The sequence below is a fragment of the Magallana gigas genome, chromosome 1, assembly GCF_963853765.1.
Source record: "Magallana gigas chromosome 1, xbMagGiga1.1, whole genome shotgun sequence".
Classification (NCBI taxonomy): domain Eukaryota; kingdom Metazoa; phylum Mollusca; class Bivalvia; order Ostreida; family Ostreidae; genus Magallana; species Magallana gigas.
Window position 1 is genome coordinate 59,377,719 of NC_088853.1, and position 144,179 is coordinate 59,521,897.

Sequence of the window (144,179 nt, forward strand, 5' to 3'; positions counted from 1 at the left end):
CAGTAAAAGACAAGAACCAACAAAAAAGAACAAGGAAGACGAGGAAATTGAAAGAATTACAGCTCACTTTTGTTTGACAGAGACAATGCCAATTCTACGAAGACCGAAACGGACCACTGGAAGCTTTCGTGTGACAGCTGTCACTGGTCCGTTCTTATCACGGTCACCAATTTTTTGTTGTCGAAGCTGTTGTATTGTTCATAAATAGATATGCTGATCAATTTGGATTGCCTTTACCTGCTGCCCCAAACGTCCATGACGACACAGCTCCTGTACTGTTGCCATGCAGTGAGAGTAACACGTCAATTGATGCTAAATACAAGGGCACCGCAAAGCGGAGCATCCCCTCGTGAAATGAAAATATTTTTGCGTGGAAATTATTCAGAAATAAACATGTAATTCAAAAGACCAAACATTGAAATGTCTTATTTTTTAAAGCAATGTGAGCTGCATTTTTCAGGGTTTCTGTGTTTTTTTTGTTGTTGCTAAAATGTATTTTCTACTAAAATGACAAAAATGTTATGGTTTTTAAATTTCTGTTATCCATATTGTTGTGGAAAAGGCCGATAAATGCCTTATTTGGAGAAAAATTGAATTATTGTCGTCCTATACAAAAATCGATTTGCTATTTATTTCTAAGAAGAGAAATATTTCTTTTGACAAAAAATAATGTTTTTATCAAATCTTATTTAAGGTGAAAGTGTAAGTTATATGCAGACTTATCATATTAGCAGGTTTTTGCAGCAAAATCAAATTCTGAATAATACAGCTCCTATTACGAATTTAAATAAAAATGTGTTGTGTTTAGGTATTATATTTAGGTATATAAGGGATAATGCCACAGCTACAGATACGTTAGGATGATCCTACGTAACAGATGTACAGAGTTTTTGAAGAACAGACCTCCAAGCTTCGTAAAACATCACATGTCAAAAATGGAATTAGCAGACACCATCAGTGCAAATCTCTGGGCAACAGAACATACAGGTTAACTCCAGTAAACGGCCCCTATAATGAGTTATGGGATCGGCCCCTAAAACCTTCTTTCTCATATATCTCCAGAACGGTAAAGAATTTCTAAACACTTGCTGAACAAAATTTGGTTTGAATTAAATAACCTTTCATTTAATATCAAGAAAAAGGGACTGGCCCCTAAAATTAGGGGACCGAAGGGCTCTAAAGTATTTTATCTGTAACCCTTTATTGAGAGATATTTTGTGAAATGTTATATATAGAAGCAAATGTGTTTATCCTGCAGTTATGTATCAAAGCAATGTATTGGTTTTGTCATGTGTTTTGTAATTAGGGGTTTTTAGGGGCCAAAAGTCCCAAATTTTGATCACCTATATCCCAGAAAGGTAAAATATTTTGAAATGCAGATCTTCACGATTAACCTAATAATGGCAGAATTTGAGAAAGAACTTGTAAAAATCAAGATGTACATGAAATTTCTTGTCATCAACAAATGCCCAGTTGTTGTTATAGCTGCATCATTTATATAATGTATTAAAATGACCAGTTAAATTTTCTTCACAAATATTATAAGCTGAAATGATCAATTATTTGTATAATATTGTTAACATTGTTTTTAATACCGAACAATTCAGCTGATCGCCGCGAACATTTCAGCCCGAATACAAATAACACGGAAAACAGTGGACTCAATGAAAATACAACTCTTGCTCTTAATAAATATCAAATCTATCATAAAAACATTTATTTCTGTATAAAGAATGATGCATTCAAAATAAATTGTATTGCACACACGTTAAAAAATATTAACATTTTCCGCGTGCGAATTGTTGACATTGTTTTCATTACCGCACACCAAAGCAATCTTTCACCAGAGGGCGCATTCCGCAAGCTTCACTGACACCTCTGTTATCGTCAAAAACATAGTCCGGCTTATCACGTGATAATCACATTGTTTTGCTTTAACAAAACGGCGGCCTCGACGCCAACTAAGAGTGTGGCTATTGACTGTTTTTGTGTTTTACAAAAAATTCGACTTGTTTGAAACTTTCTGGAAGAAAAGCCATAAAAGAAAACTTTCAGGAAAAGTTTAACAACATCATTGGAGCGAAATATCAGCATGAACTAATGCACTGAGATGCAATGGTTTGTAGGAATTGTTATTCTCGTGTTATCAGTGTTAATGATTTCATTGAGAAATGTAGACATGCAGCCCAATCTTTAAAACGTATCCGTGTGCAAACGAGGTGCTCTCTCCTTTGACACCTCGTTCTGCGTCAAACACTCAACTTCCTGTATTGCCTAAATCGCGGAAACTGTTAAAGCTTGATTCTATTACTGTTGATTGTGTCAATGCTGTGGATCCCAGATTTTCCCCAGTCATTGAACATGATTATGTGTCCAAGCTTCTAACCCAGACTGTAACGGAGACGGAGAATATATGCAATTCTTGAAGTCATCTCTGACGTTTTCAAGGAAACAAAAGAGAAAAGTGAACTGACACTTTATTTGTCTAATCAAGAGGTTTATACATCTATAAAAACCATTTATTCATTTGAAGGAAATTTCAGTTTTGTTTCTTTGGTTCAGTTAAGGATTATTTAGTTGATAAAAATTCACATCAGTATTTATAGTATTACATATTTATGGTAAAGATCTCTATTATATATACTTGATTAAAGCTGTAAATAACAGTATTATCATTATTATTGTAGAGCTCCATTGTTCCTGGAGGTACTCTGTTGTGTCGCCAATATGCAAAAAAGCCAAATTTTCAAAAATTCTTATTCATGTGAGGAAAAAACTAAATGCATAGTTAAGATGTCCATGGAGTTTTCTACCTAAATTGTGAAATTCATGACTGACACCTGGGACAGGGGTTTAGTCTTAAGGGTGGTACCAATGTAGTCATATGGTGAAAATGTATTACATCTAAGAAGGCTTTCTACTTTACTCACACACATGTGGGACTAAATTGATTGCATGGTTATGATGTCCACGACCTGCTCTACCTAAATTGTGAATTCATGGCCCCTGTGACAGGGGTTCCGGCTGTAGGGGGGGGGATATAACCATATAGTGATAATGCATATAATGTTTAAAATCTTTTTCTCTACTCTCACACGTCTGTAAGAAAAACTGACTTCATAATTATGTTAACTACTTACTAGGGGTACTGGGAAGTCCTCTACTAAAATTGTAAATTCCATGTCCCCTGGAGTTTGGTTTTGACTTAGGGCGGGGCCAGAATGGATGTATAATGTTAATGCATATAATGTTTAAAAATGATCTTCTCTACTCTCACACACCTGTAAGGAAAACGGAATTCATTATTTTTTAGACCAGTAAGCCCTGTTCCAAAATTATAAATTTCATGTCCCATGAGGTAGTTTTTCTGAGTCTAGGGTTGGGCTAAAATGTTTATATAATGTTAATGCATTACTGTTTTAAAAAGTTCTCATCTTTATTTCTGCTGATACTGAATAAAAACTGACTGCATGAAAGAAAGAAAAGAAAGCCATTTATCAAAATTTTAAATTTCATGTCCCGCAATGTAGGGATTTAAATTTAGGGTGGGGCCAAAACACTCATATATTGTATAGGGTAGGGATTCTTATTGCAGGGTGTGGCCGAAATGGTCATTTTGTGTCAATATATATACTAGAATGTTTAAAAAAAATGTCTACTAACACAGAATAAAAACTGACTGCATATTTAGAAAAAAAATTAAGCTGTCATTTATAATAATGTTACCTACATGTAAGGCAAGGTTTATGGCTGGGAGTGGGGGGGGGGGGAGTTAATATTTTTTTCTTATTAATATCTTCTGCTCTGGAATTTCAATAAAAGAAATGAATTAATTCCCATATTTAGAAAAGAGAAAGAATGAGCTGTCTATCAAAGTTTAGATATTGTGAAAGTTAATTGAGTAATCTTCCCTTGCTTCTTCATAATGGAGTTAATCATGTATTTAAAAGGTTGTATGATCAGAAGAGTTATGCAAGTATTTTTATCATATTTAACAATAACAGTTTTTGAATAACAAAACGACCTATAGTAAAGTAAAAATTGGCTAACCCAAATCACTGATAAACAGTACATGTTAAATGATTTTGGTATAAAAACCAGATAGTGTTAAAAGGTTAATTGCATGCACCGCGGCCAACAAATGCTCAGTCTGCAGCAAAGACATGGGGAACGTCAACTCTGAGCTCGATACCATAAAATGCTAATCCAGCAGCATGAGGCAAAGAACCATTGACATCACAAAAATATGCATATGTATGGTAGTCGCTCAAGTTGACAACAACAACACCAAGTTATTCATACCAGATTTGGTGTTGAGAGGCCGTCCAGACCTTGTCCTTGATCCAAATCAGTTATAAACACAACTCCTAAATTCCTTATCTCTAACTGTGAAACTCAACATTGGCTGCACACATGTGTTCGACATTAGACACATCCAAAATTATTGATCAATGAAACTGTATACTTATTTTTAAGAACAAATCTGCAATTTATATCAGTGACCTAAAACAAATTGGTACTATGCAGTTGTAGCTGCTCAATTTTTTTTAGTATAAATATACAAGTACAAATAAGCAATTTATATCAGTGACTTAAAAAAAACATTGGTACTAAGCAGTTGTAGCTGCTTGTTTGTTTGTTTTTTTAATACAAATATACAAGTACAAATAGGCGATTAAAACAAATTTGGTGCTATTTAGTTGTAGCTGCTTGTTTGTTTTTCAGTACAAATATACAAGTACAAATAAATAATTTGTATCGGTGAATGAATAAAATTTAGTACTATGCAGTTGTAGCTGCTCGTTTCTTTTTTTAGTACTAATATGCAAGTACAAATAAGCAATTTGTAAGAAATTTTGTTACTTTTGAACCATACAGCAGCATAAACTATGAATCAAAATTCCACAGTTCTTATAAATCAACAAAAAATAGTATTTCAGTTTCATGATTTGTTAATAATGTTTTTAAATAGAAATATCTTGAACATATGCATGCAACATGAATTTAACATACAACTTTAAATATCTTCCTCATAAAATGTGTTTAGCAATAATGTTCATGGATAATTGTGTAAACTCCTCATTGACCTCTGTGATTATTATTCAATGTAAGGTATCTGTTATAATTTTGCTTTTACATTAAACAGCAACAGGTAACTGCTGTACTCACTGCGCCTGCATTTTAAATTATGTTGTACAAAATGTATGCAGACTGTCCCAGTATTAAAAACAAGAAAACCATTACTTTAAACTATATAATTACAATCGGATTGATAGTGTGTAAGCATTTCAGTAAATGTGATTGTTCTTAAAGTATTAATGTAATTATCAAAAAAAAAATATATATATATATATAATATATAAAAAATATCCCATCATTTCCCGACCGACCTCAGAAAAAAAAAGTATGTGAAATTCACATCGACATCAAGAGTCGCAAATTTTACATGTAAACAAACCGCTTGACTTTACAGGGGTGGTGACGGTGTTGAAATACAATCGCACCCAAGTCAAGAGACAATATCATTAGTATAATCTGCATGAACAATTTAGTAATACTATTTTCCCCACAAAATTTACGTAAAGGAAAGTTGATCAGACCAGAACTTCCCATTTTTATGCGCAATAAATACACAATTTTTTTAATGGCTGACACGATAGCTTAATATGGGCGTTTTAGACCTTTTAAACATGATAAGCAGAGCAAGTGCTCGTACACATGTAACCGATTGCCAAGTTGCATGTATGTACTCCATGCGTTATAACTGCACTTTTAGAATTCCTTGGTTCAACAAATTTACTCAATTTTTCAACACTGTCTTAAATCAATATCAACTTTTTCTTAAAATCCATGTTCGCAAAACACAATGCTCACAAATGCTACCGTTTAAGACCATACAAAATCTACAACCTATTGTACTCAGGTGACCTACAAGGTCTGTGGGCCTCTTGTTCTTCGTTACATCCATTTAACTAACCGTTCTTTATATTAATTTTTAAGTTTACTGTTTTCCCTTTGTGCTGTTCTATAAATATATTATAAATAATTATTTTCATGATTTATAGGAAAGGGCGTGTTTGCAACACGAAATTATCGTAAAGGAGAGTTCATTCTTGAGTACGACGGAAAGCTCATTACCAGGAACGAGGGAATGAAGAGGGAAAAGAATTACCCGTCCAGCTTAGGCAGCTATATTTTTTTTTCTTGTCTTCATCCCTGGGGAGATATGATTTCATTAAAATATCCAGTGTAGAAATGATATGACTCGGCCTCGTTAAATTTTAATGTTTCCCATAACAGAATTTGTATGGTCACGATATACGTTAATGCATTTGCAACTTAATGCATTTTTAAAGATTAACCAAAATATTAGTGTCAGTCGTAGATTTATAAGCAAGATACATAATTGAAAATTCTATATTATGTAAACAAGTCTTGTGTCGTATTTTTTATTACAATGTCCAAAACACCAGTAAAGGTTTCTTATTAAGCTGATTTGTTTTATCTGCTACATTGTATCCGAACATTTATAAACAGTTGTGAACTAATGACTAATTTTTGAATACATGTATATCTTTAAATATGATTTACCTATCACAAAACATTTTATTGTCCTTTAAAGCACAAATTCTTCAAATAAATTTGTGTAATTATAAATCACTAAAATTTGGTTTTCTCACTCACTTTATGGTTAATGTATTAATTTTTTTTGGTCAGTTTAAATCAATTAAAATCTTAGTGCAAAGTCTTTATATTATGTAAAATTCAAACCCTTTGCATTATTGGAAGAATAGAAAAAATATCAAAATCGTCACAAATTTATTGAACACACATTTTAGACAATGTTTCATTTGAAACAGGATAAGTTGAAAATTCAACCTTGATTATACCATCAAAAGTGAAATATATGAGGACATTTCGTCTGATGTGGAGTCATTTCAGGAATATTTATCTCTGAAAGAAAACAATGATAAAGAATTTCTTTCCGAGTATATGGAAACATCCGAAATTCTAACATCAGAGATTTCAACATCCGAAAAGAAAAATTCAATTACGATTCAATTAACCAAAAAAACAGTTTCTTATGGGGGCGGAAAAACTGAAGTTATCAAAGAAATTAACTTTTCATACACCAAAGAAATGAAGGAAGTTTCTCCATCCTAAATATTTTTGAACTTTCTTAACGATATTATGAATGAATCCTAAAACGAGTGGAAGTTTGTTTCAAGACAATCTGAGCCAATTGTGATTTCTGACCCTAAGACTATTTTCGTAACAGTTATTTATTCGCTCACTCTGATGACTTACCATGGAGTGACATCTAGAAATAACTGTAAAGGTAATGTGAAAAAAGTTATGAACTGTAAGTATTTGTTCTTATAATGATTTCGTAGCATTGTTAGAATTTTTTTATTCTTGCTTTTTTTATAAATGTATTATTTTTGCTTTTGATCTTTACAATTTTTTGTTAATTGATTTTATGTTTGAAAGGCATACTTTATTCAAGCATAGCATTTATTTATTTGTATTTCCGTAAATGAATGGTGTGCAAAATCTAAGCAGGGGAAATGTAGCATAGCATAAATAAATTTCTGTTCATAGTTTTTCTGGTTTTTTTTTAAATTTCATTTTATTCAGTAGATTAGTTTGTTTTCATTATTTTATGTGTATCCCCTAGCTTAGATTAATTGTTTTGTTAACCCTGACTGCGAACAGGTCATGGGGAGCAGTTAATTGCATTAGGAGGAGAGTGTTAGATAATAGATAGTGTGTGGAGCAAGGGGAGTAGTGATTTATAGTCTTTAGATTTATAGCTTAACCTTAGGAAAGTTCATGGGGAGTAAAAAAGGAGTGAGAGGAGTAATTGGGTATATATATATATATATTCTATAATATAGCCGGGGTAATTAAACAGGAAGAGAGATGTTTTGTTAAATTGGATTTTTTACGTAGTGCCTTCCGGTGTTTTTTTTTTTTTTTGATTTATTAGGTGATTTATATTTTTGATTATATTTAAGGTCTTCCGTTACAACGGAAGACCTTCTAGTGATTGTAATGTTTTTTATTATTATTATTATTATTATTATTTTTTTCCAATTTTTTGTCCACAAGATTTCTCAGAGATGGCTCGATAGATTTACTTCAAATTTTTAAGACTGATAGAGAAAGATAATATCTCGAGGCGTTTTTTTCATTTTTTGAAAATCCATTTCCTGTCGTCCGTATCCTGTCCCGCGACAAAAAGCTTGTCACATCGAAATCTCATAAACGATAAAGACTTGAACATCCAAACTTTGAGGGATGATAGACCTATAGTTGTAGATGTGTTTAAACATTTTTGTTTTGTTTGGCGTAACTTCCGGTCGTCACCGGAAGCTCTTCAAAAAATTTTGTTTTTACGTATTTAATTTATTTTCCGTAGAATAAAGATATTAGTATAGATCCTTATATATGTCATCTATACTATGTTAAATAAACAAAAACATTCTGCTTCCGGTGAGATATCTCGATTATCTCAGGAAGCTTTTTTTAAAACAGATTTTGTACCCGCAAGTTCTTAGGTACTGTAAGTGATCAAGACACGAAACTTTCACTAATCATAGACATTTGATTGAAGATGTGTTTAAACAGTTTCATTTTATCAACCGTTACTTCCGGTCCACACCGGAAGAGTTCAAACAAACCAAGCTGTTTATCCATTTTACTGTTTTCATTCGATAGTTTTCGTTACTTCGATAATCAATAATGTAAGATAGGCAAGTATACAAGAAATACGAAATTTAATTTTCATTAAGCACTTCCGTTTGTCGGTTTCCTGTCCCGAGATAAAAAACCTTATTTCGACAAAATCTCAAAAACGGTAACGACTTGAACAACCAAACTTTTTTGGGTGATAGACCTATGTATGTACATTGTTCAACACTATTTTGTTTTATTCGGCGTAAGTTCCGGTCGTCACAGGAAGTACACCCAATGTTGTTTTTTTCATAATATTTTGGTTATTTAGCATGGAAGTAACATTTTAGCTATAAAAATACAAAAGGTCATCTACAGATGGTAAAAAAACAAAAAAAGTTCTACTTCTGGTGAGACATCTCAAATATCTCAGGCAGCCTTCTTTTTTCTTGTACCCAAAAGATCTCAGAAACTGTGAGACATCAGGAGACACAAAACTTGTTTTTTTTTAAAACATTTTACTCAATTTGATGAACAGTAACGTACCGTAGGTAAATGTACCACAATATGTACCTTAAAATCCTTAAATCAGTTCCGTTTGTTCGTTTCCGGTCCCGAGACAGAAACCTATTCTCAGATATTATATAAAAAAACTTGAACATCCAAACTTTGAGAAAGACAAAACAACGTATGAAGATATGTTTACTATGTTCTGAATGATCCGGCGTAACTTCCGGTCGTCACAGAAAGTGCTCAAAAATTGACATTTTGTCTTTTTGTTTTGTTTATTTCTTGGGAATTCCTTTACAGTATATATTATATCCATTTATTGTTTACAAGAAAAATGAATCTTTTTTACAGATTAATTATACACGAGGAACGGAAGACCTTGGTGTTGCTATAGCAGATTTACTTAAAGTTTTCAGGACTGATAATCAATAATATCTCGAGGCGTTTTTTTTTCATTTTTTCAAAATTCATTTCCTATCGTCCGATTCCTGTCCCACGACAAAAAGTTTGTAACATCGAGATCTCTTGAGCAACCAGACTTTGTTGGATGATAGACCAATGGTAGTAGATGAGTTTAAACTATTTTGTTTTGTTCGTCGTAACTTCCGGCGTGACCGGAAGCACTTCAAAATTATTTTAGTGATGCATTTAATATATTTCTCACAGAATTGAAATATAAGTATAAATTCTTACATGTGTCATCTATGTTAAGTAAATAACAACCTTCTACTTCCGGTGAGATATCTCAAATATCTGAGGTAGTCTTTTTTAAACAAATGTTGTAACAGCGAGATCTCAGAAACTGTAAGTGACCAAGACATGAAACTTAAATCGATGATAGATATTTGATAGAAGATGTGTTTAACTGCTTTCGTTTTGTCAACCGTCATTTCCGGTCCTCACCGAAAGAGTTCAAACAAATCAAGTTGTTTATAAGTTTAACTGTTTTTCTTTGAACATTTTAGTGAAATTGTTAAGCAATAAAGAAATGTTGTCAAATGTTAAAAAAGAGTAACTTTTATTTTCATTGAACACTTCTGTTTGTTCGGTGACAAAAAATCTCGACTTCACGAGATTTTAAAGATGATAACGACTTTGAACAAGTAAATTTTGTAGGATATGCCCTAAATATTTAGACTACTCTGTTTTGATCTGCGTTATTTCCGGTCGTCACGGAAATACTTTTAAAAATTAAATTGAGAATGTGTTTCATTTTGTCGACCGTAACTTCCGGTTTTCACTGCAAGATTTGAAACAATTTAAGATGGTAAAATATATTTAGTTTAAATTGATTTCCTTACTGTTTTAATTAGCCTAATAAACAAGAATGTAAGTTAGGTAGATTTCCAAGAAATACATGTCTTTCATTTTCATTGAGCACTTCCTTTCGTCCATTTCCGGTCCCCAAGAAAAAATCCTTCTCTCAACAAAATCTCAAAATTGGCAAAGATTTAAACAACCAAATATTTTAGAAAGATATACTGTTCTATTTGGAAAGCTGTGTGTGGTGAAGAAACAAAACATTGGTTTGAAGATGTGTCATTTTCACAACCCTCACTTCTGGTTCTTACAGGTACCGTAAAAACAAAACAAGTTTGCTATAAAAATAACCGTTTTTCGTTCACTGTTTTAGTTTGCCTGATAAACTGTATAGTGGATTAGTTAAATGTATTAGAGTAAAAGTCTTTTAATTCAATTAAGCTTTTCCTGTTCCTCACAGTCAGCTGACTGAAATATCAATTTGGTTGCAAGGCATCAAGAAAATAAAACAGTTCTTGGATTAATAAAATTATTTTATTCAGCAATACACAATTTGTTTGACTATATGACAATAGTTGTTAAACAATATATTGGGCAATTCTGTATGAAAAAAAAATCATACATTCGAAACAAAAAGTATAAATGAAACCAATGAAAAATAACAATATCATGATGACATAGTTAATCTAACAATTGAATATGTCGTGAAGTTTTTCAAAGACAATAACCCTGCATATTTTGAAATTGTATACCTTCACTTATGTGTTATATGATTATTTCAAAGAGATTGGTTACATGCATTTATGAGCTGCCCACTGACACGGTCTTTATATCAATGTACATTGTCCACAAACATAAACAAGCAATGGACAAACATGTTTTTTTCATTATGAGTATTCTGATTTTAAAAAGATTCAATGTCCAACACTTTAACAAAATAACCATTTATGTTATTGTAAATTGGTGTTTCAGTGTGACCCAAAATATATTCCTGAAACGTGATAGTTCTACAACAATACACATCAACTAACAAAGTAATTAGTGACGGATTCTGTTTTTGTTCCTGAGAGTGTTTCCAAGTGAAAAATGATAATTTGTCAATGAAGATATCTTAAAGACCCATTTAATGATCGTACGGTTACTGAAAAAGTAGGTGTTATTTACCTGGAGTGACCATGGTCCGTCGGGGCGCTAATTGCTATACACAATGACATACGCAGAACGTAAAAATATTGGAACTATACCAGTTGTGTATAATCCAATTACAAATAAATTCATTTTATCTGAATATTTCTCTTGATTTGACCTAGAATTTATTTGAATAAAAATTACGATTATAATTTTAGTCCCCTGGACTGTCATCACTATGTACCCTAGAACTCTTAAAAAATAAATTTTCTTATTTTCATATCATCTCTTAAGTTTTTTAACAGGCTGATACATAAATTGGTGCAATGTTATTCTGTTTAGATTCTAAACAAATCCTCCAAATGTGATGGAAGCAATTACTTGAGACAGACTAGGGATAATGTTTAAAGATAACATATACAATGCATACTTTTGCATAATTGTGTATGTAATCTATAGTATCCAACATTATTGCGTTAATTCACGTACTTAAATTGTCAATGAAGAATACAATTATATGTACATGTATAATGACAAAGTTATAGATTAATAAATTCAAATACACATGTCACAAAATGCAACGCACTTTTCTTACTCAAGTAAGTACGTTTTTTTCTACTTAATATATTTAAACAATGCAAGAAAGCAAAGGGATAAATACAATTTTCTTAAAATATCATAATGATAATGATTAAAAAGTATGACCTTCTTTCATTTTTCATTAATAAGAGCATATGGACACATATCTAGCTAACACATTATCTTCACATCATCACCTTATATAATAACACCGAATTATTTTGAATGAATAAACTGGTTGAAGACAAAAACAGTATAATTCATCTACACCAATATTATAAATTACAAAAAAACATAAAAACAAAACACACAAAGGAAAACTGAATCTATACTTGAATATGCACATCTACACATTATGTCCTTATTAGGTAATTTCATGAAAGAATGTTAAGGGTCTCTTGCAGGAGTTGCAATAATAAGACAAGAGACCCATGGGCCACATCGCTCACCTAATGAACAACAACTTCAGCTTAAGGTTCTCCGATCCTCAGCCTCAAAGTATTTTTTTCATCATTAGAATGATATTTTTCCTTCAACCTTAATAAATGAAATGATAAAAAATGAATTTTTTAGAGAGTGTCAATGGATTTTACAAAGTTATTGTAAATTTGCCTACGATGGATATAATGGAATAAAGAAACAAGTTGAGTTAAAAAAAACATTCCGGTGCATCGATTGGCTCGAACTCTATACCAAGATGTATATAAGTGGGAGTGCTCCGTGGCTCCACTACGCCAAGCATGCAGTTGTGTAACTAATGGTTATACTAGCAGTAGTATACTAAACTAAAATTGTCTTTATGTATACAAGTCAGATTTATGGTACGAATAAAAGAAATCCGGATACTTTAGAGTTATAACTTTGCTGATGATCAGAGATCGTTAATGGAGTCATGATACAAACTATCTGGACAATGTACAGTGTAGATCCTGTAAAAATGAAATCCAACTTCGAATCTACACTACCTGAAAATGCTTCCTCACAAGTTTCAGTTTTCCTGCCTGATTAATTTCTGAGAATTTTTTAAAAGATTTACTCTATATATAATCTATGTAAAACTTCGCCCGCCCCCCCCCCCCCCCCCAATTGTGGCCCCATCCTACCACTAGGGATCATGATTTTTACAACTTTGAATGTACACTACATGAGGATGCTTCCACACAAGTTTCAGCTTTCCTGGCTGATTAGTTAATGAAGAAGATTTACTCTATACATTCTAATGTAAAAATTTGCCCCTCCTCCCCCTATAGTGGCCCCATCCGACCACGAGGGGTCATAATTTTCACAACTTTCAATCTACACTACCTGAGGATGCTTCTAAACAAGTTTCAGCTTTCCTGGCTGGTTAGTTTATGAGAAGAAGATTTTTAAAGATTTCTCAAAAATTTCTAATTATCTCCCCTTGAAAAAAGGCCTGGCCCTTTGAACCGCCTTTGCCTAAGGGTGATTTGTGTCAAGTTTGGTTGAAATTGGACCAGTAGTTCTTGAGAAGATGTCGAAACTGTAAAAAGTTTACAGACGGACAGACAGACAGACGACACAAAATGTGATCAGAAAAGCTCACTTGAGTTTTTAGCTCAGGTGAGCTAAAAAGGACCAAAGACTGAATGATTGACAGGTAAAAATTATCATACCCTCCACAACTGATTATGCAAGGTATAAATATATGGAAAGGGCTACTTGTGATTTCTGTACATTTACAATCTAATCATATTTTTGTGTCAGAAAATATAACCATGCTTCACAAGCACAGCAATACCTACCTTTACTTTTCATGTAATAAATAAAAAGAGATGTTTCAATGAAAAATTAAATGTCATCATCAATATAGAAGTTTTAAATTAATATGCAGTCCAGTAATGCTTTTTCTTGGCTGTTATGTGAACATTAGGGTTCATAGCTCAGGCCCTAATTTTCATTCAGCAAAAAGGGACCCCTTGAATGAAAGCTCATCATATTGTCTCTCTCTTGTTAAAATTTGGTGATGTGAAATCAGATTCATTGTCTGGCAAATTGCGTCTGTATTGAAAAACTCTGAAAATGAAAGTAAAAGTCCTGGTAAGGGTGTACATCAAACAAATTAAATCCTTTACTTCAATACACTCTGCAAATATATTTTGGTTAATGGCACTATTTTGTTGTCTGACCGATTGTAAGAAGTGAAAAGCTGTCAATGTGACAGCAAACCAGGTTTTCTTTTATGTGAACTGTATGTCCATGTCACCCTGAATTAATAAACACTATACCTACTGTATCCAGAGAAATGGAGTACCCATACGCAATTGTTTGCCAAAAAATGACTAAGTTCAAAAGGTGGTATTTTTTCATAAATTATCAGAAATCTAAATCCCAGCAATATGCACACTTGTGATATATGAACAATTGATCTGCAAAACAACAACTTCCTATTGAAAAAAGTAGGAAAAGTTATCTGTACAATAGGGGTACACTATATGCAATGTTTTGCCAATAAATGACCAACTTCAAAAGCTGGTATTTATTTTCATAAATTATCAGAAATCAAAATCGTTGCAATATGAACACCACTGATATAGGTACACTAATAAATTCCTATCTTAAAAAAGGGTCAAATAAAACCACGTGGTCCAAATTTAGATGACAATAACATTGCAGGGGTGATATATATACATGTAGCAAAATTTTAATATTTTGAGATGGTCTCCACTAAACATCAGACAGTACAATTTTGTATTTTTTATATGTTAGGTAGAAAATGATGTTACTTATGACATATTACTATGTGATGAAAATTGGTATAATAGTATTTTTTAATTTGCATCGAAATTTTGAAATCAGGTTTCAAAAAAAAAAAATCGAGGAGGTCAATTTTCTTAAAACTTTCCGAATAACTTCGAGTTTCTGTTAAATATATATGGCTCAAAAATAAAAAGTTTTGCATTTGTAGTTTTTGTGGGAAAAAAACCCCAAAACAAACAAACAAACAAGACAAAAAACAACAAGAGGCCCATGGGCCATATCGCTCACCTGACCAACAAAGGCCACAATATACATGTAATCATATACCCCAAAGATCATGATTTGAACAATTTTTAATCTACACTACCTAAACATGCCTGCACAAAAAATTAAACCTTTCTGGCCAAATGGTTGTTGAGAAACCATGGTGACTGACTAAAAATATGCAGGTCTATAGGTCAAAAAAGAAATTTTTTGTATACATACAATTATTGGGCACAGATTAACCTGTTTGTGGTTATTTCATTGACTGAACAGAATTATTCTTCCTACAATAATTATCAATTATTGTGATGCCATTCTTCTCTGCGTTGATTGGCTAGAACAAGGTCAACAAACTAACAATCAAATTAATGGAATTTTATTGATATGCCTTTGTTTGTTACAATATTATATATCTTGCCTCAAGCCATAGTTTGATGTGAACCCTTGAAATTTACTAGTTTGACTGAAACCTTTTACATGTAAAATGTTTTGTTCACAATTTGGCATGATTTGCTTATGAATTTAATTTCAATATATTGATAAAACACAAGGAGACATAAAATTCATTTTAAGAAAACAATTTTATTATGAGACAATAACTAATAATAAATAATGTCTAAAATGAACCTTAAGTAATTAAGCATTTTTTATGTGTACATACATTTCAAAAGTTGTTAGAAATATACAATTTTTTTTTTATATGTTGTACATTCATAAATTAAATGATGGCAATTAATTTGAAATTTGATTTTCATGAGCATAAAGTACAGATATATGCAAGTCATATTTATACAGTTAATCAGTAATACATTTCAACTACATGTATTTAAATACACATTTTTATAAAGCTGAAAAAATTTACAAGTTGAACTCCTTTTTATAACCTTTCTTCGAAAAGGCGAAAACAGAAAGGTTATGAACAGTGAGGGTCTTTATAAAGTCAAAATTATGTAGAGATAATTGTAAATATATGTTTTTAAAAAAGTAATATCAATATGTGTCATTTCTTAGCTGTTACAAAAACAGTAAATGGTTTATCATCAGAAAATGATCAAAAATATTTTTAAACAGATTTGGATCCATGTACATTTAATATATTAACATTTGAAACAATTGCAGGAAATAATGCACTTTATACATATACATGTAACAATCATCGAGAGTGCTAAATTGATAAGAAAACATGTAAAGAGTTGTCATGGGAAAAGCTACTAGTATTAACTTGTTTAAAAGAAGAAAAAAATCATTGTTAGCAATGCATGTATTTATTATTTCTCAATTTAATTTTTCTCAAATTCATTTAATGACATATAATTTTCTATAAAGTGTAAACTAAGAGTACACTTTGTCAAATAAGCATTCCAGCAATGTGTATGATTGTTAAGCATATTGCTTTTTCTTTAATGATGCATCATATTTAATTTAAAATATGATTCTCTCTCCATGACATATATAATAGAAAAGGCAGGTTTACCGCACCGTCTACGGGCTGGCCAGTGACCTCCTTTCTTTATACTTACCTGTGTCTTTATGATAAATGGAAGTTATAAATCATGTACAAAAATAATAGTGCGTTTAGTATGTTTAAAATAAATACATGCATTTACAGTAATTAAAATCATTTAGCAAAAATATAATTTTCCTTCTGAACAATTAAACCCAGTATTACCAGGATTACTAGTTATTATTTACAGAGAAATGAATTGGTACATATAATATAAAAATCTGTCAACAGAAAAATATCCCAACAGAAAAAGAAAAGAAATACTACTAGAGGGGTCTCTAATTTTTTTGCTCCAATATTTCTTTTCTTATATCAGTATAAAACACGAGTACATCTGCTATGCACCCACATGATGAAAGGATTGCATGTACCGGTATACAATATACAGTCGATATAAATGAATATAAAACAATTTTGAAAAATAACAATTGAAAACATATTCGTGAATACATCTACTGTATTGTTAAGACACCAACCATTGCTTGATATAGCTGGACTAATAATAAAATATCATCAAGTTAAAAAATATGGTCTAATTATTCACTTTGGATGCAAACATTATTGCTGTGACATCTATATTATGAGTACAAGGTTTATCAAAGCTTTTGCAAAAATTGAAAAATGACAGAAGGAATATATTAGAATATAACATCAGTATACAATTCTTTATACAACAATCAAGTACAGATGATTCTTTTGAATTACTATGTCTTTCTTTCCTGCAATAGTTTGTCAAGCTGCACATGCTGGCTTTAAGAAGGAAAGCTTTGATTTTTTTGGCATCATATATTATACCGTACACAGTTTAGAAAATGTAAATTCATGAACAGTCCAGTTGTCATATTCACGGTTCACTCGCCTGTGATTCAGCTATTGTCAATTTTTTTTATTCTTGTTGATTAATTAATGACTTAAAATAATAAGCATACAATGAAGAGACATAGAATTAGATGACCCAATAATACACAAGAACATGCCAATTGAATTAAGATCATGAAGTAAATAAAATAATCATTACAGATTACCGATGTAAATAATTACTTAATATATTCATATAGCATAGGAATTCAACTGACTTTCATATTGTCATATTTTTCATATAGGAGGGGGCTCAGAATACTCCTCAATCTTCAGAAACAATGTACTAAATATTCCTCCATATTGAGGAAAAGTTGTATAATAACTCCTTTCCCCTCGACCATTCAATACATGATTTTGACACAAGCAAATGGTTGGTGTCTTAAAATACTTAAATTTATAGTCCATTTGTCACCTTTTTAAGGTGACAAATGTGATGAGGGAGGGGGCATTATTTTCGCAGCTCCCTCCGACAAATTTATACTTTCGTGCCCCTTTCTTTTAGAAAACTATTAAATCATTCAAAAGCACAGTAAATCATTTTATGATCAGACCAGTATGCTTCAATTACGTCTGTTACACATGGTGATATGTTTGTAAAAATCAAGTCAAGCTGAGAACCAGTATCATGTGTAGCCTTTGTAACAATTTGTTTACATTGAAAACATTTCTCTAAAAACATTAAAAAGTCAAAATGCCCAGCAAACAAGTCACAATTGAAATCTCCTAAAAGCAGAAAATCCTTCTGGTTGTCAATTAAAGGCTTTAGATGCATGTCTACATATTGCTTAAAATTTCCCAAAGAACAAGATGGGTATTTATAAATTACGATGACCTTTACAAATCTACTTTGACTTAAATGCACATTTGCACTGATGAATTCCACTGAGCCATTGTTAAACTTTGAGATACATGTTACCGTGTAGTCATTTTTCACGTACAGTGCTGTTCCATGATATGGACGTCTATTAAAATGACCTGTAACTTCATTGTTAAATATTGCTGTGTAGCCCTGTAGTTGAAAATTGTGTAATTCATCCACATCACATAGTCTTGTCTCTGAAAAACCAACTACATCTGATGCGAGAATATTTGGCTCACTTTTTACTTGTGGAAAGTGTTTATGAAGTGATCTACTATTGTTGAAAGCAACTTTAAAACAATTAGAATTGACCTGGTATAATGGGATGTAACAAAGTTGCAATGGTGCCTCTTTTTTCAGTCTTTCCATTTCCTCAAGCACTTTTTCATCCATAGCTAATGCCTGCTTGTTGAAGTTTAGGATATGTAGATGATTTACTGACCGTACACGACTTAAAGCCACATAATGAATGTGTGGAATTTTCCTTACTTTAGTTTGAGACAAGTCAATTACAATTTCATCAACAGTACAACCTTGAGCTTTATGAATTGTCTTTCCAGCAGCAGGTCTCAATGGAAATTGAATTCTTTGGAAAGTATTATGATTCAATACAAAAGACCGTTGAACTTCAAAAATAGGTGTCCATTCATTATTTATTCCATCATGAAACAAATGTTTGTATTTTTTGCGAGTTGACTTTCCAACAGCTGAATCAAAAAATTTTACCCAAACTATGCTTGGTCTTGATATGCCTTCCATTCTGCTTTCAATCAACTGAACCTTGCATGATGACCCATTTGTTAACCCATCTGAGACATCTACATTAACTGTAATATCATATATCATCCCAACAGCAAGAATCAAAATTTGCATTAAATTGGCAGTTTTGCTAACATCATCTACTTTCAATAAAGATCTAAGAAGCTTTTGTTTTACTTCCTTTGAGTAGTCTTTGATAACAGTATCTACTGATTTTACTGTGACCTTTTCTCCTTCAAGTGTTTCAATCAACTGATTGTTGTATGCATCTACTTTAGAGTTCTGAGTAAAAAGATGGGGAGCATGGTGGGGATAATTGTCACTTGTTTCTGTTATCATGCATCTTTGTATTACATGTTTGTCTTCTGATGTTAGTTCATTGTAACGAAGGCGATTTAGCAGTTGGGCAAACTCAAGATCATCTTTCTGGCGCATTATTTCATCCAATTCAAACACACAAAAGTGTTCCTTCCAAAGATTGTTCGCAAGAGCTTGGGCATCATGCTTTAAATCCTGAAAGATCCAACTGTCCATCACTGGTTTGAGTTGAAAAAAATCACCAACAGTTATTATACCTACACCCCCAAAAGGTTTTTTGATGCCTGTAAGAAGTTGTAAGCGACTGTCAATAAGAGCTAAAGACCTATTGCCTACCATTGATATTTCATCAATAATTATCAATTTTAGATTTCTGTATTTGGTACGAAAAGTGTTCAATTCATCACAATGCAAGCTTTGTTGGCTTTGATTAATTTTTTGATGAAAAGCAGATGCTATGGTTGATCCTCCAATATTATATGCTGCTTTTCCTGTGTAGGCACATAGAAGTATTCTCACATCATCTGGATTTTCACCTTCTGTGGAACATAGATATCGGTGCAAAGCTTGATAAAGTGCTCTTATCAACACAGATTTGCCAACACCTGCACCTCCAGATAAGAAAGAATACATAGGCTCTTTTTTAGTTTTAACCCATAGCAACACATGGTTGAAAAATTCCCTTTGCTTCACATTCAGGTTTTCTAGAAGTTTCAAATATTCATCATCAGGCAATCTTACAGAACTTTCCTCTGTAATCTGTCTTGACGAAATGCCAACATCTGCTCCAATATCATATATTCTTTGTTCAACAGGTCTTTCAGGATTAAACTGCACAAAGTTTTCAGATTCCAAAGATCCCTCAATTTCATCTTCTGCCTCTGTCTGCTGGGCATTAGGTGCCAATTCATCAAAAGCATTTTCAAATTCCTCATTTGCCATCTGCAAAGCTGCATCAAGCTGTTCAGCATTGAATTCATATTCCTTGATTTTGTGTGTCAGAAAAAACTTTTTAAGATTAAAAGACTTCTCAAAAGTGTCAGTTCCACAAAGCAGGTCAATTGATTCATTTCTCCACGGCAAAAACAACATTAACTTTTCCCTGAAGTAATTTTCGGCATCTGTTTTAAGACTAAACCGAACATATCTAATCACTCTAGGTACCTTGCGACGCCTGATGGCAATGCCATTTTTCAGAGTAACAAGTGTATCACTTTCACTAAAGTCAACATCCGATTCATCATTCTCATCACACTCATTTTCATCATCATTTATCTCTGTTTCATTGAAAGCATTTCCACTTTCCTTTGGGAAAACTACATCAAGCTGTGATACATAATCAGCTAAGCACCAGTTTTCTAGTTGTCTGGGTCGTTTTGCATACCTTTTAATGGCATTACTGCATTCGACATCCGTAGAATTTGGTGTCAACTTTTCCAATTCAGAATCTGTTTTGATGAGAATTACTCTATCATCAGAAGGACTTGTGTTGATAAATACAACATCTCTTGATGCTTTTGTCAGAGGCATTTGCAACACTAAGTATGCAGCTTCTTGTGCTCCAACTTCCACGCTGTTGAGAAAATGGTTTCCAATATGACGCACTTGTCGTTTTATGTCAAGATTTCCTTCTCTGGCTTCTTTTGCAGCTCTGTTTAGTAAATCACTCATTCCTCTTTGAGATTTACTTATGTATGAGACAATATACATTGCACAGGCATATGGGTCCAATATGAATTGCATGTCAATGTTAGCTTTCCAAGCATTTAGAACAACACTGTTGTAGGAGTTGACTCTCATATCACATGGTTTTCTTTTTAGAAAAACCTTTGGACCTCTTAGAGAACTTCTAATGCATTTGATGTAATCTTCCTTGGATATTTTTAACACTGTCTCTAGGAGTTCCTTGTATGATAAATCACAGTCATTTTTCAAATCATTTAATTTTTTTTGAACTTCATCATACATTTTTTTATACTTGTCAACATCTGACTCTAAAGGCTCCAAAATCATAGTTTCCTCAAGCGGAGGTAAAGGAAATCCAAATCTGCAAACAGATTTACCTCCTTTTTTGCATGTCTGTGAATGTTTATGCACTTGTAATCCTGTTAAGTCATCATCTTCATTCTTTTCACATTTCAAGTAATGATCAACAAAATGCACCATCTCTTTTTCACTATTTTCTTGGTATTTTGGTGCATCTTCAATCCAAACAATCATATGAACATGAGGAGACCCTCTCTGTTGAAATTCAATTCTATAAAAAAAGTCTTTCACAATGCCTATTGGATGATGGTCACTCTTCAAAACAGAATTCAAAAATACTCGAAACCTATGATCAAAGTATCTTGTGCAGGTGATAGGGTCCTTTTGTACCAATTTTGATTTTTCATTCCATGTAGTATCATTAATTTCCTCATCTGTATATTCTTTTCCATCATTTAAGATACCAAGTGCTCTAATGAGATCATTCCATTTTGTATCTGCAGCAGAAAAAGACATGAACCATGTTGGTAAGCCTAGCTGTCTGATCATAGCAAATACATCCTTTTTTCTAGTTTCAAGGTATGCAGGTGAATTTCTCAACTGTCTAAACACAAAGAAACCTTCATCGTGTCTTACTATGCTATTCACATGTTCAAGGTTTTTTATTTCATTTGCTGTAATAAGTTTTCCTTTGGTTTTGCATTTTCTAAGAGCCAAGTTACATTTATCAGTAATCTGTTTCATTTGAATTTTTTTGAGCTTGAAGAACAAGTTTGGAACTGACTGGGCAGCACGCCTATCTAAACTTCTCAATTCCCACTTAGCTATATCTGCATATGAGACATGAACTGCTCTTTCATCATCAGTAAGTCTTCCTTTTCCACAAAATATTGTTGGAAACGATAAGTATTCTGCATTTTGATCTTGATATAAACTAAGAGGACGCTGTCCTTCTCCTGGTGCAAATGTATATATCTGATTCATATCTCTCGAGGCATCTTCTAATAAAGTATCACAGTTGCCATCTCTACCAACTCCATCTACTTCACAAAAATCATCATACTCAGTATCTTTCTCAGAATCGTCATCAGTATTCTGATTTTTCGTACCTTGTGTTTCTACAAATTCTTGAAAAATTTCATTAGCTGAAGATGTGATTTCTTGAAACCAACTTTCATCAACATTAATGTTTGCATTCCTGTAGAAGTCACTATTGTTCATTAACCAGTGTAATGCCATGAGTACTTTTGTGGGTCTTACATTTTCCTGATAATCACATTTTTGATAACACAGCCTTTTCTTTAGCTTGACAGGAACTGTGATATGTTCATCCATTTTTCTAGGAAGACTATTCACAGTTGGTTGAACATCAACTGGAACATTCACAATATTTCCTTTCACTGAATACTGTCCACCTCTTGGCAATTCTCTTATTTGCATGAAAGGAATTCTTAGTGACACAAGTCTTTCTTCCAATGGAAACAAATTTAATTCCTTTGGCTTAGATGGCCAACTCATGCCATTTAGAACAGATAGCTTTGGAATCTTATTTTCTCGTATTGATGAATAGCAGGTATTGCAAATCCATTCTGTACTTTCAGCAGATGTTGTGTTTGTAAGATATTTATTTTTACTTAGGCTATCCAGTTTTGTGTTATCTACATTTAAAACACTTTCTCTGAACCAAGTTTGATGACAGCATGAACAAACGAAAATGGGACCATGTTTAATCTGTTTATGAAAATTCTGAATGCAGTTCTGGAGATGCATTCCAAACATTCTTTGTTTATTTTGTTCACTTTCTTTTTTACGGTACTCTTTATTCAACCTTTTTTCTTGTCTTTTTTCTCTATCACATAGCCTTTCATTTTGTCTAAAGACATTGTCACTTCTTTGTGATTGCTTTTTTAACCTTTCTTTTTCAAGAGCTAGTGGTCTTTCTCTGTATCTTCTTTTTGAAATTCTATTTTTTTCACGTTCCTTTTGATTTATTTCATAACTTTGTCTTCTAAGCTTCTTTGCAGACTTATCTTTTTCTCTTTCTTTCTTTCTTACTTCATCATTTTGCCTTTTCAATTTTTTTGCAATTGTTTCCCTTTCATTTTCTTTCTCTTTCACTTTAACACTTTGTCGTTTCAATTTTCTAGCATCTCTATCACATTCTTTGTCTTTCTCTCTAACTTCAACATGTTGCCTTTTCAATTTTCTTGCAATTGTTTCCCTTTCATTTTCTTTCTCTTTCACTTTAACACTTTGTCGTTTTATTTTTTTAGCATCTCTATCACATTCTTTTTCTTTCTCTCTAACTTCAACATGTTGCCTTTTCAATTTTCTTGCAGTTGTTTCCCTTTCATTTTCTTTTTCTTTAACTTTAACATGTTGCCTTTTCAGTTTTCTTGCAGTTGTTTCCCTTTCATTTTCTTTTTCTTTAACTTCAACATGTTGCCTTTTCAATTTTCTTGCAGTTGTTTCCCTTTCATTTTCTTTTTCTTTAGCTTTAACATGTTGCCTTTTCAATTTTCTTGCAATTGTTTCTCTTTCATTTTCTTTTTCTTTAACTTTAACATGTTGCCTTTTCAATTTTCTTGCAATTGTTTCTCTTTCATTTTCTTTTTCTTTAACTTTAACATGTTGCCTTTTCAATTTTCTTGACATCATTTCCTTGTTTCTTTCAAGTTGTTTGAATTGTTCATTTTGTCTCTTTTTCTTCATGTAATCCCTCATATAGCTTTTTCTGTCTTGTTCCTTGTCTACTAAATTTGTCACTGGTTGCTTTTCATCCATTCTATAAAATCTTTTCTGAAAAGGATCTTTTTCTGGGAAGCTATGGCACAATGTTGCAATTGAGATGGGTAAAATTTCAAATTGCATTGCAAAATCAATATGCATACTACCATACATATTGTACAAATAAGAGACCAAATCATCAATATTCCTGTTGAACACTAGTAAAGATTTACCTTCAAAGGATGACATACCATCACTGTCATGACAATGCGAGTCAAAGAAGTAGTACTCATTGTTGGACACTTTATATATCGCAGAACAAATAGACCCAATCATTATCATTAGGTACCTTGAAATTTGGAATGATTCTTCCAAAGCTTGATGCAAACTTTTTACTTGGCTGTTCTGCTCTTCAGAGACTACCAATCCCCAAATGCTATTAAATTTCTGAATAACATGATGATTTTCTCCTAATGTTATGTTAAGAGGTAGTTCATCAAAAGAGAGAAACTTGTTCAAAAATTTTCCTTTTCCTTGCAAACTTTTCACAACTTTAACATAAAGCTGGTCTCCTGATATTAATGTCTTATCTATAAATTCAGATGTAAATGAAAATCCTTCATAACATTTCACTAGCATTGTAAGAGCATTGCAGGTGCACTGACTTCCTCTTGAAAATAAAGAAAATCTATCATCTCCTTGATGAAATGAGCCAAATATCATTTTCATAGCACAAACTTGCTTCTCTTCATTAATGTAACTGAGTGAACATTTCAGACTAGCACATTTCTTAGAACCCAAAGGCAAATCTGCAATGTTACTGGCGCCCGAAGGCAAATTGGCAATTTTACTGGCGCCCGAAGGCAAATCTGCAATGTTACTGGTGCCCGAAGGCAAATTTGCAATGTTACTGGCGCCCGAAGGCAAACTATGTACTCTTTTTAATGAGGCAGTATCCCCCAGGTCAAACTGGCTCCTGTTTTTAACGTGGCCAGGTTCCACGAGTCTTACAGGTTCGTCAAATGTAACGTCATTTGTTGGGTCTAACTGGCTCCTGTTTTTTACGTGGCCAAGTTCCACGAGTCTATTGTCATTACTGCTGGCATGACTCTGGTTTCCCATCTTTACCAACGACCGCCGCCAACTCTTCTTCCGAGGCATTGTGTCTAGAATATAAACAATTTCACCCAATGCATTCTCTAAATATGACTTTAGCGTTTAAATTGGAATCATTAGAATTCGTGGCGACTCAATTTTGTGGTATTTGTGGGTAGCCCTCGCCAAAGAATTTACATCCTCAACGAAAACTAATTATAAAAGATTTAGTTTACCTACTGAAACTGAAAACTGACGCATCCAAGAAATTACATTCCCACGAATAAGCAAAAAACCCATAATCCACGGAAATTGGCCCCCATGAAATTAAATGATTCCACAGTAACTAAAACAGTGCAATGGTGTAAAAAAAAAAAAAAAAAAAGAGATGTTTGTAAAACACTTATTGATATGACCCCCCTCTGGACAACTTGGCATAAAAATTGTCAATAGCTAGTACCATATAAGAGCTTGACCTAAATATTCTTTATAAATCTGTGTACCAAATTTTAATCTAAATGTGAGTAACCTTTCTAGAGATAATTTGTTTGTTTAATGGACTTAAAAGTCAACTTAATCAAATGATGTGGTCTATTCTATTAATTTAACAAGATGTAATTATTATCAGGCGATAATAAAGTCTCCCAAACGAACGAGACCATCATTTGGGGTAGGGATGACCCATATGGGTCAAACTTTACAAACAAAGTGATTTAATACTTAATTAATTCTATTTCTAAAATTTCATCATGTTCCCCATGTGTCACTCACTGTATAACTGGTGAATCAACATGACCTTAAGGAACAAGAATATATATGATTTATGGGTGGGGGATCTCAACTGTTTTCAAGATATTTGGGCACTTCCTCTTTGAGGGGGGTCAGGACTCAGAACCACCCCCAGTGCCTTTGACCTATATTCCATTTGATGCCTCTTAACACAATGAACAAGAATATATATGGCTTAGGGATGGCAATTGTATCAGTTTTCAAGATGTTTGGGCACTCCTTGTTCAGGGGACGAGACTTCCTGTTTGAGGGGGGTCAGGACCACCCTTGGGGCCCAGGACCACCCTTGGGGCCCATAACCTACATGCCCCTTAGCACAAGAAACAAAAATATATATGGTTTAGGGGCAAAGATATCAACTGTTTTTGAGATATTTGGGCACTTCCTGTTCGAGGGGGGTCAGGACCATCCCCCAAGGCCCCATGACCTACATACTATTTGATGCCCCTTAACAAAAGGAACAAGAATATATATGGTTTACCGGTCAGGATTCTAACAGATATATGGTCATTTCCAATTCCTGGGGATGGTGATGTCCCCAAGATCTAATAAACACTACACATTGCCTGTAACAGTCAATATATGATTCTGAAAACCCAACGTTATTGTATCTGTCCATTTTCAAGTTATTATCATGTACAATAGTCTAAATTTTTCCCATAGGGTTCAATATTAGACCCCCCCCACCCTTTTGACCCCCTAAAAAGTGGTTGGCCAACCCCAAATAAAAAAATTCAAACCAGGGTGCAACTAGATATGCAGGCCTATCATATCCTATAGCTTTAGGAATGTATTTCCAATGGTCATGTGAAATTTGAGTCAGTCGTAGAGTTATAAGCAAGATACATGGCTTGCAACTCTAGCTTGTGCCCTGTTTTTGTTTCCATAGATTCAATGTACCAGTAAAAATCTTTCAATGAAATTAATGTTAAAAGGGGCTTGGCCCCTCATGGCCTGTGACAAATAATTAATTGCATCAATATATCTACATAATGTCTGTATGCAAGTGGTGTAAATTCAGTTTAAAATCATTAACTACATAGGGAAATCAAATACAATTAAAAATGATTAATTAATTAAATAATCAAAACATTTAAATTTTCTTAATTGAATAAAAAAAAATTGTTTAAAAACATTTATTCAAAAATAATAATATATACACGTACAACCTTATGTACTTGACCTGATTTGTATAAAAGAAAAGATTTCCTGAGTCACGTTTTTATTATTTGGATCTTCATCATCCGTTGTACATGACGCCGCCATTTCACCTCCTACTAACAAGTTGTATGAATTTTTTTCATTTATTACATTTTTATTATTTTTTTCTCTAAATAATCGATTAGGAAAATCGTAATCGATGAACATCGGGAGACATTTAGTGACCAATTTTTGATTGTCTGTGATAATCGAGCCATCACTATTATTCTGTAGAATTAGTCAACTCTAACCAACTAGTGACTGGCCTAAAATCAAATCAGTAATAATTTGTAGAAATTCTTTAAAACATACCACTAACTGTTTATTTTCATTAAAATAATGATTGTCAATTGGTTTCTTTTTATTAAATTAACAATTCATTATGATGACATATCTCAGTGATTGGGAAGGCCAAAAATGTCAATGGGACTATGGCCCCACAGTTATTGATTTTAATGGGCCATTTTCATAATGAAAGGGCCATCTATTTATTCATTGGGGCCATTTTGTAAAATTGAAATTATCAAGGACCAACCTAGAGCAAACAACTTCTATAAAATTTAAAAACTTAACGAACAGGTTAAATTTCATTTATTTGATGTGTTTATACATTTCACTGATGCAATTTTTGTTATGGTGTTTGCTTAATGATAAATAAAATCAGTCTCTGTACTTCTGTGTTTTTTGGAGGTATTAGTCAAACCCTTTGACCCAATTATTACCGTTATGTAGAGAATCTTTCAAACTTTGAAGATAACTGTAGGGAACGGTTTTTCTTATTATTTAAACATTAATTTTGCGAGTTATTAAATAATTACAAGTTACAACTAATTGTAGTATCGACACTTAAATAAATAAACATCGGTTGTAATTTTCAATGCAGTGTGGTTGCATCACCCGTATTTATAACCCCTACAGTAACGATAAGCATGGTAAGACAGTCGTGAGTTTTAATAATCACAACAGGGATTAATTGAGGCTGTGAAAACGTCTTTTCAATTAGATAATCATCATTTTACTGCATTTGGGGTTAGTTTACATAATTGAGAACTCAGAATACTGGGCGACTTCAAGTTCTCTTTCGGAGGAAATTCTGGAATAATCTACCACGCATAAAAGAGTGGAAACGTTTTTATTGGTTGTTTATTTCTGTTTTACCAAACACGACCAATGAAATTTGATGTTTTAAAACAAATGTATTAAAAGACGATTAGCTAAGTTGTACAGAGTAAATTTCCAGCGGACATCGCTAAAACTTTTATAACCGATGAGAAATTTGAATGCGCACTTCGGCGCGTAGAGTAATTGATCTAATGCGCCATTTTTCTCTTAAATGCGACTATGGCGCGTGGCACAGGTCCTTCCCAATCACTGATATCTCAATATCAAGTCAATTTATATTTTGTTGAAAATTCTACTATAGATTATCCATATCCAAATTAAAATTCTAAAACCCAAAATGCTGACGATATTTAATTTAATACATGTGCCAATTATTATAAAATCTCAAATCGATTGTCATATATCAGTGACCTTTCCTACTGATCATAAATTACAAATTGATTATAAAGTATGTCCCAAGATATTTATGCAGCATATCTGAATGATTTTTAATAAAAATACACATACAGGTACCCGTGACAGAAGTGTAATTAAAATTGATGAAATTCCCAAGATAACTTCATTCACACATTATCATTTTTCCCTCGTAAAAATTCACAGGAACAAAAACATATTTCCTACGGAGATTTATAATTGACACCTTTTCTCCATTCGGAAGTACTGGGGACACTTCGCGCAATTTTTCAACATTAGCATCTGGGCGTCCTCATCTCCTTGGCAATGGAAAAACCCTGTATTATTTTTATTTTTAGCTGTGTATTGATACCCGACAAGCTAGAAGGGGGCGTTTCAAGAGGAAATCTTTGGATTTTTTCATACTATTGAATGAACATTGTCTGAACCAAGAGGTATTTATAAATATCGAACAATTTAAGGAATTATGTGGCATTATAGTGACAATACTTGTCTGTATACACGCTATACATAATATGAGGACAAATTAAAAAATTGATTCCTTCTATGTACTTTTACAAACCTATTAAAATAACCCCTACCAAATAACTGTTGTTTTTTGCTTTTTTAAAGAGATTGTCTATATTCAATCGATATTAAGATTAATTTTTTTAAACATCTGTAAACATTAATTTTGTTAAGCTTAGTTTCCCAGTATGATAAACAATAAAGAATAGTCTGTAACTTTTACCATGACTTATCATTTGCAAGAGAGAAAATTAAAGAAGACAAACATGCATCTACCTATCTACCGTCTATCATGAAAAATGTGGAGTACATCAAACGAATAAATCATTAATGCTGACCAAACAAGTTCGGTAATCAGATATTCAGTTTTTAAATTTTAAATGCACTGTCTTCAGCTAAAAGTCCCCTTTTTTATATTAAAAAATACAACAAAAAGTCACCAAACGTTTTGTAAAATTTTGTATCGGTAAACTTCCGAAGTTTTTTTTTCCCCAAATAGTAGCATTATGTCTCTGCAAGACTGCAACTCTTGTTCAATGGCAGAATAAAAAACATGAATTTAAGTATCGATATCAGAAAACATAAAAACAAACATCGTAGATTAAAGCAGCTTCAAACTCACGATTATGCAAACCCGGCACATGTTTTAAAACATAAGCACAAACAATGCAACAAATAAATTATTCATCGTCTATCGATAAAATATATATGATAGCTTAATGCATAATTCGGTCACTTTGATGCCATTCGATCACTTTACCTGAACAGAACCTGAACAATTATGAAGCTAAATCAAATGTAATCGTCAAACTAGGAGACAAGCACACACTTTCAACTTGGCAATATGGCTGCCGACTGCAAAATCGGTTTCCGGAATACCGAGCCCGATTTCTTCAAGTTCAAATAAACGCGTCTTAAATATCAACACCAAATAATGGCTCCTCTATATCCCCGGCAATAGTGATTTTCACAGTCTTGTATCTACACTAAATAAAGATGCTTTCACATTAGTTTTAACTTCCCTGACCAATTGGTTCTTGAGAAGAAGATTTTTGAAGATTTCCTCTATATGTTACAATGTAAAATTTGACCCTCAATCATGGCCCCACCCTTTCCCTGAGGAATGTCAGACATGTCGGTCCCAGGACACCTCGGCCAAGACGGGTCGGCCCAAAATTTGAGACACCTCAGCTCACATAAAAGACATCTCGGTTCAAGCAAAATTAAAACAAAAATATTTGATTTAAATGTTTTTATTTTATTAACATATCTATTTTATCAAAATATTACATATCAAATACTTGTAAAATAAATTGAATTAAAAAAAAAATGAGACCATTAAGTTTTAATTGTTAAGCAAACAAGAAAGTAAAATTAAGAAAATGACGACAATTTCGACAACGACAATGACGCTAATAGTTAAACAAACAAGAGGATGCAGCACTCTCCTTTCGAGTCACAAACGCGTGTCACGAATGATTACCACCCCATATCAGATTTACAAAATCGTCAGAGAAACAACACATCATGACATTTCATTTCATTATTACGCAAAATATTTTTATTGTGTCCACTTTCTGGTCAATCTTTGTAGATTTAATAAATTCATGAAAATATCTAAATATTGCAATCTTTTAATCCTAGATTTAACACTAATATATATTTCAAGTGTGTCAACACTGAAATTTCCAATCTACAAAATTCACATACTCTATTACATGTATTATTGTAGTGAAAAAAGTTAAGTAATAAGATTTCGACAACCTTAAAGTCATCAAATTTCAATTGGCTGTTGACAAAAAAAAAATGAGACGTGTGACCATCCAATGAAACAAATACACATAGTTTGATTGACAGGTTTAATCATACATGTATGCAAGTGTGACCCGATGTCCGAAGTTATGCGCTTATTGTACATATCGATGTTAATTAAAAAAAATATACATGACCTTTTCACTAAAAGCTGATTTAGGTTTGTTTCTATCTAACCTTCCACATAAAAAATATTTTTTATAGACTTTAAATGAACTTAATTCATTAATGTTGTGTAATAACGATATACTAATCATTGAGTTGATTAAATAAATATGATCCTACTAATTTTAAATATAATAATCATGTGTGCTTCTTGTACAAAAATTTTGATGCTAAATATCATCTGACAATTTTATCACATTTAGCACCAACTCAATATTTCATGTCGTTGGTCCTTATCTTCAAAAGAGAGATAGAAAGAAGAAATCAATGAATAGATAAAGTAATTATCTGCCCCTATTTTTTTTATATTTATGTTTAGTAGAACCGAAAGTTTCATTCGGCCGAGGTGTCTTTTACATGGGCCGAAGTGTCAATAAATTTGTGCCGACCTGTCTGGGCTGAGGTGTCAAATGCCCTTGGCCAAGGTGTCATTGGGTCGAGATGCCTGAGGATGCTTCCACACAAGTTTCAGCTTTCATGGCTGTTTAGTTACTGAGAAGATTTTTAAAGATTTACTTTATATATTCCTATGTAAAACTTTAACACCCTCCCCCCCCCTCATTGTGGCCCCACCCTAGCCCCAGGGATCATAATTTTCACAACTTTGAATCTACACTACCTGAGGATGCTTCCACACAAGTTTCAGCTTTCCTGGCTGATTAGTTTCTGAGAAGAAGATTTTTAAATATTTACTCTATATATTCCTATGTAAAACTTTAACCCCCCCATGGTGGCCTCACCCTACCCCCGGGGGACATGATTTTCACAACTTTGAATCTACACTACTTGAGGATGCTTCCACACAAGTTTCAGCTTTCCTGGCTTAATGGTTCTTGAGAAGAAGATTTTTAAAGATTTACTCTATATATTCCTATGTAAAACTTTAACCCCCCATGGTGGCCTCACCCTACCCCCGGGGGACATGATTTTCACAACTTTGAATCTACACTACCTGAGGATGCTTCCACACAAGTTTCAGCTTTCCTGGCTTAATGGTTCTTTAGAAGAAGATTTTTTAATATTTACTCTATATATTCCTATGTAAAACTTTGACCCCCCATGGTGGCCTCACCCTACCCCCGGGGGTCATGATTTTCACAACTTTGAATCTACACTACCTAAGAATGCTTCCACACAAGTTTCAGCTTTCCTGGCTGATTAGTTTCTGAGAAGAAGATTTTTAAAGATTTACTCTATATATTCCTATGTAAAACTTTAACCCCCCATGGTGGCCTCACCCTACCCCAGGGGGACATGATTTTCACAACTTTGAATCTACACTACCTGAGGATGCTTCCACACAAGTTTCAGCTTTCCTGGCTTAATGGTTCTTGAGAAGAAGATTTTTAAAGATTTACTCTATATATTCCTATGTAAAACTTTAACCCCCCATGGTGGCCTCACCCTACCCCCGGGGGACATGATTTTCACAACTTTGAATCTACACTACCTGAGGATGCTTCCACACAAGTTTCAGCTTTCCTGGCTTAATGGTTCTTTAGAAGAAGATTTTTAAAGATTTACTCTATATATTCCTATGTAAAACTTTAACCCCCCATGGTGGCCTCACCCTACCCCCGGGGGACATGATTTTCACAACTTTGAATCTACACTACCTGAGGATGCTTCCACACAAGTTTCAGCTTTCCTGGCTTAATGGTTCTTTAGAAGAAGATTTTTAAAGATTTACTCTATATATTCCTATGTAAAACTTTAACCCCCCATGGTGGCCTCACCCTACCCCTGGGGGACATGATTTTCACAACTTTTAATCTACACTACCTGAGGATGCTTCCACACAAGTTTCAGCTTTCCTGGCTTAATGGTTCTTGAGAAGAAGATTTTTGAAAATTTCTCAAATTTTTTCATTAATTTCTAATTATCTCCCCTTGAAAAAGGGTGTGGCCATTAATTTTCACAACTTTGAATCCCCTTTGCCTAAAGATGATTTGTGCCAAGTTTGGTTGAAATTGGCCCAGTAGTTCTCGAGAAGATGTTGAAAATGTGAAAAGTTTACGGACGGACGGACGGACGGACGGACAGACGGACAGACAGACGACAGACAAAATGTGATCAGAAAAGCTCACTTGAGCTTTCAGCTCAGGTGAGCTAATAAAAAACCACAAATCGGTCTCATTAAATTAAATTTTTACATACTCCCTAATTTTTAAAAAACCTCAAGTTAGGCCACATAAAATTAATTTAGATTCTCATCCTAATTTGCAAAAAATTATAGGGCGGGTGAGCGGATTTTTAAGATATTTTTTAAAAACCATCTTTTTCACCATTCATGTTCTGGAAAGAACAACAACTCTATTCTTTTTAAATTGCTAATGCTAATATATGTACACAAATCCACTTGTAATCTTTAAATTACATTTTATTTGAACTTAACTGTTAATGCATGAAGACATTTGTATCCTTCTGATAACAAACATGACTGGAATCAAACAGTAATCCACATGTTTAGGCAGCCATTAAAATGTTTTGAATTTCTTCTATACTGAGCCCATTTTTTTTTTCAAATGATTTTTTTTTTCAAAATGAAATAAAATGCAACGGGGCTGGCTAATTTCAGAGGGGTGGGCGTGAATGAGAATCTAAAAATTAATTGTGGCCTTAGGTATAAGCATATGTTAAGTATATGTTGCCTTGAAAATGTGTCAGGCGAACATCATGTGCAAGAATGCCTTCAGATACCATAAATAAAAATCATATCTAATTTCTGAATTTAGTATTAAGAGTAGAATCTCGTGGGTCAAATTCATGACATTATGCCAGACAAAACTTTTCTAAAGAAAACTTTTCCTGTCAAAAATTATTTAATGAAAAAAAAACAAGACTTTTGAGGCGTTTGAACACTAGCAATAACAATCCTGAGTATCACATTTTTAAAATACTAACCACTATGCAAACACAACTCCTAATGATATAAATAAACTTAGCTTTTTCTTGGAAAAATATCAATTTTGTGTCATAAAAGTATTTACCGTAAAAGTGTATCACTTTTTGATTGACCATAAAGTGTATATTTTTATGCTAAATTTGGTTAATATGAAGCTAAAACCCAGTAAGGTGAAAAAATGGTGTTTTTAGAAAATGACCCTTTTTGTCCACATTGGTGGGTAAATGGTATTTCAATAGCAAATCAAATATTTAATTTTTTTTTTTTACTTTTTGCAAATTGATCAAATATTAAATATTAAACCGTTTGATGAAATATGGAAAAAAAAATTGTCATCATTGAAATTCATCTCCATTAAATTGTTGCACTACTACTGGCATTTGACTCACTTCATTTGCCCATATTCTTAAGTTATCTTTCACTGACAACTAAAGTAAGATTTCGTTACTTAAAGTATTAAACTCTGATTTCTTTATTAAAAATATTGAAATATTAAATGAATTTACTAGCAAGATGTATAAACATGTTGTGCAGATATGTATTAAATACAGAGAATACAATGTATATCATGAACTTTTCCTTTTAAATTAATTGCAAATACAGTTTCTGAAAGTCTCAGCAATTTGAAATGTAAATCAATTCATTATTCAAAATTTTTGTGACATTATTACCTTCAAATTGTAGATATTCTTCAGTTCTTCACTTTATGTACATTTCACATACTGTTAGGATTTCTGTAGGCATTGGATGTTGATGCAAATATAACCAGTGTCTCAGAAGAGATCTGTAAAAACAACAATGAAAACAATAACTACTGATATGTAATATAGTAGACACAGTATCAATTTGATTCTCATTATCTCATAAATTCAGCACTGCACTCTTATATATAAAAATCCACTTTACACAGATAATTAAACATCTCATCTGAATAATATATAATGTCATCTTTCACTATAGGTATTAAGTAAAAATTCTTTCAAATTGAAAAGGCAACATATTATTTTTTTTAATATTGAAGATTAGCTAATCTTGTGAAGACTATGGCTTACAAAAATCAAAGGCCTGAAGGGCCACAATGGCGTCGAGTTAAAGTTAATTTGAAGAGTAAAAACCTAAATAATTTTTTAAACAAGTGAAAAGCTGTCAATGAGACAGCTAACTGGGTTTTCTTTTTATATGTGAACTGTATCCATAATCCATGTCAACCCATATCCAGTGAAATAAAGTACCTCATATGCAATATTTTGCTAAAAAAAGACTAAGTTCAAAAGCTGGTATTTTTTCATAAATTATCAGAAATAAAAATCCTAAAAATATTCACACCTCTGATACATGTACAATTAATCTGCAAAAGAACAACTTTTTATCTATAAAACTGTAGGAATAGTTATCCGTACAATGAGGTAACCCTATATGCAATATTTTGCTAAAAATTGACTAACTTCAAAAGCTGGTATTTTTTTCACAAATTATTAGTAATCAAAATCCTAGCAATATGCACACCTCTGATATATGTATATTGATCTGCAAAAGAACAACTTCTTATCTTGAAAACTGTAAGAGGAGTTATCCGTACAATGAGGGTATGCTATATCATATGCAATATTTTGCCAAAAAATGACTTAATTTTTTTTTCATAAATTATCAGTAACCAAAATACAAGCAATTTTTTTTCATAAATTATCAGTAACCAAACTCCTAGCAATAAGCACACCTCTGATATATGTATAACTGATCTGCAAAAGAAAAATTTCCTATCTTGAGAACTGTAGGAGGACTTATCCGTACAATGAGGGTACCCTATATGCAATATTTTGCCAAAAATGACAAAGTTCAAAAGCTGGTATTTTTTTCATAAATTATCGAAAATCAAAATCCTAACAATATGCATACCTCTGATATATGTGTAATTGATCTGCAAAAGAACAACTTCCTGTTTTGAAAACTGTAGGAGGACTTATCCGTACAATGAGGGTACCCTATATGCAATATTTTGCCAAAAAATGACAAAGTTCAAAAGCTGGTAATTTTTTCATAAATTATCGAAAATTAAAATCCTAGCAATATGCATACCTCTGATATATGTATAACTGATCTGCAAAAGAACAATTTCCTATTTTGAAAACTGTAGGAGGACTTATCCGTACAATGAGGGTACCCTATATGCAATATTTTGCCAAAAAATGACCAAGTTCAAAAGCTGGTATTATTTTCATTAATTATCGAAAATCTAAATCCTAGCAATATGCATACCTCTGATATATGTTTAATTGATCTGCAAAAGAACAACTTCCTATTTTGAAAACTGTAGGAGGACTTATCCATACAATGATGGTACCCTATATGCAATATTTTGCCAAAAAATGACCAAGTTCAAAAGCTGGTATTTTGTTTTCCATAAATTATCAAAAAAAAAATTTTTTCAAAAAAAATAGAAAATGTTATTTATCACATAACTAATAAAATTACAATTCATTACAAATTTGCTCACCTAATTCTTAAAAAGTTTTGAATTTCAATTGAAAATTTAAGTTTATAGTAATATCTTAGGAGTTAAAAATTTTTTAGATTTTTTTTCTCTATTTATATGGAAATAAATATTTAAATTATTATTGTGTTTAATTCTATATATTGTATACTGCTGATAACCACTCTGTCTCTTATTATCAATTTCATCTAAAATTCACAAGGATCCAAATGACACGGGCCGAAAAGATCGGGGGTAGATAAAAGAAAGCACCCATTCACGTTGTTTACAAAGTGAAAGTAGTTCACTAGATGTACTTATCGCTCGATTAGGAAGTTTTGTTTCTACAAGATCAAACATTTGTGCATTGTCAATTTTCGATATGGATACAAAATCATCTATTTTGCAGGCTAGTACATTTCATAACCAAATTGAGTATGTAAGCCCAGCTATCGCATGTGTCTTGGTGCTAGTGTATTCATCCGCTGAAACCGAGACATATTGTTTCAATAAAATGTGAACATTTTTAAAGACGGCAACCATTTCGAATCTGCAAACTTGTTTTGTTGACGTACAGTTCTGCTCGAAATTGAAGTATGTCATCTATTTTTCTTGAAACACGTACGAAAACTTTGCACTCATTTGAGTTGTTTGGCTCCTAAAAATGTAACTTCCGGACGTACGATCCCTAGATGGCTTTCGAGCTTCGCTCGACGCCATAAAAACCAATGTATCTACCAGTAATCATATATCAATTAAATTCATTTTTCATCAGGCAAAAAAAAATCCCTAGTATAAAAAATGTGAACTCAAATCGATCTGAACCTTTTTTTATTTAGTTCTCACATGAATTTCAAGAGCTTCGTGATAACTGAAATACAATGACACTTTGTGTACACAGGTTTTTAGACGGTCAGTTACATATACATGATCTAATATTGTTCCACCCTCTGTTGTGTAAAAATGCACCATCTGCATAAATCCCATTGATTCTAAGAAACTCTGTATGGGTCCTTGCATTTTGGTATCCTCATTCATGTCACCTATAATAATCAAGTTGCAATAACGTCTCTTATAAAAATCCACCACTTTTTGTAACCTGTCAAGAAAATTTTTCACAGGCAGTAAACTTGGCCGGTAGAGTGTAATGATCGCAATGTCCTCCGGATGTATTTCTATAGTTATTCCCTCTATATTCTTGTATTCCAAAGCATTGATCAAGATTGTCTCCTTTGTTTTCTTTTTGTACACTCCAACTCCACCACCTTTTGCTTTTTTCAGTTTTGACATAAGATCTTCGCTATCATCATAACACTGCTTTCGATCAACATGGTGAAAGCCAAAGCCTGAAATTTCAATATCTTGAACATCCTCCTCTTCTTTCAACCATGTTTCTGTTAAACAAACAAAATCAGCTTTCATTATTCTGTTGTCACAATTAATCTCCTGAAAGTGTCCTCTCAAACTCTGAACATTGAACAAAAGAATTGTTTTGTAATTTCCACATTTTGTCAGATTGCATATCCAGTCCTCATCTAAAATGTATCTCTCCATACTATTAAGAGCTAATTTTACATCTAAATCAGCATAAATTTTTCTCTGCAAGACACTTTCATCATTGGTCTCAATGAATAGACCATCTTTTGAAGTTACACGACTGATTGCTACATATGCTTGCCCAGGAGAAAAAGTGCGATCTAAATTGACAACAACACTCTTGGTAGTCATGCCTTGAACTTTATGTGCTGTACATGCCCATGAGAGTTTCAGTGGAAACTGATGTCTGACAATACTCTTTATATTTTTTTCATTTATCTCTTCTTCCACTCTTTTAATTGGGACCACATTCCCATTGGGTGTCATCTTCCCCTGGATTTTACCAATACTTGAACTATCAAAGATGACTTCAATTACTTCTACTGCATTTACAGGCTGTTTGCTTTTAAACACAAAATTTGAAATATATCCCATTGCACCATTTACTAGTCCATCCTCAACACTAACATTTCGCGTTAGCATTACTCTTGCATTCACGGCTAAAAGTAATAAAGCAGAGAGGCCATCAGCTCGGGTACTAGTTAACGGTTTATCACGTAAAGTTAATTTTCCTGTTGTCTTGTCTTTCTGATAATCATCCGCTTGCACTTCTATTAGTTCTTCACAATTACTATGCAACATTTTGAGATTGTATTCATTTGCTTCTTGGTTTGTAGAATAAACATGTAGAACATCATCCGGTCCTTCTCTAATGCATTCTTGAAGTGTTGTCAAAGCTTCCTCTGATATAAGTTATTCAGACGTTCTAATGCGCAGTGAATTCAAAACAGTTGCAAATGCTTTATCCTCTCTTTGTCGCATTATTTCATCCAACTCAACAATTTTAAAAAAATCAAGCCAGTAATCAATTGGATATGAACCATTTTCTTTATACAACCTCTCATCTTTTCGTTGTTTGACTGGTGGAAGTTGATAAAAATCTCCTACTGCAATAACAGATACACCACCAAAGGGCTTTTTACATTTTTTGATTTGGACAAGTCGTTCATGAATGTAAAACAGTAGTCTTTTGTACACCATGGAAACCTCATCAATGACTAAAATCTGCAAATGCTCTAATCTTGTTCTTATTCCACATAAACTTTGTTCCTTCAGGGGTTGAAATGGAATTGGTAAAGCTTTTGTTAAAGAAAAAACATGATGAATGGTATTTCCTCCAATATTGAATGCTGCTGTTCCTGTAAAAGCTGTCAGAATCACAGATATTGCATTTGGGGAAGGCAAAGTTTTTTCAAAGAGACGAGATGCTTCATAGTGTATTGTCTTTATGAGATGGCTTTTTCCTGTCCCTGCTCCTCCAGTTATAAAAATGTGCATAGGTTCTACAATCTCTCCAGACATTTTCTTAATACACCACTCATGAACAGCATAAAATATCTGCCTCTGTCTCTCATTCAGACTTCGCAGTAAGGGAAGCATCTCTTTTCTAGTGTTCTGAGTTTCTCTCAAATGATAAATAATGTCTTCAGAACCACTACTTTCAACTTCGTGTGTGACTTCTGATTCTGTATTCACCTGTTCCTTTGAGATTGATTTTTCATTCAAACATTCTCTTCGGTTTAATTCTGATTCTGGACATAAATTTGCCCATGCATCTTCTGGTTCGCCAAGCATTTCAAAAGCATCCTGAGCATTTTCAATATCATCCTCATTTTTTGAGAAGTAATTATGATTGCTATCCACAATGCTTTTCACTTTGTCTAAAATTTTGTTTGAATTTACTTTGACATATCCATTCTCATAAAAAGTCTGGTACAAATCAAATCCAGGTGGTTTCAACTGATTCAGATTGCAGTATGGAAGGAAAAGTTGTAGACGACACTGATAAAATTTTTCAGGTGCATTGTCTCGACTAAATCTTGGGTATCGTATAACAGCTGGCTTCCCTCTGCTTCTCTTTTGAATGTAACCCTTTCCATTTCTCAATTCATATACACCTTCCTTTTTGCCCTTTGGAATCTCAGATTTACTAAGTACTCTGTATTCTGAACAGAATTCAGCAAGACACATTTCATTGAAAAGATTTAATTGAGGTCGGTTTTCATACCTTTCCACAATATTTGTCATCCATAAACTGTTTTCTTCATCATCATCATCGTCCGCAATCACATCATTTTCACCAACTTTGACTTTCTTGTTTTTTGTTATTTGTTGAAGAGGCTTACTCAGTCGAGTTGGATTTTCTCCCACAGGAATGAAATTGACTTTTCTTGAACTCTCCTTCATTTTAAGATTACAGACCCTGTAAACTGCTTCCTGTGCACTCACTTCTCTGTGATTTAGATAAGCTGAACCTACTCTCTTAATGGTGTCATGTGCACTCAAATTTCCTTCGGCTGCCTCTATTTTTGTTTGCTTTAGTAACATTCCCATTTCCCTTTCAGATTTTGAAATATACGATATAATATAGACTATGCAGCTGAAAGGGTCCAATACATATTGTATGTCCATGTTAGCATCCCAGCTTTTGAGGAGGCATGGATTGTATTGATTAGTCCACATTTCTGTTGGATTTCGTTTCAAAATACATGTAGTTTTAGAGGCCAATACTCTGTGTGCGTTTTCATATAAATCCTGTGATAGCTCTACATTGCTGAATATTTCCTCTGTTGTTCTACACGTATTAGCATCATCAGTTACTTCATTCCATACCTTCAACAAAATCTCCTTTGCCTGTGCACAACTTAATTCATTACTTGAATCATCCAAATTTTGTTCCAATTGTCTTGAAATGAATGAACGTTCAGATGGTGGTCTAGGGAAATTGAACCTACACTCTGTTCCTTTTTTTCTACATGATTTTGAGTGACTTTTGCTATGTTGTTGCACATCTAGTACAGTTTGTCTAAGTTCTTGGTCAGTGTCTTCTGATGGTAGAGCACATGTGATATACCTATCAATAAACTGACAAATACTCTCTTCACTGTCTTCATCTAATTTTGGGGCATTCTCAACCCAGTACAAGCAATGCATATGAGGAGAACCTCTCTGCTGAAACTCAACTCTTACAAAATAATCTACAATATCTCCGATTGGTTTTGCTGGGGACATTATTACATTTTTCTGGAAAACATGGAACCTATGTTCAAACATCCTTCCAACTGTAACAGGATTGCTTCTCAAAATTTCACTTTTCTCAGTCCAATCTAAATCGGAGGGATTTCTGTTGTCATTCATTTGTAGCATAATTGAACTCAATATTTCATTCCACCTGAATTCTGCAGCAGAAAAAGAACAGAACCATGTTGGAATTCCAAGTTGTCGAAGCATTGCAAAAAGATCTTTTTGTGCAGTTGACCAATATGCAGGTGTTCCTCTAATTGGTTGCATAAATCGCAGGGCTTCATCACTCCTGAGCAGTTTTGCAAGTACAACAGGATTTTGTAACATTTCTGTAGTGACTGGTATCCCTCCATCAAGTTTTGACACAGATTTGCGAATTGAAATTTGTGTTTTCTCAATGACCTGATTCAATTCAGATAGGTATTGACAAAAAAAAATGTAATTAGTATCCTTTGCAAATCTATTATCTGCATTCATCAACCTGTTGTTAAAATATCGAGAAAGTGTTATCCTTACATCTCGACTTTCATTCCATGAATATTTTCCAGTAGGAAATAAGTGAGGAAATGTCTTTGCTTCATTGCCCTCCTCTTGCAACATTCTTACTGGATTTTGTCCTTCACCTGGAGCTATATTATAAACATCGTCAAAGTAGTGATCTAGGACTTCTTGAGCAATATCAACAGGTTGTAAACAAGTATCTGTAGCAACTTCTTCAATTTCATTGTTCTGTTCTTCAACTATTTCTTCATTGTCAAAAGCTTCCGAATGCCTGAACAATGTACTTTGGTCATTATCGTTCTCCCATGTTGTGTTGATTTCAACATCATGATACCACTGATTGTTTTCTTTCAAATAATTGAGAGCTATTCTAATGTGATTTGGGTTTACGAACTGATATTCATAAATTCCCTTGTAAGACAACTTTCGCTTGAGCTTAACTCGTAACAAAAGATTTTCATTTCCATCCAAAGGCAAACTGCTTGTTTTCTTTATGTTTGATGGCACACATACAACAGGTCCATGTATATTTTGTTGGCCACCTTTTGGAAGCATTGTCACTTTCATGAAAGGTATATGTAGAGCAATAAGATGCTGTTCTAGAGTATTTAAGCTATTTAGCTCTGGTGGAATATCTTCCAAACACATTTTGTTAAAAGCTGCTTCAGCAGGAACATTTCCACTGAGAATTTTTCTATGGCATGTAAAACAAATCCAGGTACGTGATTTGGGACAATTCTCAGAACATGCAGATGTACAACTATGAACATATTTCTTATCAATGCACAAATTTGCAACTTGAACTGCTTTAATACTTTTTTCATACATTTGAAGTGAACATCCTTGTACCTGGTTTTCAAACAAAAGACGATGGCAGCAGCAACATGTGTATTCCGGTCCATGTTTTATGCAATCTTTAAAGGATTTCACCACTTCATCAGTATTCTCAAGCATTTTGTGCAGTGCTTTTCTTTGTTTTTGCACAGAAGCCTTTATCTGTATCTTTGTTTCTGCATTGGAATGATATTTAACTTTACTGGCTGTTATTACATTTTCTTTATGCTGTTTATCTGTTTTATACTTCTGTGTGCTTCTTTGTTTGACTTCCTCTTTGAATGACTGATCTGTTTTATACTTCTCTCTGCTTCTTTGTTTGACTTCCTCTTTGAATGACTGATCTGTTTTATACTTCTCTCTGCTTCTTTGTTTGACTTCCTCTTTGAATGACTGATCTGTTTTATACTTCTGTGTGCTTCTTTGTTTGACTTCCTCTTTGAATGGCTGATCTGTTTTATACCTCTGTGTGCTTCTTTGTTTAACTTCCTCTTTGAATGACTGATCTGTTTTATACTTCTGTCTGCTTCTTTCTTTGACTCCTTCTCTGTGTAGCTCATTTCTTTCATACTTTTGTTTACTTTTTTCTTTCACATTTTCTCTGTGTAGCTGGTTTATTTTATATCTTTCAACACTGATTTGTTTTAAATTATCACGATAGTGTTCATCATCTCTGTATCTTTTCTTTGCATCTACAATGCATTTTCTTTTGAATTCTAAGTCCGTCTTGTACTTCATGTTTTTCTTCTGCAAGTTTTTTTCTTCAGCAGTAACATCTGACTTTTGAACTTTGTATCTTTCATTTTGCAATGAAACAGATTCTCGTTGTTGTCTCTTTCGGTTTCTATCCTGTTTTCTTTCAAACCTGATAGTTTCTGTGATGTTGTCACTGACACATTTTCTTCCAAAGTAACAGATGTAACAACATTATAATGATTCTGATTCTTATGATCCAAATAAATGCCTCCCAATGATGTCATGTTTTTTTCTGATTCTACCATTAATCCAGAAAACGTTACCCATTTATTCAATGAGTATGTAACAATTTCAGTTTTCAGTAAATGCGACAGTGCAAGAATCTCTATTTCAGTTGCCCATTGTCCATCCATCCTCATGCCTGACGAGAAAATGTGGCTCTCTATAGAAGTTTGACCTGGCCTTAAGAATGATGTAAAAAGCAACTCATTTTCCAACAGATGATGACATACTGCTAAACGTATCGTGTGATGATAGTCTTGCTTTCCTGTTAAACAGAATGAGATTGCTCTAAAGAAACAATTTCCATCTGGCTCAACTGGTACACTGGTCATTGGCACTGTTATTTCCTGTCCATACTGATTTTGATTTTCACATTTCTGCATTGAATATGGTATTCTTAAGATTTCACAATGTGTTTTCTTCTGATCATCAGAAAGAGGTAAAAATCTAATCTGATGCTGCTCACTCCCAACAAATTCTACCTCATCAGCATCTTTGAAATCGGTACTACTAATAATGCATTGAAACTCTGCAGATTTGTTCAGTTCATCTTCTTCATCACTTATTTGCATTTGTCTTTCAATACCATCTTTTATACCCAATGAAAGCTGTCTAATTGAGCATTGCACTCCAGTTATTTCACATTCAACTGCTTGAGAATAACCCATTGATTTAGCCAGAGACAAGATATGTTTGCATACATCTTGTACTGATTCATACAATACTCGTGTACTTCTACCGTTAACACTTTGAAATCCTTCAGATGACCTTGAGTGGGAATCAAATGTAAAAAAATTACTGTGGCATTTCCCAATCAAAAATGTATTTCCGCCAAAGCACACAAAACAACCATCATTGTCATCAAAAGCTATTTGAAGTGCATCTAATACCTGATAGGCATTGAAGTCATCATAATTCAGCACTACATCTGCCAAGTTAATCACACTTGGTAAAGACTCATTTGCTTTAAACTCAAACATTCTACCAAAGCATTCAAAAAACTGAGGCAATTCATTTACCAAAAGATATCTGTTTGCAATTGTTGAACTACACTGTAGATAGGAATACATCTCGTCTCCTGTTGCCAATATTTTGTTCATATCTTCAGATTGCCATTCTTCACAATTCTTCAATTTATGATATGCCAATGCTGTTAAAGAATTTGCTACGCACTGGGTTCCAGCATTTTCACCAAACATCGGATCACCCTGATGAAATGAACCTTGTACAGACAAATTGAAATTTTTTGAACATTTATCACCACTTGTTCTACTAGTAACTTGTGCAGTACTAGCTTTCTTTTCCTTGATATTGTCTTTGTTTTCCTTTATATTGCCTTTGTTTTCCTTTATATTGCCTTTGTTTTTCTTTATATTGTCTCTGTTTTCTTTTATATTGCCTTTGTTTTTTATTATATTGCCTTTGTTTTTCTTTATATTGCCTTTGTTTTCCTCTATATTGTCTTTGTTATATTCCTCTATGTGCCTTTCATCTTTTTTTAATGCCCTGCTGACCTCTTCCCCCTTGGAAGGTATCAGCTGCGCCTGACCTGCTGAACCTGACATCATCCAGATGTCTGATTCAGGTACTCTCGGTGGAGTACAAACCCACGCTGGGGAGTCAGGGGATGCTACCTTGTCCTTTTTGACAATCAGACGACTTCCCCGAGGAGGTGACAACCTCGGGGCCGAGTGCATTCTCTCACAAGGAGAGGCCTGCACCCTGGCCATGGGTTTTTCCTTAACAGGAGGTAACCCAATCAAACCTTGCCCAGGAGGACCTAAGTCAGCAGGAGACTCTGATCTAATCTCATCTTGAGGGATGTCATCCTGTCTCTGTTGCCTTTTCATCAACTTGCGTTTCTCTCGCTCTTTTCTTCCAGTCAATGACTTTCTCTTTGGCATCTTTAATATTAAAAAAAAACCAAACAAAATTCAAACATGTAAATAACAGTCAACAAGCATTATGGCATAGCTACTGCAATCATTTGACAAATGGTCAATTAGGAATTAAGACATTACCAATTTTTTTTTTACCTAAATAAGTCATAAGGCCAAATCACAGGCCTGAAAGGCCACAATGGCGTCGAGTTAAAAGTTAATTTGAAGAGTAAAAACCTAAATAATTTTTTAAACAAGTGAAAGCTGTCAATGTGACAGCAAACAGGGTTTTCTTTTTATATGCGAACTGTATCCATAATCCATGTCAACCCATATCCAGTGAAATGGAGTACCCCATATGCAATATTTTGCCAAAAATGACCAAGTTCAAAAGCTGGTATTTTTTTCATAAATTATCAGTATTAAATCAATTTAAAAAAAAAATACATTTAAGTCAACTTAGAAAAAAAAATAGAAATTGTTTTTTATCACATAACTAATAAAATTACAATTCATTACAAATTTGCTCACCTAATTCTTAAAAAGTTTTGAATTTTCAATTGAAAATTTAAGTTTAGAAATATCTTAGGAGTTAAAATTTTTTGATTTTTTTTTCTATTTATATGGAAATAAATATTAAAATTATGATTGAGTTTAATTCTATATATTGTATACTGTTGATAACCACTCTGTCTCTTATTATCAATTTCATCTAAAATTCACAAGGGTTCAAATGACACGGGCCGAAAAGATCAGGGGTAGATAAAAGAAAGCACCCATTCACGTTGTTTACAAATTGAAAGTTGTTCACTAGTTAGTTTAAAATAACTTTTGGTTCTAGATGTACTTATCGCTCGATTAGGAAGTTTTGTTTCTACAAGATCAAACATTTGTGCATTGTCAATTTTCGATATGGATACAAAATAATCTATTTTGCAGGCTGGTACATTTCATAACCAAATTGAGTATGTAAGCCCAGCTATCGCATGTGTCTCAGTGCTAGTGTATTCATCCGCTGAAACCGAGACATATTGTTTTCAATAAAATGTGAACATTTTCAAAGACGGCAACCATTTTGAATCTGCAAACTTGTTTTGTTGATGTATAGTTCTGCTGAAAATTGAAGTATGTCATCTATTTTTCTTCAAACACATAAGAAAACTTTGCACTCATTTGAGTTGTTTGGCTCCTAAAAATGTTGGCAACTTCCGGACGTACGATCCCTAGATGGCTTTCGAGCTTCGCTGGACGCCATAATAGCAAATTATCTGTGGTTCCGGTCACCTGACCGTCCCGATTTTTTACCCTCACCATTAAACTTTTTTTTTGCCAATTTTCAAATTCTCCCTGAATTTTTCCCACTTTTCATCATCGGCACCGATATAAGAATTACTTTCAGCAATGGCAGGCTCTCATTTGCATGGGAACATTTTAATTCCAATCAGTTGATGGAAAATAAAATAAATCCAAAACTGTTTGCACCATACAATAGGATATATCCAAAAATCTTAAGAAATAATTACAATGAATACATGGATAGTAACATTAGTGGGTGAAATGAAATCTGCGGTGAACTAATTCATATGTTACTTTAGACTCAATCAACACCAAAGACACAAGGTTGCATGTAATACCGTATTCATGATGTCAGGCTAGGTTGCTATCTCCCGGTTAACACCAGTTTGCACATATGGCAGGGAAGCAATAAACAAACAATTTAAATTAATCCGGCCGTACAGAACAAATTTGTTTGAAAATTTTAATGCAATTTAGACATTTTCTTACAAGGTGTGAATTTAGGAATGAATTTTATTTTCCTTTAAAACTGTAAAATAAGATATAAGGCTAGCTAATACATGTATCATAACGTTATTGGTTTAGAACCATTTTAACAAGACCTTGGACTTTCAGAAGTATGAAGCTACCTACTTCTTGTGTCAAAACAAGTTAAGAATAAAGCTGTTTCAAGAGAAATATACACCGTTTGCGTAGTCTTAGCTAAATTGCCGGACAAATTGTGTTGATTTCAAAGAGCCATGGCTCAATGGCAAACAATGAAATAGACAGGCCTACGTCACATTGCTGTTTGACACAACTACCCAAAGTCCAAGCTCCTGTTTAAATGGTTATAAACCATTTATTCATTCAAACTTGCAGTAATTTTTTTTTATCAAGTCTTCACAGTCAACCTATTTATACTTTAAAAAAATTTTTTTTGCTAAAAACAGGCTTCTTTACCCTATTAACAGGACTGACTTAATTTAAAAAGGAAAAAACGGTAAATATCACAATTAGTCAATTTAAGTTTTGTATTTTAATAAAGACATTTAGCTTTGCAGGTATACACAGTAACCGTTATTCAGCAGAGTGTTATTACTATTAAAACAATCAAAGCAGTAGTAAGTTATGAACATTCTGTTCAATTATCAATTATGTATCAGAAAATACCAGGTATTTACCACTATTTAGTTTTCATCTTTTCACGAGTACAATTCCTTGTTCATTTTCAAAAACACTATTGTGTCCACCTGAAATGATCTCATTCTATATCTTGGATTTTAAATCATCGTAAACGCTGATCATAAAAAAGGTTTTAATTTTAAAAACAAGAGGACCAGGGGCCACATCGCTCACCTGAGCTACAATTGCCTTAATTCTGATCAAATTAGCATTACAGTTTTTGGAAAATACGAAATTCGAACTATTGTGTCCACCTGAAATGTTCTCATTCTACATCTTGGATTTTAAATCATCGTAAATGCTGATCATAAAAAAGGTTTTAATTTTAAAAACAAGAGGACCAGGGGCCACATTGCTCACCTGAGCAACAATTGCCTTAATTCTGATCAAATTAGCATTACAGTTTTTGGTTAATACGAAATTCGAACTCAATATATTTATAAGATACATCTATATTCCAAATCTGAGTTCAATGTGTGCAACAGTTGTTGAGATTATAATCGGAAAGTACAAGAGGCATAACACTGTCAAAAATCATCAGACCAAACCCAAATTTGAACTCAACCTATATATTCATAAGATACATTCATATTCCAAATCTGAGTTGATTGTGTGCAACGGTTGTTGAATTAATGATTGGAAAGTGAATTTCCCATTTTTTTTCGAACGAAGTTCAAGAGGCATAACTCTGTCAAAAATCATCAGACCAACCAACTTCGAACTCAACATGTATATTCATAACATACATCCATATATATATATATATATATATATATATATATATATATATATATATATATATATATATATATATATATATATATATAATTTCACTTTAAATGTGTGCAATGGATGTTTAGATAATGATCAGAAAGTGAACGATGAAAGAAGGATGGAATAAAGAAACAGGGTAACACTATATACCCCAACCATTTCATGGGAGGGGCATAAAAAGTAAAACAGTACATCTTCTCTAGAGCATAAATATAAACATAGTATACAAAGCATAGCATGGGCTTTGTTCATATGAAACAAGGGATTGTTACGTCTGTATCATGATTATAACTTAATGGCTAATTTTGGATGACCGTGAGAAATACCATTCTTAAGTAATGTACACATTAACAAGAGGCCTATAGGCCACATCGCTCACCTGAAATCAATAGGCATCATAAAATCACCTAAATGGAGTCACAATACACACTATCAGCCAAGTAGTATAAAACATGTAGATCCTGTATAAATAAAAATCTATTTTTCCCCCAGGATATTCTTATGTTTATAATCAGGTCCCTTTTAAAACAGGATGATTTTATAGCCATATCACACGTTGAGCTATGCAGTTCTCAAAAACATCCCAAACAATTGTTTATATATACATGTAGTATAAACCTTCATCAAACTCTAAACCTCTTGCGAGTCCCAAGAATTTAATCCAGGGGTCATAGATGATTCTAAACAATTTTAAAGAATCAGCAATACAGTCAAACTTGTATTAAGCAGTTACTTGCGGGAGGCACCCAAAAGGACCGCTTAACAGAGGTGACCTTTGAATAGAGACTAACGAATCTGCCATCATCAAATACCTTACTAAAACAATTATTGGATAATTTCTTTTATTATATACTTGATATTTAGCATAATGTATCAAAATGATAGATAAAGTAATTGAATTTTTTTTATTGAGTATCTATTATATTCACAAATAAGTACAAATACATAACAATGCATTGTGCATGCAATTGTTTATATTTTTTAAATTATTGAAAAAAGTCTTTACGTGGTAAAACCTTGTCACTGACATTTTCACAGTAATAACACTAACTATTTTCATTAGTACAATATATTTAGAAAAACAAACACTGTTAATACAAATCAACAATTTATTTTTTTACAGACTGTATTTGAAGTCAAAATCATATCATTAAATCGAGCATTTTTCTCTTGCCTGGCCATGGACATTTTTGACACCTATTTCATTCATGTTTATAAATCAAATATTGTTAATACATGTTTAAACAATTTACTTGATTCACATTCGTATCTATTTTATCTACCAATTATGTACAATGTATTATAAGTACATCGATTAATTTGGGTTGTCTCACCTCAGGCGTATAATTATTGTTTACATTTATTACCTGAAATTCGGAAGCCATGTTTTAAATCCTTTGGTATAAATCATGTGACCGACCAAAATAGCTGCCTAATACATGTTAACTGTACAGTTTCAGATCAAAATATGATGACTGCTTTAGACAATTGACCGCTCTTTAGAGGGCAACAATATAGGATTTTTTATCGGGATGAAATAAAATCACCGCATACGAAAGGTGACCACTTCGGAAGTTCTGACGAAGTATATCAAAATGCTTGCATATATTAAAACATTTTCCTTTGTAGAAATTGGATCCTCAATGTGGTTCCACTTTACTCCTAGAGATTTTGATTTGAACAAATTTGAATCTACATTAGGCCAAAAAAAAAATTATTCCTGTTTCCTGTCGCCCAACCGACCCTATCTTTTACCCTCCGACCCTAAAAGTTTTTTTGTGATCATGGTGGTGATCGGTAACTTCACCAGAATTTCCTCAGAAAGAGAAGTGAAAATGACCAAGTCTTCTGAGTTCATAATCGTGTAAATTAACCTCACTGGCGAAAGAATGATAGAAAATTAATCTACATTTTTACTGCATAATTATACCTTGTGGTGAATAACTTGCGACTATCTTACCTTCAGGGGTTATAAATACGGGTGATGTAACAACATACTGTATATTGGAAATTACAAAAACAATGTTTATTACTTTAAATCCTGATTTTACAGTTAGTCAATAACCTGATATTGGTTAATAACTGCAATAAATGTTAAAATTATCATAAAACTGCTTTCTATATTATCTTGAGAATTAAACAGATCCTCTACATAACGTACGGTAGTAAGTGGGTCAAAGGGTTGGACTAATACCCCAAATACATGGAAGTACAGAGAGTGATTTAATTAATCATGTTGATATTGACATTAAGCTAATACAATACAAAAATATTTATCCAGAAAAGGATAAATACATTCAATACACGTAGATTAAATTTTGCAAATAATATTAGTTTTTATTTTTAATTAAAAAATTAATCTATTTTTTTTTCTTTGCCTGTTGTTTTCTATGCATTACATGCATCAACAATACAAAGACCTTTGGAAATTTTAAATCATCTATTTACATACTGAACACTGGGAATATACATCTCTCTCATTATTACACACATGCTCCAAGTTTTTAAAAATAAAATATTTTTTAAAAATAAAATTTTTTTCCTACCTACCTACCCTAATTTTTTTGGTCAAGTGACAGGAAACAGGAATATTTTTTTTTTTGGCCTAATACAATACAAAAATATTTATCCAGAAAAGGATAAATACATTCATACACGTAGATTAAATTTTGCAAATAATATCAGTTTTTATTTTTAATTAAAAAATTAATCTATTTTTTTCTTTGCCTGTTGTTTTCTATACATTACATGCATCAACAATACAAAGACCTTTGGAAATTTTAAATCATCTACGGGTATTTATGAACACTGGGAATATACATCTCTCTCATTATTACACACATGCTCCAAGTTTTTAAAAATAATTTTTTTTTCCTACCTACCTACCCTAATTTTTTTGGTCAAGTGACAGGAAACAGGAATATTTTTTTTTGGCCTTATCAGAGGTTGCTTTCACTAAAGATACTATATTCCTATCTAAATTTTTGTCTCTTCCCAATTTTGAACCCCCCCCCCCCCCCCCCCCCCCCCACCGGGATCATGATTTGAACTAATTTGAATTTACTCTACCTGAGGATGCACCACACAAGGTTCAGCTTTCCTGGCTGGTTAGTTTATGAGAAGAAGATTTTTGGAGATTTATTCTATATATTCATATTTAAAAGTTCAACCCCCCATTGTGGCCCCCAACCTACCCAGGGGGCCATGATTTTCACAACTTTAAATCTACACTACCTGAGGATGCTTCCACATAAGTTTCAGCTTTCCTGTTCAAATATTTTTTGAGAAGAAGATTTTTAACAATTTCTCAAAATTTTTCAATAAATCTTAATTATCTCCCTTTGAAAAGAGAGAGATCCTTAATTTTCTCAACTTTGAATCCCCTTTCCCTAAGAGAGACTTTGGTTGAAATTGGCCCAGTGGTTATGGAGAAGATATTGAAAATGAAGTTTACTGACAGACAGACAACAGACAAAGCTAACATTGAGCTTTCAGCTCAGGTGAGCTAAAAATAATTAAAAACAGAAAACTAAATATTGTCCAAAATTGTGACCATGCCCCTTTTTGTTCCATCTAAACAATAATTTGCTAAAAATCTTTAAAAAATTGATTTGTTAGTGCTCACCTTATAGCTGTTCACACCTTCACAGCAACCTTGATTTTCTACACGTGTTCTCTTTGATATTAATAAGTACTCCTCCTGGGTTACAAGGCAGAAAAATGGCTCTGCTCTAAAATTTACAAATCAAAACAAAATTATGCATCCATCATATTGGTTTAAAGTTTAGGTTTCATATGTTATATCCCGGAGACGCTTTAATACATAATAAAATATCGCTTGTAACTTAAACAACATCTCTACTGGTGTTATAAAATCGGAACAATTTTACTATCGATTATCAAATTGAATCGGCAGCTCACAATCAATTATAAAATCGATTATGTAAACTTTCAAATTCCAGCACAATTTTTTTTTCCATTTTGTCAAAGAGTGAAAGATACCAGCATAAAAGAAAATACCTTTTTTAAATTTATATATAAATATTTTTTTTAATTAACTTATTTTCAAATGAATTTAATATTATACTTAGAGGCCAACATAGGGCAAAATTTTAATTGATATTGGATTAGAAGCAAGATATTAATAAAAACAAGAATAGAATTCCTGGGTCCCCCGCCGGTCAAGCAGTATACTAGTATCGACCAAGGCTGATTTAGGAACTTGACCAAGGTATTAGTGGTATAAACATTTGGTATAAATTTCATGTAAATCCATCAAAATTTGTAGGCATGAGGGGGCTTACAAGGTCAATTTTTGGATAAAATGTAGAGTCATTATTGTGGTCAAAGTCCCATAACTCCAACAAAAAGTATCGACCAATGCTGATTTTCGAACTTGACCAAAGTATTAGTAGTAAAAACATTTGCTATAAATTTAATGAAAATCCGTCAAAATTTGTAGGCATGAGAGCGCTTACAAGGTCAATTTTTGGATAAAACAGAGTCATTATTGTGGTCAAAACCAATAACTCCAACAAAAAATATCGACCAATGCTGATTTTCGAACCTGACCAAGGTAATAGTGGTATAAAGATTGGTATAAATTCAATGAAAATCCGTCAAAATTTGTAGGCATGAGAGCGCTTACAAAAAAGTATGACGGACGGACACACAGACGGACACCCGGCATTTCTATGTCCCCGCTCCGCCTTGCGGCGGGGGACAATAACACTTCTAAAATTTGTAAAACCTTATCCAGTTTGTTAAATTTAATTGATCTGATACATTCACACATTTTATATATTAATGTTTTGCACTTCTTCTTATTACATTTACTCAAGGGCGAAAAAAAATCCACTAATAGGAACGAAAAACTACTTATTCTACATTGTAGTCCCACACTTGTGGTGCTTTTTTTCACTTTCAAATGACTAGGTCAATGACCTACTTTTTCTGCTAATGTCAGACCTCTGAATTTTTTTTGAAAAAATTGTCAAAATTTGTCAAAATTGTCCACCATTTTCAAGGTTTTCTTTATTTTGTAATTATTAAAAATAAATAAAACAATTTGTAGGTTGGGAAATGATAAAATACGAATAACTTTACTAATTTTATATTTAACTGAATTGTTTTAAGCTCATATTTTAAGTTTAATTTCGTCCGAATTTCCTCTATCAATTTCCAAAATTGTACCCATTTTTGATCGAGTTTTACAAAAAACTCACTAATAGGAACTCCAAACCATTGACTGTCTAAAACTGTTTTTGTTGTCTGTATTTTGTTGACATTAACATTATATAAGATTAATGATCAAAATTTCGAGATATTTTATCTTGAATCGATTTCATGTATTTTAAAGATTTTTACAATCGCGTGCCAGCCAGTGATATAAAATTATTGACGAGTAAATACAACCATAAAATATGTAAAATGATATGAAAAAACATATAGAAACTTAACCTTTGCAATTACATCACAACAGAAAGTTTTTAAGAGAAAAAAAGAAAATGAAAAAATTCGTCTGAATTTCCTCTGTTTTAATATTAATCTACCTTTGTCGGAGCATATCTTCCTCAAATAAACAAATCATGGATATCAATATCGATATTTGTTAATAACGTTGTTATTTTGTTTTTTTAAAACAACTTTGGACTTCAGATATTGAACTTTGTAAAAATATTTTTTGAAATCTCAAACCCTGAGTGAACGTAATCCTTAAATGACAAATAAAATCAGTCCATGTACTTTTTTGTGTTTTGGAGGTATATTTAGTGCAACCCTTAACCCAATTACAACCGTTATGTAGCAGATCTGTTTAATTTTGAAGACAACTGTAAACAAACGTTTTATGATTATTTTAGCAATAATTTGGCAGTATTATTAACTAATTACAAGTATCAAACTTAATTGTAATAATGGCATGAAATGTAAAAAACATCGATTGTAATTTTCAATGCACAGTATCACCTATTTTTATAACACATGAAGATAAGACAGTTGCAAGTTACTAATCACAACAGGGTCTAACTGAGCTTATAAAAACGTCTTATGAATTTGATAATTATCATTTTATTGCATTTGGGTTAAATTAACAAGATCGTAAACTCAGAATAAAGTGCGACTTTAACTTCTCTTTCGTTGGAAATTCCGGCGAAGTTACCGAGCAGGTCGCCCCCTAGGTTGGCCACTGTATATAATACCAGAGACATTAATAACAAGTTATTTATATCTCTGATAATACTTTAGTCTTTTTAAGGATATTGCTACGCAGTAAAAGGTCATCCGTTAGAGTGTCACGTGACTGAATTTTCGCGACTATCGATGATAAAAACTTACTATTGATTGTTGCCAACTTGCTGCCTTCAGCGACGATTTTTCGATAGTCGGCAACTATGTAACAACACTAATCTATACAACATTGTTGAAATGATCATGGACAAAGCCATGTTACAGTTTCAACCATGTACAGTACTGTATATTTGTAGAAAACTTGCCGAGATTGTAGCTATATTAAAGAGCATTTTAAGATTAAGACCATTAAAGCATGCTGAATACAAAGCTTTGTTTGTTTGTATATCATCTTTCTCTGACATGTGTTAACAGTAATTTGCCGAATATTATATGCACATTTTTCCTATAAAAATTTTTTGTGAAAAACTATCATTGACTCATATATACGACCCTATTACTATACACCCCAACGGAATTTTGTCACATTTCATACAGGAAGAACATTGGCTATCATAATTCAATACATCGCCATTATACAGAAACGCTTCTTTTGTTTGTTTACTATCAAATGAAAATAACTGTATGAGCATATTAAGCAGAAATTATATTGCTCTTAGTCCGTTGATAGATAAATTGTACTGCAATGGCCGTCTCAAAATATTAGCAACCAGAATTGTGCATTCACTATCTCTGTCTATCCTACCATTATAGATGTTATTAATACATCTGTGTAATAGATCCAGATTGCAGACCTGATTAAGTAAGCCTACCACATGTTTTTCTAATCTAAAAGATATGTTAAGGACCTGAATAATAACTGTTATTTAAATTAGATTTAGATTTTAAAAAATTGCAACTTTCTGTCACCTTTGTGAGACATGACACTCTACAATTTCTTTACTAAAAAAAAAATACCATGTTACACAATTGTCACCATGTAAAAAAATCCGGCACGTCTTTTAACCCCAAGGAACCCCAAGGAACCTCAAGGATACCCCAAGGAACCCCAATGACACCCCAATGATAGAAATGAATAACTATTGATACCCAAGTGGGTCTCATTAGAGTACAAGGGTCACCCCTTACCATTGATACCCCAAGGAACCCCAAAGATAACCTAATAATACAGATTTATAACTCCTGATACACCATAGAACCCCAAGGAACCTCAAGGATACCCTAATAATACAAATTTTAAACTCTTGTTACCCCTGGGGACTCACTGGTATTCCAGATACACCTCTAGGAATCCCAAGGAACCCCAGGGATATCCCAAGGAACTCCAAGAATACCCTAATAATACAGAATCATAACTCTTAATACTCCATAAAACCCCAAGGGTACCGTAATACATTGTAATACAAATGTAAAACTCTTGATAACCCTGGGGACTCATTGGTATTCCAGATACACCTCTAAGAATCCCAGGGAACCCCAGGGATATCCCAAGGAACTCCAAGAATACCCTAATAATACAGAATCATAAATCTTGATACTCCATAGAACCCCAAGGATACCGTAATACGTTGTAATACAAATTTAAAACTCTTGATAACCCTGGGGACTCATTGGTATCTCAGACAAAACCCACGGATACCCCAAGGAACTCTAGGGATACTCTTATACATGTATTGGTTATATAAATTTTATAACTCTTGATATCCTACGGAATTTCAAGGATATCAAGAGAGTTATATATCAAGGATATCTCTTGATAATTTTTGGGTCTCTTTGATATCCTAGACAAATCACAAGGTATCCCAGGGAACCCCATGGGTACCCCAAGAAACCTAAAGGATACCCTAATAGTACTCTAATAGTAATAATACAGATACCCCATTGTTATCCCTGACACACCCTATGAATACCTCAAGGAACTCCAAGGATACCCAGTAATATAACTTTTGATACCCAAATGAACCCCAAGGATACCCTAATAACACAATTTTATATCTCTGGATACACCCTGGGGCTTTTTGATATCCAAGACACCATTAGGTATCCCACGGAACCCCATGGATACCCCAAGGAACTCAAAGGATACCCTTATAATACAGATTCATAAAACTTGATACCCCATAGAACCCAATGGAACCCCAAGGATATAGCCTAATAATTAAAATTAAAATTTCTTGATACCACTGGGGACTCATTGGTATCCCAGACACGCCTCTAAAAACCTCTATAAACCCTAGGGAACCCCACATAAATCCCAAGGAACTCCAAAAGATACCCTAATCATACAGATTTATAACTCTTGATACACCTTACAGATTATCAATTTTCCATACACACATGCTCCATCTAAACCATGGCTCAGATAATGGCCCCCTTGGGACAAATGAATTCAGCCAGTTCCTAAGAATTTATCATTGACAAACAAAAATTCTGCATTGTCAGTTGATAGAATACTTTAATAAAAGATAAATTTAGTTAACGCATAAAGACAAAAAAACCTCCATTTGAATGTATTTATATAAATATATTTTAGGCTGTTTTAATGCTATAAATTAATTAATAAAATCTGTAAGGATTACCTCCCTTACTTTTCAACATCAGTGAACAATATATAGAATAAAGAAAATGAAAACTGTCATAAAATCATTAAATCTTGTCTGATCCTAAAAAAATTACAGGTGCACATCTTCAGATGGTGATCAACATATGTATAAATTTTCAGACTGTTCCATGCAGTAATTAAAAAAGTCTATAGGGGGGACAAAGTTGCATCTACAGACGGACAGACGGACGGACAGGGTGAAACCAATATACCCCCCTAAACTTCATTTGTGGGGGTATAGGGGTATAATGAGACTCCTGGGGTATCACTAGTTACTAATTTCTATTATTGGGGTTACTTGGGGTTCTTATGAGTTTACTTGGGGTTCCTTGGGGTATCCTTGGGTACTACAAGGTGACCCCTGGATTCAAATGAGACCCCTTGGGTATAAATAGTTATTAATTTCTATCACTAGGGTACCTTGGGGTAAGCCTTTGATTTGAATGAGACCCTAGGGTATCACTGGTTAATAACTTTATCGTTTGGGTTCCATGGGGTTCTTACGGGTATCCTTGGGGTTCCTTGGGGTACCCTTGGGGTACTAAGAGGTGACCCTTGAAGTCCAATAAGACCCCTTGAGTATTAAAATTTATTAATTTTTGTCATTGGGGTTCCTTGGGGTATCCTTGAGGTTCCTTGGGGTATCCTTGGGGTTCCTTGGGGTTTCCTTGGGGTTCCTTGGGGTTAAAAGACGCACCCAAAAAATCTAAGTTTGAGTGACATATTGTTCCTATAATAAGTGTTCATTACATGTAGTTTTTAATAAATCTTGACTGCCAGACATTAATGTGTCACCTGTAATTGAATGAATTCTTAACAGTGGAGTAATCCTTTCAATTAATTTAACTAATAAATGAAATAGAATTGATGAATGATTTTAATCAAACACATGCAATAAATTCAACATTTTAAAAATCCATCATATGTTATTTTAAATAGTTCCACTACATGAAATTATATACATGTATACATGTAGTTACGAGTAGCTGTCTATTATTTTTTTAGTCGAGGGAGATAACTCGTGTTTCAGTCCGATCCTTTTTTCACCTGTAATTTATCGTCAAGACCGCAGCGGTGTTGATTTGCTGGACGACCCAACCGCGGGGGTACGCGGTTTTACCTGAGACCCCTGTTTTAAACCGCGTTGCAATTTGGACCGTGGGGGTGCGTGGAAAATACGGGATCTGCGTTGATGGTACTGTGTGTGTGTGCACATATATATATAAAACACATTACACACATATATAAGAAAATCAGTGAAAAATGAAAGATGAATCAGTGGTACTAGGGGCTAAAAACTATTATTCCAGCTCATTGGCAGCCATTATATTTGACAATTTTAACACGATCATTTAATGACTGATGCTCGTCTATGTTTATTGCTCCTAAACTCAAATTAAAAACTTTCCAAGGTTTTAATTAAAAGTAATTTTAATGAAAATAATTGACTATGTGCAAACCACTTAAGTTTTAAATGTGTTTAAATCAAGAAATACGACTTGTTTCACCGATGTCTTAACCAGCTGTTAACAAATTAGTGTGAAATTAGAAACATTAACATCAAGGAACCGATCTTTTAAATACTTAAAAGTAGCAAAAATTTCAATACATGAACATATGAAATTCATAAGCACTGAATGAAAAAAAAAATCGCAATTTGTTCAGCTATTTCCAAAAACAAAACTTGTCACACCGTTTATATAATAGCTTTATCAAGCTATTTTTGAATAGCATAAAATAATTTCAAGCAATGAATCTAAATCAAGAGGATGTATTGGGTATGATAATTGCAACTTTTCTCAATGCACAACTGGCACAACAGAGACATGTCTCTGATGCACAATACCCCGTACTCTTTAAAATACTTACGTATCTTTACAGACAGCTATTCCAACTAATAAATGGTCTTTATCTTCAACTATTAAAAGACTTATGAAGACTTTGCACAAAAATTCCCGTAATATGTCTATGTATATGATAAACGTCTCCCCACTCTCTGAAGTCGGTTTCACTGTTAATCCATACGACAGGAAATGTCGATGACGCGTGACGTCATGTTAAATTAAGTCGTTCGTAAAAATCTCGCCCTGCGTTCTCATCAAATTGTCCAAATTCATTAAAAAATTCGCAAAATTAAACTTTAAAGGTCGCCCAAGCCGAAATTGCACTGATACAGGTGATACATTTTAGAAATGCACTTGGTTCAATCAGGGACGTATATACTAAGTATATACGTCCCTGGTTCAATTGACAATGAATATACTTCCTTTTGCACGCAATATCTTTCACCAAATCATGCAAATATGCTTTTGTGTCAGTCACATTAATTTTGTTTGTCAGTTCACTGTTGAAATTCAATAGCATGCAAGAGTGGGCGTTGGAAAAATAAATAGACACCTTCATGCGCGGATCCAGAAAAATTTCTAGGGAAAATTGTCTTTGACAGTGCGGCTCAGGGTGGGAGTGGGGTCCGACCCCACTCCCCACCCCCAACCCCTAACCCCTCTATATAGATCCGTGCATGATCTTGATAAAACATCTTTGACAAGCAGAAAAATATAAAAGTTAAAAAGCAATTTGCGATTACAGGCACACTTGTTTTGGGGTACATTTTGAAATGTGTGGTGAAAAGATGTAATGCACGGATGTTGTAATGCTTAGGAAAATACAAATGTGTTGTGCATCTCTCTCTCCCCCTCCCCCCCCCTCTCTCTCTCTCTCTCTCTCTCTCTCTCTCTCTTTTCTATAAACCAACAATCTACAAACAAGCACAAAGATAAATTAAAATTATTAGACTGGCAAAGTTGGAAATATACAGCTACGTCAATTTCACCAGTTACGGTCAGTAAGACCGCGGAACATTAAGTGGCAAGATCAAAAATTTACAGCTTACTTCAATTTCACCTGTTACAGTCATTTAAAACGTTTGAAAGGGACGGGAACAGGTTGAAACCATGGACGTCTGATAAAACTTTAAATTAAAACAGTAATAAAGAACAGAATATATGAAAGTATTGTTATATATAATTCCGGTATAATTTTTAAAAACTTCAGATAGCTGTGCAATATTGGTAAAATATATTTAATTAATTTTTGTTGTAAGTTGCTATTTTAAAATAGTTATATTTCACTTATAATTATATACTATAATATATCTATTATAATGAAAGTTTAGTGAACTTATTTTTTTTTTGCTAGACTAAGTGTACGAATAGCAACATGTATATAAACAATGTACTCGCATATCTTATGTATGTACATTGAATTAGAGAAAAAAAGAAGACAATTTTTATCTGGGTATAATTTTAGTTTATTAAACCGGAATCTGTACTGTATTATTCTCTTCTGGGAATAAACCCCGATTCATGCAAGAATCGTGGCCCATTTGATTTCAGACTTGTGACGATCGACCGATTCTCTGAAATCATCGGATAATGCTTTGCCTTGCGTTAAAGTTGCGTATAATCTCTCCCAAATTGGGATCTCATCAGTATTTGCTGATTATATACTTCTTGGTGAAAGAAAACATTTTTCAATCGCTTTGGTGATTAGAAATCATACTATTTCGATCGGTTAACTTATACAGCTAATTTTGAAAACGCTGCATGGTGTGGATTGAAAATACACTTCCTTTAACTACTGTTTCAATCCAATGTTTTCTCAGACGTCCGCGACAATTCCCGCCAAAAGAACAGAAGTATATATAGTCAGTGTCGAGCAAACTCCTGCAAAAGCGAGATGGCGACAAGAGGAGTTGACGCGAAAGTGTATATTGTATCGAACTCTCAGGAAAGGAAAACGGACAAAGGAGAGTATGGGCAAACCGTAGTATACGACAACACAAGTAAAGGGATAAAACAAATGACATTCCCTCTGAAGTTTACAGACAATCTCCTTACAGGGAAATTTTATTTGATCAAAGCTGTGAGCATAGGCGACACCATTCGCCTGTACGAGACATCCAGGGTAAGAATAAAATTATACTACGAAACATATAAAAAATCTTTTTCAATTTTCAAATGCCCCACAACGGAGGCTTGACTAGGGCCCCTTAAGCAGGTCAAGGCAACTTCGTTCTTTCTTGAAGGATTTTATCATCCAAAATTGGAGGATAGATGCTTGCGCCCCCTGGTGGAATTTTTCAAATAAAGGGCAATTAACTGTTTAAAATACAAATACAAAATAATTTTATTGGCACAAACACAATTACAATAATTAGCAAAGGCCCAATGAGTATTGTAAGTTTACAATAACTGCATGTACAGTTTATATTTATGTAACTATGTACATATTGGTTTAACATTACCTTTTAAAACTTAAAAAAAAACTCCGGCTTTTTATTTTAATTACCATTATTGTGAAAAATGACATACGTCTCATGATTTCCGTATTTTTCAAGGTTTTTGAGTGTGGAAAATTTCCCATTGAAATGGACAAAATTAACAAGTACCTCAACCCTCCAGAACTTTCTGTTGAACAAGTGATGGAAACGCCCCAAAAAGCAACAGTCACAGTGAAAGGAATTCTGCGTAATGTAAGTAACACACCACAGTGATTTTTCAATTTTTTTTTTCAATAAAACTTCAGCTAATTGTAATTGCTGTTAACATCATTCATTATATTACATGTACTTCTGATGAGTTGAAAGCTCAAGTGAGTTTTCCTTATCTTTATGATCTATGCCTAAAATGATACTTTAGAGTAAAGATTTGGATTAGGCCACTGAAATTAATTTTTAGATTCTCATCCCTGCCCGCCCCTCTGAAAATGGCCCGCACCAATGCAATTTATTTTGTTTTGAAAAAAAAATTGTGCACAAAAAAATTCTGGAAAAAAAATCTGGCTCAGTATACAAAAAATTCAAAACAAAACGTACCTTCTATGTAAAAATTAGCTCTTATTGTGAAGCAATATATTTTTTCATGTAAATATAAAAGTAATCCGACACCAAATATACATGCCTTGAAAAAGGTCATAACAGAAAGAATCTTAACTGAAAAATATTTGCTGTTGAAAAGATGTAATTATAAGGAATACGAAAGCCACTGGCAGAATATCTGTGAAAAATTGTAGTTATAGAGATAAGTTTAATTTTTCTGTTTTTTTTTTTTTTGATAGATGTGAACTCTCATATCATTTCGTTTGTTTTCAGTATAACATAGTCTATACTTGTATTGTAATCCACCTGCATAATCTCTCTCTCTCTCTCTCTCTCAAAATCAGCTTCACTTCATATGAAATATACAAAACTGTACTATTAAGTAGAAATAGTATAAAGATCTATGTAATATGTTTATAAAAATGTTACAATCATTATTATGTACATATGTTGTGAAATGAAAAACCCAATTAAAAAAAAAAAAAAAAATTCAAAACATTTTAATGGCTGCTTTAAAACATGTGGATTTAGACCACAATTATTTTTCCCTCTTATTCCTTTATACAACAAAAGATCATATAAAAAAATCTGTCTCAATTAAATAAAGCATACCTATACAATGACACTAGTCCAACAACACATCCAAACCACAGGAAAATCAATCAAGAGGGGACAGAGATCATGGCCCTTAAAATAACCCCTACCATAAAAAATCCACTTGCACTTTTCAATGTGTGTAAACATTGGCCTCTTTACACCCTTTCTATTGTGCCTTTAAAGGTATATCCTGTGGGTATTTTTTTCAAACCCTCTTCTTTCCATCCATACCCTAAAAGGAACTAAATTTGCCCAGTTAGCACCCCTGGGAATTTTTTAATAATGCATACATTTTTAGAATGGAACTAAACTTGTGTCGTCAATGAGCATGGGGTAAAAATAGTGATAATTGACCATATGTATTATTGTTTGGACTCCAGTCATGTTTGTTGTCATAAGGATACAAATATCTTCATGTATTAACAGTTAAGTAGAAATAAAATAAAAATAAAACATTATAACTGGTTTTGTGTACTCAAAGTAGTATCAACAACTTAAAAGAATATAGCAGTTATTATTTTATAGATCATGAACAGTGAAAAAGGTAAAATCTGCCCACCTGCCCCATATTTTTTGCAAATCACGATGAGAATCTAATTAATTGTATATGACCTTAATTTTACATCCATATAACTTTTCTTGCAGTACATAAGCACAGTTTTGTCAAAGAGATAAAAAAATACCATTAAATAAACATACATACATTTCATTCTAGTACACAGAGATACTTACATCACCTAATAGCCAGAGGAGAGAAATCACATTAGAGTCCTTGCAGGGTTCAAGAAAGGTTGTTTGTAAGCTCTGGGGGAAATGCGCAACTTTTGACGTACATGCCGCCTGTGGACAGTATTATTTCTGCAACAAATATGCAAATTGACCAGTGGCGAGGAGACATTTGTCTTAATTCCAGCGTGCTGACACGTTTGAAGGTAATTTTAAGAAAGTCAAATTAAAAAATTTGCTCAGCATCACCCTTAGAGAAAAGAACTGGCTTTTTTCCATTGAACTTTCATTGATTTTCCAGTTTTCATTGAAACACCATTGTTTGTGCATTTATTTTTCTTGTGTCTTCATCTGACCAGTTTTATACCTACCAGTAAAATAGCAGTTTTCAGATAACTGCATTTTCAATGGCCTGCAACTCTCGGTGAAACACCAGTTTTCCAATTCACTTAAACTTCAATGTTACTGTTTCCCAGTAAAATACCATTTATTTTCAGGAGCAGCTAGTCTGTTTAATGGAATTCTTATACACATTTCTAGATTTACATTGTATTTCAAGCTGAGTTGCCAATCTGGGTCACTGGCCTCTGCCAAATAAACTGACCACTAAGAATTAAGATTACTGCATAACAGGAAGTTGAGTTGCAAATTTTGAATGTTCATCTTGGAGCCTAAATGTGATGTTCATTTTAAGGAAAATGTGTTATTGTTGGGCATCCTGCTCTTTTGTGGCATATATATACAGTGAATTTATGGAACTTTTTTTCTGGGGATATATTCTTGATCACTTAAGGTAATATTTTTAATATTAAATTCCTGTACTTGTATGATTTGATACAAATGTGTGTAAATTAAGACTAATTAACATTTACACACTATCAATTAAGTGATTTAAGCAAGCAGCTAGTGCATGGATGTTTTGAAAAAAAAAAGTTATGTAATATAGCTTTAGTCTACCTTTTTAGATTGTATTTGGAAGTCAATAAACTAGTAAATAATTTAATTATGCATGCATGTGCATGCATGAATACATTTAGGTACTATTTACCTTTTTATAACAAGCATTATGGGGAGATTTAAATTAAACTATATTGAGATTTCTCTGGGTCATCAGTATTCTGCATAATGTGCAGGGTTATCTTATGATGCAACTTGATCTTGACCTACTTTATCTGCTATAAAGCAATCAAATAATAATCAATGGGTTTTCAATGCCTTTGTGTAAACCATCCTTTTCCATTTATTTAGCATTGAAAGATGACATCATTTAACTGGTGCAAACTAATTTGCATAAGTATTCATTTTCAGTGGTGTTTCAATGGACTTAATTCACTGAGTTTTCACTGTGTTTTAACTGGAAACTGGAAATTCAATGGTTTCTCTTGGTAACAATATATAATGCCATTTTATGTGACAACTTGGTAACTGGAAAAGCAATGGGGTTTCCATGGTCAGAAATAATGGTAGTTCAATGGCATTCTTTTCTGTAAGGGCACTTCCTAACTTTTATAAGCAGCATCGATCTACCTGCCTATTTTCCCGTACGAAAATTTTAGGTGGATTCCATCTGAAATTTAGGTGGATTTCAGACGGAATCCGTCTAATATCTCTTGTCTTTAAGTGGGATAAAGGCGGACAACAGAATACCGCCTAACAAAAGACGGAGTACGCTTAAACCAACAGGTGGATTCCGCTTTACATCTTAAGCGAACTTTTACATTATAGGAGGAAAATTGAACTTAGAAAATTTCTGTACGAGATTCATAAGCGGACTGTATCCAAATTCCGCTTTTCCTTCATACTTAGTTATTTTCACAGTTTTTAGGGGGAAAATAACTTAGACAATTTTTCTTCGAAGTAAAATTTTATCATAGTTGGAAATAATAATTTGTTTAAGTTTAAATAACACTAAGACCTGAATGTTATTACTGAATATGTTTATTATATTACACATTTTTGCATTATGTTTCTCTGTAAACAATCAATTTAGATAACTTGTACGTTAAGCTACAAAGCACACACGGTAACACCTGTTAAGATATTACATACACATACTATTAGATTATGATAGACTTTAAATCCCTTGCATAAATTTAGCAAAAAAAAATCAATCATGTACAAACTGCTTTCAGAGATTTGTTTTCTAATCAAGTAATCAATCAATAATACCGGTAGTTTTAATCAGACTCCAGTCTATTTGGAAATTTGCAAACAAATGACTTCTGTGTTCCAGGATAAGCTACTAACATGCAGCTGGACAACAAACTCCTAATATGAGCAACTTCAATGTCATTTGTTTCTGTAACTGACAAGATGTGCAAATCTTCATTATAATTTCTACAGAATAACTTCTTAATGAAAACAAGTGGTTGTACAATATTGGAAGTGTTTTGACATAAAATAAAAAACATCACTTCTCCAAAACAGATACCACTCTCCCCTTGGTAGCATACAGCTGAATTGTTTCTTTTAATCATTCTTGAATATTCAGTACCATAAATTACATATGCCCCATACTCTACACGGTTAAAGCTTGTATAAGTATTCACTATAGGGTCATGTTTTAAAAATTGCTGCAGTGCACCAACCTCATTATTGGTTAAACATCTACCGTAAGAAGCACCTAAAATATATATGCCATCATCTAACTTCTGTCCCCTTTTAAGAAGAGATGGGTTTTCAATAATTTTACATAGCATATCTATTTCTGAATCTTTAACAATGCACTTTTGCTTTAACTCTGGCAGTTTTTGAATAAATGATATCGCAGTAATTATTTGTGTATCAATACTTTGACTTCCTCTGATCATTTTTAGCACTATCCCATTTTTACTCTCAAAAGAGAAACAACTGTGTGTGTACAGAGGTCCAAGATTTCTGACACAGTCTGGTAAATGAAGAAGTTGGTGAACATTAAGTCTTAAAAAACATCTCTCATACAGATTTTCAAAACGACTACAAAACCTAATCAAGAGACTTTCTGCTTTGTCTAAATCCTTGTCAGTAGACCCACACTTTAAAAGAATATGCATTGAGTCTACTAAAAAAAGGTAATGGGAAAACCGATCCTTATCTAAAATCCCATGTAGAACTGGACCTCCAAAATATAACAAAAAAGATCTAAATTCTGATGCTTTCCAGTACTTTAAATCCTTTTCTATTGAACGGGGAAGGCGAGTAACATCAAGTGTTGGACGAATGCTCTGAAGTCTGTTATCAACTTCACACACACGGTTATTTATGTTGAAATCCTTCCCCTTGTACTTTGCTCCAAACCACAATTCCAACATCATCTTCTGAACTCCAAGAAGCACTCCGTGCATATAATCTATTGCCATTCCAGAGACAATGTTGAAGTGCGGAACGAAATGTAGCCATGATGGACCCTTGATTCCTTTCACGGGTTTTCCCATGGTCACTTGCTGATGGTCTACTGCTTCTCTTGCGTGTTGAAGCACATTTTCTTTTGTTCTTTCTGGCCCTTTAGGATTTTGATGCTCGAAAGGAAATATGCGCGCATGGCCACGACCAACAGATGCAGATTCGCCTTCCTGTTCACATTTCCAACAAGAGAATGCACCATTGTACTGGACGTGGTTGCAGAGCAAACTCCTGGCTGGGAGGTCAGCTGTTCCACAAAGCAAGAGTCCCTTGCAAACAAAGATGCCTTTATCTGGTGATTCACATTGTATGCCTTCATTTAATTTTTTCAGAGATTGTAAAAATGGTTTTAGATACGTTCCCATCGATGGTTTCTTATTTCCATACCAAAGTGCTGCCAGAATCATGTTTTCTTTATTCATCCTTTGCTTGTAGGGCAGTTCATTAATTATCAAATAAATAGGCCAAATAGATGTTTTGCTACTTTTGAAAACTAGTGCCCCATCAGTATTAAATGTAAATGAGATATTTTCTTGAAAACTGAGGACTCCATTATTCTCACATAAATTTTTGTACAAATGCCCATCATAAATGTCTTCATAAGAGTTTCTTGTGCTTTTTGTCTTATTAAATCGATGTCCTAAACTGTTGTAAAATCCATTTTGAGCAAACAAATTTTTTACTTGGTTTTCTAGAGGCATTTCAATGAAATAACAAGAATTTTTGCCACTGAATGTTGCTCCACAAAATTCATAAGGACAGTTTGAAACCGATGTATTTTCAACATAACCAAGGCAATGGTTGCAGTAATAATGTCGAACAAGAGGATTTCGCAAATTCTTGAAGAAAAGTTTAAACTCATATAATGAAGAGCAGAGTTTATGGCCATGAGGCAGGGCTAGTGCAATAATTTTCAGAAGCTGCTCTGTCGCTTCCCCAATCAAGTTGTACCTGGATGTAAAGACAGCTAGCAGAAGCATAAAGGCTCCTAAAGTCACAGATGCACCTGGATAAAGTGGATCCGAGTCAAAGTCATTCATATCCTCTGAGTCGTTTGTTGATTGAAGAGGGTCTGCGGTGTCAGAAGGTTGAAGAATATCAGAAAGGACATCAAAGTCTAAATCATATTCCTCTTCACTTTCTTCTGAAATATGATCTTCTTCAGGATAGCAATTCTTGAACAGCTCATTCTCGTGTGTTTTGATGTAATCAAACTCCATTTCAACATTGTCTACTTGTGGTATACCTCTATCCGGATATGAATGGACCATCTGTAAAAAAAAGTTGAAAGATAAAGAACATCTATTTTTTTCTCGATATCCTTCTGGCGTAAATTTCTATCAAAAATAGTTTGCATAAATCCCAGATGTCCACGAGCATCTGTTATTATGAGAAACTACTTCTATTAATAATTGACACAACTCGGTTCAGAAAGTGGAGTACTGCAGAAACAGTGTCATGATGTGAGGAGGAAATTCGAGTTTATGAAATATCTTCGTTTACTCATGATCAGCGTTTTAGATACCTGTCAATCGCCCGATTTTAAACGTTCAGATGTCATTACTATAAGCCTGAGTGTAATTCTTTTTCTGTTAGTTGCCCCTAAGCACTTCATGTTGATTTTTTCAAAAAGCAAATTTTCCCGTATTGACCGGATGTTTATATCATTAGTTAGTTCGAACATAAACGTAGTCGGACTTGTTAAACGTTAACTCGGACATCGGCACCTAACAGTATTCATAAAATAATCATCTAGTCATTATATTATATAACGATTAATAAAGTACAATATACCTGTGCGGAGAATCCACTTTCTACAGTCTCTGAAGAGCATTGACTCTGAGTATCATCTAATTCTATGGTGGCATCAATTCCTGAGTCGGTGACATCAAACATAGCCATGTCTTCATCCCCTTGCAGGGTATCTGAACTGCATGTTTCCTCTTGAACATAAAACTTTTTGTAGGGACCACGCCTTCCCGTTCCTTTTCGTTTTTGACCTTTTTCTCCATCCATTTTTTTAGCGTTTTAATTGTCTGAGTTTGTCTCGATATGTTGATGAGTGATTGACCAATAATCAAATGCAACCTTATGTACGTAATTCAATACTAGTGCGAGAATTTGCTTTTACATAAAAGGTTATCAAGGGGAAAACGTGTGCATATAAATACAGAAACGGGAACAACATTAATTTTACAGTTGGAATAGAAACATATTTATATCTCTCTCTGCCATTTTCAATTTCATGTATTTCGATTCAGATAGTAATTAATACAACAGATGATTTAATTAGATTGCACCATTCGCTTTTGCTAAATAAATATCAGCCGGATATTCTAAAGGTCATTTTTATCTTACACCCTTGGTGCGCCCAGCTTGAAACAACCATGCGCTGAAACCCGATAGTGATGCTTACCCCCTACAATGCTTAACTGCCTCGCGCCCATTTCTTTGTTCGAATTGATGCCGTTCTAGAAACGTGTACTGAACACTGCTGAAGATTCATCTGACCATAGCTATGATGTTCGCTTGTATCTTTTTTTACGAGGACAAAAGTTTGTGTTGTTGGGGAGAAATCCAAAAAGCTGGAGTTGATGGAATCTTTTAAGGAAGGCGGAAAAGTAAAAATGAATTGGGGAAAAGTTGGCATGTTCTCTGGATGCATTGTTAAAGTGCACGGTAAGTTACAAATAAACAGTTTGAATATATATTTATAATACATGATACCCGCTTTAAACGCAGATCTACTATTCGAGTTACCTTCTGTGGATTTCAGATTTTATTTTAACATTGTGTATATAAGCAGAAAGCTGAGCGCGGGTAAATTTTTACGCTCCTCAACTAATTCCCATGCATAAACTTCGTTGTTAACCGCTATAGCTGCACTTACAACTGATTACTTACAAATTATTTATTTTAGTATTCTAGCTGTTTCGAGCTATACATTGTTTGTAAAATTATCAACTGCGTGTAATGAAAATACGTTCCTTTCAAAATACGTGATCGGATCAGAGATCGAGCATATTCGGCCTTAGTCGGAAATTGCGACGAGCCAATGAAATTCCAAGTAACATGTTATGTCCCTTGATGGAGCTCTTATATGCTGGGAGGTTCGAAATTCATGCGTATCGATGTAAACACTCGAGATAAGTGACATGTCAGAGTTTAGGGAATTGTAAAAGACTACTAATATTGATGGTACATATAAATAAAAGATTAAAGATTTCCAGAATCAATGGGAAACTGTTTCATAATTGTAAATACCAACACGTCAGGCACATAGCATCGGAGGGGGGGGGGGCTGGCCTCCCCCTACTTTTTCTCGCAGCAACTAATTTTTTTAAAATTTACATATAAAAATTGAATTATCATGGAGTTGCCCCCCCCCCACTTTTTTTGGAGGATACTTATTTTTTTATATACTAGCCAGCCCCCCCCCCCCCCAGATTAGGATTTTGAAGATTTTGGGTAAGTCTTATCCCCCCCCTTTTTTTTTTGCTTGTCAAGATTTTGGCCCCCCACTTTCAAAAACGATGCTACGTGCCTGCACGCTATGAATAAAATATTAAACTTCAAGCTATATCAATGTTTATCGGTGTATATTAACTAAACACCACTTATTACTTTTTAATAATAATTTACGATTTTCAGAGAATGAAGAACTTCTCAACATTGAAGCCATCAAGGCCGAAAAGAAAATCCTTCGAGGAAAGGAGTTCAGAAATAATGAAGAGAGAGTGGAAGCCCTTCTTAATTATTTCAAAAAGGCAACAGAGAAACCAGCAGCATTAAAAAAGGATGGTAAACGTGAGAGGACTACAACAGAAAGAGCCAAGGAGAGCAAAGAACAAGACTTGGAAATGAGTCCAAAGAAAAGGAAAAAAATACAAAAAGAAAATGAAAAGGAAGAAAAAAACCACGAAGGGTCAGAATCTACATCAGAAGGAAAGAAAAAGGAGCCAAGTAAGGAGGGGAAAAAGAGGAAGAATGAAAAGGAAGATATGAAGAAGATATCAGAGATGAATCCCAAAGAAAAAGAAAAAAAAGAAAAGAGGGCTGAAAGCAATGTGGAATTATTGGCTGCCAAAGAGATATTGGCATCTCCTTTGTGCAGCCAATTTGATGACATTTCGGTTGACAGCAGATCTCCTGCAGTGTCGGTTAATGGAGACACCCCTCTAACATCAACATGGGCCTTGTGCAACCCAGACTTACAAAATCATAGGCAGATGGACATACCAGTTACAAATGACAGGCCCTCTGATGCGCCAATCTTTGGTAAATAATTAATATGCATGTTTTAACATAAACATTGTGAGATGATGCATACAATGAGGATCTTGATGCCATTGGTAGAAATATCATACCAACAATTAGATTAACATTTATTCCATATTTTTATTTTGTACAGAAGTTCCTCCTGCAGATGTCATTTGTCTCTTTGAACTAATGTTAAAACCCAATGTGCAAAAATATATGAAAGCCATTGTGGAACAGGCCAAGGAGCAGTCTGGACAGACTGTCAGCAACTACCAGGTAATTTACAGTGAATTCCTAGATTATACCCACTTTTAATTATTAAATGCATATGTATATTTACAGCACTTTTTGTTTTGTATCTATTCAGATGGCAGACAAACCATATACATGCAACACTCTCCCCCAGGAACTGCCTACGTTGACGTCACAGACATCGGGGTGGACTCCATACTCAAATTACACCCAACCAACTCCATGGTCCAATCATGTCACTTACACACCAGAACAAACTTCAAACATGCCACTAGATGCACCAGCACTTACACTCAAAACACCAACAAAACAAATTTCAACATGCCATACACAGTTTCAACATTTCACACCATTGCAGGATGCCACACTCATGTCAAATCGCCAAAGTTTTTTGCCAACCAACAACATTCCACCACAAAATACAAACACACAGCCATTGGAAAACACAAATATACCATCATTACAAATTCAGTCTGTTTCACTCCAGAACACAGTCACACAGCCATTACAAAACACAACCATGGCATCACCACCTAGCACCACATCATTTACCACAATGTCACCCCAAACAACCTTGCCAGCTACCCCTAGAAGATCTCCAAGAAAGCACTGTACCACACCAGAAGCTGCAGATGGCCATGTAAGTTCAACACTTTACAAAAGTTATTCTTAATAATAAAAAAAATAAAATTTTGAGGTTTAACTTCTCCATTCTCTCTTAATAACATAATAGTATTTTTCTACAATACAAATTTGGCATAAATTGTAGATGACAAAGCTACTTGCAAGCTATAGCTTGAGTATCAGAAGAGAAGCACTTAGAAAAGCCAAGGAAGCAGCCAAAAAAGGGAATCCATCAAAAATGGGTTTTACCATGACGGCAAAACTACTCCCAGCTATATTCACCTGGGAGGAATTAGCATCCAGCAGGGGCCAGGGACTAAAATCTAAAGAAGGGGACACAAGACCAGTCCTAGATGTTTCCAAAATGACCATTTTGAAAGGTATTGATATCAGCAGCATTATTTAGTAAATTTAATGATTCAATAGAATTACTAGCACATTGATAATTCAGGTCAAATGAGCTGTAGAACAGAAGCAAAACATTTTTTTGAAAAAAATAAACAAATTAGAGTAATAATAAATTTATTTTTCAGAATATGTAGCTGTTTGGTGTCAGCAAAATGGGGGACAAGGAAGTTATGCTGAGAAAGATGTGAATGATGCAGTGACCGAGCAAGTGTCGTATGCAAGGAAGAAGATGAAAAGCAAGACATCAAAAAGCTGAGAGACATAGAGAGACACAGAGAGAGAGAGAGAGAGAGAGAGAGAGTGGGAGTTAGGGAGAGAAAGAGAGAGAGTGGAGTAAGCAATGAGAGAAAGAGAGAGAGGGAAATAGTTTTACATGAAATCTAGGGGACAATTTTCTTTAATCTGCTTAAGACTTCAATCTGATGTACTCATTAACTTTTGAATTGTATGAAGAGATGATTGATCAATATGTATAATTAATAAATCATGTATTATTGTGAACAATTTTAGTTGATCATTTTCTCTGTAGATTTGCAAATTTACTGGCAGAATGTTTAGGCGGAATGTTTAACCGGAATCTTTAGACTGATTCTGGGTATAGTCCGCTTGAATTCCGTCTAATATTCTGCCTATGCATTAGCAGGAATTTTTAAGCGGTTTTGAAAAGCGGAATTCTAAAGCGGACTAATTTACATAATCTGTCTATTTTCCCGCTTGAATTCCATTTGTAATCCCTCAGAATTTCGCTTGTTTTCCACCTAAGCTTCATTATGCTTTTATATTGCTTAATTCAGACGGATTCCGTCTATAATGTCCGCCTTTTCTCCGCTTGGGACTTTTCGTACGGGTACCACCAAAATTATCAACCACTGAGAAACAAAAGTATATTGCCTTTAACATATAACAATTCAGAAAATATTGATGAATAACATATACGTCACAATTTTATAAACCTAATGTATTCATAAACTATACATCAGACCTTTTTTCTGAATCTTGACAAACTTTTTTCATACATTTTATACATCATACAACATTGGGGATTATTGCTTCAATATTTTTAATTCATGAATATATAATTGTATTATTTTTTTAGGAAACTGAAGAAGAAGGCAAGTTTCATGGAGAAGTTGAAGCATTGGAGGTGTCTGAGTAAGTTTTATGATTGAAATGATATTTATGCTTTATTTATACCGATTGCAGGCATGCATGGTAAAAATTTGAGAACTGATGATCGATGAACAATATTGAGCTCACCACATGTATTTCAACTAATCAAAATTCATCTATCATATTAATCTCAACATAAAATTTCACATTTTGTATCTTGTACTCAAGAATGACTAAGCCAATTTCAACCAAATGCATGTGCTACAAAGCATCCAAGAAAAGGATTGAACCTTAATTAATTGTTTACATGAAAACATTCATTGCACGTTTTCAAAATCTGTAAATACACTACTGCAAAAAAGCCAATAAGAATATGGCAAGCTATCTATCGTTTAGATTAATCGGCTTTCTTTAAACCATTACCCCCGGACCGAAAATGGAGCCAAATTTCACATACGAATAAATATTTGTCATGATAAAGCTACAACATATTATTACTATGCAAGCATCTTTATACACAATACTTACAAGTTTCAATCTTATGCCTGTAACTTGAATAGCATGATAATTTGATAAAGCTTCAACATTTAATACTATGCAAGCATTTTTATACACTGTACAAACAATTGAATTAAGTTTCAAACTTATGCCTGTAACTTAAATGAATTAAGGTAAATCGTGCCACTCTCTGATCAAGGGTATTTGAAGTTCCAAGGTCATGTTTTCATGGTGACCTACCTATATAGCTCTTGTTAGAAGCATTGTGATTTACATAGCTTAATATTGTTCTTGGAATATCACATTAAATTTAAAAGTAACATGTACTAAACATAACAATTATCACAAACTTTTCAAATAATTTCTATGTTAATAGAAACTACAGTTACATCATTGTCAACGGGATGACTTTAAAGATACGAACTGAAATGGTAGAGGCGATCTTTGGAGGTCAAACCTTCAAAGAGAACATTCATGTAAAAGGTTCAGTGAAAGGCACCACAGTCGTCAACATGTAAGTATATATTCTCAAAGTTATTTGAAGACTGTGTAGATAAACATCGATATTTATGGGAATGTATTTAAAGTTTAGGCCAAATAAAAAAACACCTGTGGTTCCAGTCACCCGACAGTCCCTAATTTATACCCCCGACCCTAAACTTTTTTTCGCCAATTTTCAAAATTTTCCGGAATTATCCCCGCCTTTAGTCATCGGTTCCAATATAAGATATAGTTTTATAGCTATGGCGGCCACCAATTAGTGTTGGAACATTTTAATTCCTATCAGTTGATTGAAAAGAAGATAAATCAATTATATCCCCGCTCAAAAGGAAAAGGAGGTATACTGTTTTGTCTGTCAAACTGTCCATAACAAAAATTTCTGTCGCATTTTAATCGGCATCTATTAATCGCAGATACTTGAAATTTTAACACACTATTTGTTAAGGAATGTCGTTTCGTGGAATTTATTTTTGTTCCATTAAGTTGTCAACTTATTGTTCAATGATGACTTTGTTTATTTTTTGTCTAATTAACTTTTAAGCAAATTTTGTCATTTTTTCTCGGCAAAAATTTATTACAGATTGAAATTTTAACACACGGCATGCCATATTGTGGGATCTATTTTTGTACCAATCAGACGTCAACTTCCTGTTAAATGACGACTTTGTTTATTTTTAGCTTAAATTTTCATAATAAGTTTAAGTTTTGAAGTTTAAAATTTATAATTTATTTCCTTTACTTTTCAGAAACAAGATCAACCCTGCTAAAAAATCTAAGTTGGAATAGTGTAGAATCAAGCCATGCAACTACCTTCCACTAGTTTTGACACGGGTTAAGATTAAGCTGCATTATGACTCTATTTAGCTTATACATTTTAGCATAGTAAAAATAGTACATGCTCTTTAGCACACAATGTGTAAATGTACATGTACAAATTACCAAGAATTTCTCATTCCATTGTTGTTCTAAGATTTCGGCCCTTTTGAACGTACAATTTTTGCCATATATTAACAATATGCAAGCACAACTTCTCTTAAACCACTGCACAGAATTTAATTTTACTAGAAATTATTTAATAAAGCACGCAATGTATGCTAATTGCAAGGAATTTTCATTTTTATATTATTTATGCAAATTTTAACCTAGCTTTTTTAATTTTAAATTTAAACTGTATGAAATTCAATTGATGCTATTTAGATCGCATATTACCAGTCAGCTCTGATAATTTCATTATTATAGGGGGAGGGGGGGGGGGGGATTACAGCACTTTTTAAATTTAGAATTCTGCCCATATATTTAATTTTGTAATGAGCAGCCTGATCGAAAGCACCATTCCTCTTAAACTGCTGCATTCAATTGTTGTTATTTAGAACACATTGTGTAGATCCACATATTACCAACAAATTCTGATTCCATAAATATTTGGCAAAATTTGATGCTTTTGAATATATAGTTTTCTTGTTCTTAAAATACATGTGCATATTTGCGGAAAGTTTTGATCTGATAAATTTGTTTAGTAATTCTTTGAATTGAGTATTTAATTGATAAATACGTACCCTACTATTAATGATGTAAGCATTGTCAAGTAACGGGGAAGAGTGCTGTATGTAAACTTGCTCACTTTTTCCTCCATAATACATTTATTACAGTCATTACTCATATAGTATAAATGCATCAATCTCACCCTTGCTATTAACAAAAGAGAGTTAATATTCTCTGATTATCAACAGTCATTGTTTTCATCAATATCAGAAAGATATTTCTATGTGTTACATATATTTAAGATTAGGATCACATGAACATGTTCAGCTGACCTCTTCTGATCACTTGTTGTCCATCGTCTGTCTGCCCCAAGAGGATTATTACCCCAAGGCCAATGCTACATCCTTGGAAATTTTTTTTAATTTCAACAGAAAAATATGTATTTTAAGTCTTGGAATATAAATTAAGCAATTTTTGTCAGTTTTACAATATTTCGGATTTTATTAATACATTTCAAGAGATGCACGAACTGCTCTTCAGGTGGGCGATGTTGCCTTATTATTTTTTTAGTTCTAATGAACTATGTCCCAGGTTAAAGAAAACCCTTGACACTGGTAATTGTGTATGTCTGTTCTTAACAACCTTTGTCACTGATTAAAGGGACCTGCACACATTTTGAGCACATGTTTTTTTAAATTTTAATTTCATTCTTAGCTTGTTATTTACATGTGTGTTGAATTTGTAAACATTTCAAATCTTCCATGACCCTGTTTAAAATATATCTATGAATACAATTTGAATCAGTTTTTCTTGTACTATGCCAAGTCATTTTTCAAAACTATCTTAGTTTTTGTATATCATTAATTTTGTAAACCAATATAAATGACCCCGGCATTGTTTACAAAACAATGGATTCTCACTTGTGTATATTATATTGCATGTAACTGCATGACTTATCACTCAAATTTTGTCAACCAGTATGCACAAGTAAACAAGTTTATACTTAAAAATTAAAATTTTATCTCAAATTTTATCTAGGTCCCTACATGCATACTCATTAGACTTGCTTTAAATTTTGTCAGATTCTCTATAAGCATGCCACATTTATATTGTTAACCCAATGGTAACTACCCTTTCAATGGCCTGTCTTAATATTTACATTTAACGTTCAAAACTTTATATTCACTGAACAGATTACCTATTAATTCACATACATTGAGCATTGGCTCACATATTTCATTTTTTTTTTGTAATACCCCATCACGGATTTTATTTTGTTCTTGTAATATGATAAATTTTATTTGTTTCTTAATAAATGTAAAAATTTATTTAGTATTGCCTTTTTTATTTCATTATTTTGTAATGATAAACACAAGGTATCAAATTCCAATTCACTGAGATATGTCAACTACCTTTCTTTTTTCAAGTTTGCTTGTTTTATGCATGGTAAACATTTGAAGCTGTAATCGATGAAATTTATATTTTCATCCCTCACTTCCGGTTCTCACCAGAAGAGTTCAAACAAGGTTATAATAAGTGCAACTGTTTTTCTTAGATAACCTGTTCATGAATAGAGTATGATAGCTATATCTACTTGAATAACAAAGTTTTATTTTTATTGAGCACTTCTGGTTTTTTCCTGTCCCGATACGAAAATCCACGCATGTCTCGAACTCGGGTTGTCGTTTTTAAACAAATTTAATGTTGTAACAGCGTTATCCACAGGGGCTCGTCACGAAGTTTTTTCAACCTTTTATATCTACCACTTCTATACATTAAAATACACAAGGGAGGAATCAAAACTCGAAAAAAAAATCGCTACCTCCCGATTTCGGTCGCCTCGTATTAATTCTTCTCGGACGTTAAACCTTGCACTCTAGGTATCATTAGATCGGGAAAGGACCATTGTTTTTAGGAATACCTGCAAAATTTAAACATCGGCAACAACTTGAAAAGTTTTCACGCATTTTCGAAGAAAGTGTCACCGGAGAGTAAACTGAAAGAAAATGCGTGAAAACTTCTAAAATTGTTGCCGATGTTTAAATTTTGCAGGTATTCCTAAAAACAATGGTCCTTTCCCGATCTAATGATACCTAGAGTGCAAGGTTTAACGTCCGAGAAGAATTAATACGAGGCGACCGAAATCGGGAGGTAGCGATTTTTTTCGAGCACTTCAAAAATTTGGTTTTTTCCATATTTTATTCATTTAACATAAAATGAAAATATCAGTATATAATCTTGCATATGTCATCTATATAATGTTAAATTAGCAAATAAATTTTACTTCCGGTGAGATATTTCAAATATATCTGTGTAGCTTTCCTTTTTACAAATTTGATGTCCGCGAGATTTTTGTCACTAAGTGATTGAGACACGAAGCTCTCATGATTGATAGAAATTTGATATGGGATGTGTTTAATGGGTTTAATTTTGTCAAATGTCACTTCCGGTTCTTACCGGAAGGGTTCAAACAAATCATGTTTTTAACAAGTTTAACTGACTTTCATGGGTGTTTCATCTAGCCTGATAAACAGTGATGTACGCTAAGCAAATTACGAGAAATACTAGCTTTTGTTTTTATTAATCACTTTCGTTTGTCTGTTTCCGGTCCCGAGACAAAAAGTATTGTTTCAAAGAGATCTTAGATTTGGCAGAGACGTGAACAACCAAACTCTGAGGAAGGATTGACTTACATGTATGATTGTACAAATGGTTAACATTTTTGTTTAGATCAGCGTTGCTTCCGGTCGACACAGAAAGTACTTTAAAAATTGATTTCTTTTTCATTTTTGTTGTTTAACATTTAATTTACGTCTGGATATATCATTCACAATAATTATCATATCCACTTTTTTTTCTATGGGAGAGAAGCAATGTCTTACAGTTGAATTGATACATGTATATCAAAACGGAAGACCTTTTTGTTGCTTTTGCAACAAGTGTCTAGTTTATTTTACTTCTGGATTTTAATACACATTTTTACATTTTGAATTGCGTTTATCTCACGAGAAGGAATTAATTACTACCGGATTATACTGATATTTACTTTCTGCTACCAAACATAAGGACATTAGTGAAGTCGATTAAAACTCGGAAACACTGCATAATTTTGCTGAGCTTAAAAGTATTTCTAACCCATGATATACTTGTTAACGAAAAAACTCTGGGGATTTTTTTGTTTGGATTTATTAATATCCGCAGTTCTTGAAAGCTGTCATGTTTAAGTGTAATAGGGTTTATAAATGACAAAAAATATTTATTATAATTTGTAACATCTGTACTATATTATTCAGTTTTCTTCATTTTGGAAATTCTAAATTTGTAATTGGAAAAATAAATAGTTTACTCTAAATTACGAAAAGTTGCATTCACATATGTTAGTAATTTCATCTTGACATCTCCCTTCCCTCAATCTTGGTATCAATGTCCTTATTCTTTAATAATTGTCAAATTAACGGTCAGATCTGAGAAATACGTTTCTTTGATTTATTCATGGTTAGAATTACGGTTTCTTGTCTTCCATATTGGAGCGTTGTAAAATTCTGCTTGCTGATGCAAATTTTTTTTGAAACTTTTTAATTAATTGGTCAGTTTAGGTGAGGGTAGGCGGATTGTTATAGATGAAAAGTGTGCGTTATTTTCTATTTCCGACCGTTGTTAAATTTTGTTTTTCATGTGAAATACTAATTTTCGGACTTAATAAATTAAACAAAAATTAAAAACTGTATTTTTTAATCAACATTAAAGCTGAAGACGTTTAAAGCAACACATATTTGAGGATAATTGGTGACGCATGCATAGAGAGATATCTGAAGCTCACTCGATCATTGTCGATAGATAAACGTCGCACGACGAATATTTTATGAACGAGTTAACAAGTCATAACTGAACAAATTTAATCTAAATCTTTCTTTAACAAACTCGTAAAAATCATGTATATTCCCATGAATTAATGATCGCAAGCCCTACTTGTGCAAAAAGTGATGATGACCAAAAAATTTAGGTGATCAGGATGATCGAGAAAACTCTGAATCTGGGTTTTTTACTTTGTTTTATTCAAAACCAGTAGAAGATCAAGATATTGATATTGTGATGTATATCGGCTATTTATTACTAAAATCCAGACCTCGTGAGAGGGTGAAAAACTGAAAAGTACAATAATAAAAGTCAGAATTTGTCTAATATAACAATTTCCAAAAATATGGCACTAATTATAAGCTGTGACAATACTGAATGTTATATGACTAAACTTTACCCGACGACATATACACAGATAAATGTGTGACTAAAACATGCTAGCTAAACAGGCCTATGCCTATCCTATATTGCGAACACGCGCTTACACAAAACAATGCAGTTGCAGAATTTAAACAAAGTAAGAGATATTGCATGACATCGTTAGATACACAAGATCATAATGGACATAAATTGACATGAATAAAATAAAACTTACTCCTTAGATAGGCCGAATTCCAGAAAATGATGCAAACAAAAACAGCAGGCCAAGCTCATGGCTGCCATTACCGATAAAACAAAAAACCAGACCGGACGGAACATATTACTCCGTTTCGAGAGCAGCACACTCCCTCTCTGATTTCTACCAGAAATCACTTAACTCCCAAAAAATTACAAGATAGAATTAACTCTGCATTACATACTTCTGTAATAACATAATCCGATGCTACATATACTGAGCTAACTTCATGTCGTGGTACACAAGTCTTGACTGAACAAATCACAAATTCTAAGTACACAAAATGTCAATCAGTCTCCAAAAGGGTCATGAGTCGGGTGACTGGTCTCACATAAGTGACACGTTTATTGTCCTTAAAAACTGCAACCTCAGCTTTGCGGACCTTTCCGTCTTGGCTGGGGAATGTTCTTTGTATGATACCGGTGGGCCACTCGTTTCGCGGGGAATCATCTTCAATCAATAGAACTAAGTCTCCGTGTTTCAAATCCACAGCATGGCCCTGCCACTTCCTGCGATATTGTAGGTTATGGAGGTACTCAGTTTTCCATCTATGCCAGAATTCATCTGCCATCACTTGCACACGTTTCCAGGTAGATTTTAAGGCATCCTTGGAACCAAATGAAGGGAAAGGTTGAACATCATGTTTTGTCTTCATTGTCAACAGCATCGACGGGGTAAGTAGAGTAGGTGCTTCCGGATCACTAGAAACATCTGTTAATGGCCTATTGTTAACAATAGCACACACTTCTGCCATCAATGTGGTCAGTACATCATGTGTGATGTCTCTTTGCTGGTGATCAAGTAACATGGCATTCAAAACTCTTTTTGAAACACCGATGAGTCTCTCCCATGCTCCTCCCATGTGTGGAGCGTGAGGAGGGTTGAATTTCCACACAATCCGGGAATCTGAGAGGAACTTGGAAACAGGACCATTCTCGATGAATTCCGCATTTATGGAGAGATCGCTTACAGCGCCGACAAAGTTCGTTCCCCTGTCGGAGCGGAATTGTGTGACTTGACCACGAATTGCAATAAAACGTCTCAATGCATTTATGAATGCAGCACTGGTAAGTTCATCGATGACCTCAATATGAATAGCTCGAGTTACAAGGCAGGTAAACAATATCGCCCAACGTTTCTGATTTGAACTTCCACCCCTTGTTTTTCGATGCACAACTGGCCATGGGCCAAAAGTGTCAACTCCCACATACGAAAATGGGGGGCACGGTTCACAACGATCCTCTGGAAGATCCGCCATATGCTGCCATCCTGGCTGTCCCCGAAGTTTACGACATACAACGCAAGTCCTTATCACTGAATTGGTCATCCGTTTTGAATTCACTACCCAGAATCCGGCAGAACGTACAGCTCCCTCTGTAAAAAGTCTACCTTGATGGAATACCTTCTGATGTAAATGACGTATGATGAGATAACTAACATGATGGTTCTTTGGTAGGATAATAGGGTTGCGCATGTTATCGTTTAGCACATCAACAGACACATTGTTCATCCGTCCACCAACACGTAACAGTCCATTTGCACCAATTTTTGGGCATAAAGTTCTGATAGTACTAGAATGTGGAATGTCCAGGCAGTTTTCAATGCATCGAAATTCTGTGCTGAATACATCTCTCTGAACTGACGCAAGGATGGAGCGTTCACTCTCCTTCAAGAGTTCCGGATCACTGGGACTATCAGGTAAGTTGTCAATGTTTTTCTGAGACTGTCGAATCATAAATTTCAGACGGGCGACTGCACGTATAAGCCTGTCCCACTTGAAAAATCTAGTGAACCTCTCAGAGAATACTTCTGTCTGACAAGTTGGTGGCTTTGTCTCATGATTTGACTGTACTACATCTATTATGTCTGTCTTGTTGCTGACTAACACTGGGCGAATTTCCACATCACACCCTGGGTCCACTAATTCAAAGTGTTCAATTGGAGCACTGAGCGGGCTGGTTGGTCCACATATCCAGCTTGTATCTTGCAGCATAGAAGGGTGTACAGGCCTGGTGGCAACGTCTGCTGGATTAAGTTCAGATTGAACAAACTTCCATTGGATTGGCATACTGAAGAGACGAATGCGTGCCACTCTGTTTCCCACGTACACATAGAATCTACGACTTTCGTTTGAGATATAGCCAAGTACTATCTGACTGTCCGAAAAGAAATGAAAGTCCTGTGGTGGGATGTTCAGATGATCTCTCACAATCTCGGCAATTTCGGTTGCTAAAACTGCCGCACACAGCTCGAGCCGAGGGATAGTGTGCCCATGGGCGGGGGCAACCTTGGCTTTTCCAAGCAAGAAACTGATGCTTGACGTCTCATTTTCCTGAAGTTTGAGATATGCCACAGCAGCAATAATGTCCTTCGAAGCATCACAGAACACAAGCACTTCACGTCTGATGGGGTTGACAAACGAACTGCTGTAACTCCTCGGCACACAAAAGCTTTCCAGGTGACTCAGGGAATCAACCCATGATGACCATTCATCATGCAGAAATGCAGGCAACGATTCATCCCAGTCCGTATTTGTCGTCACAGACATCATCTCTCGTAACAGTAACTTGCCTCTGATGACAACAGGCTGGGCAAAGCCAATCGGGTCATATACACTGTTTATAGTAGACAACAAGCCTCGTCGTCTAGTGTATGCTTTTTCTACTGTGTTGACTTTAAAGGTAAATTCATCCATCTCAGTGTTCCATAACAATCCCAAGCTGCGTTGTACTGGAAGGGTATTCGATACAAAGTCAAGGTTTTTCAAGTTCTTTGCCAGGTCTTCTGGGGCAAATGAATCTAACACTCTCCTGCTATTGGAGCAAAACTTGTGACGTCGAATGTTTCCGCCATCTTGTAGTGCTTCCTTGGTACGATGCACAAGGCTAATGGCCTCCTCTTCAGTTGCGCAGGATAAAAGGCCATCATCCACATAGAAGTTGTTACATACTAAATCCCTCACATCTTCTGGGGATCCCTCAACTGCCCTCCTGAGACCAAACGTTGCCACGGCCGGTGACGGGCTATTGCCGAAAACGTGAACCGTCATCTGAAAGTCCACCAATGGCTGGTCTAAGTCACTGTCCATGTGCCACAGGAATCGTAAGTAACGACGCTGGTCTTCTGGGACCTTGAAATTGTGAAACATCTGCTCAACGTCCATGGTGACTGCTATCTTTTCTCTTCGGAATCTTAGCAAGACACCAAGCAGGCTGTTGCACAAATCAGGGCCTTGAAACAAAACACTGTTTAAGGACACATCTTGAAACTTGGCAGATGAGTCGAATACAATACGCACACTGTCTGGTTTCTTGGGATGATACACTGCAAACATAGGTAGGTACCATCGCTCCACTGACATAGGTAACTCAGGTGCTAACTCAGCATGCTGGTTCATGAGTAGTCTCTCCATGAATTCCTTAACTTGTTCATATTTGAGGTGATTACATCTCAAGCTAATGTCCAATGATCTGGCTCTTCGAAGAGCAAGTGACCTGTTGTCAGGTAAGACAGGTCTACAATGGCGAAAGGGTAACGGAGCTTGCCACTTGCCATCAGACGTTCTTTGGAAACCAGCATCCATGATATGTAGGAACTTACGATCTTCTATCGATAACCCTGGTTTCTCATCCCCTGGTATACGTTGAAAGATAGGCTCCTCTTCCACAATAAATTCACTTTCACAGGGCTGTAAATGGGTGGATCTTCCATTCATGAGAATCGAAGTCTTATTTACACTTATCACATCTGGTTGATGCACTTTGCCCAGACACACATCTCCAATGACAATCCAACCAAGGGGTAACTTCTGGCCATAAGGAAGTCCCTCTTCTCCAACACGTTGATCCAATACGTGGTGTGCAGTGACTAGATCCCTTCCGATCAGGAGTTCAATTTCAGCACCGTCATCAAAATCAGGTATGAAGGGTGCAATGTCACGAAGGTGCGTATAGTTATCTGCCACTGCAGGAGACGGTATTTCATGCCGATTGTTCGGAATGTCATTACACTCTATCAAACAAGGTAAACTTAGAGTACATGATCCATCAAACGATTGGACGAAATATCCAGATGCCTTGCGTCCTGAGGAAACAAACTTTCCGGCACATGAAGATAAAACATATTCAGTTTGCCCACCACACTCCCTAAAGGCATCAAAAAAGGCAGATGTGGCTAACGATTTGTTGCTCTGGTCATCTATCATGCAGTACACCTTGCGCGCACGGTATTGTTCACCAACTGGGTACACATATACTGGTACAATCTTTGCGCATGACTTGCTGGTGCTGTACTTAGTTCCACATACTTCAGTACAGTAGGTGCCTAAATGGAGACTCTCCCCCTCGTGACTCACTCTAGGCTGCTCCCCCTCATGCTCACTTCTGGACTCAGGTTCCGGGTGAAGGATTGTAACATGCTCTGTAGATCCACACATGTCACATTTCACACTTTCTTTACAGTTTTTACGAAGGTGACGTCTTGAGCCACAGCACTTCAAACAGTAGCCGTTCTTGAAAAGGTAGTCCTTGCGTTCCTTGAACGTTTTTCCGCGGAATTTCATACAGTCTTTAAACGAATGACTTGAACTAGTTCCATGGATGGGGCATTTCACACTGACAATGTTAGAGTTCACATCTGTCGTAACATCCGTCTTCTTAGCTGACACAGCCATTTGACGATAAGCATTGTGTAGTCCACTCTTGCTCCTCTGCTGAGCTGGGTGTGTGTTTCCATGGCCAGTATGGGTAGAGGAACTCTCAAACAGAAGACTAGGATCATTGCGCACACGGGCGAGATCACTCAGAAATTTCGTAAACACAGAGAATGGTACTTGCGAAACATGATTGTTCATCTTATATCTGTCACATTCTGAAGCCCACTTTTCACGGAAACGCTTTGGCAGTTTACGTACAAATTCGTTGATGCCACTGGATGTGTCATAGTATGAAAATGCTGTGCTAAACACAGGATCGCACTTCACTGATTCCACTTCTGCAGCTAGATCAGACAAGTCCATAAATTTCTTGCGGTCACCATCTGAAAGAGCAGAAAAACTGCTAATGCGCTGCTTAAGTGACAGTTCAATAGTCTCTGCACTACCATATTCACGGTCCAGACGCTCCCATATATTATTGACTGCTTTCTCTGGGTTCCGCGAATTTGTTGCTCGTATATTTTCAGCTGTGATTTTGGACTCTGGTCCAAGGTGATTCACTAACAGGTCCAAGTGTTCCAGAGTTGTTGCACTGATTTCACTCATGACATTCATGAAACTGTATTTCCATGTCAGGTATCGACCGGAATCATCATTAAAATTCCAGAGTCTCCTAGGCAGTAACTGGTTCTTGGCAACTAATTTTGCCAAGTCAGCGGCTTCAGTCGGATTCTGCTTAGGAGTGGATAAAACGACACTTGGGTTTGTTTCATCTGTCTTATTTTCTGGTGCACACAAGGAGGGATCGGTACATGGATGTGTAGGTTTTTGAGGAAGAGGTTTGTCACTATCATGTTCATGAACGTTCACTTCAGGAGGAACATCTGGAGGGGGGGGGGGGGGGGGGGTACGATCATCTCTGTTATCATCCATATAACGAAGCACATGAAACTTGGATGACACAGGGGGTTTGTAACTGCCATGATCACTCTCCACGGATTTTGTGGCAGACTGGGAAAAGTCCAACACTTTACAGATAGCACTCAGCCCGGATTCAGCTTCTTTCAGTTCACGCTTCACTGTCAACAAATTCCTGCTGGCTTTCAAGGCAGCTTCCTGTTTGATGAGCTCAGCCTCCTCGGCAGCATACTTCAAACGTGCTTTTGCTTTCTCAACATTGGCAGAATGTTGCATCCAGACAGCAGTAAGTTGACTTGATCCTGATTTTCCCGATATGACTGAGGGAACAAGCGATGGGGCCTTGGATGATTCCATCTTCGGCAGTGCAGACTGCAACTGATTGACAAAGGCTGCGGTCTTGTCACATAGAGATGAGCGGACTAGTCTGTGAGAGGCCTCTTCATTTGAACTCTCCACGGTTCTGTGACCCCTTAAATAAGTTATGTACTTGTCACTAAGAAGTTCGTAATACTCCAAGTGCTTATGGATATTGTCAATGATATTTTGACCCTGTGCTAAGTCCACATGTTTCGTATTGGCAATGATAGAGTCGATGTTTCTTTTAATGTCTAACAACTTTGATGTAAAGTTTGAAACACTTTGTTCATATTGCTGAAATCCAAGATCAGTCATCTTCCTAGTCTGGCGAAGATCCATAGGATATAGCCCGAATTAAAGGATTTTTCACTGTGATGTATATCGGCTATTTATTACTAAAATCCAGACCTCGTGAGAGGGTGAAAAACTGAAAAGTACAATAATAAAAGTCAGAATTTGTCTAATATAACAATTTCCAAAAATATGGCACTAATTATAAGCTGTGACAATACTGAATGTTATATGACTAAACTTTACCCGACGACATATACACAGATAAATGTGTGACTAAAACATGCTAGCTAAACAGGCCTATGCCTATCCTATATTGCGAACACGCGCTTACACAAAACAATGCAGTTGCAGAATTTAAACAAAGTAAGAGATATTGCATGACATCGTTAGATACACAAGATCATAATGGACATAAATTGACATGAATAAAATAAAACTTACTCCTTAGATAGGCCGAATTCCAGAAAATGATGCAAACAAAAACAGCAGGCCAAGCTCATGGCTGCCATTACCGATAAAACAAAAAACCAAACCGGACGGAACATATTACTCCGTTTGAGAGCAGCACAGATATATTCAAGCCAAATTATATCTTTTTTTATTTAAAGGTCCGGAACAGAAATCAAACCCAATCCCTCCAGCTGCTACACATATTTGCTTTCGAAAACATTCAATAGAAACGCCAAAGTGAGACCATTTTCCTATATGTCTGGCATTGGCAGTTACAATTCATAAGGAACATGGCAAACCATGCAGAGAATCAGTTGGTCGGTCTTGTAATGGAACACTCCATGCAGGACAATTCTTCACGGCAGTAAGCCGAAGCTGAAAAGCGCTTACCTTGGATGTAAAAGAATTATATGCTAAATGTAGACGTGATTTGCAATTTTGATGTTGATAACAATTTTTATAACATTGAAGTTTTTACTTAAGTCTGATATAGCTTAATGATCCTGATGCCTGAACTCTACTACATGACAGAAGTCAAGGTATTGTCACATTTTGTGGTCTTAAGCAGTCATTGTGTGAGGTACATTGTATGAACTACATGTACCAGTGATTCTCCATAGCAAAGATATACACCTGACTAAAATTATGAACTTATTTTTTCGGTGACCTTGATCTATAAGAAATGACCTCGAGTCAAGAGTTATGTCACTTATTTTGGTCATAACACTCTTTGTGTGCAGTATGAATTTCCAGCGATACTCTATAGTAAAGATATGCACCTGACACAAATTATGAACTTATTTTGTAAGGAACATTGAACTTGGCCAAATGGCCTTAAGTCAAAAGTCATATTTTGGACAGAACGATCTTTGTGTGAAGTATTAACTTCCAGTGATTTTCGTTAGGAGGGTGTTGGAATTAAAGTATTTGAAGCCGAAGTCGTTTTTGGATTTACATCATTTATTGCAAAACAGAAGGCAGCCTATAAAAATTGCAAAACAGAAGGCAGCCTGTAAAATTACAAAAAAATTATAATTATATGTATTGACCTATTTTACAAAGTAACTTTTAAAAGTATCTTACATTGATGTCACATTATATGCACCAAGATACATATTAATAATGTAATCAGTTATACAAAATATTGCTAGGACAGGTCTGGGTCATGTGCCCGCCTTTAGTAACTATAAGCGCAAACGGAAGGCTCTGCATAATTTTTGACATAAATTACATCTACGGTAGATATTATATAGAACAGTGGGTGGAGTAGTACAGTGGGTGGAGTTCTATTGACTATTGCAGAGCCTTCGAGCCTTTTGACATAATTTACATATATGGTAGATTTTATATAGAACTGTGGGTGGAGTTGATTTGTGCTAGTATCATCACCCCCCTCCCTACTACTGCCTACACGCCAAAAGAGGAAGTCATCACAGCTGCGGTTGTTGAATACACCAACCACAGAGTATACATGGGGGCGTTGGAGGAGGACAAACTCACTTCCTGCAAAACGCCATTGGGAAAGATTGAGGAAAACTTTAATATTACGAAAATAAATGCAAATTTTATTGCCTTGAATAAGAAAGACATTCAAAAATTTGGCAAAAATGAAAAACAGTTTCTTATTTTGTCCTTCTTTGTGCCTAATTAAGGCCTTAAAATTAATTATTGACGATGAAAAATGTTAATTCATCACGAAGAAAGAATAAAGATAAACAAGAAGATTTAAGGTAAGACGTGCTTATAATATGTTTGAACCTGACAAACTATATTGTATATAAATGCACCATATACATGCTGCATTAGGTATAACAGTATATCATATTTATTACAAGATATTGTTTAGAAATTATTTTGGTTGAAACCTTGCACTTAGTTCAGTAGGAAATTCAATACATTTTAATAAATATATATTTCTGCATAAATTATAATATAACACACAGTAATGTGTAATCATATCATGTTCTTTCAATTTAATTCTCACAATTAATGTCATTTAAACAAAGCTGCTTTTACGTTTTGGAGTGATGAAATAGAAATTTCAATTTTAGACCTCAAAGGTGATTACCACAACGAATTATTTTTGTATACTTAAGAAGAAATAAAACAGAAAAATATCAGCTTGAAAAATAACTTTTACTGGAAAATTAAACCAACGAAAAAAAACCCGGGGCACGATCCTCCCAGCGGGCATGTCCTCTCTCTCCTTGACCCTCTTTCCACCCTCCGTCCATGGTCTCCTTTCCTTAGGTTGTCTCTTATTTCAACCAACAGCGGTATAACTCTAATGATATCCTTAATATTTTAAAACAATTATTTGATGAAGTTTGATTCACACCACTAGGTTAAGAAACTTGTTGGTATCATCGTTTATCATCAGCACAAACAAATCAATAACTTTACTACTAAAATCCACTTTCAGTTGGCATTGGATAGTCAGAAACAGTTGCTGTGCTGGGACTTTTCTCATCAACTGTATCATCAAACTCTAGAGAAGTGCTGTCATCCTCCTTATTTAGACTCAAAATCTTGTTGCTATTTTCTAGCAACTTTTTCTATATCATGTTCCCCTTCATTTTTATTATGTGAAGCCCCCTAAGTATCTGATGCTCAATTGTCTCTAAGTAATTAAGTGACTTTTTGATATCTTCCATTATAACTGTAAAAAAACAGAGCTAAAAAGTTAAATGTAAATATATTTTGATATCTGAAAACTTTTCTGGTTTCAGAGGAATAGCAATAAAAATCATTTTGAACACAAAACTTTACAATTACTGTACACGTATTATATATATATATGACATTTAGATAATCAGAGAGCTGGAGAGAAATGGTTTTAAAAAACACATAAAGTAAAGAAAAGGTTGTGGAAAGGCCAAAAAAACCGAAAAATTTAACAATTATTTTATTGGAAGTGGAACGAAATGATTTTCAAGAAAAGCATGCAGCTACCCGGAAAATTAGTTCCCTTTAAAACTAAAAAAAAAACAGTTTAAAGCTGCGTGATCCAATTTTATATCGAATTTTCTGAATGGTTTTAAAAATGGTTATACTAAGTATTTGTATAATAAAAGATATTGCAGTAGTTTTCCTATATCTATCATAGATTAAGACATTTCGTCGGGACAATGCATCTTATGGTGTATAGCACATCATTTCTAAGGGTGAAATTGATGGTTTTGTCTCCCCGGAAGTTAGTACACTCAGAAGAGATGGAGCTCTCCGCTGGGTCCCGTAAGACGTAGTTGCCGCCTCTCCGACCTGAGGATGCAAAAAAATTTGCGTATAATAATGTAATGCAATATTATAAGTCTTATAAAGGGAAATCCTTATCCCATTTGCTTCTGTGGCGGTGTCCGGCATGTTCAACATGGGTGGGTTGAATGAGATTTTTCAGGTTATAATTCTATTCTGTTTCAAGCTGATATTTTTAGCTGTTTATTTATTTATTTACTCATTTTAGCCGGTATAGTCCTATTTTTAGATTATCTATAATGGTTTGATAGAGAGGAATTCAAAGTGAATTTGAAGCGTGAATCACTGATTGTGGTGACAAAAACATACACAGATAATCTATGCATTGCCCCAACACATGTTCTCATTCTAAAAAATCAAAGTTTTAAAATTTCATACATAAAAGGTATGTAATTTTCATTCCTAAGGGAGACAATTTGAAGACATAAATATTAATGAGAACAGTGTCACATGGCATTTAGCTCATGAATAAAGTGTACGTGATTTCTCCATATGAGGCCAGTACTGCATCGATTAATGACACATCCAATCATATTGAGGTTTAATTTAACAGAGACCTTCCAATGTTTCTCTATAAGAAAGATATCAAATTAATATGTTCTTTTCCTTCTAATGACTTTGAACTTGCATAAATGACCTTAGGTCAAAATCATGTAGGAAATAACAATTTTACTCCATAGAAAAATGGATCGAACACAATTGCAGACAGACGGACGAACAAGGTGACTCTCATGTTATAGAATATACCACCAATCTTTGTTTGCAAGGGGAGGGAGTTACTGATTGTTCCACTTACATGTTTAAAAATTAAGATTAGCTAATCCTCTAGAAGATCTTACAAAACTTACCATATTTCCTCAAAAATCTGTGTTTAATGGCTCAATACGATTTTTTTAGGATGGTTCACAACTCATCAGTTTCAGCAATTAATTTAATTAAGTTTGTAAAGTAATTAATTTCAGCATATTTTACTTGCTTTTATGTACATATGCAGATAAATACATAGTCTTTTTAATGTTAAACAATAGTCTATAGCTAAATGTATGCTTGCTGTGGTTTCAGATGTTGATCACAGTTTTTGACAAAACCCTTATTTATAGGTGTGTGTGTGTGTATATATATATTATGGTGTCGTTTACCTTTATTCCAACGTGTGCATATTTTGTGACGTTTTACATTGGTGTTGCGTTTTGTGTGTGTATGTATACATGTATATTCTGTCAAATTTTAAAACCAAATATTTCCCCAACACATCTAACGTTTATAGATTTTTCACTTACATACCTCAGACTAATTTTAAACACCCTCATCAGCCAAGTAAGATGAAATAATGTGGTCTAAAGGTGACTTGATCCCAATGTGAATTTAAAATACTTCACTTTCAAAGGTTGGTTAGAATATTTATAGGAAAATATTTGAGGCAATATCCATGGAAATGCAGTTATGCAGCTAATAATATATGCATATTTATATGTACACTATGGAGGAATATTTAAACCGTCGTGTCATCACACGTGTACTCACATTGTAGATCTAGCTCTTTCATAATTCACAATAATATATCAAAATCTATCTCTTTTACAGAGGGTGTGTCATTTTTCGTTCAAAATTTTATGTGTCGATAAAATGACGTAGCAATGCACAAGAACTGGTAGCACGCCACTACCGACTCTCGATTTTGCTTAACAGTTACAACTATCGTTTATTGCCTGACGTCATTACGTCAGGCATATCTAAGGTTTAAAAGTCAAATGCACTTAAAATGAAATTACTTTGTAGAGGCGATATCCATTTGGAAAGTTTTCTGATGTGAAGGTGACGAAATTGTCCGTCAGAGTCTTCTGGTAGATCTCGGAATCCATTTCCCGGTAAAGATGCAAATGCTTGTTTTGCCTTTGTAGGAGATACCAGCCCATACATTAACCTAATGGGTGAATAGAAATACTTTAAGAAAACAAATCGCACCTCATGATGTATATCACTTCTGACTTTTATTTCATTTATTTTCATTCAGTCTTATAATATCAATGATTTTTATTTGGATTGTCATTACATTATTCAAAAATGAAAATTAACAGTCTTCATAGTTTCCTTTAATGAACACAATGTATAAATTTTGATTTGATATATGTGTACCTTGTATGTATGCTTTGGCCTGCGAATTCTGCTGCATTTCTTCTCAAAGTCAGATGACTTTTGGTGGAAAGCGATTCTACCATTGGCACACATCTCCACACAGCTCTCGTCAACAAAGAGTACATCCCTGAACCTCTCTTTGGTTTGTAGTACATCTAGGCACCATTGCATGCAAACCTAAGAAATATAAGTTTGGTACTTATTTACTGTACATGATATAAAATCGGATACATATAAATGAACAGAATACATGCATTATATGAACAGAGTGATAAATACAACAAGTATAATAAGAGTTATGATAGAGCATTTTTGTGATATTATTTTCCGATCTAACATGGGAAAAAAGGCTTAATGAAAAACATACCGTCTTAATCTTTTGCTTATCATCTGGCAGGTTTTGTTGCTCGACTGTGATTTCCATCTAAGAGCACTGCACCTTCTCGTTGAAATAAGGGAGGTTGATGCATTTAAGCCAAATGTCTCAAACAATCGCTTCTGCAACTCCGACGCCTTAAGTTCATTTTTTTGTCCATCCACAAATCAATGAATTTCAGATGTAATTTTTTCAGTTTCACACTGGCAGAATTCACGGTCCTTCGTCGTCTGGTCAAAGAGCCAGAGCCACGAAGCATCGAAAATTGCCCTATCACTAAAAATTACCATATTTTGGTAAAATATAGGGTAGAATCTTAGCTTTCATAACTGGTTTTCTTTTTTCGATGTCTATCATCCCTTTTTATAAACAGAGTTTACAATATGGCATTGTTTTGATGAAAAATGTAGAACAGACGTCATTTTTGTTAAGTAATGTCATGAAATGATAAAACTACGTATGACTTGAATCTAATAAAAAAAAAAAAAAAAAAAAAACACAAATAAAATTATCATGTAGACATTATAATTAATTTATGAAAATAAATTTATTGATGAAAATAGCATGAAAAGCTTATTTACAATATAGTTTAAAACATATTACAGGGACCAGTGCTGAAGGTCAATATAACGGCGGTACATTTAAATATGTCGGTGTCTTAAAAGTTCTTTTTTCTGCAATTTGAAACTGCATCAAGTAATGCTGATGATGCGCAATGTATAACTGAGTATTAATCATTGAATTCTACCAATGTAATCACAAATTATTAAAAATAAATATATAAATATGACAGAGATACGGTAATTGAATTTAATAGAAATATATGTAATCTCGAATTTTGAGTTTTATTACAGTCTGTGTGCATTATTCTACATGATTATTTTACTTGTTTTAAGGCTTCGATATTTTCACCCAATCCTGGCTCTTTACAGCAGTTAGATGCCAGGGTTCAGTTCTTTGAAATGTTTTATTTTCCCAGTTTCCCATGGGCTCACCGTGCGTTCATGTGCGCTCACCTTGCGTTCACTTGCGCTCTCCGCTCCGCTCCGTTCCCGCTCATCGTTCACAAATCGCCCACCGTGCGTTCACAAATATTTCGCCTTGCGCTCACTGCGTTCGTTCAGTGTTCACTTATTGTTCAGTCAGATAACATTATATTTAGGCTTATAACAATACAAACATGTAGTTTATTGTTATTTTTTCCTGATTACTAACGAAACACAATGTAACAATACCGCCCGGAGCACTCCGAATAATAATCGTCTTGCGTTCACATAGAGTACATAAATCGTTCAACGTTCACTTTGCGCTTGTGTTTGCGCTCTGCGTTCGCTCTCAGTTTACCGTTCATAAGCACTATCCAAATTCGGCTCAGCGTGCACTCGCCGTACGTTTAGAGTGCACTCACCGTTCACGAACTGTTCAAGTGAAAAATAAAACCTTTTAGCGACTGTGTATATGTAATGGATATACTAATATGCCGAAAGGAGTTCTGTATGAAATAATATAAAACAGTTTCGAGGCCCGTTATAGGGCCGAGAACAGTGATATTTTTCATACAGAAGTGTTTGAGGCAAATATAGCCATTGAATATCATTGTTGATTCCTGAGACAGCCCGATTTTAAAGAATAACAGTGCTGTAACCACTGATAATGGTATGATATTAAGAAGCTCTCTAATATATATGGGACTGTCACAAGTAAAAGTTTTGACTGCTGGAACAAGGAAATGACATTACAGCAGTGTTTTAATGTTCATTAATTAAATGAAAAAAGAATATCGATTTCTTTAAAAATATTCTTATGGAGTTAATTATTCCTTATAAATGTCATAACGTCTATTCATTTATATTTCATTTTTTCTACCAAGTGATAAGCTATCCGTAAATGTCTTGAGAATTAAGATCATATTTCAGAGAGAGAGAGAGAGAGAGCGAGAATGTGGGTTTACTATTTTGAAGCGAAGATAGGTTAAAATGAACATTTTTATTTAAAACATCAAGAAGTGGAACATAAATAATGTCGTAAAATTGTCTTGAAAAGTCGAATTCAAAGCAAGCATGTAGAATTTGTGTTATCATATATATAGATTTGTAGTGAACTCGGCCGTAAATCGATTTTTTCAGAGGGTAGGGAAGGGGGGGGGGGTTGAATGGAAACAAATACTGTTTTAAATCTCTCTGTACTCATCGTTGTTTTTTTTTAAGAGGGCCCGACTATCTGATTTTTTTTTCTATATGCCATACAAGAAAAACTTTAATTAGATTTAATACGCATAAAATAATCAAAGATGATTTCAATCGAGAATTTTATAGGCAAAAGTAAGTCACCGATGTACACACATTTAGGGTGATTTTTTTATTCGACAAATTATTAACAAAGACATCGCAATTAGGATTAGACTTCTATATAGAGCACATTCTGATAATGTATTCTAAGCTGTGTATACCAAAAGCCGTCTTCATCGAAACGGACACAATCGATTTTTTAAGAAAGGAGCGTAACTGCATGTAACGGTTCACCGGAAATACATTGACCACGCGACGAATCAACACTGATCAACAAGTGGCTGATAAAGAAAAGACGTATGCATTGGTAAAATGTTTTTATGCAAGGGACGTTGGCTTAATATTCAATTACAGCTGTACTTAGGAATTAAATAATCAAGTTTTGACGGAATAAGTTAAGTTTATCACATATGTACATGTTTTCACATGACGTCGACTGACTTTCTCCCGCGGTATTCAGGAACAAGTACCTGTGTGAAAAAAAATCGCTTGCATCTTTCCTTTTGTTTAATGCATTTCACCGTTTGACAAAAAACCCACAACTAGTTACTTATACATACTATCGCTTATTCTACATAAAGGTATAGGAATATATATTTACTTACGTACGTACAATGTTAACTTTGCCAATTAGTTTTTTTTTCTGTTTGTTAGCAATGTTCATGTATCTCATATTCTACTGCAATTGAATAATACCGTGGTACATAGAAACAATGCTTTTTAAAAATGCATACTTTACAGGTAAATTCTATTGGCAAAATACTGAAAGAACTCGAGATTCCATGTACAGATTCAACTGACGTCGCAAACGTCAAACTATGACGTCATTGATGATGCACGATGTAAGCATGAATACACAGTATAAAATTACTAGATAAAACATGTTAAAGTTCAGTTTATACGCAATTCTTCCTCAAATATTTCATAAAGTGATGATTTTGTAAATAATCACAAATAATTCGTTATCATTATTAATTAAATTCTGCTATTTCAATAAAAAGGAAGCAAATAATTACCCTATAATAGAGTGGTCAGTTTTATTTTTCGGTACTAAAATTTTCAAAATTTGTAAAATACACATTGGCCACACTTGAGTACTTCTACGAAATTTTGCAGGCAGAAGCATTTATGCAATATCTCTCAGTTTTAAAAGTTTCAAAGAGGTACTCAAGTGTGGCCACATTCAAATTTGGGAAATACTGCAGTAAAATCTACAATTTTCAGCTATTTTTAACGATCATAGTATGTTTGATGATGCGCATGTGCTAAACGTTGGGGCCGAAGTGAAAAAATTTCATATGCATAGAAGCAGAATAGTGTGACCTACATTATAAGTAATTACAATTTGTATTATTTCAAACTTGAGTTTTGTGAAAATTTTAAGGCACATTTTAATGCTTCGTGGCTTTAGCTCATTCCACAAAATTTGTGTCTCTTAAGAAAACTGTAGATAGTTGTTAGTGAAAATTTCACAGAGTCCTCCTTCAGTAGACGATCTTTAATAGCTAGCACTGATAAGTTTCTTTCGTACAAGTCCAGAATTTTCAATTTTAAACGCAGTCAATCTACCTCCTTTACACATTTCCGCCATTTTGGTTCTCTCGGGTCAACATTCCGAAAAAAAGTAACAAAACGAAAAAAATCAAACGAACACGCACGATTAAAAACGCAAATTAACGATTCTAATACACGCACTAACACCCACGGTACACGAACGATCACGCACGGTACACGAACGATCACGCACGATAAGCTTGTCAACAATAACGTTGTTACCACTGTAATATTGAAACCTGTAACTATCAACCCAGGTGGTACAGAACAGTCCCAAGATGGACCACTGACTTCTTTGACAGTGCGCTCTTCTTGTCGACTCCACCTTCTATTCCATATATTGATAATGGAGATATAGTGCTTAGAATCTAAAACATGCTTGCATAAATTAACACTGTATGTTTTATAAACTTGTTTACAACTAAAACTGTGCTCATATTTCTTTGGTAAAAAAATTGTTTATTGCATACACTTCTAGACATTATCAAATATTCACACTGACAATGTTTAAAATCATATAGCCTATATGTTTTTATTGTTCAGTGTGATCAAACTTGACTTAAAGGGAACTTAAAGATGGTTTAAAGACAACTTAAAGGGAGCGTAAATGCCACTTAAAGATGCTTAAAGGTGACTTAAAGAAGTTTGGACATTAAGGACCTATAAGCTCAGCTTAAAGGTGACTTAAAGGTAGCTTAAAGATTTTATATCCTTTAAGCCACCTTTACGCAACCTTTAAGCCACCTTTAAGGACTTGCTTAAAGATTGGTTTTCGCCCTGTGCAGTTTATTGGTAGAGAGATGCCCGAGGAGGAGGGAGGAGTTCCAATTAAGAAACAAACTGAAAGGAAACCTAATGGGAAGGTTTTTCCACTATTCTTATTATTCTTCAATAAACACGTTTTGCTTATTTTAAGCCGCAACTGTCCATTTTGGAACATTTGTGATCTTGAAACGTCATCGTTTGTTTCTTGATGACGTGGGCGGCGACGTTAATGGAAAGCGTACTTGGTTGCTAGATTAATTACCGAACAAACCCGAAATATTTACCAAGCGTAACATTGGTTTATAATCTATCCATTGAGTATTACTCATTAAATAAAAAATATCAAAATCAGGATATATAATAAGTAGGGATGTAAATTGGTCAATTTTTGGTACTCGGTTACTCGGACGTTTTTCCGATCGAGTACACGGGTACTCGGTAAGAGCGTACTGTAAAACCTTGGTCACTTTTGTAGAAATTCCTCCTTATGTTTAAGAAGAACGTAATTTAACATGTTTGTCGTTCCCCCCCGTATGGGATAAGTTTATTTCGCACAGCTGACATTTTACGTTTTTTGAAACTTCAGTTCTTTTAAAATATTTCCAGACCTTTGAAGTCGGTAGCGGCATTTTAGGTCTGTTCAATTTCTCTACAGTGTGCTATCTAATTTATATAATAGACTATATAAACGATGTTCAGTGAAAAACAAATCATTAAAGTAAGCCAAAAATAAGGGTAGAAGCCAGACAAAGGTAACAGGTGCTTGGTCACGACAATTACTATATAAACACTGCCACAGGCATAACGGTCATTTAGCATATTTAGAGGCGTAGGAAATCGTAATTACTGTATGTACAATGCAATGGACATTTTAAGTTTTAAAACCGATGTTTTAACGCATTATTAAATAAAATTAGAAATATTAAAAAATTATACAACCGAGTACCGATTTTAGTATTTGATACTCGGACGTTCGATCGAGTACCCGGTCAACCGGGTACTCGTTGACATCCTTAATAATAAGAAAATGGGTTTAATTAGTTTATCTTACTTTTAAACTGTGTTGGATGATATATACATATGTGTATTCCAGGCTTGGGGCGAATTACATTGTAAATTAATGCATTACATTACCATTACTTAATGAATTGGGGCATTAAATTACCAAAAAGTAACTCGAATACCTCACTTGATATTTTGTATTTATGTTACTACAGATATGTTTTTTAACATTTATTCAAATTAAGAAGTTTGATTGGTTATCAAATTTTTGAGGATCAAAAAACATGCCTCCAGACTATGAAATTGTGTTCAATTTATGATGAGTACATGTTATACAAGGCAGTGACATTGTAATTTGTATGATTTATTTTGAATGAAAGTTGATATTTACTGTAAATGGTATTAAATAATAATTGATGGTTATTGCTTGTTTTTGTAATTCATAATTTCTTTACCTGGCGTATTTAATCATAACCCAATTAAAATAAAATACCGGTAAAAATGTGGTTGCTATGGCAACCATACCGCCCTTTAATCAACGATAATTATAGTTGAATTTTTCTCAAAATGTAACTACTGATATAAGGTAAAATATATGTAAAAAGGAGAAAAATTGATTGGATAGAATTTTTTCAAGGAACCTTGCAATTACCTCCTTAAGTTCTACTGAAGGCGAATTTGGCGAGAAAAACCTTCTTTAATTGTTTTTATCTTAAAGTTAAAATATCTAAATATTATAAAAATGTATCCGTCAATTGTATTCATTTCAGGTCACCTTCTCATCATCATTATTATTAACCATAATAAAGTAATGTTGGAAACTGGACCATCCTTTTATTTATTTATTTTGTACGAGGAATAACGACCCCGTGACATTAAAAAGAAAGTTTGGTTTTTATGGTTTAATTCAGCTTGTGCTGCTATAAGACTAGTCTTTGAGAATGGCTCTTATTAAACACAAGACCACCGGTAAGTTGATACCTGTATGTAGCTCTAATATCGGTGTGTTTCATCATAGGGTTGGTGTGATGGAGTGCGGAGGTTCGAAGACCATTCGCAATTTTCCAATTTTCAGATATGACCTTATGGTCATATGAGACGTTTCGCTCCAAGACTCTATCTAACTCTTATGAGTGTGAAACTGAAAATCGGGCGTTTCCTAATTTCATAAACAAAGTACTTATTTGTTCTGCACGAAAAACGTATTAATTCCTTATTCCATCATAATTGGTCCCCGCTGAAATTTTGATGCTGATTGTCAATAATTATTTCCGATTGTCATAAAATAAGCTCTAGAACTTATAACTATGATAACATTACCATTGCTGGCTTGATACACCGGTATTAAATGGATGCAACAATTATAGTTTAATTCCGAATTTGTTCTCATCGTTCAGATGAAAGTGAATTCATGAATTCAATTTATAATAACATAAACCTAGTGTGGTATAGTTGACGTACAGATGCGAAAGGAGATCACTATGTCCAAAGTCGTAAGCAATTAAAAATTTGGGGATAAACTCACACAACAAAAATCAATAAGATAAACCCTAGAGTTTGAATTTCAGTTATATCAGCCAGATATAAACCTAGTAAGCAAGTGTTTTTTAGTATATTTAGTATAAATAAGACTTAAATCTTGTATCTCATATTTTCATAGGTATATAGATCTACTAAGATTTATTACATTTTGTGACTTGATAAATGATTTCCTTTATTTAAAGTTTTAATGAGTATTTATGAATACTAGGCCTATATATGTTTATCATATTAGTTTTTTCACAAAGGTTCACAATGGTTTTCAGAACTCTAATTTTATTTTCAGGGACTGGAGCCTGGGCCCTAAAACTTGAAAAAATAAGTGATATTTTATCAGTTTTGCTGCTGTTAATAGTGCAGTAAATTTATTGATAAGAGGTTAATATATTGTTAATTATTTGTTTGGTAAAGATTTACTAAAAGATATTTGGACCAAATTGGAGGGGTCGATAGATGAGAAGATGGGACTGGTGCATGGTCTAACCATGTACGTAGCAGACATGCTACACTTAGACCCGGAGAAGAACTGAATGATCAGGTAAATTTATGTTTTATCTTTGATTTTAGATTAGGCACTGGAGCCTGGGCCCTAAAACTTAAAAAAATAAATGATCTTTTATTAATTTTGCTGCTGTTAATAGTGCTGTAAATTTATTGATAAGAGGTTAATATATTGTTTATTATTTGTTTGGTAAAGATTTAGTACAAGCTATTTGGACCAAATGGGAGGGGTCCATAGAAGAGAAGATGGGACTGGTGCATGGTCTAACCATGTACGTAGCAGACATTGCTACACTTAGACCCGGAGAAGAACTGAAACTGAATGCATATTAGTAAATTCGTCAGAGGTAGTAGCAGAATTAGTCAAAGTAGTCGTAGCTTTCATTCCGTCTGTCACTGAAAATTGATTTAAAGTTCCAGAGTCTTTATTCTTTAGTAGTATAAGGCCTCTAGATAGGGGGGGTCAAGTGAGGTCAAATCCAAAATGGCGTCGAATATTATTTAGGTCAAATCCAAAATGGCGTCTGAATAAAGGTAAACAAAGGCAGTATAGAGTGAAAACGAATTTATTGAATGAAAACATGCAATTAGAACAAGAAAATAATGATAAACGGTTAAAGTTAAAGTTATTAAACATATTTACATTGAAGAAATAATCCTTTTCTTTCACGGATTTCGGTTTTTAATCGAGGTCGGGTTCCTCCACGAACATGTTTTGATTGTTGATTCTCTTCATTCGGCCCGGTTTTTTTGTTCGATTTTCATTTCCTCGTCCCAGTCTTCTTTTTTTAGGTTTTTTGCTTGGTTTTTTTCTCTCTTTTTTGATTTTCTTGGGTGGTTCATTATCTTCAATATCTGAAATTTGAATGACTTCTTCGATTTTTGGGCAGTCCTTGGTCCAATGGCCTGTTTCTCCGCAAGTATAGCAAGCGCTTCTTTTTTGTGCTGTTTTCTTTTTCTGTTTTTCGTGTGGGCATTTATTAGCCCAGTGTCCTTCTTCCCCGCAATTGAAGCATTCGTTGGATTTAGTTGGTGGTGGTTTTACGTTCTCTTTTTCAGGACAGTTGGTAGAATAATGTCCTTGTTCTCCGCAAGTGAAGCAGGTAAATTTTGGTTTGATTTCTTCGGCGCTGTTAGTTTTTTTTTTCTTTTGGTATTCTTCTTTGTGAGGGCATTTGGGTGAAAAGTGTCCTTCCTCTCCGCAGGTATAGCATTTATAAACGGTAGTCATTCCTCCTTTTTTTTGCTGTATTTGTTGAATTTTATGCGAAATGATATCGGTATGATTACTAATTTCACTGGTCATGACTTCGAGGATATCCAGAATTCCTTTTTGAATTTTTTTCAAGATGACGTCGGTATGATTAGCAATTTCATTGCTCATGACTTGTATGGTATTCAGAATTCCTTCTTGAGTGGTAGTTATAATTCCGAAGTCTTCCTTGCTCATGTATGAGGGATCCTCTTGATCATATGCAGCCATTTCTAAGGCTACGGGGTCCTGCGACTGGGTCAAGAGAGATGGATCATAGTTCATGATTTTTTAGAGAATGATTTTATTTAATAAAAAGGCCTGTCTTATATACCCTCGTTGTTTACATGACTGAAGTTGTTATTGTTAAAATCTCTGCAGCTGTTTGACCTAAAAAAAAAATCTGTGAGTTTGACGTAAACACCTGCAGGTGTGTAGTGGCCTTGAGAAAAGTTCGTAAACATGTTTGTCTGAGGGTATATAATAGAGGGCTTTTTTATCATTTTTAAAATCAGAGTATGATACTAGAGCAATTATGATGTCTGATATTGCTTCATTTTCCTTTGAAGGGTATTTGTTGGTGACGAAATGGAACGCGTTGGCGACCGGGGAGAAACGACAGAGGTTGAAACAGATCATGGAGATGAGCAAACAAATCGACAACCTGAGATGGCTTCAGAAAGTACTGATAATGGTTGCGGAAAACCCGAATCCCGGAAGATTGCCGACGATTTATTGGTTTGCGGAGGGAGCCAAACCAGGGTTGCTGCAGAAATTAACCGGGGTGACTCTAAAAGAATATCAGGAATGGAATTGTATGAAGAGAATGTTTACCCGAAAAGGAAGAGAATGTTCTCACATAATTCGGCAGATCGATCAAATGAAAATTGCGGCTTTGGAGTTTGCGTACATGAAACTAAAGAGAAATCTGGACATGCCTCAATGTTTGATTGTAGAGGACGACAGCGAGGACGCTCAACCCATGGACGAAGAAGCCATTGTCCCGGACGTCGGTGTGTTAAAACAAGAAACCCAATAAAAAAAAGTAAGATTTGATCCTGAATTGAAAATTTACGAAGTTCCTAACGAGGATCGGACGAGCGAATGGATGACCGCTGCAGTAGACCGGAGTCGATTTGAACGACGTATTGAAGAGATGAGCCATCTCCTTGATCCGCTTTTAAGAAAACGCTATCAATTGTATACCTGGTTTTGGCGTACTCCTTACAACGGTTACGAACTTTCTAGTGCTATAACAAATCGCATAAAATTGCCTGGACTTTTGATTAAGAAATTGAAGTTGATTTAATATGTTTTGTGTTCTGAGTTAAAATGTGTTTGTATTTGAGTTATTATGTTAATAAAAATTAATTTACCAAAAAAATTTTCTATGGTGTATCTTGAGTACAAAAGAGTTAAAACCAATGATATGACGTCACAGCCACAGCGCGTGCTGAAACTGTCGATTTCAAGGTAGCTGAACTATTGTGAACTCTGATTTCCTAGACAACTGTCATTTAGTTGGGTTGAAACTCCGCCCCTTTTGTTAAGCTCCGCCTTCTTATCGTAAATAGTGGCGTTTTCTATCCCCGCACTTCACTAGTTACCTAGTACTTGCACGAAGCTTTTGAAAGATGAACTCTACTACTACTACTGTACCTGTGAGTCATAGCTACCCCACGTTTGTTTACCAGACAAGTTATTGAACTGTGGGACTACCAATGGAACCCGGTCCGGCAGCAATATGAACGAGTGTGTTTTCGTCCACTACATCTCTTCGAGGATGAGGCCAATCCCCAGGACCCCTCGGATGGAGAGCTTTACAGACCAAACCCCATCATGGTTAGTGAGTTGCCGGAGAACGTGCAGCGGAGGATGCCTGATGCCAGGAGCTCTAGAACTGCGATTGTGCCCCCAGCCAGACCGCCGCCACCCAACTTTGGAGCTACTGCAGCCGGGCCCGCGATCATTGCAGTTCCGGTGAGCCACCCAGCGGTGATTGAGTCGCCAGCGAGCCCAGATCCGTCGGAGCCCTATTCTCCGACGGATACGCCAACAAAGAGGACCACGCCATCTCCGCCGCCATTTTCTCCCAACAGACTCCATTGTGACAGATCGTACTTTGTGGCCCGGCAGGACCACCAGTTCGCTTTGCCCGTGGCCTGCCCGGACAATCCGCCAGTGAGACCAGCGGGGCCCTTTTCCCCGGCGAATCCGCCCCTCCAGCCCGCTCCGCAGCCTCAACGGACCCCTATCAGGAGGAGAGCGCCATCGCCCCCCCGAGCAGTAGGACGTGGTAGAGGAGGGCCGTATCCAGTTGGACGAGGAAGACCCCGTCCCAGTAACCCGTTGGCAGATATGAGGCCCCGTGGACTAATTCCATCGCAGGAGTCCACCTTTGTTCGTGCGAGGAACCTGTTCCGGGATTTTATCCCGAACATTGAGAACCCTGCACCCATGGTGCGTACTTTCCCGGGACCTTCGCCGCAGCCTCCCAGGACTCCATCTCCACCTGAGCCTCCCAGGACCCCGTCTCCGCCTCTTCCTAACCTTCCGGCATCCAGGACCCCGTCTCCAGACATATTTCTGGAGTTATACCAACACGGCCGACACCCCATCGATGACCGGAGTCACCTGACAATTGTTCCTAGCTGGGCCATCAAGTCAGAGAAGGAAGAGGTTGGAGACTGTGTGATCTGCTACGGCGAGAAAGAGCATCTTCAGATCAGATGTCAAAACTGCGGGACGATGCGGGTATGCTGCATTTGCGTCGTTGGCGTGTACCAGTCGATCAACCCATGCCCGATGTGTCGATTCCGGGGAGAGCTTTGAGACCAGCAGCACCATCTAGCAGTTCCAGGCAGGCTATAACATCTAGCCCCAACGGCCCTTTTCAGGGCCACCCATATTTTTCGAAAAGATGCTATCTAGTACAGTACAATAGAAACAAAATATGAAATAAAATATGAAACACCAGTCACATTTCCCTCATACCCAATCATGTATTCTTACGATTCACTCTCTCCTTTTCAATTGAAACACGAATTTACTATGGTGGTAGCGGGTCCTTCAAAATCGGGGAAAACAGAATTTGTAAAAAACTTAATATTAAATAAACATTGGATCTCCCCTCCCCCAGACAGAATAGTTTGGTGTTATCGAGAATGGCAACCGGCCTATGAAAGTTTAAAAGATCAAGTTAAGTTTATTCGCGATATACCAGAAAACGACGAGGAATTAGTGAGTGATTTTAGTCTACGCCACCTTTTAATTTTTGATGATATGATGGGAGGGAAAGCCATCGAATCTATTGTCGATTGGTTTACTCGCAAAGCTCATCACCGTAACACCAGTGTGATTTACATTACTCAAAATGTATTTGATAGAGCCGTTCAACACCGGACGATTAGTTTGAATACTCATTACATGGTGTTGTTTAAAAATCCCAGAGACAAATCTCAAATCACGGTTTTGAGTCGACAAATAGATATGCCTAATTTAATGTCGGCTTATTTAGATGCTACTCGCATCCCTCACTGGTATCTGTTAGTAGATTTGAGTCCACAGACTCCCGATGAATTGAGAAGTCAAATGTTTGAGAATTTAGTGGTGTACATGCCAAGAGAAATATAAATAAAAGGTGACGTACGATTTATATCATTTTGACTTGGAACACCATGGCAGGACAAAAGAAAATTTTGAGACTCTTGAAACTTTTGCAGGGAGAAAAAGATCCAGAAAAGAGACAAGAGATCATCGAGTTAAGTCGTAAGACTTTATTGAAATGGTTTTTGATTGGGGCTAAGAATTTGCTGAAAGGGACTATTCCTATCGATAAGCAAACTCAACGTTTTATCGATAAACATCGAGAAGATTTGAGCGTCATTGCTAATAAACATGTCAATGATGATAATAGATTAAAAGCGATTTTGAAACGAGGAGGTGCTGGATTTTTAGGTGGGGTGATCATTCGTCACTTGTTGAAATGGAATCTGAGTAAAGAGAGAATTGCTAAACCTAGAAAGAGTAAAGCAAAGAGTAAATCAAAGAAGAAAATAACTCAGAAATTAAATATAAAAGATTTTGTAAAAACTCCTCCTCTGAGAAAAGACTTACCTGATTGGATTCAGGAGCAAGTAGATTTACATCGACAAGATCAAACAGGTCAAAATCAAGATCAGATAGATCAGATAGATGAATATCAAGAGGTAGCCCCTCCTGAGCCTAAGAAAAAGAAAAGGGGAAAGAGAGAGAAATTGATTGTTAAATTTCCTTTTAAGAAAAGAATGCCTAAAATTCCTTTGGATAAAATAACTAGAACTCCTGGGGGTAAGATGCAATTGTTGGTTAGATTGCCTTATCAGAACCCCACCCCTGGAAGCCCTGCAAGTCTTGTAACCCCTAATGTATCTTATCAAGATGAAGATTTAGATGCTACTCTCCCTTACGTGGACGATAAAGCCGTTCAGATAATGGATAGGGCTATGACAGGACCCATAGGAGCTGCTAGAACCAGTGACAATATATTGACGTCTACCCCCACAAGATCTTCTCCGTCACCCTCATTATTTGATCACATTCTTCCTTTCTCCCCTTTAACGGGACCTGTATCTCCTGAAGTGCCTTTTGCCTCTAGCCCTAAGCGTAGACCCTCTCTGAAATTGAAAAAAGCCAAAGATCCTTTTGCGGGGTTAAAAAAACCATGGGAGAAAGTTTATGATCCTGATCCGGTGAATAAAGGATTGAAAGGTTTAAAATATTTTTGCCCTCACGATGGTGTTGGATTCCGATTGAAAGAAAATTACGATCGTCATATGGCTACTGCTCATCTTCCTTCTATCAGTAGCTTTTTGAATAGATAAAAGAATTCCCTATAAAAGACGTTTAAAAAAGAGATTTTTATCAGTTTTTCATCATGGCTTCAGATATGAAGAAGAAAAAGAAGAATACGTCTTGTGAATGCCGGTTGAGACCTCACATGCCTATGTTTCAAGTCTTAGTGTCTCCTGAAACCTCAGGGAAATTAAGAAATGAAGTCTTAAAAAATTGCAGTGGTGATTGCATTCCTTTATCCCCTTCTCAGAAGCAGGAACTCTCTACTAAGAAGCACATCTTGAGAAAACTAGTCAAACCTCAGAGTAATAAAAAAAGAAGACAATTGTTGTTGAAACAAAAAGGAGGGTCTCTTCTTAATTTAGTTTTAAGGAAACTTTTACAAATTGTACCAAAATGAGTCGTAAAATGGTATTGGTTCCCGAGAGTATGTTATTGGAATTAAAAGGTAAATTACCTAAACCTCCCGAATTTTCTGCTGCTATTGGGTTAGGACAACAATTAGATCAGATTGAATCGAGAACAGATTTGACCCCTGAAGAAAAAGCAACAATTATACCGGTATCAAAATTATTTAGCTCAAGCTCGTATTCAACAAAATCCTCTTGCTTCTGTCGCTGCTGCCGCTGCTGCTACCCGTACCCCTGCTGCTGCTACCCCTGCTGATGCTGCTGATGGAGCTGCTGCCCCTGCTGTTCCTGAAACCAGGGAAATGGATCAGCAAGTAATCAGAAGTGTTTCTAATAAAATGCAAAGAAAAGCAGGGCTTCTTTTAGATCACCTTAAAAAATCTAATGTCATAAAATGGAACGACGATGGAGAAATTAGTTATCGAGGAGAACCCATCCCTGGTTCTAATATCGTAGATTTAGTTACCAATACAATGAAAACTAAATCTAGTACTAAGTTACCTACACTGCCAGGTTCTAATGAATTTGCTCAAGCTTTGAAAGAAACCAAATTCCCTAGAGATTATCTGGTAAATCCTAACGTTATAAAAGCTATGGAAAGACCTGGAAAAATCAGTACCCCTAGAGCCCTTGCTCCCCTAAAAGAATACGATGAGGACGAGGATGATGATACTGGATTTCAAGATGCTTCTAGTTATACTCCTCGAGAATCTCCCCTAGAAAGATTGCAAAGAGCTAGAAAAAGGAGTATAAGTCAAGAGTTATCTCCAATACAACCCACCCCTCGCTCGTCCAAAGTAAAAAATCTCTCATGGGACGTCTTAAGAAAATAAAAAAAGAAGAGAATATAGATTCTGTGTTAGAAGATATTTATTATGATCCTAAAACAGGGTATGGCGGAGTACAGTCTTTATATCGCCAATTACGGGCCAAAGGCTATTCTATTTCTTTATCTGAAATTAGAAAATGGCTCAAAGAACAAGAAGCTTATACTCTGCATAAACCCATAAAAAGAAAATTCATAAGAGGACAAACGAGAGTGACCGGTATCGACGAACAATGGCAATTAGATTTAGCGGATGTCTCTCAATTAAAAAAAGACAATGACGGCTATACTTTTTTACTGTGTGCTATTGATGTGTTATCTAAATATGCCTGGGTAGTACCCATAAAACAGAAATCAGGAAAATAATTGATTCGGGGATTAAAGGAAATTATTAAACAAGACGGCAGACAACCTCTTCGCATTCAATCAGATCAAGGACGGGAATTTACCAACAAGGAATTTATAAGTGCTTTTAAATCCATTCATTTTTTTACTACCCGAAATGCAGAAACTAAAGCCAGTATCGTAGAACGATTTCAACGTACTCTGAAAGGAAGAATGTGGCGGTATTTCACTCGTCAAAAAACTCGACGCTATGTGGATATTTTACCCGATTTAGTATATGCTTATAATCACAGTTACCATCGAAGTATCAGGAGAGCTCCTGCTGAGGTCAATTCCTCCAATGTGTTAGAAGTGTGGAAAACATTGTATGATAAGAAAATGTCTTAAAAAACCTAAGTTTAAAGACGGAGATCGAGTGAGAATCAGTAAAGCTAAACGTACCTTTGAAAAGGTTATTTACCGAATTGGACTCGAGAGATATTTAAAGTATCTCGTTTAATTCAGGAATCTGTACCTTATAGATATAAGGTAAAAGATTTTAACGGAGAAGAATTAGAAGGCACTTTTTACGAATCTGAATTACACAAAGTGACTAAAAAAGACGAAGTCTATGAAGTGGATGAAATTTTAGGCTATAAAAAGGGACGGGTCGGAAAAAAATCCATTTCTCTTGTCAAAGTGAGCTGGAAGGGATATCCTTCCAGTTTTGATTCATGGATCTCATTCTTCCAAAATAGAACATTGGAGACTATGCTGTGGAAAAATACCTAGAGCTGAAATTATCTTTTTTGCTCAATTATTGATTTCTATTACTTTAATTATTGCCTCTATTGCAATGTTAGCCTTACACGATACGAATCGAGATTTCTGGATGGTTATTCTTAGCTCGGTCATGGGGTACATTATGCCCAGTCCCAGCCCTCCCAAGTCTAAACATGATCTACCATAACAATAACAACAACAACAACAAACAACACCTGACACCTGGGGTCCCTTATTGACGTCATTTAACCTTGAAAAAACCTCCATATAAAGAACACTCTGAGCTGTTATCGGCATACTGACCAAAATGAGTCGAAGATATCAATATCGTTGGAAAATTGAATGTGCCTACCACACAAGAACAGACAAGAAGGCATCTCACAAGGGAGAATGGCTACCTTCCAAGAGGGCCTGTTACAAAGATTTTTTAAAGGAGCGTGATTTAATGGAAGAGCATGATCAGGCTTATTTGTACAAGAGAGTCGTATTGCCTAAACACTTTCTGGTCTTTGGAAAAACCCAGTATAACCAGTACAAGTACAAAATAAAAGCAGCCTTTTACCGTCAGGAGCCAATGTGGACCATGTACGAATCGAAATGGGGAAACCGACTGGGGAAAACTTTAATGGAATTGAAAAAATTTAGAAGATCTGGATACTCTTATGTGGATTGTTGTGACCCCATCGAGTACCTGTATATGAGAAAACCTTTTCCCCTTGAAAATCTTCCTCCCTTTGAACCCGCAGTCCAAAAAGAAGAAGAAGAAGAAAAGAATTTTCCCGAGATTGATGAAAAAGCCGCCCAGAAAATGGAGAGGGTCATGGAAGAGAAAAATGAAGACATGGATACGAAGTGAATGTTAAAAAAACTTTTTCTGAATTTGTGTTGTATGTTTGAATTAAAATTTGTTCATATATAAACTTGTAATTTCATTTTTTTATTCATTTTGAATTGATCATGGATGCAGGAGAAGGTTTTTTCATGACTTTACCCAGTGATGGGTCCTATAAAACATTTCCAGAAAATACTCTGGCCCAATTTAAAACGTTATTACCTCAAACCATAGATTTAACGAGTGGTGAATGGGAAGTGGGTCTCACTGAAGTTCAATATCCCGGTAATATTGAAAACATTTCAGAAAGCGAGGCCTATGTAGATGTACTCTTTGAAAACAAATATGAAAAATTGATAGAGAATCCAGACCATCTCAGCTATGTTAAGGGCGTCCATACAAAAATAGCGATATTTATCACATAAAATGTTAGCCTTTGAACAATCTTGGTATTCTACTCCAAACATTTGTTAAACAAAGTGATATTTTATCGATTATACAAATTAAATAATTTGTTATCGGATGAGCAATTTTTGAGTCTCTTGGGAATACCCTGTCACGTGATACTGCTAAAAATAGATGAACCAGGAATAATACGAAAGAATGTAAAGTGCAAGGGCATAACATAAACAAATAAAGTTATTTCTGTTTCTAACTTGTAAAATGAACCTTCAAAATATCGAAAAGTGCTGGGAGCTTAAAATATTCAAGTAAGAACAATTATTAAATTCAATGTAAACAGTGTATGAACAGCAATTTACTGGGATTTCCCGCAATTAACGCTTATTTATATGAAATGCGTAGCGACTTCATACAGCTCCCAGCACTTTTTGATATAATAGGGATACAATGGTAAGACATGGAAATTTTCAATATATTTGATCAAGTGTATGCCCTTGCATAACTGCATTTTATCTGACCCACTTCACTTTCAGCGTCAATTGCGTGAAATTCAAACGCAACACTGACTAAGATCATGATTTTAATTTTCATTCTTAAAATAATTTAACGCTGTGAATTTCACTAAAATAATGTTAAAATGTTGTTTCTGTTCACACCAATCATCATTATAAAATTGTTGAAATTGGAAAAAAATAATTTCATCAGTTGCCTTTATTGGGGGTGGGGGGGGGGGTGTAAGTGTTGAGTTTGTAATTTACACATTTATGTTTCATAATAAGTTATGTTACTATGCTGGTGAATAAATTCTTTTAATGTATAATCAGGTTTACTTGTAATCATAATTGATATTTTAGTACTAATTAAAGAAAGCAAGAAGAAACAATATATCAATATTATCAAGAATTTATTTTGATAATCAACTTTACAAATACTATAGAGATTGCTTTTCTGTGACAAACTGTTCAACAAGACTAGTGTTTTCTGATTTTTAGTATTTTTCAGTCATAATGTGTAATTTATGGAAATTGACAATTCTTCTTGCACACTACATGTTCTTCTCTTCTATCTTTTTGATATTATGAGGTAGTCCAGTTGATAAGAAAACCAATACCTGAAATGATATATATCAATTTCAAATTTCATTTCAATAGATATCAATGCAAATTATTATAATAGGTTACATTAGTATCATTATCAATATGATATTAAAAAACAACAAACTATGCATGAAGTTGAAGTTAGTGAGTAAAAGAAATATTTATATACATTTGTAGTACCTACTTTTTATCAACATCCCAAGAAGTGTTTTCAGTGGACCATCTACTGCCCAAGTAACCCTGAAAATGAATAATGTGTCATAATTAGCAAGCTATTGTGTTAAAGATAACATGAAAATGAAACATTACTCTATTATTGGGCATGTTAATGGGGGTTTCAATTTCAGTGATATTACAACAGGCATAATCAAATGTTTAAAATGTGTGGAAATTCAGTTTGAACACACTTTAATTTTGTCTTAAATAAAATTAATTAGATCTTCATAAAGAAGGCTGAATAAAATAACACAAACAACATTACAATCTTGTCTATAATCATCATATTATCATCCTCACAGTAATCTTTGTAGTGCTAGCACATACAGTGTTTGGCCATGGCCTTTTTAATGTGTACTTTGAACATGGAGGAAATGCGATCTATTATTATCGCGATATGAGACCAGTAAAAAGCTACAATGAGCCTCAACGCTCTCTCTGATCAAAACTAGCGAAACGCAGAACAATTACTTTGCCTGACTGAGTCACCAAACTGATGTTTGAACACAATATTACATGAAAAACAAATGTAAACAAGTAAACAAAATCGAAGCCGAGGAATTTCACTTCGTTTCCGCTCCATCCAACAATATTAAATAATATAAAACAATATCTAGGGGAAGTACAGATAAATCCTACCTTGTTCAGTTGAATCCTATGCCGATTTCTGTCCACGCTGGTTGTAAACGAGTTAAATTCCGAGATATATCACTGAAGTCCACATGTTTATTCTGATCACAGCTGCAAGCGCCGATGTGACGTAGTCAACCTCGACACGTCATCAGACGACTTAGGAATTTCATGATTTCGCGAGATATAAAGAATAGTATATGATTTTATTTCAGTACACCTTTCTTGAACCATTCAAACCCAATAATTAATCATATTCATTTTGGTAGATGTTTGTTAATTACCGAAATACCCATATCTCGTAAAATCTCATGAATAAGGGGCGGGGCTTATGCAAATTTTTCTAAATCACCGTGGTAGAATTCTTAGACCTTCCTTAACATAGCTGAGAAGGCAAAACTGAGCGATTTAGAGATGAACAATTAACGGCTGTAAATCTGAAAAATATCTTACCTATGACCGACTGGAAGGACTCTTTTTATAATAATAATTTTAAGAAAAGCGATGATAATAAAAAAATCCCACCCGAGGATACGAAAATGACCATTCATAGAATTTTTTTTAAAAGTGGAGAGTATGCTAATGTTGACGAACTGATTAATGAAATCAATCTGGGTCTGCTACGAACGTTTAGAAAACTGTGGCTACAGTGTGGTGGCGGTGTTCCACAACAAAGATTGACAAAAGATCAGCTATTAAATTTAAGTGCAGACGAGGCAAAAAAAGCATTAGCTAAACAAACAGAAAAAATAGAAGAGAGAATACTATCTAACAATAATCTGCAGTTGTTTCACGACAAGACTTTTGACCGATTAGAGTATCATATCAATGGAAGGAAATTACGTGAAGAATGCCTTTTTGCCATTCGTTTTCCTATCTCCTTAGCTTATAAATTTGGATTTGATGATACTGCTCTTTTTCTTGAAAGTAACCATGACGTTGGCAAATTTATTGCTTTAGCTACAATGTACAATCATGCTGATGGAAAGAAAGATGTAGAGTTAGGGGCTGGTCATACCAAATGGATCAACGTGGCTTATCATCCTCGTTACAGCCTTGACTTATCAGTAAACCTGAAACAATTATTCATTTACTGCGACATCGTAGAACCCCAGATCGTGGGATCTAATCAATTAAAATTGCTGAGAGTGGTCCCCATCTACGCAGTTCACCCGCCCAGTTGGGATCAATACCAACATGCGTGGGAACCCAGAAGAGTAGAATATTTGAAATTGAGTAAGAAACATTTTGACACGATTGAAATTCAAGTCAGAACTCCTTTAGGAGCCGTATTTCCTTTTTTAAGTGGAAGAACGGTGGTAAAACTTCATTTTAAAAAAGCCTTTTAAACATGGAGCTGTGGATTCTGATTGTTACTCTAACACTATCGACAATTTTGATATTTAGTTGGTGTATTGAATGTATCAGACGATACTGAGAGTATATAAATAGAGAGTTATTTACAATTTGAACTCATTATCAATCAACATGGCCTATAGACATAGACGAAGAAGAAGAAGGGGTCAGAAAGGAGGATTTGTACAATTTATACCAGCTCTAATGAGTGCTCTTGCCCCCACGGTAGCAGGAATGGCACTTTCTAAAATTTCCTCTACATTACTCCCTCAAAGAGGGAGAGGAAGAAGAATAGTAGCAAGAAGATACAGATATAGAAACAGACCCTAATTCAAAATGATATAAAAAGAGAAATCACTAAGTATATTTTTCAGTCTTCATGGATGTTTATAGCGGATTATTACGGCAAAAAGGTCACGGAGGGTTAGGTACTCTCCTTAAATTAGGAGGGTCCGTAGCGGCCAGTGCCTTAGCACCTCTCCTCGGAGATTTTGATGGAGGTTTGATAAGAAAGAAAAAAAACAAACAAACGGGACAAGGTTTCGTGACTGATGCCCTAAAACAAGGTTTTAACGTCAGTAAAAATGCCTTTATGCGTGGGGTAGGAGTCAGAGATGCCCTAACTCAAGGTCTGAACACCAGTAAAAATACCATTTTACATAATTTAAGAGTCAGGAGTAGTAACAGACTTAAAAATATTGCTGTTCCTTTAGCCGATAGTCTTCTAAGACAAAAGCTTCCCCTTATGGGATCTCCTATCATAGGTTCAGTGCTTAGTGGTAAAGTGATACCAATGATAAAAAATAAGCTAGCCTCAGCTATTGAACGAAAAGTTAATCTCTTAATGCCAAATCAATGGGGTAGTGGGACAAGAAAAAGAAGAAGAAGAAGAAAACAAAGAGGCGAAGGAGTAGTCACTGACCTAGTCAAAGGAGGAATGAAACAACTCCCTAAATTATTTAAAAAGGGGACTCAAGCCCTAATGAAAAGAGGAATTAAAAAAGGAATAAAAAGAGGAATTCAAAGAGGCGCTCAAAAAATCATTAAAGAAGGAACTAAACAAGCGATACAGACTGCTGCTAAAACAGGCATAGATGTCCTGAAAGGAAAAAATATCAAAGAAGCGGGTGTTGCCCGAGCCATACAAGGCATTCAAAAAGCAGAAAAAAATTTAGAGAAAACAATTCTAGCGAAGGGAGGCCCTACTAAAAAAAGAAAAAGAACAATAAAAGTGGGAACAGGTAAAAAAGCAAGACTCATGGATATTTTTGACTGACCAATGCCCCCCTATAAAAAGAGAGTCAGACCCCTCACCCTAGACAGTCGAGTACCTTAATTCAAAAGTCACACACACACTTTTTTAACCTTCAAAAATGATGCACAGAGAGTCATGCATGTGTGGGATGGACAATTTAGAATTGTTCCAGGTTCCCCCCACCAACATAGCCTTGGAAGAATCGAAATGGATGGAATATTATCCCATTTCCAGTACCCTCGATTCCGATACAGCGCCCATTGAATTCGATATTCAGGGACAGGGAGACGAATACATAGATCTCTCACAGACTTATTTACAAATAGTTTGTAAATTCACGAAAGCCGATGGCGGTAATTTAGGGGGATTAGATGGAAAATACATTCTTTGTTCTCAGAAATCGATCTCACTCTGAATGGTAAAATCGTTACCCCAGGAACAGATACCTATCCTTACAAAGCCTATTTAGAGAAATTACTTTCTTACAGACCCGAAACCTTAGACTCTCAAATGTCTGCTTGCAGTCTGTGGGAAAAAGACACGGCAGGAAAAATGGATGATTGTAATACAGCGGTTGCAACTCTAGGTAAAACTCAATATGCTCTGGATAATAACAAAATCAACATAACTGCTGCAAATATGGCACTGTCCTATCCAGCCGGTTCTGAAAACGAGGGGTTGAGAAAGCGCCACAATGTCGTCGCCGACAGCAAAAAAATTACTTTAATCGATCGTCTGTATCTAGATCTCTTTCAACAGGACAAATTCATTCCCAACGGAGTAGATATTCGTTTGAGATTTAACCGAACAAAGTCTGATTTTTACATGATGACTAATGCAGGGAGTACAGGAAAAATAAAACTTCTGAACGTGTTACTGTGGGTCAGAAAAGTCAGACCTACTGCAGCCGTGTTGAATACTGTCAACCATAGGCTGAACGTAGAAACGGCCAAGTATCCCATAAGACGGGTAGACGTTAAAACGTTCACCATTCCTACAGGAACCCAATCCAAAATCAGCGATCATCTGTTTCAAGGGCAAATGCCAAAACGAATCGTTTTGGGTCTGGTAGCTAATGACGCTTTCAATGGCACTACCAACAAAAATCCGTTCAATTTCAAAAACGCCAAAGTCAAAAGATTCGATGTCACCATCAACGGAGAAACCATCAGTACCCGACCCTATGAGCCGGATTTCGAGAACGACTTGTATCTCAGATCCTACTTGAGTCTGTATCAAGGACTGGGAAAATTCGGTGCCGATTGGGCCCCAGGAATTAGTTTCGACGAGTATAAAGACGGCTACACCTTGTGGTGTATAGATTTCACCAAAGATCAGGAGGCACAGCTAGACAAGTTTCATCTCATTGAAACAGGAAATTTGAGAATCGAAATTCAATTTGCAGAAAACACGGCAGAAACTCTGAATTGTTTAGTCTACGCTGAATTTGATAACGTGCTAGAAATCAACAAACAAAGAGAAGTCAGCACTGACTTTTAATTGGATACCTATCAATTGAAAAAAGTCTTAAAGGCATATTTAGGATCTTCTTTTGCAGGTGTCTATGCCCTAGATATAATTCCTAAACATTAAAATTTTAAAGAAAAAGCCATGGTCATAAACACAGATCCTCAAGATCAACCGGGAGCTCATTGGGTGTGTTTATATTTAGACGGAGATACGATCGAATATTTCGATTCTTATGGATTTCCCCCCTTGTATAAGGAAATTCAAGAATTTATTGAAAGAAACAGTCATCACATGATATATAATGGAAGGCGTTATCAAGATTTTACAAGTAAAGTGTGCGGGGAATATTGTGTCTATTTTTTACATCATCGTCATAGAAGAGGCCGTAAAGTATTAAAACAATTATTTCCTAAACACTGGACACCAAAACAAACAGATCGCTACGTGAGACAATGGTTCAATGAAAACTATAAAAAACCTAAAACGCACAAAGGTCAATGCTGTAAGAGTTACGATCAGACTTGGCAAGAAAGGGCACCTAGTTCAGCTCGTGAATGAAACACCTGGCTGTGACACGTCACGTAGTCCGGTACCGAGAAACAAACTACTTTCGTTATTGAGAGGATATAAAAAGACAGCTCAAATCATTATTCGTCACAATTTGGATGGGGAAGTGCCACAGTAAACTAAAACGCAACAATAAAATGGAAGAGATAAGAGCTGTGATCGCGGTACCCTTAGCGGACGGCGGCGTTGGATACCTGGTACCAAAGGTCGAATGTTCTCCCTCAATATTTGAACCGATGGAAGTAGAGAAAATGGAACCAGAGAAGCCTTATTTAGAATTGATAAAGGAGGAAAAAAAAGAGAAAGAAGGAGAGAAGGAGGAAGAAAAGAAAGAAGGAGAAGAAAGAGAGAAAGAAGAAAGAGAGAAAGAAGAAAGAGAGAAAGAAGAAGAAACAGAGAAAGAAGAAGAAACAGATGAGGAGGAAATAGAAGAAGGAAAAGAGGCGGAGACAGAAATTTTCGTGGTGGAGAAAATGGAGGAGGGAACTAATCAAACCCCCTTAGAAGTGGTCGCATCCGATTTCCAAGAGCTATTAAATGATCTCACTTATGGAGATGACGGTTACTGGGTCGAGATGCAGCTTATGGGAGAAGAAAAAGACACGGACAAAATGGTAGAGAACATGAGTCAACAGGAGCTGGAGGAAATCGAGGGAGCCAAAGCAGACAAAGTAAGCGGGGTTTACAAAATTTGTACAGATTACGGGAAAGCCAAAGAAGAATTGACGGGATTATGGCTGAATTGCGAAACATACAGCAAAATGGTCAACCGTTTGGGAGGAGAGAAAAGAAAAAGAGAAGAGGAAGTAGCCGATCAAGAAAGAAGTAGGAAAAAACTACGAGATGCTAAAAGACAATTACTCTACCAGTCTTACCTGAAAATGAAAATGCTTGGGAACAACGAGGAACTCCTGAAATTGCTCCAAGTGTGCAGAGTGATGGAAAAAATCAAGAATATGTGAAATCCGTGTGAAAAAAATCAATCTGTGTATATATGTGACTAAAAGTTTTTTTGGATTCTTTATATCATTAATGGTAAATATGTTTTTTTCTCACTATTAAATGTCTTTCAAAAATCATGTAAATATGTTGTATGTTTGTTTGCTGAGTTTCCAATTAAAAAGTTTTGCATTTGAAATTCATTGTTTATTATTTTATCATATAAAGAGGACTCTGGTCCTAAGAAAAAAACAAGAGGTGATATTTTTTCTCATATATTTTATTTGAACAAACAAGTTTAATAACCAAAAGGAAGAGTCTTAAAATCATCAATGATCTGCCGTTTATCATATACAATTTGATATTTCTTAGTAAAATGTTTGGTCAATAATTCATGTCTCTTGGTTCTCTGGATTTTATGAGGATAAGTGACCGTCACTTCATCCAATTCTTTAAAAATCATTTTCTCTAAAGCCTTCATGGTTACGATTTGAGAAGCTCGATGATTCAAAGTTAGGCCTTTGACTTTTTGCACGCTTTTTCCAGTATCTGTTTCAAACGCATAATTCTTAGGGCCACCAGACATGAATTTGGTAATATGGCCTCCCTCCAATTCGTCGGTCCATCCTCCTAAACTATTGACTATAGTAGGATTATACAATCCTTCTACGTGTTGATAAAAAATATTGTCGATATCGAAATAAAGAACCCGATCTCCTAATTTTTCTAAGGTGTCGTATAAATGTAAACGAGCATGAGCAGTAGTAAAAGCAGCTAACACCACGTTTCCAAAGGGGCAGTCTTCGATGAAATCCTGTTTTTCCAGATAATTAATTAAAATCAGATCGCGTTCGGGTTGTTCTAAGTTGTTTAATAACTCAACTCCTTTGATTTCAAGAGTGCTGTCCTGTAACATTCTCGTCAATTGTTCTTCTTCGTTCAAATATTCGATTTTAGGTAATTGAAGGCGCTGAGCAAATTTTCCCCACAAGCAATTCAAAAATAACTTGGCAATAGTTCGTTTCACGGGATTTTTCTCGATTTCTATAGGGTTCAACATCAATTTCTCTCGATCAAATATGTCGCGGATGTAAGCTACCCGTTGTTCCTCGGTCTCGCACTCGGGGGGATATCCAGAGGCTTCCTGTTTGATTTTCAAAAACGTGTCAATGTAACTGCGAAAGAGATCCTGACTTTTTTCTGGAAAATGCCACACTTCGTAAATTTTCTTTAACTGGTATCCGCATTCTAATGCTTTTTGAAGTTCGCTAGTCACCCAAGTTCCCGTGATACAGCGTTCAGAATCTGTATGCTGACAGCGATACTGAGAATCTTGACAAAGTTTTTGGGCACAAGTACGACATAAGGGAAACAATAATTTTCCTCCGGTACGATAGGGTAAAACGGGATGATAGAGACCCCGAGGAGGTAAAACCTGACATTGAATCAACCCGAAATAATTAGAAATCTCCTCAAAATTCTCCGTGATGATTTCTGGATGCCCCATGGGAAAAGGTATATGTTTCAAAACAAAAGGATATAAAGAACAAACGTCTACATATCTCATGTCTCCCTCGGTACAAAATAAACGCGTGGCATTGGTGCGCCCCCCATACAAAGCTTCCCTAGGATTCAAAGGATCTTGAAAATTTAAATTGCCCACAAACTCTTGCAATTCAGAATTATTTTTCATTTCCAAATCAAAATCGTGTTCCCAAATAGAAACTACTTTATACCCCTGTTCTCTCAAATGATGTTCTCTAATTAAAGTCTGTTCGTACAACGTCCCGTAAGTACAATCGACTCGATGAGGATGATTTTCATTCTCTAAATCAGAATGACATTGAGGGCATCCGTGCCAGTAACATCCATGAAATTCGTACACGGTATTCGATTCTGGATCGTAACCTTCTACGGTATAGGGCCCTAAATTTATTTCTCCACCATTTTTAGCATGATAAATCACCCGCCCGTCTCGACTCATCCAAGCTAACCATCGACAAGCTTTCATTGAAAATTGTCGGGCTGGGTCGTATCCCAAATTCGTTATGATGGCAATACTGTCTTCCGGCATGAATCCCCTTCGATAGGCTAAATTAGCAGTACTGGCAAAAGTAATGGCTTCTTGAAAAGGATTGACTTGTACCAAACTCTGTATGGTCTTTCTAAATTGAGCGCAACATCGTTGTAAAATGTCTACGTCAGAAATACAGTAATCTACGAATTCTTTTTGAAAATCAAACAATTTCCCTTCTTGTTGCCGATACCAATCATAAAACGCTTTTCGTCCAGAACAAGTCATGTCGTCAGGATTGTAATAAGAAGCGGGGGGATAGGGACCCACATAATTCTGATTTTGCTCCGTATTAAAAAAATGGGGAAAATATCCTTTCTTCATTTCCTGAAATCCAAAAGCCGAAGGCATTTTTGATAAAGCAAAAGGCAAATAATTATAAGAATCTATAAATTTCAAACCAAGAACTTCCATAGATAAAATCTTAGTTCCGTTCATGATCACCGAGGGAGTTATGCAAGCGGTATGCACCAAATAATTCAAAATAAATTGTCCATCGTATCCCTTGAAATTGTGAGCTATGACAATGGCCCCTTCGTGCAAAAGCTGAGATTGACTTTTTTGAGTAACGTGAGGCTGGGCCTGAAAAAGCCATTCCATGAATATTTTCAAAGTTTCAGAACCACGAAACAAATGGCGTCGAGGGCCTAAATGTTCACAGTGAGAACAGGTCTGATCTACCTTTAAATGATCACAATGCTGACACACACGATGAGCTACACATAAATTAGGAACGTGAGTTCCATTTTCTTGAGTACATTCAAAATCAAAATAAATGTACATTTGAAGTTTTTTCCCTCTCTCTTTCAGAGTAGGTTTGACTTGAACAAAACATTGGTGATCTTTCTCGACCATTTCTCTACAAATCTTACACCATTTTCCGTCCCCACATTTGTGATAAGGGAGTAACTTTTTACTCATCCATTTTTGACAGTGAGAACATCGATCCATTAAACTGCATACAGTAGTTTCAGAGTTTTTACTGTAAGACTCTAAATGTCTCTGATAACAAATCTTACTTTTAAAATACCCCTTACAATCAGAACAAACAATGCTACTCCAATCGGAAATGTCCCCCAAACAAAAAGAACAAAGGTAAGGACATTTGACTCTATGATCTTCAATGTGACTATAACCTACATCGCAATAATCGCAGTAATATTGGTTTTCGGTCAATCCAGGCATAGACAAAATAGTATCGTAGTGTTCATCATCCAACAAAACATTCAAACATTTTCCATTTCCTTTTCCTTTGTAAATAGCCTCTAATTTCAGTCGAGAAGAAACCGTTTTAAATTGAAATATTTTCAATCGATATTCAGGAAACAATACTTCTTGTAACTTGTTCCATTCCTCGGGACCGCAGGGCAAATTAGCATCACAATGAGCTTTTTTCATCAACTCTAAAGCTTCTTTTTTCTGCTGGGGGGAAAGAATATCATTCCTTTTAATACGATCCCACTGTTTTTTCCAACGGGGTAATTCCAAGGAATCCGAGGGGCGCTGACTGTGTAACCGAGCTACAGCAATAGCTCGAGGGAGACAGAGATGATCACCTACATTTTTAATTTTCAATACAGATCTTTTTCCTTTCTTAAACTTCTCTTTATTAGCATGTAGATGTCTGACTTTTTGACCTCCGCTTCCCTGAGGATATTTCACGTGAAACAATTCAAATTCAGCAGATCCGTCCGTAATAGTAAAATCTTTCTTCGATTGCTGCACTGCCTGAACTTTATTCAAAATAGTAGCTTCGTTCAAATTCTTTGATTGAGTAAATTCATACCAAATCTCAGAATCTAAAGACGGATGGCGCAAATTCAATCTCAAATAATCGTTAGGATTACATTGCATGCGCTCTTTCACTTCTTTCAACATGTCGCTCAATAAACGTTTCACAAAACCGCTATCTGATTTCTGGGGGAAAGGTCGAAAACTGACCGTATATACATTTTGTTTCACTTTAAATTTGCGAGATTGTCGCCCCCTGTCTAATCTAACATTGTAAAAGTCAGAAACCACTTTTTTCTTAACAGCTTTTTTGACCGCTTTTTTTTTCTTTAAAAGTTTTAAATTTTGATCGATCAATCGCTTTCTTTTATATCTCAACAAACGAGATTTATTCAACAAAATGCTTTCGTCTACATTCATCTCTCTCGCTTTCAAGGGAAGGATCCAAATGAAAAAAGTATTTAATAATGCTATAGTTATGTTCATCAAAACATGTTTACGAACTCATATCAAGGTCGCTAGACAGCTACGTCAGAGTATTTTTACCATAAACTAGGTCACACAGCTGTCTAGGTCACACAGCTGTTGTTTACGTCGCAGCTACATTGACTCCAGACACGTACACAGAGCTAGCGGGGTCACACATGTGTTGTTTACGTCGCAGCTGCATTGACTCAAGTCACGTACACAGAGGGTATATAACACAGCGTTTCTCTTCAGTTCCTCACACCATTGAATGGACATCCTTCAGAACCTTATTGTGGAAAAAATCAGAGAGAAATTCAGCAACATGGCAGAGGAAAAGAAAATCAAAGAAGAACCAAAAGAAGAAGAAATGACTGAGATTGAGCCAGCCAAGAAGTTTGGATTCTCATCCTCCGAGGAAAAAGAAGAAAAACCAGCATTTCTTCTAAAGCCTCCCAGAAATGAAGGCGGAGAAACTTACTTAGACATACTGAAAAGAGAAAAGCAGGAAGACAAGGAGTTCTACAAAATGATCGTCATCCAAGAAAAAAGAAGACTGGATAAGAACCCTCACTTAGTGACAGGAACCTTTGGACCCGGAACGGGCACAAAATCCCTCTACGACAAAATACAAGACCTGCTCAAGGATTACTACTACCCAGAAAACGAGTTCAACAGGCTGAAATTGGACGTCATTCTAGCAGAAAAATTAAAGGAAGAGGCTGAAGCAGAAGTACAACAGAAAAGAGACGTGGAAATGGAACTGCAGATCACCAAAGAAGAACTATAAAAGGTCATCAAAGAAAATGAAAAAGCCACTAAGAAAATTCATGATTTGAAAGAAGAAATCGGAGAGCAAGAAAAAGAAATTGAAGAGCAAGAAAAAGAAAATGACGAACAGGATAAAGAAATAGACAAACTGGAAGAAGAAGTCGAAAAACTGCAAGCAAAAATCAACAAACTAGAAAAAGTTCCTCCCCTATTCTTCTCCGAGGAAGAGTACAAAAAACTAACCACCTTCAATTGGATAATAGAAAACGAACCAGAGAGAGCAGAAATGAAAAATACTGCACTGGAAGAAAAACTGACCGAAAAAAAAAACGAACTGCAGGAATTGAAGGACAATCTTCAAGAAAACAGAGAAATAATGAAACGCATGGAATGCGAAATGGAAACTTGGATCGACATCGATTAATTACAAAAATCCAAGGAAATGGAGAAAAAACTGGCTGAAAATATAGAAAAAGAACGCAATGAAAGACAGGACTTGATAAAAAAAACTGGCTGAAAAAGAAAAAGAACTCCAACCAAAGAATGACATGATAAATCGCATGGAAGCCGATTTGTTCACTTGGATGGACAGCGATGCTAAAAGAATCCAAGATAAAGAAAAAGTCCTGGATAAAAAAATGACAGAAAAAGAAAAAGAGCTCCAAGAATACAAAAAACATGTCAAAGAAATGGAAAATATCAGCCAGAAAATGAAAGAAGAAGTACAGAAATCCACTCCCTTCTACAATGCCTCAGAAGCCGGAACTTTCATCAGAGAAATTCAACAGAAAGCTGATGAACAAATCCAAAAAGCTAAAGAAAAATTGGCCCTCATGGAAGCAGAAGTCGACGCACTCAAGAAAGACAACAAAGAAAACGTCAAAATATTCGGAGAAATACTGGACCAAATCCTCCCCCACATCAAGGATATGACAGAAACTTTCAACGAAGCCGAAGAATGGGTGAAAGCAGCAGCCACAGGACAAGAAAGAGAAGCATGGAGCATCTATGTCGAACCCAAAATCGCAACGGAAGAAACATTCAAAAGTCTCAAGGAACTCTTCACCGAACATTGCAAAAAATTCTGCTTCGTCAGAAACGGAAGAACCCACAAAATCAGCGGGGAAATTCAGCTGAAAAAACCACTCAACATCAAAGAACTCAACAAACTCCTGGGACCAAACATCTATCTGAACGGAGGACCGAAGGAACAAGCCACTGAAAAATGGTCCATGGCCGCGAAGTTCAACGAAAATGATTATTTCTCGATCTTCTTCACGGATCAAACCCTCAAAGGCGGAGAAACAACATGTGAAATCAGCAAATAAACGTGTTCCGAGTGAAAAAAATTTGTTTCCGAGTGAAAAAATTTGTTCTTTATTAACATTTTTCTCCTTAAACAATGTGTATATGTTCATTTGTTCATTTATTTGCTTTGAATTCAATAAAATTTGACTCTGTTCTGTCTATACTGCCTTTGTTTACCTTTATTCCGACGCCATTTTGGATTTGACCTAAATAATATTAGACGCCATTTTGGATTTGACCTCACTTGACCCCCCCCCCCCTATCTAGGAGCCTTATACTACTAACAACATTACGTTCAAGATTGAAGCAGAAAATATTGACACTTGGAAACACGGACTCGTTACGTTCTTTGGTGAATCAAGAACAACATTGTTGAACAGTAACAGGGTTGTTAAAATCAATTATGACACCAAAAACTGGGTAAAATTCATTTTTTTTGACACAGGAAGTGTTAACATACAAGGAGCTTCATGCTTAAGTTTCCATGACACTTACTTTTCAAAACTGGACATGGTTATAAAGGAAATTGTTAGAAAACAGACAGAACCACAGAATCTTGGCTTGGTCAATAAACGAAACAACTCGGATAACGAAAGTGAACAATCTGAAGCGATGAACAATTCAGAAACTGAATTAAAAATGGTTCCTGACCTAGAAACTGAACTTAAAACAGTTCATGAATTAACAAACAACGCAGTAATTTCACAATCCAGTGAATTCACACCAATGAAAAAATCAGGAAATGCCCCAAAACGACAAATGACTCCGAAAGAAAAAATAAATCACCATAGTAAAACTATAGAAATGAAATTTAATGAAATCCATAACATCTTGTATGTCATAGACAACACATTGAAATCATTTGCTGAGAAGCTGTCTCAACTTAGTTCAATCAAAAGTCAATCAAAAGTCTCAGTCACTCCTTACAGATCTTCTGAACACTCACAAGAAAAAACTACATGAACATCTAGATGATATTGAATCCAAAGTCAAACATTGCAACTCCACAATTGATTCTTTACATGTAAAGACCAACGTACTAGATAACCAATTGAAAGAAATCATTGGATATCAGAATCAACAGACTTCTTTGTTAGAAACTCTTCAGTCCCAGATCACAAACCTACAAGACCGTGTTGAATACATAGAGACTACGAATTCATCATGGCTTACACATATCGACAATCCTAAACATCTCAATGAACATCTACCTGTGGTCTCTCCAAAAGCGGGCAAAAGCCCAACACTTCCTAAACCACATTCATTACAATCATCGATTTGCAGTACAAATGCAAATAATCCGGTTGTAAACTCTTCACCAGCAGATGTTATGTTACCAAACCCTCTTGACAACAATTTGCAAAAAACAGAAGATAATGCAAACACAGTTACAGAATGTGATGTCCTTATCCTAAGTGATTCCATGCTTAAAAGAATACAACAAAAGCGATTTACACCAGAAGGGAAAACTATAATACGTTTTATAAGAGGAGGCGCAAAGGTGTGTTCAAACTTCGTTGAGAAGTACTATCATAATTCAACCCAAAATCAGTGTTGATTCACGTTGGAACAAGAGACCTCCACAACAACAACGTAAAAAGTGAGGAATTCTCAGATCTTCTAAAGTTATGTTCAACAGTTTGGACACACTCCAAAATATACATATTACCAATCATATACCGAAAAGATATTAATGCTAGCAAAGTGGATCAGGCAAATGCTGCAATCTATGCAGCTTGTCGTCAATACTCAAAAGTCACTGTTGCAGACCCATTCCAACCAACAGAAGACATGTGCCATGATGATGTTCACCTGAACTTTAGAAAAGGCCTACCAGCCATTGTAAAACATTTAAAATTCGCTCTCAACATTGCTCGTGACAATGGAAATGGTCGTCGTCAATCTACCCTGGGCTCGGCGGGAGCCACCACGCGGCACAGCGGATCTCGGTCTGTGAGTAACACCAAATACGAGAACCCTCCTTTGTTCCATTTCCATGGACACCCAGGCAGTGCACCGTGGTTTTTTCCGCCTGCGGATCCGTGGAGGGCGCCCTGGGCCATTCCCCAGTTCCAACGTTAAAATTGAATAACTGTTCAACTGCTTGAAACATGTTCTGTGGCTCATTTAGTACTGAATAACTTTGGAATATTATGATATTTTACTTGCTTTTGTTTTTAATATTAGCTACTTTCTAAAGCCTAAAAAAAACACTGTACCAATTTACAGGGAATATTATGATATTTTACTTGCTTTTGTTTTTAATATTAGCTACTTTCTAAAACCTAAAAAATAACACTGTACCAATTTACAAATAGACATATAATATGTTTTCTTTTTTTCTTTTTTTTATATTATCAGATATTACTAGTCTGAATACTATATAATGTCAACATTATAAATAACGGTTAAATTACATAAAACATTCTACAACTCAATTACTCATTTAGCACTGAACAACTTTGTAATACAGTGTATTATGATAATATGTTACTTGTTCTTGTTTTAGATGTAAGCTACTTTTGAAAACCTAAAAAAGCACTGTTCAAATTTACAAAATAGACATATATGTCCATTAAGATATATGTTTATAATCAGATAGCTAGTCTGATTACTGTATAATGTCAGCATTGTAAGGTATTGCTGAAGAATTTTCGTTATCCAGATTGTTGTACTACATATAATGTACTGAATTGTCCCATATATTTACGACAGTTCATCACTTTGTTGATGACTTATTGAACACATCGTATATGATGCTTTAACTAATGTCTCTATCCACTATGAATTGTGGGTTTTCAGGAACAAGTAATTTTTTTTTCTTCTTTATTCTATTTTAGTGTTAGCAAAGAATATTTGCTCAAAGATGTGCATATACTTATTACAAAAAGTGTATTTTTCCAGTATCCCTTTTCATTTCAATTTAGTATGAAAAAATATTCAAAACACTCCAAACAGTGTAATGCAGATTTTCTGAAGTTGGGTATGTTGAAGGTCTATCAAATGAAAAAATCCAAGATCCTCATTTTCAAAAGCAATTGTCCCAATTTAACATAGCTACATGTAGTCTAGTCGAAACCTGGACAGGTGAAACAAACCAATTCAATGGATTTCCTAATCACCAATTAATTCATTCAAGTTTTAGGAAAAAACATAAAAAAGCTAGGCGTTATTCAGGCGGAATACATATCTATGCTAAAACAACAATTATAAATGGTATAAAACCAGTAAGTAATAATCATCCAGATATTTTATGGATTAAACTTGATAAAAAAAATTTTTAGATTACAAAAAGATATTTATCTTGGAGTTGTTTATATTTCTTTTAAATACTCTAACGGCAATGTAAACGACATTGAAGACATATATTCAATTCTGCTAAGTGATATTGTGAAATATAGTAAGTATGGTGATGTAATCATACAAGGTGACTTCAATGCGTACACCAATACCCAACCTGATTTTGTTATTTTTGATGTTGAACACACAAGTTCTGATGATGTTCTATATCAACCAGATAGAATTATGTCAAGAAATAATCTTGACCACAAACATATTAACAATAGTGGCAAATGCCTTTTGAACCTTTGTAAGGAATCTGGTTTACGAATTTTAAATGGTAGAACAACAGGTGACCTAACTGGTCAGCCAACTTGTATAACATATAACGGCTGTAGTCTTGTTCATTATTGTCTTGTATCTAAGGATATTCTGAATTCAGTAGGTTACTTTGAAGTTTTAGATTTTACATCCTTCTCAGACCATCGGCCTATACGTTGTGCAATATTTGACAGTTTTTGCTCAGAACCTTGCTCTGATAGATTAAATAATTTACAACCTATTCCCGGAAAATTTCTGTGGAACAATGATGCAATAGAATCATACACTAATAATATTCAAAGCAGTTTATTTCAAATTAAATGTTCTGAATTTATGAATAATGAATTTCTTGATAGTGAATCAATCTCAAAAGCCTTTAGCTCAATACTTGTTGAATGTGCAGGACTATCAACCAAATTTATTATGAAAACATCAAGAGGCAAACATAAAACAAGGAAAAAACCATGGTTCTCACAGTCATGCTCTGACCTTAGGAATACAGTTAAAAATTATGAGAAACTTGTAAACAAACACCCATTCAATGGTGAATACAGGAAAATGTTTTATACATATAAAGCAAAATACAGAAGACTATGTAAATTTGAGGAACAAAATTATAGAAACACAATTTGTAATGATATTTACAAAAATATTAACAACAATCCTAAATCATTTTGGGAATTATTGTACAAACTGGATAAATCTACCACAAGACAGGTTTCGTCTCATGAAGTTAATTCTGAAGAATTTTACCAATTGTTTACAAACCTCAATAAAGCTGACAACAATCTTAATGAGTTTCATAAAGATATATTAAAAAAATTTCATGCTATGAAAAATAAACTACATCATAGCAATTTCCTTGAACCAGAAATCACCATAAATGAAATTAAAACTGCCTTAAAATCTCTGAAAAATGCGAAAAGCTCATCTACAGATATGATAGCAAATGAGATGTTTATGAGATGGTTATTTAATGTTAAATTCTTTGGGAAAATTGTTTAATTTTATACTAAATTCTGGTACATTTCCTCAAAGCTGGAATGAGAGTTATTTAGTTTTGTTATATAAATCTGGAAATAGGCTTGACCCTAGCAATTACAGAGGTATATCAATTACCTCAAATCTTGGAAAACTTTTCAAAAGAATAATACATACTAGGTTACTTGAATTTGTAAAGTCCATGTCACTTATAAGTGAAAATCAAATTGGCTTCAAAGAAAACTGTAGAACATCAGACCACTTGTTCTCTATAAAAACTATCATTGACCATTATAAAAGTAAAAAAGTATATGCTGCTTTCATTGACCTTAGAAAAACATTTGACACTGTATGGAGAGAAGGTTTATTTTATAAGCTCCTTAACTCCAATCTTTCTCAAAAATTATTTAATATTCTTTTTTCCATGTACAGCAACACAACCAGGAGGATAAAATTTTCTGATGGGTTAGGTAAAATATTTAACTCTGAATGTGGTGTCAAACAAGGGGATGTTCTTAGCCCTACACTTTTCAATATATTTATTGATGGTATTGTCAGTGACTTGAAACAAAATGTAAAATGTGAACCTGTACATGTAAATAATCTCAATGTAAACTGTCTGCTTTATGCTGATGATATTGTTATTTTATCAGAGAGCAAAAGTGGTTTACAAACTAATTTAGATATTCTTTACAACTATTGTTCAAATTGGAAATTACAAGTCAATGTTGATAAATCTAAAATCATGGTTTTTAACTCAAATAGTAAACATAAAAGCATCAATTTCACTTTCAGTGGAAATACTATGCAAGTTGTATCAAAATACTGTTATTTGGGTATTGTATTGAAAAGTAATGGGAAGTTTAATTTAGCAACATCTGTGCTTGTTGAAAAGGCCAGAAAAGCATATTTTAAAATGAAAAAAATAATTGGTATTGATAATCCATGTAAGCTCTTAGAAAAACTTTTTGATTCTATTTTACTTCCTGTACTTCTTTATTGTTGTGAAATATGGGGAGTGGATCTCTCATTGAAAGATATTTCAGTTATCGAAAAATTTCATGTAAAATTTCTTAAAGATATACTTGGATTACATTGCAAAGCATCCAATGCTGGTTGTTTGGCAGAATTAAACAGGTTACCACTTTGGTCTAAAATCTCATTCTCAAGCATTAAATATTGGAATCACTTGATAACATCTAATTCTTTGGCATTTAAATTATATCAGGGAACGATCAATTCCAATTCCTGGACTAAGAAAATTTATAGCATCCTAGACAATTTGGGATTCTCAAACATTAGTAATTATAAAAGCACAATCCAACACTTTTTACCAAACATAAAGCAAAGAATCATTGACCAATGTATCCAAGAGCAATCATCAAAAATTTTTAGTTCAGAAAAACTTTCATTTTTTCAAAAATTATATATGAGAAAAAGAAGTCCTTATGTTGATATACTCAGGAAAAGAAATGAGAGATCCTCTATTAGTAGAATAAGATTAAGTACACATAAACTTGCAATAGAAAGTGGTAGATATAATGCCACAATTAGGAATGAAAGATATTGTAATGCTTGTAAAACTGGTGCAATTGTAGATGAAACTCATTTTCTTTTTCAATGTAAAGCCTATTCTCATCTAAGGAACAGCTATTTTAGTAATTTTTATAAGATAAGTAAAATAAATATTGCCAATAACTTGGACAAAGAAAGATACATTTTACATGTATGTTTAAATAGTGAAATACATACTATTTTAAATATTACTGTTAAATTCATTAATGACTGCTTTGAACACAGATTTCAATTAGTCTAAGGAAATGTTGAACTGATCTATATAGATCAGTAAAAAAATATATACTGTACATGCAACTATTGTAAACATACAATGATGTTCTTATATATTCATTGGGCCTTTGCCAATTATTAGGGCTTTTCGACTTTCGGTCGAAAAGACCTATTGTTTTCGTTCTGTTTTATTATTATTATTCTTCTCGACAAAGTTTCGTCATGGATTTTTTGTAAACAGAACAGAAAAATAAAAATTTAATATTAGATTCTTTTAGCAATTGTTTAGTTCTCCCCTATGTCCCTTTTTGGACTTCCGGTCTATATACTTCCGGTTTACACATGCAAAAAACAAAATATTAAAAGGACCTTTGTATCTATTTTATTTGTTTTATTATAAACAAAGAAATTTTGGATTTAGATACTTCATAGTATGATATACAAAATCGTAAGCGACAACTTTTTTGTATCTCTTGCTGTTTTTGAGATATTAGACTTCAAACTATGAAAAAGGGGGGATGAAAAAACTTAAAATTGAAATAACCACCAATTTTTTTAAATGAGGAATGGACAATGTTAAAACTGTCATAATTATCATATATCTAAAGTTTCGTTTGAAACCAGTGAGAACTTCCGGTTTGATAAGTTGATAAAAAAATCGTCTATGGGTGTTTTAATGTTAAACTGAATTCACGCGTGCCACTTTTTCTCAAAGTTTTCAAGTAAATATTTCCATATTTAATATTTATATTGAGGAACCTAATTTGCAGACCGGAAAATGTTTTGAGATAAAAATTTTGAAAGATAAGGGATCTAGAGGGGTCAAAGCTAAAAACAACCCTTTAGCTGTATCTTTTTTATTTTTCATCTGATTTTTAAAATCTTTTCGGTTTTAAGTTTTGAGTAAAGAGTACAATTTAAAAATTATGGTCCGTAGGGCCATATTTTGACTTCTTATAGGAGTATTAAGGTTTTGAATATTGCAACTTTTTTAAAGTTGAAAAAGTTATTTAGAAAGAGTTATCTCGCTTTGCTCAATGAACGTAGAACATTGATACTCTAGGCATACCACGTTTTCTATTTGAGAAAAGAATACTTGCTTTTTTATGATTTTTTTAAAATATTCTTTTGGAAATTAAAAGTATACTTACTATTAAAGTGCTGAGGTTATCTTTTTTTGACATTACATTATTTATAAGGTAATATTTCTAATAGGCAACTGATTATACCAAGGCGGTGAAGAATTTTTAAATAAAAAATAGATACGATTTTACCTGACATTTACAATCAAAAAAGGGAAAGGGGATGTCGAAAAGGCCTTTACTTTTTGTTGAAGACAAAAAAAGTTCTAGTTGTAATTGTGTTTGTGCCAATAAAATATTTGTATTTGTATTTGTATGATTTCTCGCAACTTCATGAAATTGTCGATAAAATTTTCCCAATTCCATAAAAATGGCATTTTCAAAATTGAAAAAAAGCCTGAAAAATCCCTGTAATTATGTAGTTTATTGAAAATGGACAAAAATGTTAATCGAAGAATGTCGCTTTCTGTAAATAGATCGACATGAAGAATTTTCTATATTACAGTTATATGTACCAGTAATATTGTTTTAAATTAATTATGTACGTAATGTAGATATATATATATATACATGTACCCCTTGTTACCTAAATAAATTAAAAGCAAATTAAGATCAGTTGCTCTTCTTCACTTGTATAGTGGAAAGATAGTCGACTATTCTATGTACGAATTGACTTATTATAGGTAAAAAGGTAGCAAGGGACAGTTTCGAATATTTTTGTAAAATTGAGAGTTGCTGTACTTGAAGGCTTATGAGTGTTGCTAAAATTCATGAAATGATTTTTAATGATTATCATTAGTCAGAGGGGTGTCTCTTGTTGAAATGTATATGCAATATGTAGGCCCCTTATGTTAGGTACATGAGAATCAGAAGTAAAATGCAAAACCTGCGGCTATGACTGTTGTGCTGACTTTACACAGTGAAATTGCAAGTTACAGACGGGAGGTAAAATAACACGAAAAGTACGTGGATGGGACATTGAAAACTATACACCGGTAAGTTTGTGACATGTGATAGTGCAACATGCACGCGGTACGGAAGGTCAACCCTCTGCAGGGAATTAGCTGGGGGAGGTCTAAAAAGCTGAAAAATCATGAAAAATTAGCAAAATATGAAAGGGTCAAAATCTCATAAAAACCAGTATGTAGAGAATTTTACAGGTTTTGATTAGTAATTTTCTTCAGAAATTGGTGATTGGCCTTATAAAGAGTGAGTTAAAGGTATTTGTGCTGAATGGGAACTGAGAAAATTCTAGTTACAGAGTTCCGAAGACATGCATCCCTTGGCTACAATGAATTGTATAAAAAAAACTGTCCCCTGCCACCAAAAGCCAGGCGTCCATGTTTACAACCTGGATGCTCACCCCACATTTACAAATGTGACACCATAGTATCACTCTCGTTTGGCTTTCAGGATATTATCAGGTTTGTAAACATTTTGGCTTTTGATGATTAATAATAATGTAAACAATGTGTCTGCAGATTCCCGTTGGGCTGAGTATGATCTGTTGACCAGGCAAAACATGTATGTGTTGATTACACAGCGTTGTGCACAATGTGTTCTCAATTAAGAACATTCAATCCAGAAGCATGACCAATGTAGCAACACTTTCAAAACTACTTTTTAATACTTGTATTAATTTTAATGTTTCTGCGCACCCGGGACGCCCTTCCCCCCGTAATTGTTGATTTATTAGAATAACATGACATGTTTCATACATAGAAATGATCGATGGTTGTTAAATATTTTGTTGTTTACCAATTTAATGTATGTTCTCACTAGAACATGCACATACGATATGATATATGGTAGACTATTATCACATTCAACTCTCTCTCTCTCTCTTTCTCTCTCTCTCTACAGCAGCGATTCATCTTACGACCTTTAAAAATCGTGCACCACTCTTGCCAGTATACAAAATGTTGTAAAATGTTTGTACTATATATTGTTCGTGCATTGCACTGCGATGATTTGGATCGCATTCGGTCGCGTCTGAATAGTGTGCATGTCCACTATTTTGAGGGGACTTGATGCCAGCACTAAAACGCATGCAACGAATGCGAGACCTGATGCAACATATGAGAGAGCTTGTGCGAATTCTAAAAAAATTCTATTGTAAAGTGCTCGTACGCCAATTGTGAATGGAGCTTAACACGGCTATGTTAAGGCTGTCCGAAGCTAAATATATATCGAAAAATGATACTATTTTAATTTTTGAAAAATACTTTAACCGAGCGAGTTTCTACAAACTTTTATTACATAAATTAACAGTGATATCAAACACTATATTTGATGTATTTTTGTCTATGTTAAGGCTGTCCGAAGCTAAATATATATCGAAAAATGATACTATTTTAATTATTGAAAAATACTTTAACCGAGCGTGTTTCTACAAACTTTTATTACATAAATTAACAGTGATATCAAATACTATATTTGATGTATTTTTGTGACGTCCTATATTTTCTTAAGCACGTGACGGGTGTATTCTAACACGGTAAGTAATATATAAAAATCGCATCGGCGCAAGTGAATAATGACATTAAATCAAAAATATGTTTATGAAAAATCCTTCGATAAGTAATGTATTTTGCAGTTCTTGCTGGGGGTTCATATAAATATTTCGTTTATTTGAAATATCGTCAAAACATTTCGCACCACCATCGATATTTGGCACATCTTTACCTTTTAGGCTCGATTTACACGAAATAGGGTCAATCGGTAGGTTTCTTCCAGCAAGATTCACATTGGTACTTATTTTCTATCCCGATTTCACGTAAAATATACTAAGATTGTTTATATCTTTCACTTGCGCCAAGCCGTTTTTTATATGCATATACATATCACCATTCATTAGATTACACGTAGCAAGGGGGGTCTCAAAACCATTCGTTTATGAATAGTTATTTACCTATTACGAAGCTTTAAAACTGTTGATTTGTTTATACTCCATATTGAATTTAGTATCACTAGTATTTACAACAGTGTCTATGTAAAGTAATGAAGCGGTTTTATATTATGCACAATGAATATCACTTATTACGTTACGATACATTCCCTAAGAACGATCGAAAGGAATGCAGATCGTGACGTCAAAGTTAACTATGACGTCATATCTTATGAAGTACAGACAAGTGACTTTCTAAATATCACTGAAATTAATCGGGCAGCCTGAACATAGCCGCGTAATGTAGATGTTTATGAATCCAAGTTTTCTTTGCATATAAACAATGCTTTCACACAGGTGCTTGTGGTATTAATGTAGGTGTTGGAGTTATTAGCACAACCAGTCATGCCAGTGGAGATTTTCTCCTGCAGGAGAAACATTTAAAGGACAGGATGGGGAGGAGAGATTGAAAACAAGCATTATTTAAATTTCCTAAAGATCATCTCTTGGTGTATTGTTCTTTTCTATGGTAACTTAATAAAATACTGTGAAGCACATATATTCATTGGGTTAAAATTTTGTTATTTTTAAACCAAATAAAATTTTGTTGGGATTTAATTTTTAATAATTTAATTTCATTATAACGAAATCTCTAAAATGTATTAACTCTGTATTTATTAATAATTGGATTTTAAATTCGTCATGGACGTTGAATAATACTATCAACGAAATAACAAAATTAAATCCTCAAAAAATATTTCTACTTCTACAGTAGATAAAAATGCATAAGAAGAATCTGCATACCAGTATAATCCAATATTATTGAAGAATATGATTTCTTTTCTAATTTTCATGAAATATTTATTATTCCTGAGTATTTTGATTTGCATGTTGCAGATTTGATGGTAGCCTGCATGAGGGAAACATATAGGAAGCCTTTGTCCAATTACATGAAAAGTAAGAAGGAGCGGAGTTTGAGGTCTTCTCAGCCTAATTTATCTGGGACGCAAAATCCAGGATCAAAGTTTCTTTTAGAATGTATGGAAAGCAGGAAAAAACAGGTAAATATGCATCTTTATTTTGGATTTAGTTAAAGAAATGAGTTTATAATTAAGGTCTTCCGTTGGAAACGGAAGACCTTTCTATTATTGTGCGGGTTAAGATTTTTCTTATTTTTCTTTTTTTTTTTGTTTCCTAGACGCGAACTTTGAGGCTTCATATCTTGCTCATTTCTGAACGGTTTTTGATCAAATTTTCAGGGCTTATGTACTTTACAAAACACTATCTTAAGTAATTCATAAAATTTAAGATTCCCGTTTCGTTAAAGAGTTATTTCCCTTTTAAATTTTTTTAGGGCCTTTTGTTTCCAGACAAAGGCTCCGAGACTATGATAGCTAGGAATGGGAATCCAACGAATTTCAATAACAGAAGCATTGAAGTGGTGCATATCGGTTTTTGTTTTAAGATTACGTTTTTTATTTAGGAAAAGGTAGGGGGTCAAAAAACAGTATTAAAAAAAGTGCGAAAATTTAGACATATTTTCCTTTATATCTTTTAAACGAAAAATATTTTGTTAAGACATGTATAATAAAAGTTGTGCAAAATATCAAGGGCTTTCATTTGACACCAATAAAAAAGGGCTGGCCCCTTAAATTAAGGACCAATGGCCCCTAAAAGTTTTTGCTTAATAACTCAAAAACGGTTAGGATTTTGATATGGCTGTCGCTGAAAAAGTTGTTTGTTGGGATCTCATAAAGGTCGTTACAATGTTATTTTGTAAGTGATTTGTGTAATATGGGTGTAAAAAGCTTTACATGTTAACATGTACCTGATTTCATTTGACAGGTTAACGAAAGTCTTTGCGCGTACAACTGGCATAAAGTTACCGCAGAAAGTATGCTGGTTTATACAAACGGCATCAATTCATATATAAGAATTTTTTTTTTTAGAATACATGCTTTTTTTTTTAGAAGTTTAAGTCATTGCTGTTAAGTTCTTATAATGCACAATCCTTAAAAACGGGATTTGGAAAACAAATCATTGTTTTTCTTTTCTAGTAAACCACAAAATATGGAATTAAAAAGATCTATGCATTACATTTTAGTTATTAACTCCATGCATTTAAAATCTACCTTGAATCAGAGCTGTGTGTGTGTACCATTGCGTAAGCTCTCCCTCGCCCGCGGCCGAGAAAATCGGTCACCAGAGTCGCGGCTGGACTACCTAGCGGTCAGCGGTTATCTAATACACGAGAGTTGCGTCTCTCATATATGAGTTTATTTATCCGCAAACTCAAGAATTGTTTTCGTTTTGATTACACATATTTTTTTATGGATTAAACAATTGGGTGTCAATTGAGAAATCGTTCAGTTAATTAATAAAAGCAATGTCATTCTAAATCTAAAGCAATAATAGACATAGATCAATTATGGGTTTTAAGTTTAAAATATATAACTTCTATTTGATAGAGTAAGGTCATGATACGGCAATCTTTTCAAAGCTTCCTGGGTTCTGAGCTGTGCGTGTCTGTGCGTTGTACCTTTACGTAATCTATCGTTCGCCCACGGCCGAGGAGATCAGACACGGCTGCAATACATAGCGGTTATTTTTAATACACAAGATTCGCACACTGAGACGCACACTTCCATGCATATGAACGTGTTTGAGTTAATATAGCCGTAAATACAAGAACTGTTTTAATTTTATGTTATAAAAGTTTGTCCATTTTAGATTTATTTAATTAAATTTTAGTGTAAATGAATATTAATGAACGATATTACTCCAAATCGGAAACATCGTCAGACATAAATTAATGGTTGGTTTGTTTATGTAAAATATTTTATAAACTGTACAAATAATGTTTTAAATCAACAACAACAACAACAACCCCTAAATATTAAACATTTAAATGATGATCATCCATCGCACATGGCTGAGGAGATCCGGCGCGAGTGGACAAGTGATCCGCGGTCGGTTCGTGATCTTCTACATGTACCTTATCACGCGCTCATGTTTCATATTTTGCACGGACACAACTATATTTTATTATGTTTTCAACTATTATATTGGTTTTAGATGAAAAGATAAATTTATTTTACTTGTATAGTAATTGTTGATTAAGCATTGATGTATACGATAGCATACAAGGTAGTTTAAAAATCAAATCAAATTGTAATCAAAGTTCCATGTTACATGTTTGCAGTAGGTGCTAGCACGATAAAAGAATGTCCTGAGTTGAGGCATTCGATGATTATTTTAAAAGAATATTCACATGAGTTTTAAACAACTTTAGATTAGATTCTATCGGTCACATATTACTCACTTCTGTAGTTTTTCTACATGTTCGTTTCATTGTGGAAGCGAACTCATTGCTGCCCCCCCTCCCGCCCCGCTGACAGGAGCTTGCGCTGTATTTTTTTTTAATTGGCGAAACGATATCAAGATCTGTCGAAAATCATTTTTGGTGGCTTCTTCTTATGTGTAACATTTTGTTTCACTTTCCCACCCGTTTGTTTATTCGGTCAGTCAGTGTTAATTCAATCGCCACGTGCGACCGAGAATCGTTTGTCGCTTCAGCGCACACAGCTCAGAACATATATAGCCCCGGGTCATCAATTGTTATGTAATTGAGTAACAGTTTGAATGGTGCGTTTACTACATTAAATAATAAATAAAAAAAATCATCCAGAAAAAAGGTTAAAAGGTTACCGTAACTCAATAGTCAATACCAAAAATAAAATCCGTATGATTACAAACTGAAATCGGTTTTCTAGTATTCGGCGGGATTTGATTTTTCTTTTAACATTAGTATTTTTATTGGTTTCAGAGAATACGATGTAAAAATACAAATAGTAAATAAATCTGATATTATTTACATTGATAATATTGAAAAATATTTAAAATTAAATTAGTCACATTCGTTAGAAAACAATGTTATACAAACATCCGATAATTTTTTTCCTATGTCGTATCAATTGCGTAAATAAATATGGTCTGTACATATTCATGTAGCTCAAAAAATTCAAATGATTTAACAAAAATGAAAGTTGTAATTACTATTTCGGATTTTTTTTTCAAAGTAATTTAACATTGTATTGAAAAGAACAAGAAATAAAAATGAATTAAATTTTTGACTCAATATTCGTATATATTACCGGCGCTCCTTACACGTATAACGGCGTACAGTGTATAGATTATCATGATCTATTTGAATTAAGTACCATACGTAAAGATTCCCATAATAATTAATTGCATGACTGTGTACATTGTAGGCAAATCCCTGTGTGTTAATTACTTCTAAGACCTCTTGTTTTCCGTTAACAGTGGTTTAAATAATTAAAATAATTACTTGTAAAAATTATCTAGAATCGGGATTCCAAAGAACTTACTTCCCGCAATTCATAGAAATGATCAGTGTATTTTCTTTCTATGTTTACATTTAATTTTGTTCAAATAATTAATAAATTTTCTATGATTTAAATTGTGTGATTCATCAAATACTGATTCCGATTACCTTGAAGTCATTAATTTTTCCATTGGCTATTGACAAAAAAAAAGAGACGCTTGACCATCCAATGAAAACAAATACACAGAGTTTGATTGACAGGTTCAGCCAGATGCAGGTCTCACCCAATGTCTTGTAAGTTAAAGTTGATTAAGGCTTGTTCCAACAGAAATCATGTTTTGCTAACTGTATTTAATATTTTTTATGTATAGCGAACTTTAATATTGTACAGTCATTTTACCGGTAACGAATCAGTATGCAGTTTCGTCGTGCATGCAACTATTACTATCGGAATTCCAAATGTTTTTATTTTTTGTTTAAATCGCGTTTCTTTGTCCTTCTAAAATGTAGTATCAAACTTCCGAAAATATAAAGGATGAATTACGGAGACAGTAATTTCAACACCCCCTCCATTTTCCTAGTTTCGTATTCGTTTCCCAGTATCGAATTAAGCGCCCTTTATCACTTCTGACCGAATATTATGTGGCGAATTGATTTCAAAAATATACTAGAGGTACATGTTAATGGACTTATAAATGAAGAAGGAAAAACAATTGTAGGAATATGTCATTTAAACAAATAATATGATCGTTATTTTTATCATACCGTTTTCCCGTCAAATTGAAACTGGACTTGAACAGTTTTCATTTGCGTTACTTTATAATATTGAATTTTCATAAAAACACTTTATAATAGTAATTGATGATAAGTAGTTGCCATTTTCCTTTGTTTTTCTCGTATATCTATCAATATATGCAGCCAAATAATACTTCTGTCGCAATGAACCGAAACTAGGAAAACTTCACGTGGTTCAATCTGATACTGGCAAATATTCGTTACCGGCAAAACGACTGTACCAGTACTGAAACATCGTATAAAAACGTTATATATACATGTACTCTGTAACTAGTCGTATTTTAATACATATTCCTTTCTTTTGTTTGTTAAAAATAAATTCAATTTTGTAAAAAGATAAGTATTTCATTTCTTCTGGATTTTTTTTCATGAAAATACATACAAAAGAGTTTTGCCAATCACAAACAGTTTAAAGTACATGTAATGTAAACACGGGCGCCATTTTGAAATAAATTGTCAGAGAGTTCCGAATGAAATCTGATGAACGTTTCACATGGTTCTCGCACGCTTTGCTCGAAACGATTTACACGCTTTGTCCGAAACGCTAAACGGTTTACACGAAACGCTTCACGATTCACACGAAACGCTAAACAGTTAACACGAAAAGTTTCTCGCACGTAAGTCACACGCTTTTTGGTGTAGTAGTACGTTTCAGGGTCTGTAAATTTTGTCAGCACGCAACAATTCTAAATTGCACATTGTCTTAAAAAAATTATAAATATCTAAATAAAGAAGTTATCTTAGAGAAAAGGTTACATGTTTTGTAAAGAGGTTCGGTTTAAAAAAAACCCACAATTCCTGACATGACACATCAGTACATACTGTTTATAACAATGCTTGCTACCCTCTGAAAATTTAATTCGCCATTAAATATCTCATTTTTTAAATAATGTTTGTTACGATTACATAAACTATGTGCGACAAATAGTTTTCCTAAAACATTTTCTTATTTTCTTTTTCAAAACACGTTTTATATGCAGGCTTTGAATCACAACACGTTTTTATAACAAAAGCAAAACTGAAAGTTTAGTAATTATAATCGTTTGACACCATATCACATATATTTTCAACTCGCAGCAACAACGGAAGACCTACTCGTGGCTTTGCCACGAGCTCTGCTCTAGTTATAACAATCATTGTGAACACTGAAAAGCTAATTACAATTCAAACTTGTGTGAAATAAATAATTATATTAAATAAATATAGAGAAATATATACATTATATACAATCTTTTGCATTATTTTATCATGGAATTAATCAGAGTCTGAATGTGTCGAGTGATACCCAGTGTACTGCCCATTAGGCTCTGGGAACCTCTGACGCACTGTACGACATACACAGGCTGGTACAGGAATGCCTCTTCCTGCACCAAGACGTCCATGTTGCCACAAAATGAAATTTCTGTATGCTTGATTTCTGAAAGTGGATATAGAAAAACTAGGGTCCTGGTTAGTTCTGTAGCTCCAATTCAATATGTTTGCAACCTCCAGCACATCATGCCTCAAGCACAAATTGCGAAATTCAGGCTTTGAGGTAATGCATGGAGATTGCCTGCAGCAGATGTTCATGCGATGATCATCAAAAATATGACAAACTCCACATGAACACCATGGCACATTTGAATTGGAACTACCAGAAACCTGTCCAGTAGCCTGTTGCTGTCCCATCACAAACCATTGCATATACTCTGGACCAGCTGCAATGGACGCCTTCAGAACAGCTCTCATTTGATCCTGAGACATGTTGTCAACTGCAGCCTAAAATTATAAAATACTGTTATCAATAAAATGCAAATTGCTATCTTTAAAATGTTTATGACAGTACCTCGAAATATATTTGAATAATTACCATTAGATTAATGCATTCCAACTCATCTGATATATTTTCAGGTCTAGCTTGAGCTGCCATCGTGTCATTTACACTGGGCTGATTATCAGCTCTCACATTCCTTGCACTCCTCCCTGCGTATGGATTAAATCGAACCTAGTGATACAACAAGAAAAAGAAGTGAAAGAACTCAAGCATTATTCCTTCCAATCCAGAAGGACCTCATTGTAATGGAAGCGAGAACACCTGTACTTATGAACAACGCTCCTCGAAAATACATGTACATTTACAAGTATAATACTTACTGTAGCATTTGTCTTGAATTCACACAGTGGGTTCATGCAGTTGTTACAGCCTCTTATTTTGCAGACACAGCTTTTACATTTGCCTCTATTATCACAGGGACAACACCTCTACAAAACAAATAGTCAATAACATATAATTAGTTGCAAGTTCAATGTTTTTTTTTTCATTCAGTGTGTTTGTTTTTCATGATCAGAGAGACAAAAATTGTCCTTGCTTATTAATGTATAGTTACATTGTATGTAGTACATGTTTATGTAGTACATGTATATCTCAAGTGAATGGTTTATGATGCTCAATGCTCTGCTTGTCTTGTAAGGATCAGATTAGAATCTTTTGATTGTGAAAAATGGGCATATATAACATGCTGCAATTTCTTTGATACTTTTTTAAGGTCACCTGAGTCACTCAGGGGACCTATTGCTATTTGTTTTTGTCCGTGGTTGTACGTCATTTGTTGGTCGTCAGTCGTTAACTTTTTAACATTTTTAGCTTCTTCTCTGGAACCACTGAATTAATTTCAACCAAATTTGGCTTATAGCATCTTTGGTAAAAGTGGAGTAAAAATTGTTAAATTTAGGGCCTCTGCCCCTCCGGGGCCTGAAGGATGGGGCTAAAACCATCAAAATTGATGCAATCTTTTAAAAAATCTTCTTCTTTACTCCTTGACATCAAACAGTCAAACTGCTGGCAAGATTGTAATAGGCATTGAGCTCTCTACCTAAATGGTGAAATTCATGGCCCCAGAGTCAGGGGTTCTGGCGCTAGAGTGGGGCTCTGATGTTTATATAGTGAAAATGCATTGATTCTTTAAACATCTTCTCCTCTGCTCCAGGCCCATAAACTAGTACATACAGTACCGATCAGACCCAACCTAGCTAACACCAGAGTAAACCTAAATTAACCCTGCATGGTGGGGTTTACTCTTGAGTTTAATTTTGAAAATTTGGGTCCACTCAGGGTTGACTTTGGGTTTACGCAGGAGTTACTTTGGGTTTACTCGGCAATTGCTTTAGGGGTCAACTGTACGCACTGAAGTGTGAAGCAGACCCATCTTTTTTCTTACCATCTTACTGCCTGTAATACCTGTCCCTTGTATACATAATTCCAGTACGTAAGATTAACGCAGTTATCGCCCTTAGACGGAAGGTGGCGCTATCGTCGACCGCTATTACGGTGCTGACAGTCTACATTCGATTGATACGATGCCGTACGAAAAAGGGGGTGGGAGACATTGTGTTGTCTTCAACTGTACCAATAATCAGAGAAAGTTGTATAGATGGAAGATGGAGGAATGCTCTGATCACGGGAAAAGACACGAAGATTGTCTTTGCCAAGCGCCTTTCAGGATGTTTTGCATTCCAGCGCAAGTAGATACCAGATTGCGATGGCTCAAAGCTATCAATAGAAAGGATTATCAACCTGGAAAAAAGGACCAAGTATATCTATTATGTCGCAATTTATCAGTTATCGTCTTTTAATTTTTAAATTGATCTTATTAATTTCATATCTGAAAGACATCGTCGATGATAACAGCTGAATATGCAATATATGCTGACCATATATATCTACACATGTACATGTATACACATGTATAAATACCACATGTGTTCTTTTATTATATATGTAGACGTATAAGGTATTCATTAACATACATGTTTATGTATAAATATGATATATGACTGTGCATCTTCACAGTTTTCATCAGGGTTAATTATAATTTTATCTTTTAATGCTAACAGGTCTGTTCAATTCATTTCCTTGATGGGTGTCCAACCAAACTGAACCCTGACCCACAATTACATATGGGATATCACAAAGAGGTTAGGGTGCAAAAAATTACATGTTTGTCATAAATTTTAGTTTGAATTTTGTTTAATCTACTTTCAGAATGAGATACTTGCAGTTAATGTGATTCACATATTACTATGACTATTATTAGAATAGTTTAGTATTTCCAAACTGTCAAATTAAATAGCAGTTTGAACTTACATGAAGCTATTTTGAGTGGTCATACTTTCACCAGTGATTGCCTGCTGGCGGGTACAATGACTGTGTTGGACATGATTAAAGTTAACTATGGATGCAGGATCATCCTCGGGTATGTAAAAACACAATATGTGTTCAGATATGTATGATATATTACTATGTATGATTTTTAAATAGATAAAGCAAGGTAGGAGAAAACTGGTAAGGGACGTGTCTAATCAGGAGGATGAGCAGGAGCAGGATGAAGAAAGTGGCCTTATATGCATAGGAGGAGATGAAGCAGCAGCAGA

General features: G+C 34.6%; 7 protein-coding genes and 3 long non-coding RNA genes across 12 annotated transcripts; 5 read left to right on the plus strand and 5 right to left on the minus strand.

Moving 5' to 3' along the window:
* Window positions 1–13,235: 13,235 nt before the first annotated feature.
* On the minus strand, window positions 13,236–59,663 carry LOC117685457 (uncharacterized). Its single transcript, XR_010711292.1, has 4 exons — window positions 59,336–59,663; window positions 52,301–52,406; window positions 34,830–34,942; window positions 13,236–14,187 (listed from the first exon to the last, which is right to left on the minus strand). It is a non-coding gene; the product is annotated as an uncharacterized lncRNA (long non-coding RNA).
* A 4,150-nt stretch (window positions 59,664–63,813) lies between these two features.
* LOC136274005 (uncharacterized) lies at window positions 63,814–75,095 on the plus strand. The gene is made up of 3 exons (XR_010712258.1): window positions 63,814–63,874; window positions 73,690–73,745; window positions 74,578–75,095. It is a non-coding gene; the product is annotated as an uncharacterized lncRNA (long non-coding RNA).
* Window positions 65,589–69,065, minus strand: LOC117686705 (uncharacterized). 2 transcript variants are annotated; one of them, XM_034462246.2, is made up of 2 exons: window positions 68,844–69,065; window positions 65,589–68,320 (listed from the first exon to the last, which is right to left on the minus strand). In XM_034462246.2, exons 1-2 carry the CDS (start codon window positions 69,063–69,065, stop codon window positions 65,846–65,848), a joined length of 2,697 nt encoding a protein of 898 aa, XP_034318137.2. In that variant the 3' UTR covers window positions 65,589–65,845. The 2 variants fall into 2 exon arrangements, 1 of the variants encoding a protein (XP_034318137.2); XR_010711316.1 differs by lacking the exon at window positions 68,844–69,065 and adding an exon at window positions 68,575–68,731 and having other exon boundaries at window positions 68,180–68,320.
* On the plus strand, window positions 69,600–73,436 carry LOC105321076 (uncharacterized). Of its 2 annotated transcripts, none has more exons than XM_034462250.2 (6): window positions 69,600–69,728; window positions 70,701–71,327; window positions 71,461–71,585; window positions 71,677–72,201; window positions 72,331–72,565; window positions 72,719–73,436. In XM_034462250.2, exons 1-6 carry the CDS (start codon window positions 69,644–69,646, stop codon window positions 72,847–72,849), a joined length of 1,728 nt encoding a protein of 575 aa, XP_034318141.2. In that variant the 5' UTR covers window positions 69,600–69,643; the 3' UTR covers window positions 72,850–73,436. The 2 variants fall into 2 exon arrangements, with proteins under 2 accessions (XP_034318141.2, XP_065933292.1); XM_066077220.1 differs by lacking the exon at window positions 69,600–69,728 and adding an exon at window positions 70,002–70,247.
* A 5,849-nt stretch (window positions 75,096–80,944) lies between the features above and the next one.
* Window positions 80,945–86,905, minus strand: LOC117683136 (uncharacterized). The gene has a single exon (XM_034451994.2). It carries the CDS (start codon window positions 86,903–86,905, stop codon window positions 80,945–80,947), a length of 5,961 nt encoding a protein of 1,986 aa, XP_034307885.2.
* A 24,326-nt stretch (window positions 86,906–111,231) lies between these two features.
* On the minus strand, window positions 111,232–112,701 carry LOC109618227 (uncharacterized). The gene is made up of 3 exons (XR_010711352.1): window positions 112,365–112,701; window positions 111,694–111,749; window positions 111,232–111,523 (listed from the first exon to the last, which is right to left on the minus strand). It is a non-coding gene; the product is annotated as an uncharacterized lncRNA (long non-coding RNA).
* Window positions 112,702–115,605: 2,904 nt separating this feature from the next.
* On the plus strand, window positions 115,606–116,466 carry LOC117683122 (uncharacterized protein F54H12.2-like). The gene has a single exon (XM_034451962.2). The coding sequence runs from the start codon at window positions 115,606–115,608 to the stop codon at window positions 116,464–116,466; it is 861 nt and encodes a 286-aa protein (XP_034307853.2).
* A 674-nt stretch (window positions 116,467–117,140) lies between these two features.
* Window positions 117,141–123,433, plus strand: LOC136276096 (DNA ligase 1-like). The gene is made up of 3 exons (XM_066087049.1): window positions 117,141–117,929; window positions 122,499–122,945; window positions 123,006–123,433. The coding sequence occupies exons 1-3, from the start codon at window positions 117,141–117,143 to the stop codon at window positions 123,405–123,407; spliced, it is 1,638 nt and encodes a 545-aa protein (XP_065943121.1). The 3' UTR covers window positions 123,408–123,433.
* A 98-nt stretch (window positions 123,434–123,531) lies between these two features.
* On the plus strand, window positions 123,532–124,311 carry LOC136276098 (uncharacterized protein PF3D7_1120000-like). Its single transcript, XM_066087051.1, has one exon. It carries the CDS (start codon window positions 123,532–123,534, stop codon window positions 124,309–124,311), a length of 780 nt encoding a protein of 259 aa, XP_065943123.1.
* Window positions 124,312–140,897: 16,586 nt separating this feature from the next.
* On the minus strand, window positions 140,898–142,018 carry LOC105328135 (P2X purinoceptor 7). The gene is made up of 3 exons (XM_020067186.3): window positions 141,903–142,018; window positions 141,619–141,753; window positions 140,898–141,527 (listed from the first exon to the last, which is right to left on the minus strand). Exons 1-3 carry the CDS (start codon window positions 141,936–141,938, stop codon window positions 141,024–141,026), a joined length of 675 nt encoding a protein of 224 aa, XP_019922745.3. The 5' UTR covers window positions 141,939–142,018; the 3' UTR covers window positions 140,898–141,023.
* Window positions 142,019–144,179: the final 2,161 nt, after the last annotated feature.

What these genes read in the sequence shown, in the direction of transcription:
- LOC117683122 (XM_034451962.2), top strand. Translation starts at nt 115,606, where the DNA reads ATGGCACTGTCCTATCCAGCCGGTTCTGAAAACGAGGGGTTGAGAAAG.
- LOC105328135 (XM_020067186.3), bottom strand. Translation starts at nt 141,938, where the DNA reads ATGAACCCACTGTGTGAATTCAAGACAAATGCTACA. An exon ending in AATTCAAGACAAATGCTACA is followed by an intron (nt 141,754 to 141,902) that starts GTAAGTATTATA and finishes TTGTATCACTAG; the next exon opens with GTTCGATTTAATCCATACGC. An exon ending in TGGAATGCATTAATCTAATG is followed by an intron (nt 141,528 to 141,618) that starts GTAATTATTCAA and finishes TTATAATTTTAG; the next exon opens with GCTGCAGTTGACAACATGTC.
- LOC105321076 (XM_034462250.2), top strand. Translation starts at nt 69,644, where the DNA reads ATGGAATCTTTTAAGGAAGGCGGAAAAGTAAAAATGAATTGGGGAAAA. An exon ending in CTCTGATGCGCCAATCTTTG is followed by an intron (nt 71,328 to 71,460) that starts GTAAATAATTAA and finishes TATTTTGTACAG; the next exon opens with AAGTTCCTCCTGCAGATGTC. An exon ending in CAGAAGCTGCAGATGGCCAT is followed by an intron (nt 72,202 to 72,330) that starts GTAAGTTCAACA and finishes CATAAATTGTAG; the next exon opens with ATGACAAAGCTACTTGCAAG.
- LOC117683136 (XM_034451994.2), bottom strand. Translation starts at nt 86,905, where the DNA reads ATGACTGATCTTGGATTTCAGCAATATGAACAAAGTGTTTCAAACTTT.
- LOC117686705 (XM_034462246.2), bottom strand. Translation starts at nt 69,065, where the DNA reads ATGGATGGAGAAAAAGGTCAAAAACGAAAAGGAACGGGAAGGCGTGGT. An exon ending in AAAGTGGATTCTCCGCACAG is followed by an intron (nt 68,321 to 68,843) that starts GTATATTGTACT and finishes TTTTTTTTACAG; the next exon opens with ATGGTCCATTCATATCCGGA.
- LOC136276096 (XM_066087049.1), top strand. Translation starts at nt 117,141, where the DNA reads ATGGAAGAGATAAGAGCTGTGATCGCGGTACCCTTAGCGGACGGCGGC. An exon ending in AACTCCTGAAATTGCTCCAA is followed by an intron (nt 117,930 to 122,498) that starts GTGTGCAGAGTG and finishes GACATCCTTCAG; the next exon opens with AACCTTATTGTGGAAAAAAT. An exon ending in AGGAAGAGGCTGAAGCAGAA is followed by an intron (nt 122,946 to 123,005) that starts GTACAACAGAAA and finishes GAACTATAAAAG; the next exon opens with GTCATCAAAGAAAATGAAAA.
- LOC136276098 (XM_066087051.1), top strand. Translation starts at nt 123,532, where the DNA reads ATGATAAATCGCATGGAAGCCGATTTGTTCACTTGGATGGACAGCGAT.